The 124,348-nt window shown below is 40.8% G+C and overlaps 2 protein-coding genes and 1 pseudogene across 5 annotated transcripts; 2 read left to right on the top strand and 1 right to left on the bottom strand.

Annotated features, from left to right (window-relative positions):
* Window positions 1–14,105: 14,105 nt before the first annotated feature.
* On the bottom strand, window positions 14,106–31,787 carry CNIH4 (cornichon family member 4; the record flags this gene model as incomplete). Of its 3 annotated transcripts, XM_084253651.1 has the most annotated exons (5): window positions 14,106–14,133; window positions 18,574–18,714; window positions 22,759–22,871; window positions 27,916–27,984; window positions 31,719–31,787. In XM_084253651.1, the coding sequence occupies 5 exons, from the start codon at window positions 31,785–31,787 to the stop codon at window positions 14,106–14,108; spliced, it is 420 nt and encodes a 139-aa protein (XP_084109777.1). The 3 variants fall into 3 exon arrangements, with proteins under 3 accessions (XP_084109777.1, XP_084109779.1, XP_084109778.1); XM_084253653.1 differs by lacking the exon at window positions 18,574–18,714; XM_084253652.1 differs by lacking the exon at window positions 14,106–14,133 and having other exon boundaries at window positions 18,072–18,667.
* Window positions 31,788–39,969: 8,182 nt separating this feature from the next.
* LOC311184212 (high mobility group protein B1-like) lies at window positions 39,970–40,718 on the top strand (annotated as a pseudogene). The gene is made up of 2 exons: window positions 39,970–39,976; window positions 40,262–40,718. The product of its transcript is annotated as a high mobility group protein B1-like (transcript).
* A 2,589-nt stretch (window positions 40,719–43,307) lies between these two features.
* NVL (nuclear VCP like) lies at window positions 43,308–122,240 on the top strand (the record flags this gene model as incomplete). Its single annotated transcript, XM_084253126.1, has 23 exons — window positions 43,308–43,364; window positions 46,605–46,678; window positions 51,972–52,024; window positions 52,106–52,205; window positions 53,854–53,911; window positions 54,946–55,218; window positions 58,715–58,844; window positions 59,065–59,141; window positions 60,214–60,348; window positions 61,229–61,330; window positions 65,778–65,895; window positions 70,668–70,812; window positions 73,202–73,451; window positions 76,229–76,447; window positions 77,787–77,891; window positions 82,893–82,955; window positions 86,225–86,344; window positions 91,986–92,085; window positions 99,113–99,219; window positions 110,994–111,070; window positions 113,832–113,920; window positions 117,257–117,327; window positions 122,196–122,240. 23 exons carry the CDS (start codon window positions 43,308–43,310, stop codon window positions 122,238–122,240), a joined length of 2,568 nt encoding a protein of 855 aa, XP_084109252.1.
* Between the last annotated feature and the right edge of the window lie 2,108 nt (window positions 122,241–124,348).

Raw genomic sequence — 124,348 nt, 5'->3', positions numbered from 1 at the left:
AGAAACTCCACTGCTGTTTACGAATTTGGTTACAATGTGCCATGGTACATTTGTAACATTATCTGTGATTTGTGCCCACTCAGGGGCAATTTGGCACTCAGATTCTACTACATTTTATCCCACCACCCCTAGATCTGAGTTTTCCCGAGTGCTTCTGAAGTACAGTTTAAAACACTTTAAAAACGTGGAGTAAAAGCAGGCACATTTTACAAGAACATAACTCCATTAAAACGGAGTAACAACTATGCAAAGGTTTCTTATAGCAGCTCGGTGAGTTTGTTTTCCAGGTCTGTCCTAACTGGCAGCTTCTATACATACTGGTACTTCGCTGTGCCGATTTGCTATAAACATCTATTTCATCCATTTGTCATGCAGTGAGTATGCTAGAAAAGTAAAGTAAATGGTGAAGAAACCTAGTATTTTATGGTACAAGGAATTTGATAGGATGGTCTAATCCATAACTATTAACTGAAAACTTCAGATAGTGCTATAGTCTATAGGCATAAAAGAGAATACTAGCAAGCCAGCCACAAGATACTAACAAATGTAAAAATTGAAAAGTACCAATACTTTTTGCACATAGATCAAAATAGAGTGGAGAGTTTTGGCTCCAAAATTCAGGTTAGTAGGCTCATTTCCATGTGCTTAAAAATGTTTTTTGTTATTTAATCATCAATTAAGGGCTAGAGCAAGTATGAAATTAAATGTCTTTTTCCTCCAAATAAGTGGTTCTTAACAGTACAATGTTGGATTTGGGGATTACCAAAATTGGGTTGGGGGTGGTGACAGTGGGGAATTGGTTAGGAAGGATGACAAGGCTTCAGTTTTGGTTTTTGTATTTTGCTAGCACTCATACCAGCTACATTTCTGTTACTCTTATTGGCCAGGCAAATGTGTTCTATTAAACCAGGTAAGTAGTTTAAACAGGAGCTTTTATTTGCAAATATCCCTAAAAATTGACTCATTTTAGTGGGTGGGAGAATAAAAAAGGATTACCTAACTTTAATTAAAATAACCTGCTAGTTGAAAGGGGAAGAAAGTCCAATCTGTCAATATTTCCTTAAGTCACACAAGTAGTAATGTGGTGATCTTTATTATTAGGAGTGTTCTCCCTCTAGAGTGGCATTCCATGACATTAATAGAAAATCCTTCTGTCCCTCCCTTCCCCGTCTTGAAATTTTCTTTTTTAGGATGTTGGTTCCTGCACACAAGAACTGACCCTATCACCTCTGCTCACAGTGGTAAATGTGTCCTACATCTCTTGAAAGGGAACTATCCATGTCAGTTTCTTTCACAGCAGAAGAATGGCTGCTTTTGAATGGGGAGGAAAGAAGACATTTTTCTTAATATCCTTTTTGTCCCATCTCTAAAATGTATAAATATCTTGATTTAGTTTTACTTCTCATTTAGACTTTGAGCAACTGTCCGTTTGGGTTGCTTCTAAAATACTCCATTTTAAAAACCACGTCTGATTTCATATAAACTGCTAACTTTAAAAGAAGAGGTGAATTTGCATCTACACTTAGACACTTTCTAAAAACAGGGTGAAAAACTTAATTGAAATTTTTCAGTGTTAAGCTATTGTTATAGTAGCTGCCCTTTAGTTGCAAAAACAAAACTATAAAAATAACCCATCCCCTATCTCCTTAGTCCAGATAACCTGGATTTAAAAAACAGATAGTATAAAAATGTGGGGGGGGGGGGTTGTGTGTGTGGGAGAGAGAGTGTTTAATTCATAAAATGTCCTGGAAACAGCTGTTCTAGGTTCTTGTCAAATTTACTAATAGTCTTGTGCACATGTGAAGTGCCCTCTCTGAATTTAAGGTTTGGTTAATACTGGTATATTTTTATAAGATTGAAATTGTGTCCCCATCTTTAACTTTTTCATTATCAGGGTCAATGTGCTAAAACTGAATTGTAACATTTTTAGGCACAGATGGAAAAATGTTATTGGCTCCTTGAAAATGTGTGTGTGTAGCGCCAGGAGAATAGATCCACAAAAGCATGTATGTACTTACAAACCAAGCTGTAGAGATCAAGAAGAGAACTTGTGTTGATCTCAAGATTTCTAAATTGTCGAGAATTACATGGCATTGTGGTGAAACTAGTTAACACTTAGAGCTTTTGGATGTAATAACTATTTGCTATGGACTGATTAAATATTTCAGAGGATTGTGTTCTTAAATTTGGGTTTGTTTTTTTTTTAATGTCTCAGATTATATTTAGTAGTTTAAATTTATTTCATTAAAGCATATAAAACTTAAGGTCTCTTGATATTTATTTCACTTGTTCTACTAATTATTTACAACTTTTTGTTAACTTTTATAAATGTGTAGTAAAAAAAGTCTAAAATTTTGTTCAATTGAAACTACACTAACTTTGATTTGCTTACTGCGATTTTTTTAATACACCTTTTCCATGTCAGTGCATAGCACTTAATCATTTGTATTCCCTTTCAATCCAATAAACAGAATGAATAAGTAATTTTTGCTGTGTTAAATCTAATGACCATTAATCTGAGTGTTTAAATGGTTCTGTTCCACCTAAAACAGTTGCTTTCTGGAATTTGACTTACGTATGTTTACCTGGGATTTTTAAGGGGTGTATAAGGAAGCACTGCCTGGTTTGTTACAGTATGTTTTTTTTTTAAGTGTTACATATGGATTAATTTAAAATAACTTAGGAATATTTACATTTTAAGGGAATCATATGTCCCATTTTGTTAAAAAATATTAACTGCATCTGACCATATACATTTAGGCATTGGCTACATTGGTTAATAAAAAAATACATTTCCAGTTGTTTGAAATTAAACCTTAAAACAACCCTTCAAAGTTGAATATTGATCTGCAGCTTTCAGAAAGAGAGAGTAGGGAGAGGTGAGGATGGAGGCAAGGGGATGACAGCTCAGTGGACTATGGTGATGGACAGTGGTTGCTAAAGTGGTGTCCGTGACTACACCTGAAGGAGGAAATCCTGTCAAAATCCCAGCAAGGATGTCAGTGCTACTTCAGTGACTTTCTTTTCATAATGAATATATAGTCCTCTAAAGACCTGGGAGAAAGCATTCAGTGTACATATACCTACATTATATTTATATTTATGAAAAGAAAACCATTTGCCCCGTTGGGGTTATTACAGAAGTGGGCTTTAGATTTTAACTACAAAGAGTGGAGTTCCGTGCAATAAAAGAAAGTTCAGGGCCTCCCCGGTGGCGCAGCAGTAGAGCGCTGGGTTGCGAAGCTGACCGCAGCCTCTGCAGCGCCAGTTCCATCCCTGGCTGCTCCCCGGCCACCCGAGGAGGGTCCCACATGGCGCGCAGACCTCTCCTGCCGCCCGCTGCTCCCCTCAGCAGTGTACTTCGGTCCTTCTGCCTGCTCTGCTCCCCGCTCTGGCTCTGGTGAATTCTCTCACCCTCCCGCGCTTCTAACTGTACCCAGTGCTTGTATAAATAAATAAATAAATCTTAAAAAAAAAAAAAAAAAACCAACATTACCGCAATTTAAAAAAATAAAAATGAAGAAAGTTCAAATGTGAATAATTAGCTACTAATTGTGAGTCACCTTAGAACAGCAGATCCATTAATATGTCCAAGAAAGGCAGTGTTTCCACAGTACTACTCAGTGCTAGTTTTTTTTATTGTTGTTGTTTCCTCTTCTCAGGAGAAAGGAGAAATTCGTCTACTTGTTTTCTTTAAATTCTGCCATACTTTGCATCTTTTGCCAGCTTGGATTGGTCATCTACATTTATTTTAAGTTTAATGCTGGGCCTCCCTGGTGGTGCAAGGGGTTAAGACACAACCTATGGGGCCTCCCTGGTGGCGCAAGGGATTAAGACGCAACCTATGAAGCTATCTGCAGACACTGCAGCACCGAGTTCAATCCCTGGCCGAGGAGCTATCCACATGGCGCAGCAGACCTCTCATGACTCGCCTGCGGCTCCCCTCAGCAGTGTGTTTCAGTCAGTCTGCCTGTTCCCCACTCTGGTGAATTCACTCACACACACCCACACTCACACACCCCTCTGGCCTGTACCCCCTTCTTGTATACATAAATAATTAAATCTTTTTTAAAAAAAAAAGTTTGAGGCTAAATCCCAGCACTAGTTCTATATAAAAAATTTCCAGTCCTCCCCTGGTGGCTCAGCGGTTGAGCGCTGGGCTGCGAGGCTGCCCGCAGCCTCTGCAGCACCTGTTCGTTCCCCGGCCACCAGCGAGGGTCCCACAAAAAAAAAAAAAAAAAAAAAATTCCCAACTTTTGCAAACCTATGAGTAGGGATTTGTATTTAAAAACACCATTTAAAGCCCTTCCACTTAGGCAAAAAGGGGGGGGGGGGAGTTGGTCTTTACCTTACTTCATTTAATGACTTCTACTTGAAAATTTTCAGAAAAAATTAAAAATTGTTGAGGATTAAAAAACTCCATCCTGGGCCTCCCCGGTGGCGCAGCGGTTGAGCTCTGGGTTGCGAAGCTGCCCGCGGCCTCTGCAGCGCCGGTTCGATCCTCGGCTGCTCCCCAGCCACCCGAGGAGGGTCCCACATGGCGCGAAGACCTCTCCTGCCGCCCGCTGCTCCCCTCAGCAGTGTATTTCTTCGTCAGTCTGCCTGTTCTGCTCCCCGCTCTGGCTCTGGAGAATTCTCTCACCCTCCCGTGCTTCTGACTGTACCCAGTGCTTGTATAAACAAACAAACAAACAAACAAATAAACAAATAAATAAATAAATAATACATGTCTCTTTAAAAAAAAAAAAACTCCATCCTATCACTAAAAATCTTAAATGTCTGCCATTGATTTTTTTTTTTTTTAAGATTTATTTATTTATACAAGCACTGGGTCCAGTCAAGCACAGGAGGGTGAGAGAATTCACCAGAGCCAGAGCGGGGAACAGAACAGGCAGACTGATGAAATACACTGCTGAGGGGAGCAGCAGGTGAGTCAGGAGAGGTCTGCTGCCCCATGTGGATAGCTCCTCTTCCTGAGAAGAGGAAACAACAACAATAAAAAAAAAACTAGCACTGAGTAGTACTGTGGAAACACTACCTTTCTTGGACATATTAATGGATCTGCTGTCCTAAGGTGACTCACCATTAGTAGCTAATTATTCACATTTGAACTTTGAACCCCTTGTGCCACCAGGGAGGCCCTGATGGCTTTGTTTTTTTAGGATTTATTTATGCATACAAGAGCTGGGGTGCAAGCCAGGGGTGTGGGGGGGTGGGAGGACTAACCAGAGACAGAGTGAAGAGCACAACAGGAGGATCTACTAAAATACACTGCTGAGGGGAGCAGCAGGGGAGGGAGACAGGAGAGGTCTGCTGCACCATATGGGTTAGCTCCCTGGCAGGGGATAGAAATCAGGCCACAGTGGCTGGTGATAGCTTGATAGTGCTGATGTTTAACCCCTTGTGCCACCGGGGAAGCCCCTGATTTTTTAAAGTGTTTCCATTATCGAATCATTTACTTTGTAAATGTCTAGTATTGTGTTGTTCTGACTTGCTACCCATAAATCTAAAACCCATTTTGTTGAAAATGACTGCATTTCATCCTGTATTATGGCTGAATAGTACTCCATAGTATGGTATACCACATCTTCTCAATCCAACTGTCTGTTGACATTTAGGTTGCTTCTATGTCCTAGCAATTGTAAATGCTGCTGTGAATGTTGTGAAACTTTTTGTGTTGATGGTTTCATATTATTTGGATAGATGCCCAAGAATGGGACTTATCAACTATATATTGTATAGCTATATTCTCCATTTAGTGGGGTGTCTTTTTAATTATTCTGTATTTTCTTTCGCTGTATAAAAGCTTTTTAACTTGAGGTAAATTCCACTTGTTTTTGTTTTTAGTTCCCTTGCCATACAGGTCAAGTGCCAAAAATATCTTTATTGGTAATATCATGAACATATCACCCGTCTTTTCTTCTATGTTCTTTATTGATGCAGGCTTTTATCAAAATCTTTAAGCCATTTGGGAGTTTGTATGGAGTTTGTAAATGATCCAACTTCATTCTTTTATGTGTTACTTTTCAATTTTCCCAGCACCATTTTTTTTTTTTAAAGATTTATTTTATTCATACAAGAACCGGGGTACAGGCTGGAGGTGGGGGATGAGAGGATTCACCAGAGACAGAGTAGGGAACAGAACAGGCAGACTGACAAAATACACTGCTGAGGGAAGCAGCAGGCAAAACAGGAGAGGTCTGCTGTGCCATGTGGGTAGTTCCCCGGCTGCGCATCCAACTTGTGCTGCAGTGGCTGTGGGTAGCTTCATAGTTGTAGCAGCAGGCAGGCATAGAGCAGGTTCTCTATGACCAAAGCAGACAGGTGAAGGAGGAGTCCTGGAGCCCTCAGTGGCTTTTTCAGGCTTTTATTGAGTTTACCAGGTACATGACTGGCAGGGGTGCCGGGGATTGGGAGGCTGCCAGGCCTCCTAGCCCCTAGCGAATCTTCACTCTTTCTGGGCTCTCTGGAGTTCTCTCGTGGCCTCTGCTTCTCTGCTGGCTCTCTTCCCGTCTCTTGATTGTTCTCCTTCTGGTGTTCTGTTTCCTCTGGCATCCCGTGACGCCACCCTTATAGGCCCAGTCTCTCAGCTCAGGTATACCCACATACATATGCCCACACCCCCCTCAAGGTGCCCGCCATCAGGCATGCATTCAGGACCACAGGGATCCAGCATCAATCCTAATGGCAGGAGGTTGGGGGGGAGGAGCAGAAAAGCCTGACAATTATTTACCCTACAATAGTGCTGCATCTTAACCCCTTGCGCCACCAGGGAGGCACCCCCAGCACCATTTATTGATGACATTGTAGGGAAGGACACATTTTCAATCATATTTTGATTGAAGATTAGTGACATCTTTGGTCACAATGTTAAGCTGATGCAACTAAAGTTCCTCACGTATGATTTAAGACTTAGAGCATCAGGAAAACATCTTAAGATGTAAATGGGGCCTCCCCGGTGGCGCAGCGGTTGAGCGCTGGGTTGCGAAGCTACCCCCAGCGTCTGCAGCGCTGGTTTGATCCCCGGCTGCTCCCGGGCCACCAAAGGAGGGTCCCACATGGCGCGCAGACCTCTCCTGCCGCCCGCTGCTCCCCTCAGCAGTGAGTGTACTTCGGTCCTTCTGCCTGCTCTGCTCCCCGCTCTGGCTCTGGTGAATTCTCTCACCCTCCCACGCTTCGGACTGTACCCAGTGCTTGTATAAATAAATAAATAAATCTTAAAAAAAAAAAAAAACTGGCCTTGGTGATAGACCCTACATGGAATTGAATTCAAATAAATGAATAGGGTAAATGTTCTTAAGTACTGCTACATAGTTCTTTTTTTTTTTCATTTTTTTTTTAAATAGAAGCATGTTTTATTTATTTATTTGTTTGTTTTTGTTTATACATGCACTGGGTACAGTCAGAAGTGCAGGAGGGTGAGAGAATTCTCCAGAGCCAGAGCGGGGAGCAGAGCAGGCAGAAGGACCGAAGTACACTGCTGAGGGGAGCAGCGGGCGGCAGGAGAGGTCTGCGCGCCATGTGGGACCCTCCTCGGGTGGCCGGGGAGCAGCCAGGGATCGAACCAGTGCCGCGGAGGCTGCGGGCAGCATCGCAACCCAGCGCTCAACCGCTGCGCCACCTGGGAGGCCCTGCTACATAGTTCTTTTTTCCATCTTTGTTTTGACTGTAGTTGAGAAATGGAATTACACATTGAGTTGGGAATTGGATTCCAAGTAGTTTCCAGTCCCCCATACTGAAAAATACTAGTTTGTGGCCTTTGAATTCATAAAAGTGATCTTGATTTTATTATCAATTAAAAAAAACTTCTGGGGTCTCCCTGGTGGCGCAAGGGGTTAAGTCACAGCACTATGAAGCTGTCCACAGCCACTGCTGCATCAGTTCGAGCCCTGGCCAGGGAGCTACCCACACGGCACAACAGCCCTCTCCTGACTGGCCCACTGCTCCCTCAGCAGTGTATTTCAGTCAGTCTGCCTGTTTTACTCCCCACTGTGTCTCTGGTGAATCCTCTCACCCTCTCCCCAACAACTCTGGCCCGTACCCCAGCTCTTGTATGTATAAATAAATAAATCTTTTAAATAAATAAAAAACAAAAAAAATAAAAAAAACTTTCTATAATCTTAAGAAAACAGATACACTTACTTCAAACACAAAGCATACTAAGAAAAAAACAAAAAAACAAAACAAAAAAAACTTTTGGATTTTAGGGCTACAGTTCAAAAAAGAAAACAAATGAACAAGCCAGATCCTTTCCCAGAAAGATTGTAACACAGTTAACAAGTAGCACTGGGATTCAAAATCCTTTATATTCCAAAGTCTATGCTTATAGCCCCTCAATCCAGGGCATGTGAGACTCAACTGGAAACTTTTAAGATTTTTAAACCACCCTCCTGACACCAAGTGGAATTAGTGAAAACCCCAGGTAATTTATGTTGTCAGCTGGCACCAATCCATTCATTAGTGGTTTTTGAGATCCACAAGACTATGCTACATTACTTCAGCATTATACCAAGAAGCAAAAAGAGTATTAAAGATTACAACACTAATTATACACATACACCTATTTGGTCATTGACTAACAGGAGTATTCAGATACTTAGTGCATAATGCACTTTATATGCATTCTCGTTTCATTCTCAAGGTAATTTTATGGGGCAGATACTGTAATTCCCATTTTGCAAATGGGGGAAATAGATTTAAATAAACAGGTTTGAAGGGCCTGGGAGTCAAACCCAGTGCATCTGTGCTTGTTTTTAACTACTACAAAATACAAACTTCCTTTGGCCTATAGATGGCCATTTACCTTGGAATAAAAGTTGTTAAAACTTGTCAAAAATAGGTGAAACGTTTAGTGACCCACTTTACTGATTCTAGTTAACTGCTTCATCCATAAAAGAAAATGACACTTCCGTATTATATCAGGAGGCTTCCCCATATAATTAAAAGAATCAAACACATTCACGATGTTTTATAGAGAAAACTCTATAATAAATTTAAATATCTTTAAACTGTTTTATAAATTTAGAGCAATGGCTAAAATCATGGGTCTTGAAGTCATCAGACCTAAATATAAATCTTGGTATGTCACTTACACACATTAATCTGTGAAGGCTTAGTACCTTCAACTTTCAAAATAGCTAACAGTATACCACCAAAACAGCATTGTAATATATGAAAATGCACATGATAAAACCAGATGAGGGCCTCCCCGGTGGCGCAGGGGTTAAAGACACAGCACTATCAAGCTATCACCTGCCATTGCAGCATGAGTTCAATCCCTGGCCAGGGCAGTGGGCCCACATGGCCCAGCAGACCTCCCCTGTCTCACCTGCTGCTCCCCTCTGCAGTGTATCTCAGTACATCAGTCTGTTCTGCTTCCCACTCTCTGACCAGCCCCCTCTGGCCTGCACCCCAGTTCTTGTATGCATAAATAAATCTTTAAAAAAAAACCTATGGATTTTTTTTTCTGAGCAGAGACTTTTTTTTTTTAAAGATTTATTTATTTATTTATACAAGCACTGGGTACAGTCAGAAGCGCGGGAGGGTGAGAGAATCCACTAGAGCCAGAGCAGGGAGCAGAGCAGGCAGAAGGACCGAAGTACACTGCTGAGAGGAGCAGCGGGTGGCAGGAGAGGTCTGCGCGCCATGTGGGACCCTCCTCTGGTGGCCAGGGAGCAGCTGGGGATCGAACCAGCGCTGCAGAGGCTGCGGGCAGCTTCACAACCCAGCGCTCAACCGTTGTGCCACCAGTGAGGCCCAAGAAGGCTTATCTTAATAGAGATACATATAAAAAAATAGTACCAATGTAAAGTCTGTCTGGTATTGCTTCAAAACAGGGTGAGGAAGGAAAGGAAGTAGATTATGGACAAAATAATGTCAATGAGTTTGATTATTGTCACTGGTAAGATAGAAAATTACCAAGTAACATGGGTTAATCCTGTTATTTTCTTCCAAAAAGTTAGTGTCTTGTAGAGCTAAACCAGAGGACCAGTCTCGCCCTTCTTTTTCTGGTAGAGCAGATGGTGTGGAGCCAAAAACTTGCTTTTAATTGAGCCATCAGGTTCAGCTCACCCAGTGTGCATCCAATCCACAAAATAGGCTGTCGGTGAGACGAAGTGATAAGATCAGGCTCTAGAAGGAAGTCTGTTCATCAAACTTGATTCCACAGTATCTGCTCTCCTTCAGAGATTATCAATTTTAGTGAAGTAACCTGCAAAAATAGACGAATTCAAACTCCTTCCATATTCAAGTGGCAGCCTCTTGCCCCAAGTATGTATGGAACTTAGAATAGCAACTATAAGATGAAATCCACTGGGTCAACAACAAATTGTGGGTTCTGATAAAGGACAGGGTGCATAAAGGGAAACCAGGAATGAGAACTGGATAATGATGGTGTAGTGTCTAATTTAGAATCTGATTATATGCCCTCTGACACAAGTAGCTCCACTGGAAAGCGGGAATTTAAGCATTTGTTAAACTAACTCACATTTTGACTAGGTTCTAATGTTTAATGGGAACTGATACAGGTGAAACCAAAATTGCTCCATCATGTACACAGCAGCAGCAGCCACAGTCAAACCTCTGAACACTCAGCTAACTGGATCTGACCAGCCACCCACTCACCCTTCCCCACCCAGCTACAGAGAGAAGCAACTGAAAACAAAAACAGATTTTATAAAGGAATTTATTCTAAAGAGCAGCTTGAGCTCAGTTCCAAGTTAGCTCAGTGAGCAACCTTAACATTTTATAGTCCTGACAGTAGTTATTACTTTGATTAATACAGTTGACAAAAGATAACCATAAGGCTCTTAATGACCCTGTCATTAGATATATTTAATTAAAAAGATTTGGCTATCTTTTAGAATTTTCACAAAAAGTATGGCTTAAAACCAAAAGGCTTCACTGACAAACCTTCAGAAAACCAGAATAGCCCATTCTTTCAACAGTTTAAATACACCAACAATATTTCAATCTTTTTACCCTACATATCAAAATAGTATAATATTTGGTTTCAAGCACAGAAACTCAAGTGGCAGAAATTTAGAGAAGGATAGAATTTTTTACTTACCTTCTCTATTTTGCTGCCTATTCCAATATATTAAAACAAGTTTATTTTCATTTTCGGGGCAATTACACCTACTACATAATGCTTTTCACCATATCTTTTTCTGACAAGTAAAGCTGATTTCACAAATCTCAAGTGTACCAAATATAGCAGTTTCCTTTCCTAGATTAACATATTGTAGAACACTTCATAATGTGCCTGCTTTGGGGGAAAAAATGGTGAACTCTCATTATGTTGCTCTATTGTTGCTTCTCTGGTATAAAGGACATTGGTTAGACTTTTTGCTGAGAGCAATGGAACAACACAATCAGATTTACTTTTTCATTCAACATTTCTTTTTGAAGCAAGGCACAGTGTTAGGTGCCAAGAGTAATAGGAAGATATGAATAAGAATGTACATTCCCCTTCAGGAACATAGTCTTGTAGGAGACTTATTGCATACAAATAACTATTATCAGAAAGAAACTGGTAAGTGGCACAGGAGATGAATTTCCATTGGAAGTTTTCTTAGTGCTCAACTTCAAAGTAGGACTAAGTCAGAGGAGGCAGTTTTGGACTCGATCCATTGTCCTCTGTGTGGCACAAAAAGGTGGCTGAGGGGATCTGGTAGGCTTTGATGAACTGAGCTGCATATTAGACCTTGCTTCCTCAGCATTTTCAACTGAGATACCTGCTACCACTGCAAGGATGGAAGGACAATGAAAGATGACACAGACAAGGAAAGATGACACAGACACAAACAGATTTTTTTTTTTTGGTGGGCCCCTCGCCGGTGGCCGGGGATCGAACTGGCGCTGCAGAGGCTGCGGGCAGCCTCGCAACCCAGCGCTCAACCGCTGCACCACAAGGAGAGGCCCAAACAGAAATATTTTGCACACAGGAGCACCCTATGATAGTCTGCACTGGCAGGGCCTCGGTACTGCCATCATGGAGGTACAGGGACAAGCAGTTATGAGGGAGAATACTAGACTAACCACCAGAATTCCAGATGTAATCTCTAGGCCTCAGTTCTCTGTCTTTAAGATGAAGTTAAACCAAATAACCTCTAAGACCCTTTGCAACTCTCCAGTGAGTGAAAAGCATGGAGAATTAAATCTTTAGCATTGTAATTACAGCATTAAAGTCAGTGCTTTTCCCTTTCTATCATTTGTAAACCACCTCCTGAAAAAACAAACTAACAAAAAAAACTCACAAAGAACTAGAGATACCCACCCCCTCCTGGCTTATAGACAAGAAATAAAAGATAATTTTATTTGTTATTAACCATAGTTAATGTTTCAGAAGTGAAGCATTCCTATTCTACTATAAACAAAACCCCTTTTGGATATGTTCAGCCTCAACAGTCTACACCTGAGAGTGTAGGAGCTAACAGCAGGGCTTCTCTCAAATACATGGGTTTCTATTTTGGTTAGTGAGAATACTAGTACAAAAAGGTCTCAGTTCTAAGGATTTAAGTTCTCCAATGGCTACATCATGATCTTCAAGTTTGAGTAGAACATTAAGAGGCACTGGAAGTTAGGAAGAATAAAGGGACTCTTTTTAAACAGAAGTTGGCTCAAAAGGAAAAGAAATGTAAGCAAAGTAACTTCTATGTTATAGCTTCTTGGCTCTTTGCTGATAGAAATACAATATAACCACAAGGAATGGTTTCTGAGACCCCCAACGAGGCCAACAGGACCAGGTTTACCTTGCCTGCCATTTTACTGTGGCCAAGGCACTACTTCCAGTCTTAAAATGTGAGTCTACCTGTAGAGGGAGTTCGGCTTAGTGGCCTCCTGGGTTCTGCCAAGGCTAGACCTCGTTCTTTTGATATTTTGAGGACCATATACATTGGTTAGCCACCCAGGTCTTTCTCAACAGAGTAAGCAACCCCTCTGCACGGTGCCATCAAACACAGCCATGTTTGGCATAAATGCCAATACTGAAGACAGCAATATTAAATCACAAACTAGTACGGACAGTAAATTGTCAGGTTCATTTTATCCCACAAACAGAACGGAAGAGGTTAACTGCTCCCATCAACTGCAAGAGTTTACAAATATAATTAAAAGGAACAGAGTTTTCTTGGATATTGCTATGTCTATGAAATGGCTTGTACTGGGTAACTCAATTCACAAGGTGCTCAGTGCAGCAGGACAGAAACATTACAGTTAATCTGGTACCAAGAAGAGCATTTACAGGCTCAATTCACTGACACTGAATGATTAACTAGTCCTACTTCTAATCTGATGGGCATCTTCTACCAAATCATCTCCAAACCCATTAAAAAAATATATCACAGAGTTCAAATACAATTGGTTCATTTGTAATATATAGACAAGACCTGGCAAAAGTCAGTGAGACTGTATGGGTTTGAGGGAAATTGTGGAAGAAGTAGCTTTTAAATGAAAGCACTCAGTAAGATTTCACTTTTTTGATATATTTTCCTTTCTACAAGCAATTCAAATTTTACTGTATCTGGGCAAATGGCAAATATGGTTTCACAAATTCTGCAAAGAAATATCTATTTTTTTTGAAATGTCATTTTTGTTAACTTTCTTATTAGAAGACTTTTAGCTACTGTCCCATAAATCATTAAACTATATTAAATATATGAAGCTGCCACAAAATAGGCAAAAGAGTAATTTACTTTCTTCTTTTGTCCAGATTAACAGCCTTATTTTGTATTCTGGCTTTTCAGTAGGCTTGGAGAGTAGCTATGCTCGTCTATTAAAATTTCCCTTTCAAGTGTGTCCTTTATTTTTTGGCATGCAAAACTGGAATGGCAGGCCTGTTCCTACATACAAATATCTTCAAATACAGATGATGAAAAACACTTGCACATGTTGGGGTTCAAGGTAAAGCTGAGAACCAGAAATCTACAAAAACTCAATTCATGTTTTTTAAATACTTTATATGGTAAAAATACAGCAAAAATACTTTTTGTTCAAAGAGGAAAATATACTGCTATGGTCACGGTTCTAAGGATGATTTAGTAGTTCTCTGGCTCCTCAACTGTGCACTGTAGTGTAGGCTGACATCAACCACGGCTTCTCCAGCGTCAGTCATTTATCAAAGCTAAAATCATACTGTGGAGAGAAGAAATTAATGTTATTAATATTTTCTTAGGAATGTTACTAATGTCTAGTCTGTCCAGAGACTTGTATCCCAAAGGTTTAATAAAGAACTCATTTGAGTAAAAGACAATCATTTAAACCTAAAGGAAAGAATATCCACATTAGTCTCTCAATGCCCTAATTTTTTCTCTAAAATAAAGTGACTGGGATATGGGAGGGGACAAAGAATATCACCTAAAACTAGTGTTAGGCTACAGTTTAGAAAAAAACATGCCAGGGGCCTCCCTGGTGGCCCAGGGGTTAAAGTCAGCAAGAATAAGCTACCAGCAGTCACTGCAGCACGAGTTCAATCCCCAGCCAGGGAGCTGACCCACATGGCACAGCAGACCTCTCCTGCCTTGCCTGCTGCTCTCCTCAGCAGTGTATTTCTGTCAATCTGCCTGTTCTGTGTCCCACTCTGTCTCTGGTGAATCTTTCACACCCCTGTATCTCTGGCCTACACCCCAGTTCTTGTATGCATAAATTAAAAAAATAAAAAACAGGGGGCCTCCCTGGTGGCGTAATGGGTTAAGCACAGCACTGTGAAGCTGTTTGTGGCTTCTGCAGCACGAATTCAACCCCCAGCCAGCCAGGGAGCTGACCCGCATGGCGAAGCAGACCTCTCCTGTCTTGCTCACTGCTCTCCTCAGCAGCGTATTTCACGCAGCCTGCCTGTTCTGCTCCCCACTCTGTCTCTGGTGGATCCTCTCACTCCCTGCACCTCTGGCCTGTACCCCAGTTCTTGTATGAATAAATGGATTAATCTTTAAAAAAAAAAAAAATGCCATGCCCATAAAAAAACTTTAATTCTCTTTGCATATGCTGTGTATATGCCTAAAACCCCTCCTTTCCCATTCCTCCCAGCTCATCCTAGTAAATTTCTACTCGGGCTTCACTCTGGCTTTAAAGCACCTTCTTTGGGAAGCCAGTCTCCTGACCCAAAGCAGTTTGTCACCTTCCACAGTTTGCCATCTCCCTGCTTGCTTCATTTTACATGCTGGTCTCCTCCATTGAACTGTGGGCTCCACCAAGACGGCAAGAGAATCCAGGCATCACTTTCATAATCCAGGATAATAACTAAGTACTGCAATTATCAGACTCCCAGCTTTACACAGGAATTTTGTGCTGTTCCTTTGTGTCGTCTGCAATGCCTTACATAGTTTCTGACACACAGCAGTCACTCAATAAATACTCTATTAATAAACTTCCACAGCTAACAATAGTAACAAAACTATAAATTCCTTTTACTAGAATCAGCCTTCCTCTATTGAGCTCAATAACTAAAATACACAGAAATAGCCTTACAATGACTAATGGTATAACTGATATTAGACCACAGTAAACGTGATTAGTTGTCTAAATTTAACAATACTAAGTACTCTGTGTACAGCACAAATTAATGATAATAGCTAATATTTTTGTAAGATTTTTTAGTTTACTATAAGTAGCACAAACTCAACTGCCTTACATGTATTATCTCCCTTATTTCACATCACCATCCCATGAGGTAGGTACTATTACTATTCCATTCTCAAATGAAGAAATTATGGCACATAATCATCAAAACTGCATGGTATTGGAACAAGAACAGACATACAGACCAATGGAATCGAATAGAAAATCCAGAAATAAACCCACAGATTTATGGTCAACTAATCTTTGACAAAGGAGCAAAGACTATGCATTGGAGCAAAGAAAGTTTGTTCAATAAATGGTGCTGGGAAAACTGGGTCGCTACATGCAAAAGAATGAAGCTTGACCACTACCTCACACCATACACAAAAATCAACTCAAAATGGATTAAAGAACTAGACATAAGACCTGAAACCATAAAATATATAGAAGGAAATATAGGCGAAACACTACGTGATTTGCACATCAAAGACATCTTTACAAACACATCACCAAAGCAGTGATAGTGAAGGCAAAGATAAACAGCTGGGACTACATCAAATTAAAGAGCTTCTGCACAGCAAAAGAGACAATAACAAAAACAAAGAGAAACCCCACCAACTGGGAGAACATTTTTGCACCCAACACTAATGATAAAGGACTGATCACAAAAATCTGCAAAGAGCTGATGAGACTCAACAACAACAAAGAAAATAATCCAGTCAAAAAATGGGCAGAAGAGCTAAAAAGAAACTTCTCTGAAGAGGAAATGCAAATGGCCAACAGGCATATGAAAAAATGTTCAACATCACTTGCCATCAGGGAAATGCAAATCAAAACTACCATGAGATACCATCTTACACCAGTGAGAATGGCACATATTAAAAAAACTAGTAACAACAAATGCTGGCGAGGGTGTGGAGAAAAAGGAACTCTTCTACACTGTTGGTGGGAGTGCAAACTGGTCCAACCACTGTGGAAAGCTGTGTGGAGATTTCTGGACCTACTAAACATAGAGCTTCCATATGATCCAGCAATTCCACGCCTAGGTATTTACCCAAAGGACACAGAAACATCAATTCCAAAGAACACCTGCACCCCTATGTTTATAGCAGCACTGTTTACAATAGCTAAGCTTTGGAAACAACCCAAATGCCCAAAAATAGATGACTGGATCAAGAAGATGTGGTCCATATATACCATGGAATATTACTCAGCATTCAAAAAAGATAAACACATGCAATTTGCAGCAACATGGATGGCGCTGGAAGGGATCATGCTCAGCGAAATAAGCCAAAAAGAAAAAGAAAAATACCGGATGGTCTCACTCTTAGCAGGAATCTAGAAAACTTAAATAAGGGACCAGGAAAATGAATAACTATAAGAAAGTGAAAATCAAAATCAACAAAAAACTATGAACCAGAGACACTTTTAGGGGGGCGGGGGTGGGAGGGGGGGGATTGGGGTCAGAATGGGGGGCTGCAATTGTATGGGGAATATAACAATAAAATTTAAAAAAAAAAAATAAAAATTAACAGTGATGTAAAAAATAAAAAATAATAATATAAAAAATAAAAATAAGAACTAATAAAAAGCTGGAAATTTAAAAAAAAAAAAAATAAAATTGATAAAAAAAAAAATTCTTAGAAACAGAAAACCTACGGTTAAGAGCAAGTTTACCCAATAAACTTTCTGAAAAATTGAAAAAAAAAAAAAAAAAAAGAAATTATGGCACAGAGAAGTTAAAAAACTTGCCCCAGGTGCACAGTAAGTGGTAGAATCCAGATTCCACTAAGGCTAGCACCTAACGGCAATGCCAAAGGCACAGATTCCACCAATCTCTAGACAGATGGGAATTTTTCCAATTTTATTTCCAGTTAGGGGGCCTCTGTGGTGGCCTAGTTCAGTCTCAGTGTTATCACCACTACAGCCTGACCAGCTAACCCACATGGTGCAGCAGACCTCTACTGTCTCGCCCACTGCTCCCCTCAGCAGTGTATTTCAGTAAATCCTCCTGTTCTGCCGCCCACTTTGTCTCTGGTGAATCCTCTCACCCACTGTACCTCTGACTTATACCCCAGTTCTTCTATGCAAAAAATAAAAATAAAAATGAAAAGAGATATGGCAAAAGACACAAATTTAAAAAAAAAAAAAAGGAAATATAAGAAAAAAGAAAGTTCCAGTTATTGAGATCCAGGGATTGTCCACTCTAGTTTGCTTTCCAACAGCATGAAAGCTGGAGGGATGGAGAGGATGAAGACATACCTACATGACAATATTTTTTCTTCTTTCTGGCTCTATTCTATGGCCCTTTCATAGGTAATGGAAAAGGAGGCATGTTCATCTTTACAACATAAGGTAATAAATTTAAATTTGAAACAAAACTACACAAGGCTTCCAGTGTCTGACAGCTTCCTTCAAATTAATTCTTACTTGTTGTAACTGGAAGACCAATATAATTTTACCAACAGATACTTAGGATGCTGGAGAATAGGCATCACACCTAAATTCCTTACTTCCAGAAAAGATCAGCCCACGTTGGATGGAAGCTATTGAGAGCTGCTGCCAGTGGTCTGATGCCCTGGAGACCCATGAGTGGTTCAGTGTTTGAGGTACATGTATTAATGCCTATAATAAGCAGTGAGACCTCACAGGTGGATATTAGGGCAGGAAAAGAATAGCAAAGACAGCTTTAAGCATGCTCATAACCTCAACAGCTGAAGAATAACTAATACCACAATGTAACTATTATAGGTCAGACAGGATGGTGATACAATTGCATACATAAAAAAATTTCCAGGGCCTCCCCTGGTGGCACAGCGGTTGAGCGCTGGGTTGTGAGCTGCAGTGCCAGTTCAATCCCCAGCCACCGGCGAGGGTCCCACAAAAAAAAAAAAAAATTTCCACAGTCACAAGAAAGTTTTAAACCCCAAATGTTCTGCAATGTCAATGCAAAATCCTATACACCACATTAAAAGGAGACATGACATCCTGAATACGTCACAAGGACTATATACTCACCTATAAAGATACATGAAAAAACAAAGCAAATGGAAACCAAGCTTGATCATGGCTTCTTTCATGTGTGACTTTAGCTGCCCTCGATTGTGTATTTCTGTTGGATCAAACACTCCCATGTTACCACTAGGCACCATGATGAACCTGATAAATTAAAGGATGTACATATTAGAAGGAAAATCAAGTCATCAGCATAAATATTCAGATCAAATATGGACAGTATTGTGAGGATGGCATGGGCTACTACTTAGTTTTCCTTTGAAAAATACAGTACTGCTAATTTTTGGCGTAATTTTCTACCCTCTGAAACATACACAGTAACATTCTAAAGGATATTTCGGGCAGAGACCCCCCTTTTACCCATCCTCTACAGAAAACTACTGAATTGGGGCCTCCCTGGTGGCGCAAGGGGTTAAGCACAGCACTATGAAGCAATCCGCAGCCTCTGCAGCATGAGTTTGATTCCCGGCCGGCCAGGGAGCAACCCACATGGCACAGCAGACCTCTCCTGTCTCGCCCGCTGTTCCCCACAGCAGTGTACTTCAGCCAATCTGCCTGTTCTGTTCCACACTCTGTCTCTGGTGAATCCTCTCACCCCCCACATCTCTGGCCTGTACCAGCTTTTATATGCATAAATAAACAAATCTTAAAAAAACAACCACTACTGAATTGGTCAGACCTACAGCCTCATTCCCACTTGACACAAGTGAAGAGGTTTGCAAAGCCAAAGCAATTTTATTAAATTCTTTGAAACATTTTCATTTAAAAAACCCGGAACCCTCATGCACGATTGGCAGGAATATTAAATATGTAGCTGCTTTTGTATACTCCAATAGTTCCTCTAAAGGTTAAATAAAGTTAACTTTCCACTCTTAGGAGAAATAAAAAAATACACCCGAACAAAAACTTGCACATGAATGTTCATGAGAGAATCACAGCAAGAACCAAAAAGTGGAAACAACTCAAATGTTCATCAACTACAAATGAATAAACAAAAGTATATCCATATATTGGAAAATTATCCAGCAATAAAAAAGAATGAAGTACTGATAGATACCACAACAAAAATGAAACTTGAAAATATGGTAAGTGAAAAGCCAGTCATGAAAGAGCACATATAAAATATATAAAATATATCTGTCCAGAATAGGTAATTCTTTTTAAAGATTATTTATGCATATAAGAACTGGGGTATGGGCCAGAGGTGTGGAGGGGTGAGAGGATTCACCAGAGACAGGGCGGGGAGCAGAACATGCAGATCTACTGAAATACACTGCTGAGGGGAGCAGCAGGCAAGTCAGGAGAGGTCTGCTAAGCCATGTTCGATCCCCTGGCCAGGAATCAAACTCATGCTGCAGAGGCTGCAGACAGCTTCATAGGCTGCAACTTAACCCCTTGCGCCACCAGGGATGCCCCAGAATAAGTAATTGTACAGAGACAGAAAACAGACCACTGGTACTGAGGGTTGGGGATGGGGAGGGAGTAGGAGTGAGTGCTAATGGATACAGAGCTTCTTTTGGGATGATGGAAGTGTACTAAATAGATTGTGGTATTGGTTTTTTAAATCTATAAATATACTAAAAATATACTCTACTCATATTTATAAACTCTTTAGACCAAATTTGAAGACTGTGAATGTGATCTCTAGCTGTGTCTATTACTACCCTCATCTGGATGATTTCAATCTATTTGGGAAGCACGATGTGCAAGTTTACTCCGGGCCCCTTTCACTCCCCTCATCCTTCACACTTCAGCAAATTCTTTCCCTGCTCTTCTCTGAAAACCCGACCCATCTCATAGGTGCTGCTCAAGACATCACTACCACTGTCTACTTGAAACTTCCAGTAACAATCCATCTCCTTCTAATTTTAGTGTCCTCATTTGTCCTCTGGTAACTCTCCTACTCTGCCTTAGTCAGATTTTTTCAACTAGCATATTTTGGGTTTTTTTTTTTTTTTAAAGATTTATTTATGTATGCATACAAGAGCTGGGGTACAGGCCAGAGTGCGGGGGTTGAGAGGATTCACCAGAGACAGAGTGGGGAACAGAACAGGCAGACTGAGTGAAATACACTGCTGAGGGGAGCAGCGGGCAAGACAGGAGAGGTCTGCTGTGCCATGTGGGTATCTCCCTGACTGGCTGGGGGATCGAACTTGTGCTGCAGAGGTTGAGGATAGCTTCATAGGCTGCGTCTTAACCCCTTGCACCACCAGGGAGGTCCATATTCCACAGTTCTTTACAAGAAAATATGCAATGTTTAATAGCCAAACTATAAAATTATATACAATTAGTTTTCATTGAGCTATGTTTAAACAAACTTCCAAAATTTATTAAGTCAAAAATTCGATGTTACCTAATATGCAGGCTTCAAAATGAAAATTTTTTGGCACATTCCACGTATACACTAATTAAAAACTACAGACATGGGGCCTCCCTGGTGGTGCAGCAGTTGAGCGCTGGGCTGTGAAGCTGCCCGCAGCCTCTGCAGCGCTGGTTTGAGCCCCGGCTGCTCCCCGGCCACCGGAGAAGGGTCCCACATGGAGTGCAGACCTCTCCTGCCACCCGCTGCTCCCCTCAGCAGTGTGCTTCGGTCCTTCTGCCTGCTCTGCTCCCCGCTCTGGCTCTGGTGAATTCTCTCACCCTCCCACGTTTCTGACTATACCCAGTGCTTGTATGTATGTACGTATGAATAAATAAATAAATAAATAAATGAATAAAAAAATAAATACTACAGAAATGGGGCCTTCCTGGTGGTGAAAACAGTTAAGACACAGCACTACGAGGCTATCCGCAGCCACTACAGCACATGTTCAAGCCCCAGCCAGGGAGCTACCCACATGGCACAGCAGATCTCTCCTGACTTGCCTGCTGCTCCCCTCACCCCTCACCCTGCTGCTCCCCTCTCTGGTGAATCCTCTCACCCCCCACACCTCTGTCCTACACCCCAGTTCTTGTATGCATAAATAAATCTTAAAAAAAAAAAAAAAAACTATAGACATAAGTAACAGGTACCTTACATTCTCAAGTTTTTGATAATTCTTAAAGGAAAAGGATATTTAAGACAATGAAATAAACATGTCCCACCCACATCTTTAGACATCACAACGATTACATATGTTTGGAAATTAAATAATGCTGTGTGTCAAATTATACCTCAAAAAAATTTAAAACATTACAGTTTTTTTTTTTTTTAAAGATTTATTTATTTATTTATACAAGCACTGGGTTCAGTCAGAAGTGTGGGAGGGTGAGAAAATTCACCAGAGCCAGAGTGGAGAGCAGAACAGGCAAACTGACGAAGTACACTGCTGAGGGGAGCAGCAAGCGCAGCAGGAGAGATCTGCGCACCATGTGGGACCCTCAGCGGCGGCTGGGGATCGAACCAGTGCTGCAGAGGCTGCGGGCAGCTTCGCAGCCCAGCACTCAACTGCTGTGCCACCGGGGAAGCCCAACATCACAGTTTTTAAGTGTTTTTATGTAGGCTGAGCCATGCAAATTGCTACTTGCCTAGTATAACAAAGTAAACAAGAATTTATGCTGCTTTAATGAAGCATTCTGTTGTCACTTGTGACTGGCATACATTTTATTGTAGAAGAAAAGGCTATTAAAACAATATTTTCTTTAAATTGCCCTAGCAGGTTAAGTCTCAATGTTATCACCCCCAAGGCCTGTGTTCGATCCCCAGCCAGGGAGCTAACCCACATATGGTGCAGCAGACCTCTCCTATGTTACTCACTGCTCCCCTCAGCAGTATCCACCTTTTCTACTCCCCACTCTGTCTCTGGTGAATCCTCTCACCCCTTGTACCTCTGGCCTACACCCCAGTTCTTGTATGCATAAAAATAAATCTTTAAAAAATTAAGATGGGGGGCTTCCCTGGTGGGGCAAGGGTTTAAGACGCAACCTATGAAGCTATGCACAGCCTCTGCAGCACGAGTTCGATCCCCAGCCAGGGAGCTGGCCACAAGGCACAGCAGACCTCTCTTGACTTACCTGCTGCTCCCCTCAGCAGTGTATTTCTATCAATCTGCCTGCTCTGTATTCCACTTTGTGTCTGGTGAATCCTCTCACCCCCCACAACTCTGGCCTGTACCCCAGCTCTTGTATGCATAAATAAATAAATCTTTAAAAAAAAAAAAAAAAAAGATAAATTGCCCTAGCATAAAACAGTAAGCTAGCCATACTCACCGATAAATATTCCAAGTGGCAACAGGCAAGTTGAGAAGGAAGATGAACCAGTGCAATGAAATGAGCATTAATACAGTAACAATGGTATGACCAATTAACTCTGGAATTACCCACTGCAAGGGAAGAACATAGTTATTATACTTCACTGCTGTGTTCTTCCTGAATTACATGTTATTTGAAGGTAAATCAATGAATACACAGGGAATTTACCTACTAGTGCTTCAAAATTATTTTTAGACATAGATGTCCCAGATTTGCATACTGGTGTAACTGTTCACACCATGCAAATACATCAGGGCACAGCTTAAAAATAAAGCACTTTAATTTCAATTACATTTTATCCTAAGCAAAGGTCCAGATTCATTCACCAAGCAAGTCTCAATGGTAATTAGGGAAAAAAAAGACTTATTATTTACTCTTATTCTACCTGTGCTAAACTCTCTTACTTTAATTTGGGATGGTTTATATCTACTTATATGCTGCCCTTCACATTAGACTATCAATCTAAAACATTTTCCAATACCAGAATCCTGTGGGAAACAGTATGCATTCAACTGTACCCTCCCCCAAAGTACTTAAATAGCTTACAGTAACAGTTCAAAGTTAAACAAACAATGAACCAGGATAAGAATCCCAACCTATTGGCTTTATGGCACCCAATGCCCTTATCTGTTCTCTTTAAGAGGGAGTAATGTGCAATATTCTCATTCTATTGCATCAACAGCTATTATGGCTGGTTCTCAAGTCACCAATTGTAGTCTTCTCCTATAAAGAGATTCTTCTTTTAATGGAAGTTAATAGTTAATATTTATGGAGCCAGGAGCTGGTATTCCCCACTTGCAAAAACAAGGAAAACCAAACTCAGAGAGGGTAATTAACTTGCCTATGATCACACATATACTTAGTGGCAAAACTAGATAAACAGGCCTCAGGCCTCTTGCAGTGGGATTTTAGATACTGCTTTGAAAATAAAGAAAATGGATTTTCTGGGTCTGAAGCATAATTTGCACCTCTGGCCTACAGCCCAGTTCTTCTACACACAAAAATAAATATTAAGAAGCCTCCCTGGCGGTGCAAAGGGTGAAGTCTCAGCATTATCAAGCTATCAGCAGCCACTGCAGCACAAGTTCAGCCCCCAGCCAGGGAGCTAACCCATATGGCGCAGCAGATCTCTCCTAACTCACCCGCTGCTCCCCTCAGCAGTGTATTTCAGTCAATCCACCTGTTCTGCTCCCCACTATGTCTCTGATAAATTCTCTCTCTTACACACACCCCCCCACACACCTTCCACCTCTGGCCATTACCCCAGTTCTTGTATGCATAAATGAAAAAAAATAAATCTTTAAAAAAAAAAGAACAAATGTAAGTCATGTGCAATATAAGTTCTCAATAAAAGTTAGCCAGTGTTACTATTAATACTCTCCAAGCCATTGGATCCCTACTGTTGTAGCTCTGAAACTGGTTTTCTTTCTTTTTTTTTTTTAAAGATTTATTTATTTATACAAGCACTGGGTACAGTCAGAATTACGGGAGGATGAGCCAGAGCGGGGAGCAGAACAGGCAGACTGACAAAGTACACTGCTGAGGGGAGCAGCGGGCACCGCAGGAGAGGTCTGCCCGCACACATGGGACCCTCGTCGGTGGCCGGGAATCGAACCGGCACTGCAGAGGCTGCGGGCAGCTGGGCAGCTTTGCAGCCCAGTGCTCAACCGCTGCACCACCAGGGAGGCCCCTCAAACTGGGTTTCTTACTGTGGCTGCAGTCACTTTATTTCACACAGACACAAACCTAAAACAAGTTTCCAGAAGCACTACTTAACCCTATTGTGTATGGTTTACACAATGGTCTGTTTTCTTTCTTTTCCCTCCTTAAAGATGTGTTTTTCCTCTAACTTGTTCTCAGATACGCTATGAAGCTTAAATGCCCCAGACAGGAGTTTAGATCACTCTTCTCTATAGAAACATAATGGCACAAGAGAAACACCTACACAAAACTGCCATTTTAGGTACCCCAACAAAAGTAGAGATAAATTTCAAACTACAATGAAATATATTGTTACCTACCAGTCAGTCAACAGTCTGGACCACACCCACTGAGCTTTTCCCTTAACTATGAACAGCCAGCCATGATTCAGAAAGTGAGGAAAGCCTCAAATGTAGAAGGTGGGGAGCGAAAAGGGAAAGAAATTTGGAGGAAAAATATATAAGCAGAAGAAAATTTCAAAACTACTATAATTAATATTCTCAGAGCACTAAAAGTTAAACATGAACTGAGAACAAAAACTCCCAGAAATTAAAATTTTAACATAACTGATATAGATACATTAGAAAATCCAGAAGATAAAGCAGGGAAAATCTTAAAACAGCAAAGGTAGAAGAAAACCCGAAGGAATAAAAATAAGAAAACAGAAGAATTGGCAGGTCAATACAACAGATGTATTATCCAGTGAATGGAAGTAAAAGACAGGGGAAAAGAAGACATTATCCAAGAAAGAACACAAGAAAGCTTCCCAGATTGAAACAGTCTATTAGACAGCAAAACAATGACTAAAAATGGCCTAAATGAAGATCCACAAAGGTAAACCAAAACACCAAAGATAAAGAAAAGGTTCTATACCAGAGAAGATGAGAAAAAATAAACAGAGATCAAATAAATGGTAAGATATCAAAATGGTATCATACTTCCAAACCTGAAAAACACTACAAGTTAGAGGACCACTGAGTAATGTCTTGAAAATTCTGAAATAAAAGTCTTTTCCAACCTAGATGTCCATACACAAAGAAACAATCAAGGATAAGGATAAGATGTTTTCAAATATGTAAGGCCTCAAAATGGAATTCTCATGTACCACACATCAAAAAACTACTCCAGCAAAATGAAATAGTAAGTCAAGAAAAAAGAACAAATGAGTTCCAAGAATCAGGGGATCTACAACAGGAGTCTCAGGACAGAAATTATGAAATAATCCTAGAGAGCACTCAGTCGAGAGTACAGAAATATGCTAGTGGTCTCAAGCAGAAATGTCACCTGGAAAAAACTGATAGATTATATTAATGTTTGAACATGTAGAAAATAGTACTGAGGGACCTCCCTGGTGGAGCAAGGGGTTAAGCACCACACTACAAAGCAATCCGCAGCCTCTGCAATACGAGTTCCATTTCCAGCCGGCCAGGAACGAGTTCCATTTCCAGCCGGCCAGGAAGCAACCCACATGGCACAGCAGACCTCTCCTGTCTCACCTGCTGCTCCCCTTACCTGTGTATTTCAGTCAATCCACCTGCTCTGTTTCCCGCTCTATCTCTGGTGAATCCTCTCACCCTCCCGCATCTCTGGCCTGTACCCCAGCTCTTGTATGCATAAATAAAAAGAAAAGAAAATAGTACTGAAGGGCTTTAAAGATGTATCTGAAACACCTTTGTAACAAGTACCTAGAAAACTAAGGAAATAAAGAAACGAGGCAGTTATTAACACCAAGAAAGACAAAGCTATCCAGAAAAAACAAAGAAAAATATGATACTGCTATGAGGCTCAGCAATTTAAAAAAAAGTTGTCGTATTGTAATGTAACAATACATCATAATGATGTAAACACTGAATATCAAATTAATCCAAAAAAGAAAAATAGATGATAAGAGAGATGTTTAGGGAAGGAGGTACCTAAGAATTGACTCTATCATATCAACTCAAAAGTCAATAAATAATAAATAATATTTTAAATTGATAGGTCAAGAAATAGTAGGACAAGTATATATAAAAAAAAGGGACATAAATACCAAAACAAACTGACAGCTCAAGTGTTGAAATCAGTTGTCTCTAAGTAGCAAGATAGGAATTCAATAGATCAGGGAAAGACTGCTGTTTTTCACTTTTTTTTTTTTAATAATTTTTTTTGTTTGTTTTTGTTTTTAAGATTTATTTATTTATTTATACAAGCACTGGGTACAGTCAGAAGCGCGGGAGGGTGAGAGAATTCACCAGAGCCAGAGCGGGGAGGGGAGCAGAGCAGGCAGAAGGACCGAAGTACACTGCTGAGGGGAGCAGCAGGAGGCAGAAGAGGTCTGCGCTCCAAGTGGGACCCTCCTCCGGTGGCCGGGGAGCAGCCGGGGATCAAACCGGTGCTGCAGAGGCTGCGGGCAGCTTCGCAACCCGGCGCTCAACCGCTGCGCCACCAGGGAGGCCCTGTTTTTCACTTTTAAGTTTTATAGTATCTTTGCCTTACGTTGTGTGCAAGTTATACTTGTAGAAAAGTAAAAATTAACATTAAAATTTTTACTTAACATCACATCGGAGTAACTTTCTCAGTAGAAGAATCAGTGATCCTTTCTTTATAGTTAGATTATAAAAGAAAACCCATAAAATATCCACCTAATACTGAGAAGCAAGAAATGATAAAAAATAAATTTCATCTAAAATATATATATGTATATGATTTTTCTAAAGATTAGGAGGAACATATATTTTACTAGATTTTATTAAATTTTAATTTAATTTAAACCCTTACCATCCAGAGAAAGGTAAGTAAAATAAACATGTGAAAAGACACATGGGAATCAATTTTAGGTCAAGCCAAACACCTCTCTGCATTGTGTTTTTATATGAACTTAATCCAGAAAGCTGTTCTGTCTGTTCATCTCATAAATGAATCAAGACCAACTGGTTTCCCCATAGCTACACAAGTTTTGCAATTTAGAGTATCCTTACCAATGTAAGTTCTGACTCTATACTAAGAAAAATGGCTTTGAAACAAGCCAACTGATTAATTCCATTTCTCAGCAAGCCATTAAAAAAAAAAAAAAAAACGGTCTTCTTTCATTCAACAAAAGCTTTTTTTTTTTTTCCCATAAGCAAGAGGAGGGGGTTTGGTCACAAAAAAACAAAAACAATTACTCTCATAAAGAACTTCTGCCTAATTTGAGTAATAATGTCCATGAGGGACAAAGAAGCAGAGAAAGAAACAAAATTTTATGTTAGGTCTTCTAATATAGTTTCATGAGCTAAAATAATGCAAACCACAGTAGTTTTACCAACATTCCTATGAATATGAAACAACATGCACTCTAAAATAAAAGATATATATGCGGATTATCTATAATAATCTCTAATACAGAAAATGGAGAACTGACTTCAATACCACAAAATGAGCAAAGAAATGTCTTACCTTGTTTAATTTCGAGCAACAAGATCTAGCATTAATGTAATCACATTCTAAATCAGACAGTGTAATTATCTGATGATCAAGATAAGGAATTATTAGACTTCTTTGGTAACAATTGTTTTTAAGTTTCAGAAAGAAATCCCAGTTGCATGACAAAATTAGATTTGACTTGAAAAAAAAATTTAGTTATCTCCTTAAAGTTTGCTCTTCAGACAACTCAGTTTTCTCATTTGTTTCTTCAACAAATGATTTTTCACCAACTAATCCTTTTATTATTTTCAGTTCTAATTTCATCCATACTGGAACTTAAGTGTGAGTTCTTCATATATCACACAGTAGCTATACAGGAAATGAAGACCTATAAAAACTATTTAAATGTTAAAAAATATGATTTCCCAATACTGGAAAAATACTGTATATGATATATCCATGAAAAGTTTTGAAGATATGAAAAAAGAAAACAGGATACAGAATTACAAATATAGCATGTTAGAATGGTTGTTATCGAAAGTTGGATTACAGATGATTTCTTTTCCTTAATACTTTTCTCTATTTCCCTAACTTTTCATAATAAACACATATTATACTGTAATTAGGCAAAAAAAAAAAAAAAGGCGGTTAATACAAAATATAAATTCACAAATAAGTATCTGAATGGCAGATACATAAAAAGCTAAGGTACATCTGCATGACACAATGCCTGGGATTTACTTTATAATGCTTCACTCCACCCCTAGTCCCCAATAATTGGGAATAAAAATGAGAAAATGCTGAAAATCACTGAAGATGAATGACAGGAACATGGGGCTAATTTATACTTATCTACTTTTATGTTAGAAAATGTACAATAAAGCAAGAAAAAAATAAATGTTCTCAACTAAATTCTAAATATTTCCACACGAATATTCTCCTTATCAACTTAACATAGCCAAAGTGAAATTCTCACTTTGTCCACAAATTGCTATCCCTTCAATTAGTTTTACTGTGTCAATGATACAAGCATCATTTTCTCAGGTTCACAATATGGAAAGTTATTTCTACCTTCTGGTTCTTATAATCAGTCACTACCAAGTTCTATCAATCTTCTCTTTCTAATAACAATCACATTAATTCCTCCCTCACCTGCCTACAACTAGATCTCTATTTCAAATCCAGGCAAACCTATTCGCTAATGGTTTGTTACCTTCCAATCTTTATCGTCTTCAACCCATTCTGCAGATTCACATTCCTAAGACAGTACTTTGTTCAAGTTAAGAAATTTTCAATAGCTCCCTACAACATATAGGATAAAAGTGAAAGTCTTCCCTTTCTTAATATCTAAACCCTCCAAAATCTGATCTAATCCTACCTTTCCAATCACGTATATTCCTTAACCCCATCACCCAGAAATGACACAAACATACCTGACTCTATACTTTTGCTATTGCCTATATTTGATTTTTAATAATTACCCCTTTCCTTCTCTGCAGGGTTTGCTCACAGTGCAGAGTTCAGGATACCCTCTATTCCTACAGAATATCTACCCTGACCATTTCCCACTCCCCTTAATGCTCTAACATAAAGCTAGTGCAACTAACCCAAAACACAATATATTACACCTAACATTTTTCTATAGATGTATATAAATTGATATAAGCCAAGGCCATTTAAGTCATAAAGAATAGTTTTTCAAACTCCAAAAACTATTTTGCAGCAGCAAAGTTCCTTAAGCCACAGCAGGTGTTAGGTTATCAAAATTTGGACAATTAATGCTGCCAAACCTAAAAAAATCAGGGTTCCCCTCATGAGAAATCACCAGTTAAAGCAAAAACTGCTAAATACAGACTGGTTTTATTGTAATGATTTTATAAATTAACAGCTCTAAATATAAATGGAGATTTCATAAAAGATCATTTTAGAAAATGTGCTCTACAATGAATAATAATTATCCTTGATAGATCGTTCTTAAAAATTACAATTAGGGCCTCCCTGGTGGCGCAGGGCTTAAAGTCTCAGTGCTATTACCAGCCACTGTAGCATGAGTTCCATCCCTGACTAGGAAACTGACCCACGTGGCAGCAGCAGACCTGTTCTGTCTTACCCTGGCTGCAGCTCCCCTCAGCAGTGTGTTTCAGTAGACTTGCCTATTCTGCTCCCCACTCTGTCTCTGGTGAATCCTCTCACCCTGCACACCTCTGGCCTACACCCAGTTGTTGTATGCATAAATAAATAAATCTTAAAAAAAATTAACAATTCATAAAGATTGAAAACAAAATTAGAATGGGTAGAAGCAAACTGAAGCAAAAGATTTTCCATGACATGTAAAGGGAATTAGATCTTTTCAGGCCCAAAAGTGAGACATGCAGGCCAAACCTAAACTAAAGAAAAGTCACTTGGTCCATCTGCAGATCCATGAGTATGAAAAATAAATGTCTATTGTGTTAAAAATAAAAGGAGGTTGGGGAAAGAGAAACCATGGAATAATCTTTTAAAATGAAGATTCCATGAATTTGTAACTCTAAAAATAAAAACTGCTGCTCAATTGGGTATGAGCGTGGAAGAGGAAGCAGAGCAATATTTATTCAACATTGGCCACGGGGCAGGCACTGTGCTAGGTGCTTAACACCTATTCTCACTGTACACACATATATCTTGTAATTGAACAACCCCCATTTTAAGTCTACTTAAAAACTGAGTGATGGAGGTGATGTAATGTGCATAGCAAATAACTAGCTAAGCAAGGAGTCTGGATTCCAAATGTTGTGCCTTTCCACTACAACAGACTGCCTCTTCATAATAAATTATAAAGCCAAACTAAAATTACACTCTGTACAACTATCCTGTAGCAAACAAAACGTTTTATTCAGTCATAAGGGGACACATGCAACTTCCAAAGAAAGAGAGATTTTCTCCTTTAGTAATTTTAATTACTTAATTTACTTCCTTAAAACCGGAGTGTGCATTACACACTGGGCAACAACTAAGCTTAGACGCTCCCTCAAAAGTAGGGGAAAGCTGTAGCCCACTCGGCTACTAGTGTGCTAGGTTGGACAACCATTTATTGGCCTTGGATATACAGTTTCAATTCTGTAACACGAGTGGCCAAATAAAACACTGACAATTTAAACACAGACAGAAAAGTTTAAAAAGTGGAGAAAGAACTGGAAACTAAATCACGTGTATAGCTACTGAATTTACAGATCTGCAACCTCCAGGGGCAACCAAAATAATCCTTTGCAGATGGTTTTTTCGATAAATCCTCCCCACTACTCATCACAAGATGGCATCGTGAAGGAAGTACTTTGAGCTTTTGAAATGAGTCAACTGCTGAATGAGAAAGTCCTTACCAAGTTCCAACACCCGCAAGAACAAAGGGGCGGGCGCGGGGGAGTCGCCCAGAAAATGACCAGCGGCAGCAAATCGCCTCAGCACCTAAGTATCCGCGGGCGACGGCGCTGGCCCCCCAGCATCCGAGGGGTCCACCCGGTCCTCGCCAAGAAAAGCCGCGACCCACGTCTCCAGGACCCCGGGGAGGAGGCCGCGCAGGTCCTCCCCCCTGAGGCCCACGAGGGAGGCCCGGACGCTGCTGCGGCGGGCGGGGGCGTGTAGGAGGGAGAGGCGGCGCTCGGGCCGGGTCCGGCGCTCCGGGACAAGGCCCGTTCGGTCCCCGGGGAGGGGGGCCGACGCCCGGCAGGGCAGGCTGGTGGGCGGGCGGCGGGGGCTCGTCCCGCGCACCTGCCCGGTCCCCACCCAGTCCCGCCCGGGCCCGCCCGCAGCCCCGTCCCTCGGGCGGCCCGGCCAGCTTCCGCGCGCCCCGGCAAGGATACGAAGTACACTGAGAGAAAGATGAGCACGCAGCAGTCGAGGAGCGAGAACACGAACACCACCGCCTCCATCCTCCGCCGCCCCGACAGCCGCCTCGCTGCGGTCCAGCCGGCTCCAGCGCCGGGGCCCGCCCCGCCCGGTTAGGCCTTTGACCGACCCGCCGGAGTAGGGACTCCGCGCCGTTCAAGCGCGGCATGCCGGGAGTTGTAGTCCAGCTAAAAAAGCTCTGGCTCCATCACGCTGATGCACGCTGGGAAATGTAGTTCACTAGTATGAATACCTAAAAAGGTGTGCGCCGCGCCTCTACCCTAAATTTGATTATTTCCAGAAACTAACAAGCAATTAGTCAACGAGTGTTTATGGAAAGTTTGCAATCTACTAGATACCCAGCAGAATTTTTTTAAATTCTCTACTTTAAATTCTCTACTGGATCTACTAGATAACCTGATTTGGGAGTGGTAGATTTTCTTTTCTTTTTAAAGATTTATTTTTATTTATTTATACATGCACTGGGTACAGTCAGAAGCGCGGGAGGGTGAGAGAATTCACCAGAGCCAGAGCGGGGAGCAGAGCAGGCAGAAGGACCGAAGTACACTGCTGAGGGGAGCAGCGGGCGGCAGGAGAGGTCTGCGTGCCATGTGGGACCCTCCTCCGGTGGGCGGGGAGCAGCCAGGGATCAAACCGGCACTGCAGAGGCTGTGGGCAGCTTCGAACCCAGCACTCAACCGCTGCGCCACCGGGGAGCCCCTGAGAGTGGAAGATTTTCACCTCAAAGTACAAATTCTAACCTCAACACTCCTGACTTAGCGGTAGAAACATGTCCTTCCTGATCTCAGTTTCTCCGGAGATTTCAAAATACCTGCCTTACTTTTTGTTACAGCAATGTTTCTCTCCACTCTAGATCTTAAAATCTTTGAGAACTGAATATGTTGTCTTACGCATCCATTCATTAACAAATATTCATTTAATCCATTCATTTAACAAATATGACTCCACCACTGCAATCAGCAAGGAGTGAGAGAAATGAACGGGAAGGAAAGATGATGTTTTCATAGAGTAGATGGAAGGATGAAGTAGCAACTAAATACAGGAAAAAGATAATTTAAAGAACTATAAGCTCTATAAGCAAATTGCATCAAAGTCATTCAACAAATATTTTCTAAACTGCCAATATATGCCAGGTACTAGACCTGAGGGATATGTGATAAATAAGAGAGAGAAGTCTCTACATTTTATAGCTTACATTACAGTGTAGTGGAACACATACACTAAAGACAGGCAGTTATAAGGGCTTTAAAGAGTGGACCCTTGGAGACTGATCATAGAAGGTCAGGCCGAGAAACTGACATTTTATTTGAAATTTAACAATAGCTACATGAAGATTTATAGACAATGTTTCAGAAAGGGGGAGCAGTGATTGCAAAGGTTCAATTGCTAGTACAAACTCCGTGTGTTTAAAGAACAGGGGGAAAAAAAGGCCAATGTGGCCTTGTACAAAGAGTTAATTCTAGTAGCAAAGAGTTTAATTCTAATATGGTGCTAAACCAATGGAAAGGCTTAAGTATTATCTAATTTACATTTTAAAAATATCCTTCTGTATGGTACACTGATAGACAATAGAAGAACAAGGTTATCTTCAAGGAGACCACTAAGTGTGAAGGGAAAACCAACTGGATTTGCCTGACACAGCATAGGTTCCTAGGGTCATAAAGGGTTCATAGGTTAAAGTCAGAAGGGCTGTTAAATGAGTTATCACTGCACTATCACTGAACCTTGTATACACCTTTATCAAAGAACTCACCACATTAATTCTCTTTTTTACAGGCCAGTCAGCCACAACCTAGTAACAGATTTATTAGTTTGCACTCCCAGGGTGTTTTGTTGTTTTTTTTTTTTTTTTTTAAGAGATGGCTTGCTGTTTTTGGTGTGTGGTTTTTTTTTTTTAAGATTTTATTTTTATGTATTTATGCATACAAGAACTGGAGTGTAGGTCAGAGTTTGGGGGAGGGTGTGGTGTGAAAGGATTCACCAGAGACAGAGTGGGGAGCAGAACAGGCAGATCTACTGAAATACACTGCTGACGGGAGCAGCGGGGAGACAGGAGACGTCTGCTGCGCCACGTGGGTCAGCTCCCTGGCCAGGATGGAACTTGTGGCAGTGGCTGGCCATAGCTAGATAGCCCTGAGACTCACCCCTGCCACCAGGGGGTCCTCCCCTTCAGTGTCTTCTGTCCTGTTAATAGCTGGTGCTTAATAAATATTTGCCAAATGAATGACTAAGACTAACTTTAAGGAGAGATTTTATTAAAATTAGTCCAGATTTTATTAAAAACATAGACCTTTCTTCACACATCCCCCTCAAATTAGAACAGATAACACAGACTATTATTTGCTCTTTTATCCTGAGTAAAGTAAAAAGTTGGGTTCATAATCCCAGGTAAGAACAATCAGTTCTAATTAAGATAGTTTTAGGAAGGCCTCCCTGGTGGCGCAAGGGGTTAAGCACCACACTATAAAGCAGTCCACAGCCTCTGTAGCTCGAGTTTGATCCCCGGCCGGCTACTGAGCAACCCACATGGCACAGCAGACCTCTCCTGACTCGCCCGCTGCTCCCCTCAGCAGTGTATTTATGTGTATGTGTATGAGAGTGAGAATTAACAAGACTTTAAAAAAATATGGTGTAAATTTTTTAAAGTACAAACAAATATTTCAGTTAGCATATAAGGACCCTAGAAATTATTACTGGATCCTAACAAATAAAAACCCAAACCAACTGAAAAATCAACAACTCTTCTTAAATCTGTCAGAGAAGTGAGATCATGGGGCAAACTGCAGCTCCAAAAATGGGAGTGGAATACAGAAAATCACAACTTACCAGAGCAGAAACCCACAATCAGAAACCTCTGGGGAGAGTGCTGGGAAAGGAAACTCTGAATTGTAATTGATGAAAAGCTGAAAGCTCAGTGTAGACAAATTAAATATTAAAAGTGGGTGACGGGCACACTTTTATGACTGTTACCTCCTGGATTTCTACCAAGTTATTTATTTTTTTTTTGGTGAAGAACACAGAAAAAAAAACCCTTGTTAAAATGGGCTGCAACATGCAAAAAATGAAGCTAGACAACTATCTCACACCGTACACAAAAATCAACTCAAAATGGATAAAGACTTGAATGGATAAAGATTTCCATAAAATATACAGAAGAAAACATAGGCAAAACACTCCATGACATAAACCTCACAAACATCTTTGAGGATTCTTCTCCAGAAGCAAGGAAAACAAAGGTGAAAATAAACAGTTGGGACTACATCAAACTAAAAAGCGTCTATAGGGCCTCCCTGGTGGCGCGGAGGTTTGAGCGTAGTGCTGTGAAACTGTCCACAGCCTCCGCAGAGCAGGTTCAATTCTCAGCCAGCCAGGGAGACATCCACATGGCATGGCAGACCTCTCCTGTCTAGCTCGCTGTTCCCATCAGCAGTGTTTTTGGTACATCTGCCTGTTCTGCTACCTGCTCTGTCTCTGGTGAATCCTCTCACCCTCCTGCACCTCTGGCCTGTACCCCAGTTCTTGTAAAAAAAAAATAAAATAAAAAGCATCTGCACAGCAAAAGAGACAATAATCAAAACAGAGACATTCTACTGATATCTCTAACACTATAGACAGATAGGAACTGATATCAAAGATCTACAAAGAACTTACACAATTCAACAAAAACAAAGCAAACCACCCAGTCAAAAAATGGGCAGAAGAACTAAAAAAATAATTCTCCAAAGAAGAAATGCAAGTGGCCAATAGGCATATGAAAAATGTTCAACATCACTAGTTATCTGAGAAATGCAAATCAAAACCACAATGAGACACTACCTCACTCCAGTAAAAATGGCCCACATGAAAAAAAAAGGGGGGAAGGGGCCTCCCCGGTGGCGCAGCGGTTGAGCGCTGGGTTGCGAAGCTGCCCGCGGCCTCTGCGGCGCCGGTTCGATCCCCGGCTGCTCCCCGGCCACCGGAGGAGGATCCCACATGGTGCGCAGACCTCTCCTGCCACCCACTGCTCCCCTCAGCAGTGTACTTCAGTCCTTCTGCCTGCTCTGCTCCCCACTCTGGCTCTGGTGAATTCTCTCACCCTCCCGCGCTTCTGACTGTACCCAGTGCTTGTATAAACAAAACAAACAAACAAATACAATAAATAAATAAATAAATAAATAAATAAATAAATAAATAAATAAACATGAAAAAAAAAAGGGGGGGAAGCAACAAATGTTAGAGACGACATGGATATAAAGGAACCCTCTTACACTGCTGATGGGAATGTAAACTGGTCCAACCACTATGGAAAGCTGTGTGGAGGTTCCTCAGAACATTAAAAACGGAGCTACCATATGACCCACCAATTCCACTCCTAGGGATCTACCCACAGGTCACAAAACACTAATTCGAAAGGAAACCTGCACCCCTATGTTTATTGCAGCACTGTTTACAATAGCCAAGATATGGAAACAACCCAAATGCCCCAAAATAGATAAATGGATCAAAAAGTTGTGGTATATTTATTGAACGGAATATTACTCAGTGAACAAAAAAGACAAACTTATGCCATTTGCAGTAACACAAATGGAGCTGGAATGGATTATGCTAGCTAAAATAAGTCAGAAGGAATAAGATACTACTGGATGGTCTCACTTATATGTGGAATATAGAGAAACTAAACAAAAGGTCAAGGAAAAGACATAACTATCAAGCTGACCATAGAACTGAAGCCTACAGCAAAGGAGAGGGAGGGAGAAGGGGCAACATGGGAGAGCTAAACACAAGGGAATATGGTGATGGTTCACGGGTGATATGGTGGCTGGAGAACTACAGGGACTATGTAAGAAAAAGATTTAATTAATAAAAAAATAAAATCTAAAGAAATAAATCCAGAAATCAAAAAAAGAAAGAAAAAAGAAAAAACCCTCTTGTGCTTCCAGCAGGTAAAAAGATGCTAGGTTTCTAATGGAAAAAGCAGACAAGAAGTAAGAACAAGGGCCTCCCCTGGTGGCGCAGGCGGTTGAGCAGTCAACCTATCCTCAACCTCTGTAGCACCAGTTCGATCCCGGGCAGCCTGCGAGGGTCCCAGAAGGCAAGGCAGACATCTCCTGTCTCGCCCGCTGCTCCCCTCATCAGTGAATTTTGACAGTCTGCCTGTTGCTCCCTGCTCTCTCTGGTGAATCCTCTTACCCTCCCACGCATCTGGCCTGTACCCCGGTTCTTGTATAAAATAAATAAATAAATCTTTTAAAAAAAAAAAAAAGAAGTAAGAACAGATGGATAATGTAAGCAAAGAGATAGACATTCTAGGAAAGAATCAAATGAAATGCTAGAGATCAAAAATACTGCAACAGGGCCTCCCCGATGGCGCAGCGGTTGAGTGCTGGGTTGCGAAGCTGCCTGCAGCCTCTGCAGCACCAGTTCGATCCCCAGCCACTAGGCGAGGGTCCCACATGGCGTGCAGACAGACCTCTTCTGCCGCCTGCTGCTCCCCTCAGCAGTGTGCTTCGGTCCTTCTGCCTGTTCTGCTCCCAACTCTGGCTCTGGTGAATTCTCTCACCCTCCCAAGCTTCTGACTGTACCCAGTGCTTGTATAAATAAATAAATAAATCTTTAAAAAAAAAAATACTGCAACATAAATTAAGAATGCTTTTCATAGGCTCATTAGTAGATTAAAAATGGGTAAAGATAGAATCTCTGAGCCTGAGAATATGTCAAACTTCCAACACTGGAAAGCAACGAGGAAAAAAAACTGAGAAGTATGAAACAATATTGAAGAACGATGGGATAAGTATAAAAGATATAACATATGCAGGATGGAAATATGCTGGCTCAACAGAAAAGGCAAAATATGGACTGTTCTGAGTAAAGCAGGACACAGGTCACCCTTATTTATGAAGCACAATTAAACAAGAGGATGTTAACTGGATATAAGTTTAGGAAAAAGGTATGAAGAGTAGTGGTGCCACCACCACTAGGTGGTGTTGCATAAGTAAAGCATAAAGGACAATTCAATTACTGCAGGAAGTTGTTGAAATGTACGGTACTGTAAATCTGACCACTGAAATTAATGTAAAATTGTCATTAGTGTAATCATTACTCAAAATAATTTTCAGAAAATGTTCAAGCATATCATTATTGATACCTAATATTAACTTACTTTTTAAAAATTATTTCTTACTGTACCTGATGCAGAGCAAGATGAAAAACAAACTCCTTGACCTTAAGAAGTTGGCATTCTAGAGGATTTCAAGTCCATATGAAATACATAATTCACAGGGCCCAGTGCAAAATTAAAAGAGGCCACTTATTCAAAACAAATTTCAAGATGGCAAAAGCAGAACATCAAACCAAGTGTTGGGCCCTTCTGAGCACAGTCTTTTGTGATTGCACAGGTCAAACACCCATGAATTTAACCCTAAATGTAGGATAGTAGTCTATGACAGATTATAAACTGCTGGTAGATGTTGCTGAGCCCATCAGCCTGTTTTCCTTCTGTGTGGCAGATTTGATATTGACAGGGTTAAATTATAATTTTTTTAAAGATTTATTTATTTATGTATACAAGATCTGTGGTACGGGCCAGAGGTGTGTGGGGGTGTGGGGGTGGGGGGGGTTGTGTGTGAGAGGATTTACCAGAGACAGAGTAGGGAACAGAACACGCGGAACGACTGAAATACACTGCTGAAGAGAGTAGCAGGTGAGACAGGAGAGGTCTCCTGAGCCATTTGGGTAGCTCCTGGCCGGCAGGGGGATCAAACATCTGCTGCAGAGGCTGTGGACAGCTTCACAGTGCTGTGCTTAACCCCTTGCACCACCAGGAAGACCCTAAATTATAATTTTAAAGGTACTAGGCATTGACTACATTTGTACTACTGTAGTCAAATCCTCTCCACTTTGCAAGAGAAAATATTCCTAGACTAAAAATTAGGAATAATAGTATTAAACTCTAATTACTCTTTCATATTCCCTCTTCAGAGCTGTTCTGTTAATTCACTAAATTGCACCCCCTCTTAGAATTAAATGTTAACTCACTGAATTGTACTCCCCTATTCCCTTCTTATGATTAACAGCTGGCTCCACGTGCAATCCTGAGAACTTGGAAAAATGATTTTGTTACATCCCTAGTAAAAATTCACTTTGTCTCTCTGGTTGACAGTGACAGTTGACAGAAACAAACATCTGCTAATTGCTAAGAAAACACCCTGTTGGGAAAGTCAAACACCTTGACTCCTATGGCCTAGACTGCTCTTCACCTCCTTAGTCATGGAAATGTGAGGCTCTGCACTCCCCTCACATTCCTAAAATCCCAGGATTCCTGCCATTTGGGGATCTGCTTGTTTTGGGGTGCCTACCCCATCGACTTCCTTGGTAGCCACCTCAAATAAAATTCTTGTGATTAACAGTTTCGCTTCTTGGACATGAGCAAAATTCCCAATTTGGTCATTTACACTACTTGCTGCAAGATTATATTAATCTTTACTTAAGATTAATATAATCAAGTACATAAATACCTAACCTAATAAAATGTTATAAAAAGTTATAGTTATGGGGCCTCCCTGGTGGCGCAGGGGTTAAGAGGCAACCTATGAAGCTCTCCATAGCCACTGCAGCACAAGTTCGATCCCCGGCCAGGGAGCTACCCACATGGCAGAGCAGACCTCTCCTGACTCGCCCACTGTTCCCCTCAGCAGTGTATTCCACAATCTGCCTGTTCTGTTCCCCAACTCTGTCTCTGGTGAATCCTCTCACACACACCCCCCACACCTCTGGCCTGTACCCCAGTTCTTGTATGCATAAATAATTAAATCTTAAAATAAATCACTATTTAAAAAAAAGTTATAGTTATAATCCTTTTGCTTTCCCCCACAAAACTAAAGGGCAGGGCAGGGACTGAAGCTGGCATGCACTTAATAAATACTTGTTGAATAAATATCGAGAAGAGGGTTCTTCAAAGGGTGGAGATTTTTACAAAGAGAAATATCAGGAAAGTCTGAAAGTGAGATAATGAACTAGGATTCTGACCTTCATAGACTTATCAGCAAGGGCACTGTAGACAAAAGGAAAAGTCAGTGAAAATAAAGTGCTGTGTAATATTTTTAAGTTGTTTATTATCACTACCTTCCAATAGAATGATAAGCCCCATAGGAATAGGAATCTTTTGTTTTCTTGGCTGTATCCAGTGTTTGACGTAGTAGGCTTTCAACAAACATGCATTGACCGAATATGTGCAGTAATGTTACTTAACTAAAAACCGAATACATATATAATAACGAAATAGGAGATGAAGTTGGAGCCAGGTTGACCAATGTTTTGAAGATCAGAATGAGAACTTGTACTTGGTTCAGTGTACAGATAAGAAGCACTGAAAAGAGCATTTAAGGAATCTGTTTCTGGCTCCTGCTTTCATAGTCATTGCTGTGCATTCAGCTCCACATAGACAGCACCAGCAAATGAGAGCCGGACAGGAGCTGGAAGACCTGTGTTGTTGAGGAAAAACAATTAAACATGGCCTAAGGAGATGCTAAGATGCTGAGGGGCAAAATGTCATCACATGCTTCTGTGCAAACTTTCAGAGGAGCACAAGAAGCATCCAGATGTTTCAGTCAAGTTCTCAGTTTTCTAAGAAGTGCTCAGAGAGGTAGAAGACCATGTCTGCTAAAGAGAAAGGAAAGTATAAAGCAGACAAGGCCCATTGTGAAAGAGAAATGAAAACTTATATTCCCCTTAAAGGGAAAACAAAAAAAGTTTAAGGATTCCAGTGTACCCAGGGGGTACACTTCAGCCTTTTTCTTGTACTGTTCTGATCATTGTACTCACACTGTTCTGAGTATCATGCAAAAAATCAAAAGAGAACATGCTGGCCTATGCACTGGTGATTTTGCCAAGAAACTGGGAGACAAGTGGACTAACACTGCTGCAGATGACAAAGAGCCTGTGAAAAGATGGCTGCTAAGCTGAAAGAGAAATATTAAAGGATGTTGCTACACACTAAGCTAAAGGAAAACTTGACGCATCCAAAAAGGGAGTCATCAAGGCTGGAAAAAAAAAAAAGAAAAAGAAAAGGCAAGAGGTAAAAAAGGAAGACAAGGAATATGGAGAAGATGATAAGTTAGTTCTAGTGCAGATTTTTTTCTTATCTATAAAGTATTTAATCCTCATGTACACAACTCACTCCTTTTAAAGAAAAAAACTGAAATGTCAAGAGAGGTAGAGGGTCTTATGCAGTTTACCTCAGTAGGGTTGACTAGGAAATTCCAGATTGATTGGTTTAAAATTTCATTTTTGGGGAAGGCTGAAACTGCAATTAGGGTTAGGTATTACATCTTGGCAGTGCTTGGCTTAACTAACTCCATTTTGGGCCTTTTGTTTCTTTTCATAACAATGCTAAATAGACTTACTGTGATGTACATTTTGCCACTTATACAAGTGCTGAATCATTACATTGTACACCTGAAACTAAAATAATGTATGTCAATTTAAATAACTTCAATTAAAAAGTTCTCACCACAAGAAGTTTTTTTTTGGAATTATGTATGGTGATGAATGTTAACTGAATTTATTGTGGTGATCAGTTCACAATACATACAAATATTGAACCACTATGTGGGATATATGAAATGAACATGTTGTAGAGCAACCCTGATACAAAACGGGGTGCCTGACTGTGGGTCCTCACCCGCGCGCTTAAAAGGACTTATCAATGCTCTACTGCAGGCACACGTGAAAGGTTAATAAAAGGTTTATTTACAAAGGGAAGGGGAAATGAGGAAACGTACAGCTCTGGGAGAAAAGTGGGAGACAAAGTTTTAAATGAGTCCTACCCGATCCGCCAATTAGGAATCCCAAAATGGCGCTCTGAGAGCTGGCCGCCAGCCAGGAGTGGTGAAGCCAGGAGGCGAGCGATCGCGAGCCAGAGAGAGCCCAAGGCCCACGTATTTGGTTTTTTATATCCAACCTGGCTGCCCAACTCCACCCTCAGGTCCCAGCCACCCTCCCTTGGTGGTGATGGGATTTGTCTTTCCCAGAGTCTTGATGGCTTTAGTCTGGAGTTGGGGTGGAGTCCACAAAGCCTGTATGGGATTAACTCAGGACATCACTTCCCCCTAACAATTACAGTGCTACATGTCAGTTGTACTTCAAATTTTTAAAAAGTATAAACTTATCTGTTAATATCTCACAGATTTCTTTTAAATCCATCTCTTCTCTCTCTTCGTACTTCTGCACACTACACACAATACATTTCCTATTGTCAGACGTCAAATCAGACCTGGATTAAAAATATTGGAAACACGATTAAACAAGCAAGCAAACAGAAACTGTTATAGGGCAGCCCCGATACAAAACAGGGTGCCTGACTGTGGGTCCTCACCCGCGTGCTTAAAAGGCCTTATCAATGCTCTACTGCAGTCACACGCGAAAGGTTAATAAAAGGTTTATTTACAAGGGAAGGGGAAATGAGGACATGTACAGCTCAGGGAGAAAAGTGGGAGACAAAGTTTTAAATGACTCCTACCCAATGCACCGATCAGGAATCCCAAAATGGCGCTCTGAGAGCTGGCCGCCAGCCATGAGCTGTGTAGCCAGGAGGCAAGCGATAGCAAGCCCCCCAAGGCCCACGTGTTTGGTTTTTATATCAACCCTGGCTGCTTAACTCCACCCTCAGGTCCCAGCCACCTTCCCTTTGGTGGTGACGGGATTTGTCTTTCCCAATGTCTTGATGGCTTTGGTCTGGAGTTGGGGTGGTGGCCACAAAGCCTGTATGGGATTAGCGCAGGATATCCTTTCCCCCTAACAAAACTTTAGCCGGTAACTTAAAGAAAAGTTATTATTAATAATTGTCTCTTTAACTGCACAATAAACTTCCTGGTGTCAATACACATATTTATTAAAATTCTCAGCAGTTTCTAGGCTAAGATAGTCTTATGCTGAACAAATGAACTGTAGATAATAGCCTAAGACCAACTAGTTTCCCAACATAACAAACGGTTTAGTTATGTGGATAAACTTAGTCTTTTGATATCCAGCTCCTTGCTGCGGTCTCAATAATGTAACTGCTTACATGGGAAAGCAAGCAGCAAGATGGGTGTTTTTATCCTGCTCGAATTATCCCAAACGTCTACAGTTTTTAGTTTTTTAGGATTCTAGGTCAAGACTAACTTTGCATTCGAAAAGGGTGCGGATAAATAGTTTGGAATAGGACAAACAAAATGAAGTTTACCAATGGACATCCGCGACCCAGCCCCTACCGGAACCTCCCCGCACATGTCCGCACAAGCAGGAACAATAAAGTTGCACACGTTCAAAAGGGTCCTTCTCTTCCAGGGTCTGTTGGATAAGCCTGCAAAATAAGACTAGAAACTCCGTAATGTTTTCAAGCCTTCTAGCTCTCGTAGTTTTTTTCTAACTCGTAGTAATAAAAATCCTGAGAGAAACGGCGCAGGGGAGGCCTGGTGAAGCTCAATTTGGGTGTAATTGGTCCGGCGCCTGCGACGGGCAGCCCCGGGGAGGTCCCCTGCTCACGTGGAGCCGAGACCTAGGTGGTGGCTGAGGAAAGAGACGCGATGAAGCCAAGGCCCGTAGGCTTCGTGGATAATAAGCTGAAGCAGCGAGTCATCCAGGTGGGTATTGTGTAAGTACAGCGGTCCCTGTGCCTGCCCAAGGACACCGCTGGGTACTTCTCGGGCGGCTCCCCGCTGGAACTCGGCTGGCCGCCCGCCCCGTTGTGGGTGGGCGCGGGCGTGTTGACAGTGCCTTTCCTCCGCGATGGCGGCTGGGTGGGGTTTCAAGGTGGAGCCCCAAACTGTGGGAGGGTGCTGTCTGGTGGGTCTGCCTGGATCTGGTCCACCTCCGCTCAGCTCAGAGCATGGAGATAGGCTTTGAGTTAAAACCTTACTGTTTTGTGGCGTAAAAGTAAGAATTTTCTTCAAACGCCCGCATTGTACGGGATGCTTTGGGGCCATAAAGAATACGTTTATTCCTGTTCTCAAGAATCCTGGGTTCAGGTTGGGACTAAGAAAACTGAGTAACATGGATCTAACGTAGTGGGCACGTTACCCACAGTTTTTTTCATTTTCACAATCTGCACTATAAAGTAGTGTGTGTGAATATCTTAGAATGGCACAGCCAGCAAACAATCTAGAAGAAGTGATAGGTTTTTCTATACACTAGACTGGGTGTTGTAATATTCTCGTTTTTCTTTTTACCTTACTGGCAATTTGCTATACAATCTTCGATTTAGGTCCTTTTCTTCCTATCAATAACTTAATGTTGGATCAGTATCTTTTTTTTTTTTTTAAAGACAATCCTATTTGGTGAGACTCAAATAGTGTTCTTGTTGTTTTTTTAAAGATTTATTTATATATATACGAGCACTGGGTACAGTCAGAGGCGTGGGAGGGTGAGAGAATTCACCAGAGCCAGAGCAGAGAGTAGAACAGGCAGGCTGATGAAGTACACTGCTGAGGGGAGCAGTGGGCGGCAGGAGAGGTCTGCACGCCATGTGGGCCCCTCCTCCGGTGGCCGGGGAGCAGCCGGGGATCGAACCGGTGCTGCAGAGGCTGTGGGCAGCTTCGCAACCCAGCGCTCAACCACTGCGCCACCGAGGAGGCCCTGGATCAATATCTTATATTGAACGTGAACTTATGTATTCTTACCCTTTTTTTCTTTGCTATCATACTCCTCTCTTATCAACCCACATTTCATAGGTGATCTAGTCTAATACCTTTAAATGCTATCTACATATTTGTGGCTCCTAACTTTCTTAATCTCTGGTGCAAATTTTATCTTGAATTGCCGATTAATGCTGCCTACACAGCATCTCCTTTTTTTTTTTTAAGGATTTATTTTATTTTGTTTGTGCATACAAGAGCTGGTGTGTAGGCCAGAGGTGGGGGTGAGGGAGTGAGGGGATTCACCAGAGACAGAGTGGGGAGCAGAACAGGCAAAGTAACTGAAATACACTGCTGAGGGGAGCAGCGGGGGAGACAGGAGAGGTCTGCTGTATCTTGTGGCTCATTTCCCTGGCCGGTGATCGATCGCATGCTGCAGTGGCTGATAGTGCTGAGACCAAAACCCTTGCACCACACGAGAAGCCCCAGCATCTCCTTTTAAATGTCTGACAATTGTCTTCCTCATCGATAAAATGGGAGAGACTAACATCCACTTCATGGGATTTTCAGTACTACTAGAGATAATGTGTAAAAGGGCCTAGAACAGGGTCACAGTAATTTCCTAGTAATTTTTTCATGAACTCCTAGGCCAAAAGTACTACTTAATAGATCTGTTTATTAAGTAGTTAAGTTCAAGAAACTTAATAAGTACTTAGTCCATGCTTAGTAGTTATTTGGAAAAAAAAGGTATAAAAATTAAAGGAAAATTACTGTATTTGTATTTCATTTTTAAATAATCACAATTATTGAAGGATTTGTGTGCCTGTTATAGTTTCTCATACCTTGCAATCAGATTGACATTGTCACTCTCATCTTGTTCCCACATTGATTTTTAAAAAAGATTTATTTATTTATACATACAAGAACTGGGGTGTAGGCCAGAGAGAGTGGGTGAGAGGATCCTCTGATGAGAGGATTCACTAGAGACAGAGTGGGGAGCAGAACAGGTGAATCTACTGAAATACACTGCTGAGGGGAGCAGTGGGCAAGACAGGAGAGGTCTGCTGCGCCATGTGGGTCAGCTCCCTGAATAGGGATCAAACTCATGCCACAGTGACTGGCAACTTAATAGCTCAGAGACTTTAACCCCTGCGCCACCAGGGAGGACTCCCACATTGATTTTTGCGTGGCATTGGCTTTTTTTTTTTTTTTTAAGATTTATTTATTTATTTATACAAACACTGGGTACAGTCAGAAGCGCGGGAGGGTGAGAGAATCCACCAGAGCCAGAGCGGGGAGCAGAGCAGGCAGAAGGACCAAAGCACACTGCTGAGGGGAGCAGCTAGCGTGGCAGGAGAGGTCTGCGCACCATGTGGGACCCTTGCCTGGTGGCCGGGGATCGAACCGGCGCTACAGAGGCTGCGGGCAGCTTCGCAGCCCAGCACTCAACTGCTGTGCCACCGGGGAGGCCCGGCATTAGTTTTTTATTGTAACTGCTCAGTATCCAGTTTTGCAAAGATAGGACATGTTCAAAGGTGATTTAGTATTGAATCTGTGAAGTATCTCAGGCCAGTAGTTGGTGTAGAATTGGTCACTTGTCAAATATTATTGTGTCCCCTTAAATCAAAATTATCATCTAGTGCCTTTGTGAGTTTATTGCTGTGTTGTGGAGTTTTGGGGACCTAGAACATAGTGAGACTTCACTACTTCAGAACCATTCTAGTTATTGTGTTATCATAGTGATCACTAATGTTAATTAGATTCTCTGATTCCACAATCAGTAGTTATTGGTGATATTTATCTGTTTCTGGTATGCTTCATTAATGAGGACTTTACATTAAAGTATAATATGGGGGCCTCCCTGGAGGGGCAAGGAGTTAAGTCTCAGCACTATAAAGCTATTGGCAGCCACTGCAGCACGAGTTCGATACCCAGCCAGGGAGCTACCCACATGGGTCGGCAGACCTCTCCTGTCTCGCCTGCTGCTCCCCTCAGCAGTGTATTTCAGTGGATCTGCCTGTTCTGATCTCCACTCTGTCTCTGGTGAATCCTTTCACCCTCCTGCACCTCTGGCCTACACTCCAGCTCTTATATGCATAAATAAATAAATTTTTAAAATAAATAAAACAAAGCTTTGGCCTTTAAAAAATAAATTATAATAATTTGAATAGCTCAATCTCTTACTTATTGATTAAAGTCACTGAGTTTGAAATATTGAGTGTTTCACATTTATTATATTTTTTGTTTTAGTATCTTACCAGTAACAGATGTGGCAAATATGTGGACACTGGAGTCTTAGCATCTGACTTGCAAAGAATGTACAGGTAAAAAACATATAGTCTACAGATTCTTGCTTTTCTTTTCTACCATTTTTAAGGTTTACATTGTACTTAAATTTCTCATTGCTATTAATAACTGTTGGCATTACTTAATCTGTTCATAGTTTAGAATTTAGTTCATGTGTCTAGCCTTTTATCAAGCACTTGTTATATGCAAGGAGTTGTCCTTGTTACTAAAGGGAAGGGCTAATACTACTTTCAGTACTTCACTCTGGTCAGGATAGAGATGTTAACTGTATTACTTCCTTATCTACTTTTAAAAAATGCAAACTATCTGGCTTGAGATCTCCCTAGGTTTCCTGACTCTATCTACAAATGTGTTGCTATTTTAGTCTTCCCAGTGAAGATTAAATCCTTATCTTATACCTCAAATCCCACCTCTTCTAACATCTTTTTTAATTCTTCCTTTTTTGTTTGTTTCAGTGTCTTTATTTTCTTCTTCTTAGTCTGTATATTAATTTACTAGAGCTGCCATAAAAATGTACTGATTGGCTTAAAAAAACAGAAATTTAATTCCTAACAGTTGTAGATCCTAAAAGTCTAAGATCAAGGCATTAGCAGGGTTGGTTTCTTTTAAGGCCTCTCTCTTGACTTTTAAATCTAATGTTCTTTTTTATTTTTTTTTAAGATTTTATTTTTATTTTTTTATTTATTTATACAAGCACTGGGTACAGTCAGAAGCACGGGAGGATGAGAGAATTCACCAGAGCCAGAGCGGGGAGCAGAGCAGGCAGAAGGTCCGAAGCACACTGCTGAGGGGAGCAGCGGGCGGCAGGAGAGGTCCGCGTGCCATGTGGGACCCTCCTCCAGTGGCAGGGGAGCAGCCGGGGATCGAACCGGCGCCGCAGAGGCTGCGGGAAGCTTCGGAACCCAGCGCTCAACCGCTGCGCCACCGGGGAGGCCCTCTCTTGACTTTTAGATGATTGTCCTCTTCCTGTGTTTTCGAAAGGTCTCTCCTCTGTATCCTAATTATAAAGACACCAATCATTGGATTAGGGCTCACCCATATGACCTCATTTTACCTTATTTATCTCTTGCAAGGTCCTGTGTCCAAATCCAGTAACATTCTGAGTGAGTGGAAGTTAGCTTTTCAGTATTTAAGTTTTGAAGGAACATGCACAGTTTAGATCATAACACATTGCCTTTTTTCCCCACAGAATTGATGTTCTTCTTGATTACAACTACACTCTGTCCCAGCAACTGCAGAAGTCTTAATCTATTTCAATATCAACTCTCAATTCAAAATCCCACCTAAGTAGCATTTGAATCAGGTGTAGGTGTGACTCTGATTATTATTCATCCAGCTAAGAACTTGTAAAGCCAGACAACAAATGATCTACTTCAAAATGTATTGGGGTGGGACAGGCAGAGGATAGACATTCTCATTTCAAAAGGGAGAAACCAGCAAGAAGAAAGGGATCATGAGTCTCAATTAAGACCACTTAGCAAGGAAAATTCCACTTGACTTTAAGAATACCCCCTTTGACTTGATGATCTGTCCTATGGGCTTGCTAAGGTACCCTTTGGAAAACTAGGATGCGGCAGCACTGCCTCTTGGTTGTGCCCTCTGGAACAATAATGGTAGTGGCAGCCCTACCAACCTCTGAACCTCTTTCTGAGTCATTTTCCCTTTTCTTAAAGGCTAGCACATGGTCATAACTAGATAGCTCTTTTTTTTTTAAATTGATTGAGTTATTTATTTATACAAGCAGTGGGTACAGTCAGAAGTGCAGGAGGGTGAGAGAATTCACCAGAGCCAGAGCGGGGAGCAGAACAGGCAGAAGGACCGAAGTACCCTGCTGAGGGGAGCAGTGGGCATAGCAGGAGAGGTCTGCGCGCCATGTGGGACCCTCGCCTGGTGGCCGGGGAACAAACCGGCGCTACAGAGGCTGCGGGCAGCTTTGCAGCCCAGCGCTCAACTGCTACGCCACCGGGGAGACTCAGCTCCTTTGCCTTTTCTATAGAATCCCAGAAGCCTGTATAATCTATAGAATCCCAGAATTCCAATAGCTTCCTCATTTCATCATCTTTGTCCCTTTTTGTCCAAACTGGCGTTGTTTCTGATGCTATACCTCACCTCTATTCATGACTTCTGCTGGGAGGACTGATGGATAAGTCACTTGCCTGTTATTTATACTGCCACACTTTTGATGTTCTCTCCAGAGTGCATTTTCTCAATATTTTGCAATATGAATAAGCTGAGATTTTTTCCAAATCTTCAAGCTTTAGAAGATTTAAAGATAGATTTATTTATTTATTTTTATTTATACAGTAGCTGGGGTACAGGCCAGAGGTGCAGGAGGGTGAGAGGATTCACTGGAGACAGAATAGGGAACAGAACAGGCAGACAGATTGAAAGAACTGCTGAGGGGAGCAGCGGGCGTGACAGGAGAGGTCTGCCGTGCCATGTGGGTATCTCTCTGGCTGGCTGGGAATCGAACCTGTGCTGCAGAGGCTGCGGACAGCTTCACAGCGCTGCGCTCAACCCGCTATGCCACCAGGGAGGCCCCTCTTCAAGCTCTTTTTTTTTTTCCTTAACAGTTTCCTGACTTTACATTCCTCCCTAATTTTCTTCTGAGCAGCAAGGAGAAACCAGGCTGTGCCTTCAACAGTGCTTAGATGTCTCATCTGCTAAATATCCAAGTTTATCATCTTCTTTCTGTAAACAGTAGAAGACAATTTAGCCTGGTCCCCTGCCTCTTCATAATAGGGGTCTTTTCTCCAGTTTCCATAACATGTTTCTCATTTCTGTCTGCAAGATCTCTCTAAGAGTGCTGTTAACATTTCTTTTTCTTTTTTTTTTTTAAAGATTTATTTATTTATACAAGAACTGGGGTACAGGCCAGAGGCATGGGAGGGTGAGAGGATTCATTCACTAGAGAAGAGTGGGGAACAGGACAGGCAGAATGATTGAAATACACTGCTGAGGGGAGCAGCGGGCGAGGCAGGAGAAGTCTGCTGCGCCATGTGGGTAGCTCCCTGGCCGGCCAGGGATCAAACTTGTGATGCAGAGGCTGTGGATAGCATCATGGGTTGTGTCTTAACCCCTTGCACCACCAGGGAGGCCCAACATTTATTTTTCTACCAACATTCTGTTTATGATGATACATGCTTATTTCTAAAACTATATCTCTAGGGCCTCCCCGGTGGCGCAGCGGTTGAGCGCTGGGTTGCGAAGCTGCCTGCGGCCTCTGCGGCACCGGTTCGATCCCCGGCTGCTCCCCGGCCACCAGAGGAGGGTCCCACATGGCGCGCAGACCTCTCCTGCCGCCCGCTGCTCCCCTCAGCAGTGTACTTCATCAGTCTGTCTGCTCTGCTCTCCCCTCTGGCTCTGGTGAATTCTCTCACCCTCCCGCGCTTCTGACTGTACCCAGTGCATGTATAAACAAAACAAACAAACAAATAAATAAAACATGCCTCTAAAAAAAATAAATAAATAAAACTATATTTCTAGGGGCCTCCCCGGTGGCGCAGCTGTTAAGCACTGGCTTGCAAAGCTGCCTGCAGCACCGGTTTGATCCCCGGTCGCCGGGCTAGGGTCCCACATGGTGCGCAGACCTCTCCTGTCACCTGCTGCTCCCCTCAGCAGTATATTTCGTCATTCTGCCTGTTCCGCTCCCTGCTCTGGCTCTGGTGAATTCTCTCACCCTCCCCGTGCTTCTGGCTGTACCAAGTGCTTGTATAAATAAACAAACAAACAAACAAACAAATAAATAGACTGTATCTCTAAACTCTCCTGTTTCTGTTTGAGTTCTTGAGAATGGCCTTCAGTGTCCATACTTCTTTTTTTTTTTAAAGATTTATTTATTTATGCATACAAGAACTGGGGTACAGGCCAGAGGTGTGGGGGTGAGAGGATACACCAGAGAAAGAGTGGGGAACAGAACAGGTAGATTGACTGAAATACACTGCTGAGGAGAGAAGTGGGCGAGACAGAAGAGGTCTGCTGTGCCATATGGGTAGCTCCCTGGCCGGGGATTGAACTTGTGCTGCAGTGGCTGCGAATAGCTTCATAAGTTGTATCTTAACCCCTTGTGCCACCAGGGAGGCCCCTGTGGCAGTCTCAGTCTTTTCCAACATGCTATTCAAAACTTTGTAATTTCTGCATGTTATCTAGTTTTAAAGTCATTTTCCACACTTTTTAGGTATTTGTTACAGTAGCACCATGCTTCTCAGTTCTAAAATCTCTTATTACTTTGTTAGGGTAGCCCTTAGCAAAACAATACTATCTGTAAGTAAGCATAAGTTTCTTTTAGTTTAGGGAAAAAAGAAAGGAAGTAAAACTAAAATAGAAGGCTTTAAAAAAGTTGTATACCCAGGACCTCCCTGTCTGTCTCTGGTGAATCCTCTCAACACCCCCCCCCACCCCACCCCTGTACCTCTAGCCTACACCACAGTTCTTATATGCATAAATAAATAAATCTTAAAAAAAAAAATAAAAAAGTTGTATGCCCCACTTTAGCTACCACCCAATATTTCTCCTCCCCTTCATTAAAATTCCTTCTAAGAGTATTCTGAGCTTCATTCTAGCCCTGCCACTCAAGCTACTGAAATGTATGAATTGCCTTTTCTTCATAACTTCTTCTCTACCTTAGTTGATTAAACAACCAGTCTCTCAGGTTTCACATTGCCACAATCAATGTGTCAGCTAGTTGGACTCTTCTTGGAAGTACTGGAAGAGTACACTTCAAGGTCTTTTGGAATGTTGACAGAATCCAGTTTCATGTACCTGTAGGTCTGAGTTCCCTGTGTCTGTTTTGCCAATAGTCATTCTCTGGGGATCTCTTGCATTCATTCCCTGGCTCATGACCCCCTTCATCCTTCAAACCCATGTCAGGTCCAGTATCTATCTTCAGATCTTCCCAGCTTCCCCTTCTACCTCATTGTTTTTCAGAAATTTAGATTTGGGGTACAGTATCTGCAACTTACATTCAGATAATTTTGCCAAAAAATATTCTTGGTACATCAGAGAAGCAAAGTAATAAATATGGTAAAAATGTTGATTTATGAAGATCGATAAAAGAGTATAAGGATGTTCATTACCTTATTTCACATTTTTATTGGTTAGAAATTTCAAAATAAAGCGAAGAGAAGACTATCAGGCAAAATATCTGGAAAAAGTTTAATAATAAAAATACAAAGTTAAAAATTGAAAATAGCTGTATAGTTATAGTGACAGTTTTATACTCATACAGATTTTTGTGGTGCACTTAGATCAAGCTTAACGGAAAAATATTAATGAAGACTGGTGTACTAAACTTAACGCTCTTTTTTTCAGTATAGACTATGGTCGAAGAAAACGAAACGCTTTTAGGATTCAAGTAGAAAAAGGTGAGTCTTTTATTATTAGAAGAGTTGAATAAAGTTAGGGAAAAATTGTTTTCACTCATAGCATTCTTCTTTTTGTTTCAGTATTTAGCATAATTAGCAGTGAGAAAGAAATTAAGGATGTAACAGAATTGGAAGATGAACATTTGCCAAAAAGAGCAAGACAAGGTGAAGAGGATAATGAGTAAGGATTACAATGTGAAGGGTTTTTTCCTAAATCATGAACCTGACCCACATTACATTACATTCTTATTTGTAAAACTTTCATTGCCATTGAAGCTCTGATTTACTAACCTGTTCAGGCATCTCCTTCAGACATACTATGAGTGCTCACTGTTCCCTGAAGAGGTCGCATTCTTCGTTGGTCTATGCATTTGTGAACTGTCTGCTGTCTCAGATGTGTCTCATTTGAGAGAGATTTGAGTTTTCCTTAGTAGTGGTTAGAGCTCTATGTGATCATACCTCTTTTTGTAGTGCATTGCAAATGCTTGTCCCATTTTGCCATTTTAGGTTTAGTGTGGTTTTTTTTTTTAATATATATATATATTTTTAATAGAGGCATGTTATTTATTTGTTTGTTTTGTTTATACATGCACTGGGTACAGTCAGAAGTACGGGAGGGTGAAAGAATTCACCACAGCCAGAGCGGGGAACAGAACAGGCAGAAGGACCGAAGTACACTGCTGAGGGGAGCAGCGGGCGGCAGGAGAGGTCTGCGCGCCATGTGGGACCCTCCTCCAGTGGCTGGGGAGCAGCCGGGGATTGAACTGGCGCTGCAGAGGCCGTGTGCAGCTTCGCAACCCAGCGCTCAACCGCTGCGCCACCGGGGAGGCCCTTAGTTTAGTGTGTTTTGAGTAGAGAAGTTTTGTACCTTTACATAGTCATGTCTCTCTTCCTTTATGGTTCATGCTGATAGGATAGGCTTAGAAAGACCTGTATCACAGGGTATATAGAATAATTACCTATACCTTTTCCTGTTTTTTTAAGGTATAATATTTAATGCAATTGGAGTTAATTTTGTTTGTGTTAATTGTAGGGCAAAACTGCTTTTTCCAATAGTAAGTTGATTTGGAATCTCCACAAGTTATATTGATTGAACTTAATGAATAATAAAATAATTCATGTCTTTTTATTATATAGGTTTGTCCTAGTATTCATGTCAACCTTTTTACTCAGGAAAAACCCTTTCTGAATTATTTTCCAAAGAAACTATATAAATAGTAACAATCCTTGTAGTACTTAATAACTCAGTTACAATGAACTGAGACTGCATTCTCAGTTTGTATTATTAGGATTTATACTTTTTTTGCCATCTTACATAAAAATTTCTTTACTTCATTCCTCATGAGTAAATTTAGAAAAGTTATAGTTAGTCACATGACTTGGCCTTGTTGAACTTGTGAGTTTAATACTCAGGATGCTTAATTATGGCTTGCTAGAATGTTTTCTCTGTTTGGCAGCTGATATTGCTAAATGAGACTCTTGGATCTGATGGGAATTTGCATGTAATTTTTATTTATTTTAGGATAAACATAACCACAGTTTTTTAAATATTTAAATAGTGTTTAAGGACTTTGTAAGCCTTTGTTTAATCATCTAATAACCCAGTTAGATTTATTATCTCCATTTTATAGATAAGGAAGCTGAAACTCAAGAGAGTTGAATAGAAGCTAGGAAGTGGTAGAAGCTGGATTTTGAATCCAAATTTCTCTGATTCCAAAGGGTGGACTTCTAACCACTATAATATTTTACCTTAGTGTAGTTTCTTTTTATAGGTAGTTATTTTTTAAGATGTGGAAAAGTCTTTAAAACATTTCTTCTTTTTAACTGAGGTATATGGAAAGCTATTCTGATGATGATTCAAATGTGGAAGATTACCCAGATCCACAGGTAAGCTAAACATTTGATGAACCCATTTTGGTTGGTTTTTTTTTTTAAAATATATATAAAGATTTATTTATTTATTTATACATGCACTGGGTACAGTCAGAAGCGCAGGAGGGTGAGAGAATTCACCAGAGCCAGAGCAGGGAGCAGAGCAGGCAGAAGGACTGAAGTACACTGCTGAGGGGAGCAGCGGGCAGCAGGAGAGGTCTGCGCGCCGGTGGCTGGGGAGCAGCCGGGGATCGAACCAGCGCTGCAGAGGCTGCGGGCAGCTTCGCAACCCAGCGCTCAACCGCTGCGCCACCGGGGAGGCCCCCCATTTTGGTTTTTTAAAAATCATTCTGAACCCTCCTTAGCAAAATCAGTAAGGAACAGAATAAGGGATTTTAAACATCTTCGTCAGTTAAATACTTATACAATTAAATAATTAAATACTTATGTTTACAGTGTTGATGAACTTGTAGATTAGCCATCATTCTACTAATTGTTGATAGCCAGCTCTGCAGAAACAAGGGAAGAGAATGACCAGAAATACACAGAATATACAGTAATACACAGAGTAATTAATAGTAAAAATTGAGAAAAGGATACGTTTTCTGTTCAAGAGCTGACAATAGGAATAATATGTCAAATTATTTTTAACTTATTCTCTGTTTTTCCCTGTTGGTAACTCAGTATTTGTATTATAAACAAAGTCATAATGATACTGTTATATTTGATATAATTTTGAATTGATGGGATAGTAGTGATTTATTGGCTACCTGCTTGTTTTTATAATTATGTTGTATTTTGTAAAAATGACCATACATGTTTTTGTTTTGTTTAACTGCCAATTATGAATTGGTGCATTAATTTGTAGTGAAAGGGAGCTGTGTCTTTTTGATTAGTAAATGTCTGTTTGTGAATCATCTTACTGTGAACATCTATGTTTTCTGACTGTAAATGTGAGAGAAGTTATGAAAGCAAAATGTAGAAAACTGCTAATACAGGTAAATATACTTTCATGAATGCATATTGGCTAATTTGTGTGTTTGTGCCAGTCAGCAAACCATATGAACAGTTCCCTGGTCTCCCTATATCGGAAAGGAAATCCTAACTCTGTTTCAAGTACTCCTGAGGTGGAACAAAGAGGAACCACGGTTTCAACACCACGAATCACTTCCAAAACAGGCTCCATTCCTTTGAAGACCCCTGCCAGAAGTTCTGAAGGAGGATGGTTTATTGACAAAACTCCAGGTGGAAGCAAAGATGGTTTTTTCTTGGACTTGTCAGATGAGAAAAGTAATCAGAAGAAACCAATATCTGAGATAGAGGTATTTTTGTGGTGAAATTTTAGCTCTCTGTAGATGAAATACATTGAAACCCTTTCACTGACTATAATATCAAACAGATTCTTGTGTTTAGTAAAAACATTGCTACTTTAAAATAGCAGAATTTGATTATTTCCCACTGCCACTATCAATTCTGTTCTATTTCAAGTCTTTGCTCTTCTTTTTTTTCTTTAAATTTATAATTTTATTTTATTTTTTTAATATTTATTTATTTATACAAGCACTGGGTACAGTCAGAAGCGCGGGAGGGTGAGAGAATTCACCAGAGTCAGAGCGGGGAGCAGAGCAGGCAGAAGGACTGAAGTACACTGCTGAGGGGAGCAGCGGGCGGCCGGAGAGGTCTGCGCGCCATGTGGGACCCTTACTCGACAGTCGGGGATCGAACCGGCACTATAGAGGCTGCGGGTAGCTTCGCAACCCAGTGCTCAACCGCTGCGCCACCGGGGAGGCCCTTCTTTTTCTTACCATAACTTTTGAAATAACCTCCTAACTGGTGTCTATTTCCATTCTTATTCTTCACACAGAGTTATCTTTTTTAAAAGTTAGGTTAGTTCATTATTAGTCTTGCATTAAAAACCTTCTTGGGCTTCATTCAGTCTAAAATCAGAGATCTTGGCAATTGCCAATAAAAGCCCTGCATGATTTGGCTTCTCTCTTGTCTCTGTAACCTCATCACCTTCTCCCCTCGCAGCTCTGTTTCAGCCACAGTGGTCTTTTGCTGTTTCTAGAACACACCACTCTCACTTGGGGCATTTGCACTTGTACTTTCTTTTCTTTTTTTGAGTTTTATTTATTTATGCATGCAAGAACTGGGGTGTAGGACAGATGTGCAGGGAGTGAGAGGATTCATCAGGGACAGAGTAGAAAGCAGAACAGGTGGATCTAATGAAGTACACTACTGAGGGGAGCAGTGAGCAAGACAGGAGAGGTCTGCTGAGCCATGTGGGTAGCTCCCTGGCCGGGGATCAAACTCATGCCACAGTGGCTGGTGATAGCTTGAGAATGCTGAGACTTTAACCCCTGCGTACTAAGGAGGCCCTGCATTTGTACTTTCTGATGTGTCCCTGTGTAAAATACATCTAACGTAGTCATCATTCACTTTCTTTAATTAGTGCCTAGTGTACTTTCTGAGATTTATTTACTAGTGAGAGATAATGAATAACTACTGTGGATATCTTGGTAGTGAGTGTAATGTAGGTGACATACATCTGAGGAGGTATGATCTTATGACTCTGAATCACATGCATTGCAAACCATTATTATAGCCATTAAGAAAAAAGGAGAATAAAAAAAAAAAAGGAGAATGAAAGACTAACTATTTTGGGGGCCTCCCCTGGTGGCACAGCGGTTGAGCACTGGGCTGCGAAGCTGCCGGCAGCCTCTGCAGCGCCGGTTCGATCCCCGGCTGCCAGCGAGAGTCCCACATGGTGGGCAGACCTCTCCTGCTGTGCCCGCTGCTCCCCTCAGCAGTATACTATGTCAGTCTGCCTGCTCTGCTCTCCCCTCTGGCTCTGGTGAATTCTTTCACCCTCCCGCGCTTCTGACTGTACTCAGTGCTTGTATAAATAAATAAATGAATCTAAAAAAAAAAAGACTACTTTGGATATGTATTACAAAAAATTAATAGTTTTAGGCAAAAGTACACACCTTTTTTTACCTCTTAAATTGAAATATGCCATACATAAAGAAAAGTAAAGCTTGATGAATTATCACAAAGTCAACATCAAAGATGTTAACTGATTGTTTTTAATGCATAGCTAGCAGAGTGAATGGGTTTTTAAAGAACCCATCCCACAATAGAATGCTGAATATACTCTAGGGTAGACTGTCCAGTGTGGTAAGTGCAAACCACATGTGTCTAATGAGCACTTAAAATGTAGCAATGAATTATGCAAATGAGGAACTGTATATTTTATTTAAATCTAAAAACTAAAAGGTCATTCAGCTGTTAGAATACTAAGTATATTCGAAATGATTTGGATATTTCAATCTGCTTTTTCAACTGTAAATTTATGAAATGTAAATATAAATCAAGTCTTGCCCATGGAAATTTAGTGTGAATTGTCATGTGCTGTAAGCTTAAAGTACACATTGGACTTTGAAGATTTACTAAAAATATAAAACACCTCATTAATAATTTTTCATACTATGTTGAATGATGTTTTAAGTTTAAGTACAATATTAATTTCACTTGTCTTTTTTCCTTTTTTACATTGGCTACTAGAATATATATAATTACATATATGGCTATCATTACGTTCTCTTTGGACTGTATTGTTCTGAGCAATTTCCAAAAACTAAGCCATTTGGCTTTGCAAAACTCTCCCTTTTGAACTTTGTTTTTTTAAAGATTTATTTATTTATGCATATAAGAACTGGGGTACAGGCCAGAGGTGCAGAGGGTGAGAGGATTCACCAGAGACAGAGTGGGGAACAGAAGAGGCAAACTGACTGAAATACACTGCTGAGGGGAGCAGCGGACAAGACAGGAGAGGTCTCCTGCGCCATGTGGGTTAGCTCCCTGGCTAGGGATTGAACTTGTGCTGCAGTGGCTGCCAGTAGCTTCATAGTGCTGAAGCCTAACCCCTTGCGCCACCAGGGAGGCCCCCCCCCCTTTTGAACTGCTAATGGACACTTCTAAATCTCTTTACTTTAATCATCCATTTTTAGGGATTATTATGGCTGGTGGGGTCATGGAAAAAGATTAACTGTTAGGTTGAATTATACTTTCCTATGGCTGTCAAAGCAACACTGTGGTCATTTAATTTAGTTATGATCAGCTATCAGATTAACAGCTATACGAAAGACTCAGTGAGATGTTAAAGATGAATGTTAGTGTTAAAACTGGAGAAGCTCACAATTCAGTGAGACAGATAGTTCAGTCACGCAAATACAAGATAGGTTATGGTATGCCATAATAATTGCTAATTCTGGGCCTCCCTGGTGGCGCAAGGGGTTGAGACACAACCTATGAAGCTGTCCATAGCCTCTGCAGCACATGTTCTATCCCCGGCCAGCCAGGCAGCAACTGACATTGCTCAGCAGACCTCTCCTGACTCACCTGCTACTTCCCGCAGCAGTGTACTTTGGTTAGTCTGCCTGTTTTGTTCCCCACTCAGTCTTTGGTGAACCCTCTCATCCCACCCCCCCACACCTCTGGCCTGTGCCCCAGCTCTTATATGCATAAATAAATAAATCTTTAAAAAAAAAAATAGTTGCTAATTCTGAGAATGAGGTAGAGAGTAAATTTAACCAAAAGAATCTGAAAAGGAAGTGTTCAGTTGTTAGGATATGAACTGAGTTTAAAGGCTATTGGAAATAACGACATGAGTAGCAGACATCCCATCTTTGGGCAGAAAGATTGGGACTAGCTAGCAAATGAAAGTGCTAGGGCAACAAATGGATTTTTTTAATAATACATATCTTTAAAAATACACATTGTGATTTCAAGCACACCATATTTAAAATTTCTTTCTAGGATTCGAAAGATTTTTCTCTTCTGGAGAATGATAAAAAACGGAAAAGCAGGCTAAAGAGGAAAGGAAGCAAAAGGAAGATAGAACTTCAGGAAGTAGATGGAGAAATAGAAGCTGTCCTGCAACAGAAAGGTGAGGTGCAAGTCTTGTGAATGGCAGTGGACATGTTTGCCTTGAGTGAGGCACCACTGTTTTAAAGTTGTGCTTGGGGACTTTCTATGTGCAGAGACATTATACATGTGCAGAAAAATATTTTCTAATGAATGGATCTTTGTTTACTTAAAGATTTTAAATATAACTGATCAATACTGAATCACTAATCTCTGTACCTTCTCCATTTTTTGTTTACCAGTCAAAGCCAGGGGACTAGAATTGCAGATCTCCAATGTGAAGTTTGAAGATGTTGGAGGCAATGACACCACATTAAAAGTTAGTTCAAATTCAAAATTTTTTTTTTTAAGATTTATTTGTTTATGCATATAACAACTGGGATACAGGCCAGAGGTGTAGGGGGTGAGAGGATTCTCCAGAGAAAGAGTGGAGAGCAGAACAGGTAGACTGACTGAAATACACTGCAGAGGGGAGCAGCCAGTCAGACAGGAGAGTTCTGCTGTTCCATGTGGGTTGCTTCCTGGCTGGCAGGGGATTGAACTCGTCCTGCAGAGGCTGCGGATAGCTTCACAGTACTGTGCTTAACCCCTTGCGCCACCAGGGAGGCCCTACTTTTCTTTTTTTAAAGATTTTTTTTATTTGTTTATGCATAAAAGAACTGGGGTGTAGGTCAGAGGTGTGGGGGGTGTGAGAGAATTCGGCAGAGACAGAGTGGGGAGCAGAACAGTCAGACTGACTGAAATACACTGCTGAGGGGAGCAGCAGGCAAGACAGGAGAGGTCTGTTGCACCTTGTGGGTTAGATCCCTGGCCAAGGATTGAACTCATGCCACAGTGGCTGGTGATAGCTAGATAGTGCTGAGATATCATCCCCTGCACCACCAAGGAGACCCTACTTTTCATTATGTGTGCAAGGCAGATGCAATTATAGCTGAGGAGATAGAATCTCAGTGGGGTTATTGCTGAAGTCAAGTAATAGGTTCTAGAGCTTGCATTCAAACTCAGGTGGAGTCTAAAATCTGGACTCTGGACCTCCCCAGTGGTGCAGCGGTTGAGCGCTGGGTTGCGAAGCTACCCGCAGCCTCTGCAGTGCTGGTTAGATCCCTGCCACTGGGTGAGGGTCCCACATGGCGCGCAGACCTCTGCTGCTGTCCACTGCTCCCCTCAGCAGTGTACTTCGTCATTCTCCCTGCTCTGTTTTCCCCTCTGGCTCTGGTGAATTCTCTCACCCTCCCGCATCTGACTGTACCCAGTGCTTGTATAAGTAAATAAATAAATAAAATAAAATCTGGACTCTACTGTTTTGCTGCTCAAAAAAAAAAATGGGACATCTCATTGAATCTTGTTCTCTTCAGCTGTGAAAGACATTTTTCCTCTTTACTCCCTGCTAGGAAGTCTGCAAGATGCTCATTCACATGCGTCACCCGGAGGTGTACCAGCACCTAGGTGTCGTGCCCCCTCGTGGAGTCCTTCTTCATGGGCCACCAGGCTGTGGGAAGACATTACTTGCACATGCGATTGCTGGGGTGAGGTTTGCTGATTTTGCTTTCGCTATTTGTTTTTTCTCTTTGGTTAGACTTGGCATATTCTTAGAATATAGTCCCTGAGAACTGATCCATTCTTCATTGTCATTTTTTGCCTCTTTCATACTATTGTGAGGTGCTGGTTTTTTCCTTGTATATCCAGTTATTTATACAGTAAGAGCTGACTGGGAAGCAAAAAAATATAGCTGTAACCAACGCTTTTTTATTTAACACATAGTTTGCATTTTTAGTTCTCTTTCTTTTTACACTGATGCATCTCAAAAACCATAAAATAAAACTAAGGATTATATTGGTTTTCATGGTAGATTTATGCAAAATTTCCATTCAAAATCATGTTTTTTCAGTGTTAAAAATCCTTTCAAAAATGGTAATAATGGGACATCAGTCTCTCTTCCTTTACTTAAAGAATCTACCTCTGACTGGTAATGAACTGGCCACTTCTCTGGGCTCAGGAGTGGAGAAATGCTGGTAAGGTGTATGGGAGACAACAGTGTCATAACTTCTGCTGCTTCCTATTCAGGAGATAAATAATAGATAAAATTGTATGGGCATAGCTCTAAGTGGAGGATAATCATCACATCTTGATATTTACTACCTTTTATTCACACAGGAGATAATAATAAACCTTTATAGTAACAATTGTAAGATAAAAACAAGTAGGAGGTATCCACTTAATGTATTTGAATAAATCAGACTTTTAAGTAATGATTTTCATTGCACCAACACAAATGGATGAAGTTTCTTAGAGAATTAAGTCATTTAAAACATAAAAATTTGAAAGAGGGGCCAAATAAGGAAAAAAATAAAAAAGGAAGTTAAAATTTAAAAATTTGGTTATTTTGTTGTGTTCTGTTGTGCACAGGAACTTGACCTTCCAATTTTGAAAGTGGCTGCTACAGAGATTGTATCTGGAGTATCTGGAGAATCCGAACAAAAGCTGAGAGAACTATTTAAACAAGCTGTGGTAAGTCAGTTAACGACTGACCCTCAGGCTGTCAAATGTTTATGTTGAAGATCTTGTTTCCTTTAATGTTAGACTATATTTGTTTAATTCTGGTGTTTGTTTAATCCATTTAGCCTGCCACTCTTTTGTAAATATGGTAATTTGCTATGCCCTATGGCTCACCACTTATGATTGATTTATTAATACAGCCTTGTAGAAAATAACCTGTTTAATCTGAAATCAGACATAAATACAGTTGGTGAGAAGCTGTCATACTCAATAGATTCAACATAGATTATCCTTGTGATATTTTCTTTTATTCAACTTAGGTTTGACCAAAAAACTTAAAAGCAGTGTGAGAATTTTAACATTTAGGATTATTACTTTTTAAAAACTGCCATAGATTCAACTCTGACATTCAACTGTGGCATTAAAAAATGCCAGGATTCAACTCTTCTTTACTTGTGTAATTAAATGTAGAACAGAAAATTGTTATTAGAGAAATTCTAGATTGGATTTTATCCTAATTGTAAGTCATGTTGTTAAAATGTGGATGTTTACAAACTTCTGAAGATAACATTTATGTCAGTTAAGCTCTACTTTCAGTGTAGCATAATGATGAAATGTACTTTCAAGTCAGAAACAGTTTCACATCCTTGTGCCACCTTATACTGATTATGTAATCTGGGGCAAGATATTTAACCACTAACCTTTAGTTTCTTACTAATAGACAGGGTTAATAGTAGTACTTAAATCTCATGGGGTTGTTGAGGGTATTATGAAAGGTAGTGCCAAGTACATCGCAAAGGCCCTGATATTAGTTAGGACATTATGTACACTTGAGCAGTCACTAGTCATCACTGTGGTTAAAAGTTTAACTTCATATCATTTGCTCTCGAAATATACAAGGGCTGGTGAACATGGCCAATGCAACTGCTAGAAGTTGATGTGAAATTAGAAGAGAAATTGTATTTTAGTAGTAATGGAGAAAATACTTTTTAAATTGCAAGGATGTAAGAAGCTATCTACTTGAGAGTGGGAAGGGAAGGTTACAAAGTTAAACTCTATCAAGAGTTACCTATTTTCCAAAATGAGCTCTATTTAATTGTTAAATTGGCATGCAATGCCAATTTAGGCCTTAGGCTAAATTGTAATGACCACCACTTACTCTTTTTCTTTCAGCTTTTGTTGTTCCATTTTCCAGATCACTGCAGATAAAATTGTTCATGCTTTGTGTCTATAGTGTATCCAGCCGTCATAAGTGCTCCTTTGCAAACACTGTCATAAGGATTAGGAAGAAAGCCAGCTAGTGATGGTCCAGATGTCTTTTTTTTTTTTTTTTTTTTAAGATTTATTTATTTATTTATTTATACAAGCATTGGGTAAAGTCAGAAGCACGGGAGGGTGAGAGAATTCACCAGAGCCAGAGCGGGGAGCAGAGCAGGCAGAAGGACCGAAGTACACTGCTGAGGGGAGCAGCGGGCACAGCAGGAGAGGTCTGCGCACCATGTGGGACCCTCACTGGTGGCCAGGGATCAAACTGGTGCTGCCAAGGCTGCGGGCAGCTTCGCAGCCCAGCACTCAACCGCTGCGCCACCAGGGGAGGCCCCTGGATTTCTTTCCTTTTAAAAGGCAGTTGTACCTATTGCTTTGAGATGTCTTAGCCAGTTCTAAGTGTGACTCTTAGTGTAATCATTATCACTCTTAACCACTGAATAACTAAGAATCAGCTGTACTTTAGATTGTAAGTCTAGATAGTTTCATTACAATTTTTAACTTCAACTGATCCTTATCTCTTTTTGTCTTTTATTGTGGTAAAATAGATTTAACATACAGTTTACCATTAAAAATTTTTGAGTGTGGGGCCTCCCCTGGTGGTCCCACAAGAGACAGACCTCTCTTGCCGTGCCCACTGCTCCTCTCAGCAGTGTATTTTGTCAGTCTGCCTGTTCTGTTCCCCGCTCTGGCTCTGGTGAATTTTCTCACCCTCCTGCACTTCTGACTGTACCCAGTGCTTGTATAAATAAATAAATCTTAAAAAAAAAAAATTTTTTTTTTTTGAGTGTAGAGTTGTGTGGCATTAAATATACTCATGTTATAGAACCATCACCCCCGTCTCTGTCTCTTGAACTTTACATCTTCCTCAACTGAAACTCTCCCCATTATCCACTAACTCCCCATTTTATTCTCCCCACAGTCACTGGCAACCATTATTCTACTTATTTGCCTCTGAATTTGATTGACTACTATAGGTAGTTAATGCTTAAATATCATAGTTCCTCTGTGTGAACCTTGTCTGGTTTGTGCCTTAACTTATTTATGGAAACTTTACCATTCTTCCTTATTCAGTGTATTCTTCAAAAGTGGTAATTTCAGAATGAAAAAGTTCTGGGGAAAAAGTAAACATCAATTTTTATATAAATATGTAATTTTTTTTAAAGATTTATTTATGTATACAAGAGCTGGGGTACAGGCCAGAGGTATGGGGGGGTGAGAGGATTCACTAGAGACAGAGCAGGAAATAGAACAGGCAGATTGACCAAAGTACACTGCTGAGGGGAGCAGTGGGCGAGTCAGGAGAGGTCTGCTGCGCCATATGGGTTGCTCCCTGCCCGGCCGGGGGATTGAACTTGTGCTGCAGTGGCTGCAGACAGCTTCATAGGTTGCGTCTTAACGCAATGCACCACCAGGGAGGCCCCTATAAATACATCATTTTTAATGAAAAAATTCCTCACGTGAATGAATAGTGGTGAGGATTATACAACATGTGGACTTATTTAATACCACTAAAATATACTTAAAATGATTAAATCAGTAACTTTCACCTGTATTTTATCACATAGAAGGTAAATTAAAAACAAAGCCTTGGGGCCTCCCCGGTGGCGCAGAGGGTTGAGTGCAGCACTGTGAAGCTGTCCGCAGCCTCTGCAGCATGGGTTCTATTCCCAGCCAGCCAGGAAGATACCCATGTGGTATGGTGGACCTCTCCTGCCTTGCCTGCTGCTACCCTCAGCAGTGTCTTTGGTCCATCTGCCTGTTCTGCTTCCCACTCTGTCTCTGGTGAATCCTCTCACCCTCCCATGCTTCTGGCCTGTACCCTAGTTCTTGTATAAATAAAAATAAATTTTAAGCAAACAAACAAAAAAGCCACAAAGCCTTTGGTGCTCCTTAAATTCCCCTTATAGCAGATTCTAGGGAAAAGCTTAGATATTTTTATGTTGGTAGAATCACTCACATCATGATTGTAGGAAGCTTAGGTTTTCTAGTTTAAAGTTTATAAACTTGGGCCTCCCTGGTGGCGCAACGGGTTTTGTGCAGCGCTGTGAAGCTGTCTGCAGCCTCTGTAGCGCAGGTTCCATTCGCTGCAGGCCAGGGAGATACCTACATGGCATGGCAGACTTTTCCTGTCTCGCCCACTGCTCCCCTCAGCAGTGTCTTCAATCTGTCTGCCTGTTCTGCTCGCCTCTCTGTCTGGTGAATACTCTCACCCTCCCACTCCTCTGGCCTATACCCCAGTTCTTGTATAAATAAATAAATCTTTACAAAAAGTTAAAAAAATAGTTTATAAACTCATATGTATTTCATAGCTAGCAAAGATGTCTGACTTATAAAAGAATTTCAGTCAATTTATCATTATAACATGGATTGTCCAAAAGACTAAAATGTTATACTAGGTTTAGTCTACTATCTCAAATATCTTGCTTCTCTTAAGTTTGATAAAACACAGAAATAATTCCCTGTGGGGTTCTCCCTGGTAGCTCAAGGGGTTAAGACACGGCACTATGAAGCAATCCTCAACTACTGCTGCACAAGTTCAATCCCTGGCCAGGGAGCGACCCACATGGTGCAGAAGACCTCTCCTGTGTATTTCATAGATCTGCCTGTTGTGCTCCCCACTCTGTCTCTGGTGAATCCTCTCACCCCACCCCCCACATACACACACCTCTGGCCTATACCCAAGTCTTGTATGCATAAATAAATCTTAAAAAAAAAAAAAAAAGTACCCTGTGAACTTCCTTCTTTAGGGTTATTCTTTTGGTAAATGATCCTGGAACATTAAGACTTTTAAAATAATATATACAATAGTTCCCCTTATCCATAGGAGATATGTCCTGGTGGATGCCTGAAATTGTAGATAGTACTGAACTAATTGCGTATACTATGTTTTCCTGTGTACATATAGCTATGATAAAACTTAATGTATAAAGATTGACAACAGTTACTAATAATAATAAAATAAAATTGATAAATTACTAATAGTAAAACATTTGCTGTTCAAAACAAAAGTTATATGAATGGTTTCTGTCTGTCTCAAAATATAATATGTATGTAATTTTTTTGGATCACAGTTACTGTAATGGAAACTACAGAAAGTAAAATTGCAAATAAGAGGACTATTGTATAGTTAACACATTGCAATATAGAGAATATATTTATGACTGTCTTTTTGTGCTATTCTTATTTCTAGTCAGATGCACCCTGTATCCTTTTTATTGATGAAATTGATGCTATTACCCCCAAAAGAGAAGTTGCTTCAAAAGATATGGAAAGAAGAATTGTAGCCCAGCTTCTAACCTGCATGGATGGTCTGTTTAAAATAGTGAAGTTATTTTTTTTTTAAAGATTTATTTATTTATACAAGAACTGGAGTATAGATCAGAGGTGCGGGAGGGTGAGAGAATTCACCAGAGAGAGCGGGGATGGGGAGCAGAACAGGCAGATGGACTGAAGACACTGCTGAGGGGAGCAGTGGGCGAGGCAGGAAAGGTCTGCCACGCCACATGGGTCTCTCCCCAGCCGGCAATTGAACCCACGCTGCAGAGGTTGTGGACAGCCTCACAGCACAGTGCTACACCACCAGGGAGGCCCCAAAATAGTAAAGTTATTTTAAGATAATAAATTGTAGTAATATATTGTAAGGATAGGGACCATCTAAATAGAGTAAAATACAAATCTTTCTCTTTTCAGGAAAGATTATACCATTAAATTAAATTTTTCGAGCCTTAGTTATTTTTAATGCATTTACATATACGTACATAAACTCACTTGCTATTTTATTTTTTACAATGCTACAGTTGCACCATGTACATTGTTCTATAGCTTTTTGTTTGTATCTTAACATATCTTAGAAATATTGTTATTTTAATGTATATATTGTTTGCCTCTTTTTAACTGCTACAGGCTGTTTAAGATAGATTTTCCAATTTGTATTTAAGAATTCTCATTTTGAAGTATTCTAAGAAGACTTTGTGGTTTGCATTTTCTTTTCTTTTTTTTAAAGATTTATTTATTTATGCATACAAGAACTGGGGTACAGGCCAGAGATGTGGATGGTGAGAGGATTCACCAGAGACAGAGTGGGGAACAGAACAGGCAGATTGACTGAAACACACTGCTGAGGGGAGCAGCGGGAGAGTCAGGAGAGGTCTGCTGTGCCATGTGGGCCGCTCCCTGGCTGGCGGATTGAACTCGTGCTGCAGTGGCTGCGGATTGCTTCATAGGTTGTGTCCTGGTGTCCTAACCCCTTGCGCCACCAGGGAGGCCCCTGTGGTTTGCCTTTTTTTTTTTTTTTTTTTTTTAAGATTTATTTATTTATTTATACAAGCAATGGGTACAGTCAGAAATGCAGGAGGGTGAGAGAATTCGCCAGAGTCAGAGCAAGGAACAGAACAGGTAGACTGATGAAGTACACTGCTGAGGGGAGCAGCGGGAGACAGGAGAGGTCTGCGCGCCATGTGGGATCCACCTCCAGTGGCCCGGGAGCAGCCGGGGATCGAACTGGTGCTGCAGAGGCTGCGGGCAGCTTCGCAACCCAGTGCTCAACCACTGCGCCACCAGGGAGGCCCTGATTTGCATTTTTACCAATGCTTACAAGAGTCTCCTTTTCTCCAGATCCTTGACAACACTGAATGTTATCAGTTGTTTTAATTTTTGCCTATATGATGGGTGAAAAATTGATAGTTTGTTTTAATTTGCCTCATCACTGTTGAGATTGATCATCTTTTCATATATTTGTCGCTAGTTGTATCAACTCCAAAATCCCTTTTCTCATTCTTTGCCCATTAATTGTTGTTTCTTAAAAATTCATTTGAAGGACTACTTTAATATGCTAATGAACCAGATCCTTTTTTATTTTTAAGATTTATTTATGCATACAAGAACTGGGGTGCAGGACGGAGGTGGGGGGATTTGTTGAAAGGATTCACCAGAGACAGGTTGAGGAGCAAAACAGGCGGATTGACTGAAATATACTGCTGAGGGGAGCAGCGGGCAAGACAGGAGAGGTCTGCTGCACCATGTGGGTTAGCTCTCTGGCTGGGGATCGAACTTGTTCTGCAGTGGCTGCCAATAGCTTGATAGTCCTGACGCTTAACCCCTTGTACCACCAGGGAGGCCCGAAACAGATCCCTTTTTATTTTATTTTTTTTCAAGTTTTATTTATTTATGCATACAAGAACTGGGGTAGAGGTCAGAGGGGCAAAAAGGTGAGAGGATTCACCAGAGACAGAGCGGGTAGCAGAACAGGCAGACCAACCAAAAACACTGCTGAGGGGAGCAGCAGGCGAGACAGGAGAGGTCTGCCATGCCATGTGGCCAGCCAGGGATCGAACTTGGCAATTGCAGAAATTGCAGACAGTTTTACAGGGCAGCACTTAACCCCCTATGCCATCAGGGAGGCCCAGATCCTTTTTTTTTTTTTTTAATAAATTTTATTTTTATATTCCCCATACAATTGCAACCCCCTTATTTTGACCCCAGTCCCTCCCCTCCCCATCTGCTACCCCCCATAGAGTGTCTCTGGTTCATAGTTGTTGATTTTGATTTTCACTTTCTTATAGTTATTCTTTTTCCTGGTCCCTTATTTAAGTTTTCTAGATTCCTGCTATGAGTGAGACCATCCAGTATTTTTCTTTTACTTTCTGGCTTATTTCGCTGAGCATGATCCCTTCCAGCGCCATCCATGTTGCTGCAAATTGCATGTGTTTATTTTTTTTGAATGCTGAGTAATATTCCTGGTGTATATGTACCACATCTTGATCCAGTCATCTATTTTTGGGCATTTGGGTTGTTTCCAAAGCTTAGCTATTGTAAACAGTGCTGCTATAAACATAGGGGTGCAGGTGCTCTTTGGAATTGATATTTCTGTGTCCTTTGGGTAAATACCAAGGAGTGGAATTGCTGGATCATATGGAAGCTCTATGTTTAGTAGGTCCAGAAATCTCCACACAGCTCTCCATAGTGGTTGTACCAGTTTGCACTCCCACCAACAGTACAGGAGAGTTCTGTTTTCTCCACATCCTCGCCAACATTTGTTGTTGCTAGTTTTTTTAATATGTGCCATTCTTACTGGTGTCAGATGGTATCTCATGGTAGTTTTGATTTGCATTTCCCTGATTACAAGTGATGTTGAACATTGTTTCATATGCCTGTTGGCCATTTGCATTTCTTCTTCAGAGAAGTTTCTTTTTAGCTCTTCTCCCCATTTTTTTTTTTTTTAAAGATTTATTTATTTATTTATTTATACAAGCACTGGGTACAGTCAGAAGCGCGGAGGGTGAGAGAATTCACCAGAGCCAGAGGGGGGAGCAGAGCAGGCAGAAGGACCGAAGCACACTGCTGAGGGGAGCAGCGGGCGGCAGGAGAGGTCTGCGCGCCATGTGGGACCCTCCTTTGGTGGCCGGGGAGCAGCCGGGGATCGAACCGGCACTGCAGAGGCTGCGGGCAGCTTCGCAACCCAGCGCTCAACCCCTGTGCCACCTGGGAGGCCCCACTTCTCCCCATTTTTTGACTGGATTATTTTCTTTGTTGTTGTTGAGTCTCATCAGCTTTTTGCAGATTTTTGTGATCAGTCCTTTATCATTAGTGTTGTGTGCAAAAATGTTCTCCCAGTCGGTGGGGTTTCTCTTTGTTTTTGTTATTGTCTCTTTTGCTGTGCAGAAGCTCTTTAATTTGATGTAGTCCCAGCTGTTTATCTTTGCCTTCACTATCACTGCTTTGGGTGATGTGTCTGTAAAGATGTCTTTGATGTGCATGTCATGTAGTGTTTCGCCTATATTTCCTTCTATGTATTTTATGGTTTCAGGTCTTATGTCTAGTTCTTTAATCCATTTTGAGTTGATTTTTGTGTATGGTGTGAGGTAGTGGTCAAGCTTCATTCTTTTGCATGTAGCGACCCAGTTTTTCCAGCACCATTTATTGAACAAACTTTCTTTGCTCCAATGCATAGTCTTCGCTCCTTTGTCAAAGATTAGTTGACCATAATATCTGTGGGTTTATTTCTGGATTTTCTATTCAATTCTGTTGGTCTGTGTGTCTGTTCTTGTTCCAATACCATGCAGTTTTGATGATTATGGCTTTGTAGTGTAGTTTGAAATCTGGGCAGGTGATGCCTCCATTCCCTTCTTTTCTTTTCAGGAGAGCTTTGGCTATTTGGGGTTTTTGGTGATTCCATATGAATTTCATCAATAATTGTTCTATTTCTTTGAAGAATGACATTGAGATTTTTATTGGAATAGCATTGAATCTGTATATACCTCATGGGTTGCAGAAGCATTCTGCTACCATATATTAAATGTGGAAAAGTGAGCAAGTACACGCATTTAAGTAGATTATCAGTTACTAGAATGATATTGAAAGCCCTAGTAATTGGGTTTTTTGTTTTGTTTTGGTTTGGTTTTTTTTTTTTTTGGTGGGACCCTCGCCGGTGGCCGGGGATTGAATTGGCACTGTAGAGGCTGCAGGAAACCTCGCAACCCAGCGCTCAACCACTGCACCACCAGGGGAGGCCCAGTAATTGGGATTTTTGATGTGTATCTCTCAGTGTTTTAGGGTTCCCCTTTATAAACCAGGGTAGGAAAAACAGCAAAGAACCCCACTGTTGTTGAGCTGCTCGCCTTGTGCTGACATACCATGTGTGTTTGTTCCTCTCTTATTTCACTCATACCATTTCTTCCCTGTAGAATTTCATTAACCTATATCTTTGATGATTAATCTCCTACTCACTCTTTAAGGTTTTTTCCAGAATGTTACTTCCTCCATGCACTCCCATGTTTCTCAGTCAGAACTCATGATGTCTTCCATTGTGTTACTGTGGTGCTTTGTTTGTGCCTTCTTTGTTTCTCAGTAGTTTGTGAGCTGCCTGAGGATGAAGTTTGTATTTAACTTCCCTCACATTTTCCACACATTACACATGTAGTAAATACTAGCTTTACAGATGAGTGTATACAAATGTTACGTATATTGTCAAAATGTGCAGAACAGTCTCTCTAGTCACTAAGTGATTGTATGAGCTTTATTATCCTCAGTGGCAAGTGTCTTGTTCACCACTCATCCTGTATATTGTTCTTACTATTGATAGATCTGAATAATGTGGTGGCTACAGCCCAGGTCCTGGTTATTGGCGCCACTAACCGACCAGATTCGTTAGACCCTGCTTTGCGACGTGCGGGAAGGTTTGACAGGGAAATAAGCTTGGGTATCCCAGATGAAGCATCCAGAGAAAGGTATACTTCCATAAAATGAGGAGTTTACATGCTACTGTGTCATATGAATTAAATGTCTTGAGATAAGGGGTTAGAAATACAACATATGTTTTTTTTTCTCTCTTTCTTCTTGTGCCAGTGAAATTGATTTGGAAGAGAAAGAGCCTACATTAAAGCAGTGCTTAAGAAAACAGTTTACTCATTAACAGGGCAATTATTTCAGGCTGTTTTTTTTTCTATAATGATAAGCAACTTATGTATCCATAGTCATTTGTCTGGTCTTAGGATTATCAGCTTAAGAACTGTTTCTAAAGCTCTGGAATAGAGCAGCGCTCACTGTCCACATGTTGGTTAAATCTAAACATCGTACTTAAGCTGTTCTACAAAGCCACCTAACACCCACAGATTCCTCGACAGATAATTAAGTGGTAGCCAGAGCTGTCTGAAAGGTGTCTGTGTTTGCTGCAGTACCAACTTCTCTTATAATTGGGGTTGAATGTTTACAGAGCAGAGAAACATCCACCAGTATCTTAATAACCAAAAATATCTCAAGAAGACTTTCTGTAGCACGATAAGTAGAAACATCCGTATTTTCCAAGAATAAACTATAGCTGAAAACTATGGTACTTACTATATGTTAGCCATTTTTCGTAACAATCTAGATTTCTTAGTATTCTTGTGCATAGCAGCAAATTGGTTCTGTATATGTTGGAAATACCTATATAGTAGAGCCTTTTGATTGTTACTGTTCAGAGTATATGAGTAAATTGTCTTTCATTTATGAGTAATATTTATCTGCTTTATTCTGTTCTTACTTACACTTTTCTGTTCATAAGCTTGACATTTGAAAATATTAGTCTCCCCTACAAATTTGGAAATTTCAAAATACTTTGCCTTGTCTATGTTAATGTGTAATATCACAATGTGTATTTAATGGCTAACATTCATTGGGCACTTACTGTGGATCAGCTACTATTCTAAGAGCTTTGTGTGTATCTCTTAACAACATACCTATGAGTAAGTGCTGATAAAGTTTTTTGTTTTTTTTTTAAGATTTATTTATTTATTTATTTATATAAGCACTGGGTACAGTCAGAAGCACGGGAGGGTGAGAGAATTCACCAGAGCCAGAGTGGGATGCAGAGCAGGCAGAAGGACCGAAGTACACTGGACCGAAGCCAGAGCGGGGAGCAGAGCAGGCAGAAGGACCGAAGTACACTGCTGAGGGGAGCAGCGGGCGGCAGGAGAGGTCTGCGTACCATGTGGGACCCTCCTCCGGTGGCCGGGGAGCAGCCGGGGATTGAACCACTGCTGCAGAGGCTGCGGGCATCTTCGCAGCCCAGCGCTCAACCTCTGCGCCACTGGGGAGACCCTGATATAGTATTTTTTAATAAATGAGCAACCACCTGAAGCACAGAAGTGAAATACCTGGTCCTGGTTTATACAGAGTGGCAGTCTGGTTTCAGACCTGTAGTCCTGGGGTGATCTTTACTACTTTAAAGTCCTTCAAATAAGTGATCAGAAATTATTTAAATATTCCTTTAATAATAATTACTTTGTTGTACATATTTCTCTGACACCATGTTGCCAGTTGAGTTGACTAGAATTTTTCACACGTGCAATAGGTGATGAGCAGTAGGAAAAATGAAGTTAATTCAAGAACTGTCCTAATAGGGCCTCCCCGGTGGCGCAGCGGTTGAGCGCTGGGTTGCGAGGCAGCCCGCTTCCTCTGCAGCGCCGGTTCGATCCCCGGCTGCTCCCCGGCCACCGGAGGAGGGTCCCACATGGCGCGCAGACCTCTCCTGCCTCCTGCTGCTCCCCTCAGCAGTGTACTTCGGTCCTTCTGCCTGCTCTGCTCCCCGCTCTGGCTATGGTGAATTCTCTCGCCCTCCCGCGCTTTTGACTGTACCCAGTGCATGTATAAACAAACAAACAAACAAATAAATAAATAAAGCATGCCTCTATTAAAAAAACATTAAAAAAAACTGTCCTAATATTAAATTATTATAAGGTGTATATCAGCATAACTTTTGACATGAATAGACATCATGTTTTGTTTGTTCTTTTTTTTAACTTGGAAGCTTCTATTACTCTAAAAGTGGAACTTATATCCTCATAAATCATTTATTTCTTCTCTAGTATTATAAATTCTTCAAGGCAGATTATTTAGATCTGTTTTTTTATTCTTGAAAATTTAAGTAAGTTTCTAATGAAGCAGATATTTAACATAATCTTTTATATGGAATAAGGTGGGATATGTAATAGTGATTTAGCATTCATCCAATGGACCAGCTATTTGATTTTATATTGTATGTACTGGCAGAGAAGAAAAACTTCAAATAAATATATTTGGAGACTTGTTTTTATCAGTAGGTTAGGAATCTGAATTTTCCTCTCATCTTTTTTACAGAATACTTCAAACTTTGTGTAGAAAACTAAGACTTCCTGAGACTTTCCATTTTCGTCACTTAGCACACTTAACGCCAGGCTTTGTGGGTGCTGACCTGATGGCACTCTGCCGGGAGGCAGCCATGTGTGCAGTCAATAGGGTCTTAATGAAGCTACAGGAGCAGGAGAAGAAGGGTCCTGAGACTGAAGGGCTGTCTTCTGGAAGAAGCCAGGAAGAAATGATTGGAACTGAGCACACTACTAAAACACAGGTGCTATCTATACAGGTACCTTAAACTCTCCTTTAAGTGTTCATAGTTTGTGTTATCTTACCTGTAGGTGTCAATATAGTTGAGGTTTGTAATTTTCTGTTTTATTCGCATTTTATCTTTAGTTCTCAATTACTACTAGCATGTCTAGAATTTCAAAAGTGCAAGTCGTTTTATTTTTTACTCTTTCATTCGGAATAAATAATTTTTAGAGTGATTGTGACATTCTAGGACAAGGGTTGCCAAACTATAGCCCATTCACCCACTGCCTGTTTTTGTAAGTTAAAGTTATATTGGAGCACAGCTGTGTTTATTTGTTCACATATTATCTGTTTCTGCTTTTGCATTTTATAGAATTCACATAGGAGTAGTCCTTACAGCAGAGATTTTTATGACCCACACAACCTCCACTGTGGGCCATCTAGCCTTTTACAGAAAAAGTTTGCTACTTCCTGTGAGAATATTGGGCATTTATTATATTTCCTCTTTTCATTGGATAGGCCAGGTTAGTTTGACTTGACCATACCATATCCCTAGCTGCAAATAGCTCTGGATGGACAGTCGTGTGTATGTAGAGGGATGTTTATCAGTCCAAGAGTCTTGCAAAACATGAAAACTCAGTTTAACATTTATGTAGCATTTTATAGTGTATACAGTCGCCTTCTATATATTGCATAATTTGATCCACATAACTTTGTCATAAAAACTTTCCCCATTTTACAATCAAAGAAACTAAGAAATCGTGATTTGATCACAAAAATCTACAAATAGCTGACAAGACTCAACAAAAACAAAGTAAATAACCCAGTCAAAAAATGGGCAGAAGAGCTAAAAAGAAACTTCTCCAAAGAGGAAATGCAAGTGGCCAACAGGTATATGAAAAAATGTTCAGCATCACTTGTAATCAGGGAAATGCAAATCAAAACTACAATGAGATACATCTGTGAGAATGGCACATATTTAAAAAACTAGCAACAACAAATGTTGGTGAGGATGTGGAGAAAAAGGAACTCTCCTGCACTGCAGGTGGGAGTGTAAACTGGTCCAACCACTATGGAAAGCTGTGTGGAAATTCCTCAGTCTGCTAAAGATGGAGCTTCCATATGATCCAGCAATTCCACTCCTACGTATTTACCCAAAGGACACAGAAACATTCATTCCAAAGGGCACCTGCAACCCTATGTTTATTGCAGCACTGTTTACAATAGGTAAGCTGTGGAAACCCAGATGCCCTAAAATAGATGATTGGATCAAGAAGATGTGGTATACAACCAAGTAGGATTTATTCCAGGAACACAAGGATGGTTCAACATCCGAAAATCAATCAGTGTTATCCAACACATCAACAAAAAGAAATATAAAAACCATATGATAATATCAACAGATGCTGAGAAAGCTTTCTACAAAGTACAATGCCCATTCATGATAAAAGTCCTTGAAATTCTTGGGCTACAAGGAACATACCTCAACATCATAAAGGCCATATATGACAAGCCCATAGCCGCATCATTCTCAATGGCGAAAAGCAGAAAGCGTTTCCATTAAGATCTGGAACAAGACAAGGATGTCCACTCTCACCACTGCTTTTCAATATAATTCTGGAAGTCCTAGCCAGTACAATAAGAAAGACATACAAGAAAAGGAAGACATACAGAAAAGGAAGAAGTTAAACTATCGCTATTTGCAGATGATCTGATAATATATATAGAGAACCCCAAAAACTCCATGGAAAAACTAATTCAACTAATCAATCAGTTTAGTAAAGTGGCAGGATACAAAATCAACACGCAAAAATCAGTAGCCTTCCTATACACAAACAATAAATCTGAAGAAGAAGAAAACAAAAAAAACCATCCCTTGTATTATTGAAACAAAAAAAATCAAATATTTGGGAATAAACAGGCAGCTATAAACCAGAAACACACTACCAGGGGGAAGGAGGAGGGAGAAGGGAATAGGATCAAAACAGGGGTGGTGGGAATTTTATGGGGACGATAACCAAGATGAAAATGCATACATTGTACAAAAATGAAAAAAGATGTTAAAAATATATAAAATAAACTTTAAAAAAAAATTCTACAAAAAAATTTGTGCTTTGGACAAGGTCACATAAACCTCTATTTTCTAGTGGAAAGAAGGACTTAGATCCAGGTCTTTGTTTTCATATTGCTTATTTCTTCCTTACTCATTATATTTTATAGTTATATTTATTAAAAATAATAGATTTGTTCCTTTTAAAATATTACACATGAATTAGAATTTTGTAAATTAGATTACTCACTTATTTTTTTATGCCTCTTCTTTCAATTTCTTCACAAAGCAAGAAGTCTGCCTTTGAAGTTCAGTATTCAGTTATTCTAGGAAGAGTGTGCCTGCTTTCTACTTAGTTGATAAATCATCAAGGAATCATATTATGAAATTGTATTGCCACCAGAGTAACTTGGTTTTAACTTCATCAAAATTCAGCTGCTTCTTGAGTAGCTATAAATGAAAAATGATGCATACATAATTGTTGTATGGTTACCAGCTGCTTGTATTTGGTATATCTAGACCTAGTATGGTATATAATCATCCATATTTGATTATAGTTGGAACACCATTCCTTGACCAAATCAATTCCATTTAGAATAAAATAAACATGATAATGGAGAAAATTATTAAAGTACAGAAATGTTTATAACTTATAGAAATATTATAGTAATGATTTAAATAGGACAAAAAGTAACCTTTTCAAGAAACTTTGTGGTTTTTCTTTTTTTCCCCTCAATTGCTCCCTCAAGGATGAATTACAAAGGCTGCTATTGTTGCTAAGAAACCAAGACCCCCTCTCTGAGGAGCAGCTGCAAGGGCTGTGCATTGAATTGAATGATTTCATTGTTGCTCTCTCTTCTGTCCAACCCTCTGCCAAAAGGGAGGGCTTTGTAACTGTTCCTAATGTGACATGGGAAGATATTGGTGCCCTGGAAGATATTCGAGAAGAGCTCACCATGGCCATATTGGTAGGTGTATTTGATGCTAAATGTCATTAGCATATGTGCTGGATTCCCCTGCGTGCATACTAGGTTGTATGTCTACACTGACTTGACTGTATGTTTTCTTTTATGTTATATTATTTTTAAGCTCCTCACAGTAGTTTTTCTTTTTCTTTTTAAGATTTATTTATGCATATAAGAGCAGGGATGCGGGCCAGAGGTACGGGGGTTAAGAGGATTCACCAGAGACAGAGTAGGGAACAGAACAGGCAGATTGAATGAAACACACTGCTGAGGAGAGCAGCGGGCGAGTCAGGAGAGGTCTGCTGCACCATATGGGTCACCTTCCTGGCTGGGATTGAACTCGTGCTGCAGTGGCTGCGATAGCTTCATAGTGCTGAGACTTAAGCCCTTGCGCCACCAGGGAGGCCCCAGTTTTTCATTCTTGTGAGAACTCTTTTAGACTAATTATTTGGTTATACTTAATTTTATCTGGTATGAGTTTTTAAAAAAGTTCTGGTTTCATTCAACATGAAATTGAGAAATACTCTTTAAACCCTTAAACATTCTTAAGGGTCAGAGCAGTTTTAACACCATGAAACTGGGTTTGATTTCACTTTACACATCATTGCATGGTTCATTAAGAAAGTATGGCTCATTTAGAGGTAATTACTGAAAGAGAAAATATATGGAGATTATAGCAAACAGCTTTTTTTGCCTTTTGATTATGTAGAGTACTGCTGTTTCTGATTTTTTAAAAAGGGGAGCCATTGCGTAAAATTTCTATAACCTAGAAATTTAGATTGTTCTCTAAAAAGCTTGAATTGAAAATAATGAAATTTTTGTTTAAAACATTTCCAGATCTTGGGCCTCCCTGGTGGCGCAGCGGTTGAACGCTGGGTTGCGAAGTTGCTCGCGGCCTCTGCGGTGCCGGTTCGATCCCCGGCTGCTCCCCGGCCACCGGAGGAGGGTCCCACATGGCGCGCAGACCTCTCCTGCCGCCCGCTGCTCCCCTCAGCAGTGTACTTCGGTCCTTCTGCCTGCTCTGCTCCCCGCTCTGGCTCTGGTGAATTCTCTCACCCTCCCGCGCTTCTGACTGTACCCAGTGCATGTATAAACAAACAAACAAACAAATAAATAAACAAATAAATAAATAAATAAAAACATTTCCAGATCTTAACATCAAGTGTAAGCACTTTTTGTTTATCCCAGTATTCCTCGTGTTTTGAACAGAGATAAGTACTCTGTGCATACTGTTTTTATCTTTAGGACTCATGATCAGTGCTGAAAATATGCTTCTGGCAGTCATATAAATATGCACTATGAAATGGACCTTTGTAATGGATTGCTGCTGGGTTATTTGCAGGCACCAGTACGTAACCCAGATCAATTCAAAGCTCTTGGATTGGTGACGCCAGCTGGAGTCCTCCTTGCTGGTCCTCCTGGCTGTGGGAAAACTCTGCTGGCAAAGGTATGGTAGCAGTTCGTGTGTTTTATTTCTTACTATCAAGGAAGATAATATGAATTTAATTGTAGATGCTACAGTGAAATATTTTGCCGTAATTTCTATTAAAATTTCATTTAAGCAAGACTGACAACTTTCTTCAGGAAAGTTCCACTTTTTTTTCAATTATAAAGTATACATCATTGGAAATTTGGGGGAAAATTTTTTAATCAACCATATCCCATCAATTTTAACACAGCAATTATATTTTCTATGTATTATAGCTTTTAGTTTTATTGCAGAATTACAGTTTGTAGCTGACCTTGTTTCATGCTTTGCTGTATTTATTATGTATAACTAAATGTTTTCCTCTATATTCCTTGCACTTGTTATTTTTAAAATTATTTTTAATAATATAATCCTTTCACCTACTACTATTTCATTGTCAATATTTTTTAAATGTTTTTCTATACATACATATTAAGATAAGATGTATATTATGCATATTTCTACAAATTCAAGGGTTTTAGACATGCTTTTCCTCACTTAGCAATATTTCTTGAATATCTTTCCATGTCTATATATAGGTACACATTAGTAACTTTTAATACCTGTGTAGTATTCCGCCATAAAAATGTTCTATAAATAGTGGAAATGATCCCCTGTTAAAATAACATTACACTACATTAAACTATCCTATACTTATATTTTCACACCTTAGATGATAATTTTATCGAATGTCTTTCCAAATAACTTTTCTTTTTTAAAAGATTTATTTATGCATACATGAGCTGTGATGTAGGTCAGAGGTGCGGGGGCTGAGCACATTCACCATAGACAGTGGGGAGCAGAACAGGCAGATCTATTGAAATATACTGCTGAGGGGAGCAGCGGGTAAGACAGGAGAGGTCTGCTGCGTCATATGGGTCAGCTCCCTGTCTGGGGATTTAACTCATGTCACAGGGGCTAGAGATGGCTTGATAGCGCTGAGACTTTAACCCCTATGCCACCAGGGAGGCCCACTAGTTTGACTCTTAAGTAAATATCAAATAACTATAGTGCCATTTGTGTATATAATTACATATATAGTATATATGTAATTTTTTTTTTTAAGATTTATTTATTTATACAAGCACTGGGTACAGTCAGAAGCGCAGGAGGGTAAGGGAATTCACCAGAGCCAGAGCGGGAGGCAGAGCAGGCAGAAGGACCGAAGTACACTGCTGAGGGGAGCAAAGGGCGGCAGGAGAGGTCTGTGCGCCATGTGGCACCCTCCTCTGGTGGCTGGGGAGCAGCCGGGGATCGAACCAGCGCTGCAGAGGCTGCGGGCAGCTTCGCAACCCAGCGCTCAACTGCTGCGCCACCGGGGAGGCCCTATATATGTAATTTTATTTTATTTATTTATTTTAAAAGATTTATTTATTTATTTATCTATCTATTTATTTATTTATTTATACAAGCACTGGGTACAGTCAGAAGCGCGGGAGGGTGAGAGAATTCACCAGAGCCAGAGCGGGGAGCAGAACAGGCAGACTGACGAAACACACTGCTGAGGGGCGCAGTGGGCGGCAGGAGAGGTCTGCGCTCCATGTGGGACCCTCGCCTGGCGGCCGGGAACTGAACCAGCGCTGCAGAGGCTACCGGCAGCTTCACAGTCCAGCGCTCAACCACTGTGCCACCAGGGGAGGCCCTATATGTAATTTTAAAGAAAAGTATTTTTACTTATGTTATTAAATTTTCTTGCTTAATGCTTTCATTACTTTTACCAGGCATCACGATACGGAATTTGGGGACAGAGGAGGGAGAGACACCATCGTCATTGGTCTATACTTTTTCACAGCTATTTTAGAAAGTAGATAGACATTCCTAATGTTAGTGTGTGAATTATCCAGGCAGATGCAGTTCCTTCACCTGGGTGCCTTGTAATAATTGTTTTTAGTTAGTTATATCTGCCTTGGATTAGTCCTGTTCACGGCAGAAAGAAGGTAATATGGAGAATTTGAAATCCTTAGATAATCAAAACATCATAGATCAGATTTTCCTTATCTTTGCCTTCTCCATCCCTTCCTACTTGCCAGCAGAGTGGTAGCTCTCTCTCCAGTCATTTTTCTGTTAACTGGTCATTTGGAGTAGGACTCTTACCTAGGACTAGGACTCCATGGATGGATTTCACAACTCACTGGATCTGTGATCCCAGGCAGTATATTACATAATACATATAATACGTGACCCTTGAAAGCTGATTATAGATCTGAAGCATTGGTGGGGGCAGGGAGGTGGGAGGAGAAGAGGAGGGTAGGGAATGAGGAAGGGGAGAGGACAGTACACTATAGTGGAGGATTTTTTTTTTTTTTAAGATTTGTTTATTTATTTATAGAAGCACTGGGTACAGCCAGAAGCGCGGGAGGGTGAGAGAATTCACCAGAGCCAGAGCGGGGAACAGAACAGGCAGACTGACGAAATACACTGCTGAGGGGAGCAGCGGGCGAGACAGGAGAGATCTGCCGCGCCATGTGGGACCCTCTCAGCCAGCTGGGATCAAACCAGTGCTGCTGAGGCTGCGGGCAGCTCCACAGAGGGGCATTTAACCGCCTGCTCCATCAGGAGAGGCCCTGTAGTAGAGGATTGTGGGTGCTTTGGTGGTGGGAGAACTAAGGTGACCACACCTGAGGGGAGAAATCCTATATTGTGAAAAAATTAACAAGGATAGAAAAAATAATGGTACCTCATGAAAGATATAAAGGAAAAAAATTTTTTTTCTGAAAACCACACATAGTAAGTATGTAAATAGCATAAAGTAAAAGCTTATGATAATTAGAGCAAACACACTGAGCATGGATCTCTAATAAAAAGGAAACTGAAAAGAGAGTAAACAGTCATCTAACGTATAGCATGGAACAAATAGTACAAGATTCATGATAATTCATGAAAAAAATGCTCACTGTATTTTCATTTATAAGATTAAGAAAATTTCCAGTAATTTCAGAAACTAATGAGTTTTAATGAGGTTAATCTTAATTACCTGACACAGGTGTTGAAAACGTAATGTGGATGAGTCATATTTTTCTGGTTGTGCATCTGCTGACTAAGAGTTGGGAAAGCTATGAAATTGGCAGCAGAAAAGAGAAAGGTTGAGAAATGTGGATAATCCATATTATTAGGAGATTTTGCATGATAGAACATGCATGCATTCATTTTTTCAAGCATTTATTGAACTACTGTTATTCATTGTTTGGGGTGCTTGGGATAAACTAGAGAATAAGATACTGGAATGGAATTTATTGTCTGAGAAAGGCAGGCAGGAAACAAGTAAAATAATAGAATTATAGATTCAGCTAACACGATGGAAATAACAGATTTTTGTGACTGATTTGGAAGTAGCTAATGTTCAAAGAATGGTACTATTTTAACAAGAGTCCTGAAGGACTAGCTAGACACATAAGAAGACATTGAAAGAAGAGTCTTTCAGATAGAGGGATTAGCAACTGCAAAACCCTTGAAGTGGGAAAGGACTTGGTGTGTTACAGAACCAGAGAAAGAGCCAGTGGCCGCATTAAGGAGAAACTGTGACATATATTGTGGTATATATTTCAGGTTGTCCTTGAAGATAAATGAGAAACCTATACATACTATCTGATGTATATTTTAAAACTTGAGTGTAGAGAATGGATTGGAGGGGAGCTGAAATGAAAGGAGGAAACCAGTTAGGTTTTTTTGTTTTGTTAGGGCTGGGTGTTTTTGTTTTTGTTTTTTGGCATGTCCAGGTCTGAGTGATAGTATAGTGAAGAAATAGAGTGTCACACTCACATATATTCTAGCATTAGAACTAATAGTACTTGGGCCTCCCTGGTGGCACAGTGGTTGGACGCTGGGTTGCGGAGCTGCTCACAGCCTTTGCGGTGCCGGTTTGATCCCTGGCTATTCCCGGCCACCTGGAAGAGGGTGCCGCATGGCTCTGCTCCCCTCAGCAGTGTGCCTCTGTCCTTCTGCCTGTTCTGCTCCCCGCTCTAGCTCTGGTGAGTTCTCTCACTCTCCCCGCGCTTCTGACTGTACCCAGTGCTTGTATGTATGTATGTATGTATAAATAGATAGATAGATAGATAGATAGATAGATAGATAGATAGATAGATAGATAGATAGATAGATAGATAGATAGATCTTGAAAAAAAAAGAACTAATAGTACTTGCAGATGCATCAATGACATAAGAAGACAAAGGATCAAGGGACATAGGAAGGTTTTGGCTTAGGAATTGTACTTCCTGAGATGGGAAGGGAAAAGTTTGGGGTGTAGAATTTGAAGAGAGCTGAGAGAATCAAGATCCCTGTTTGGAAATAATAGATTATACCTGTAAAATCAAATGGAAATGCTAAGGAATATATTGAATATAAATGTGGAGCTTAGATACCAGGTTCTAGTGGGAAACTATTTTCCAAATAATTTTGAAGTTCCAAATGATTTTATTTAGGTTTCATCTTTGCATTCAGATTGTAATCCTTGGATTCTTATACACATAGCTATATTTTTCTCTTTTCTTATTCTGACTTTGATGCATGTAGTTTAATCTTTATTAAAAACTGTAAAAACTGAGCCTTGGTGTAGACTGATGCTTATGTTTTTGGGTTTTGGTTTATAAATGGATGAATGATTGTGTTCATTGGGCAGAGCAATGCTTTCTTGATACAGAGATCATGATTTCACTGGAATTCCAAGTGGGGATCCATATTTGTTTACATAAAGCATCTTTGCATAAACAATGTTTGCGTAAGTACTTTGTGTCATTTCCATCTGATTTCTTATCTGTCTTAGTAATTTTTAGAAAGTGTTAAAGAGTATCAATAATGTTCTTTACCTTTTCCTTTTACCCATGTTCTCTTTTTCCATTTGTCTCTTCTAATAAGAAATAGGCAACTATAAAAACGGGGAGATAGGGTATAACCCACAAAAAGCCCTTGCATTGTCATAAATTTTTGTTGTTATTATTATTGTGTACTCTTCTTATTTGTGTTCTTGTATTTCCTCTTACTAGGCTGTTGCAAATGAGTCTGGGCTAAATTTTATATCTGTCAAGGGCCCTGAATTACTAAATATGGTAAGTTGTTATGGTTTTATCCATTATTTTAGATAAGGAAAAGTAGTAGTCATTAAAATTTTAGGGTAAAATGCCCACAAGTTGTGATATTTTGGTAAAATCAAACTATATGGTTTGTTCTCTTCCATCTCATCTCTCTCCCACCCCAGATTTCATTTCTTTTAAAATATCTTCTGCATGCTTTTTAAAAATATCTACTGCATACTTGTTTAAGAAAATTGTTTTTTAATTTTTTTTAATTGGGTTGCTTTCTTACTATTGAGTTTTAACAGTTCTTTTTATTTTCATTTTTGCGTAGAAGAACTGAGGTGCAGGCCAGAGGTGCAGGGGGTGGGAGAATTCTCTAGTGACAGGGTGGGGAGCAGAACAGGTGGATGTACAGAAAAACACTGTAAGGAGAGCAGCAGCCGAGACAGGAGAGGTCTGCTACGCCACATGTGGGTTGGCTCCCTGGCCTGGAATCAAACTCAGGCTGTAGTGGTGATAGCATTGAGACTTAACCCCTAGGCTACCAGGGAGGCCCTCTACTGCGTAATTTGGTTCAACATTCCAAATACAATTTTTGCGACTTAGATTTTTCAGGAAACTAAATTGACCTATATCTGTACCCTATGCAGGATGTTATGATCAGAAGAAAATTTTAAATGGTCATGACTTCTGCTTTCCAAGGACATTATGAGATAATATAGTGAAAGTAGACTGACTCAAATGTTTAACAATGGAAAGTGCTATAATAGCAAAAAAGAGACAGTAATGATGAGAAAGATGCATGGGAATGGGAATCTTTTAGAACTCAAGGAGAATTGTTTGGAGGTTCTCCTGTGAAAATCAGTTGAAGTAAGGGAAGCAGACTGGTCAAAAGTATAAAGAAAATTGCAGATGCCGGGGAAAGAAAATTCTACTCAAATGAAAAAAATAAGACATTTTAATCACTGTTATCTGTGATGTAGTCAGGCCTTAATTAATTTTATGGCCATTTAGTCATAAGCTAACCTAAAAAAACACTTTATGATATAGTTGGCACTATGGAAAGGTGTTTTTAGATTCTTTTCTTTTTTTCTTTTTATTTATTTATTCATACAAGAACCGGGGCACAGGCCAGATGTGCGGGAGGGTGAGAGGATTCACCAGAAACAGAGCGGGGAACAGCACAGGCAGACTGACAAAATACACTGCTGAGGGGAGCAGTGGACGACACAGGAGAGATCTGCTCACCATGTGGGATTCTCACCGGCTGGCTGGGATCGAACTGGCACTGCAGAGGCTGCGGACAACTTCACAGCGCTGTGCTCAACCGCCTACACCACCAGGGGAGGCCCTGTTTTCAGATTCTTTTTTTTTTTTAAAGATTTATTTTTATTTATTTATTTATACAAGCACTGGGTACAGTCAGAAGCGTGGGAGGGTGAGAGAATTCACCAGAGCCAGAGCGGGGAGGAGAGCAGGCAGAAGGACCGAAGTACACTGCTGAGGGGAGCAGTGGGCAGCAGGAGAGGTCTGAGCGCCATGTGGGACCCTCCTCCAGTGGCCAGGGAGCAGCCGGGGATTGAACCAGCGCTGCAGAGGCTGTGGGCAGCTTTGCAACCCAGCGCTCAACCACTGTGCCACCAGGGAGGCCCTGTTTTCAGATTCTTATTCAGTGGTTTTATTGCTAAAAAACTGCTTCTTGGGGCCTCCCTGGTGGTGCAAGGGGTTAAGTGCAGCACTGTGAAGTAATCCGAAGCCTCTGCAGCGTGAGTTCAATCCCCAGCCAGCCAGAGAGCAACCCACATGATGCAGCAGACCTCTCCTGGCTCGCATGCTGCTCAGCAGTATGTTTCAGTCAGTCTGCCTGTTCTGTTCCTCACTCTCTCTGGTGAATCCTCTTACCCCCTGCACCTCTGGACTGTACCCCAGTTCGTGTATACATAAAAATAAATAAATCTTTTAAAAAAAAAAACAAAAGCTGCTTCTCTTAGTCCACTAGTTTGAAATTTTATGAGAACACTTTCTTATGCCTAACCAAAAGCAAAAAAGCATGTTCTTTTTTAAGTTAATTATTTATTTATTTATTTATTTATATGAGAACTGGTGTACAAACCAGAGGCGTGGGAGGGTAGGAGAATTCACCAGAGACAGAGTGGGGAGCAGAACAGGCAGACAGACATAAAGCTCTGCTGAGGGGAGCAGCAGGCGAGACAGGAGAGGTCTGCCGCCACATGTGGGTATCTCCCTGGCCGCCTGGGAATTGAACCTGCACTGCAGAGGCTGTGGACAGCTATACCGCGCTGCGCTCAACCTGCTGCGCCACTGGGGAGGCCCAAAAAGCATGTTCTTTGTAACTTCTCATATTAATTAGTCCTGATGTTATGGCTGCTGGTGAATTGCCTGATTTTTTGTGTGTATATTTTGAATAGATTTTAATGTACAGTATGCCACTATGAAATCTGTCAGATGCCTAACTGGCTCAGTTTGCTTCCTTTGACTCTGTATGACAGAATAGCTCCTTTTTAAGCTTGATGACTTGTGTAGAAATGATAGTCAAACAGTAAATTGTCTTGTGTGCATTTAAAATACAGTTGAGGGCCTCCCTGGTGGCGCAGCGGTTGAGCGCTGGGTTGCGAAGCTGCCCGCAGCCTCTGCGATGCCGGTTCGATCCCCGGCTGCTCCCCGGCCACCGGAGGAGGGTCCCACATGGCGCGCAGACCTCTCCTGCCGCCCGCTGGTCCCCTCAGCAGTGTACTTCGATCCTTCTGCCTGCTCTGCTCCCCGCTCTGGCTCTGGTGAATTCTCTCACCCTCCCGCGCTTCTGACTGTACCCAGTGCATGTATAAACAAAACAAACAAACAAATAAAATAAAGAAATAAATAAACATGCCTCTATAAAATTTAAAAAAAAATTAAAAAAAAATAAAATACAGTTGAAATAATGAAAATTACTGCTGGATATTTTAAATACATAAAGGTTAGGCATCTGTTCTAAAATATGGTAGAATTATGGTTTTGTTTTGTTTTTTTTAATCTAGAGAAGACATTGCATTCCATTTAGTCTTCATTTTATAAATGAGGAAATTTATATCTTTAAATAAAGAGATCATTTTATTAAGTTGAACCACATATAATTAGCTATAATAACAGGTCAAAAATGGTTAAATATCAGCGGTTGCATTTAGTTCAACCTAACACTTTCTGGGCTCTGGCACACAAGTGTCATTTAAAACTCACTTCACTATCATTTGGCCCAAACCCCAAAATTGAACTGTCCCTATTTATTTCCTTTCTGTATTTAGTATGTTGGCGAGAGTGAACGTGCTGTGCGACAGGTTTTCCAAAGAGCCAAGAACTCGGCACCCTGTGTGATATTCTTTGATGAAGTGGATGCCTTATGCCCTCGAAGATCAGACCGGGAGGTAGGTATCATAGATTAGTCATGTATAGATTTTTTTTTTGAGCACCATACAGATTTTTGTGATTTCCAACTTAGGTACTTTTTAAAAAAGTCGTTCTTCCAGAACACTGAGACTCTTAGATGAAGAAACCTAGGAATTTGAAATTGGGGCTTAGGGTACCAGTTATATTTTTATTCTCTAGATCCATTTTTTCTCTGAATATTATTTTGTTTGTACATAGCTGATTCATACAAGTAAGTAGTTGGGATTGGAAATGATAACAATTTTGAATAGCCTGACTTACCATCTTAAGATCCTCTTCAGTTAAATAGGTCCTTGAGACAGGATAAATGTAATTTAAGACATCATGTACTCTAAATAGGGTTAAGTAATAGGCTTTGAGGCTTGACACCATCACTGTCTGAGGGAGATATAAAGTTGGTCTGCATTGCATACCACTTATATCACTACACGGAATCATAGATTTTAGAAATCTCAGTATAGTGAGTGTGCAGAAAGCATTTATCATTAAGAGCACTGTTATATAAGAGTTAGAAACATAGTGTAGCACAATATATATAAAGAATATAGAAAGCTTTGAAGAACATACCAAAGACTATTTAATTACATTTATTATAAAATGACTGAGGAAGTGGCTCTATTTCTGAAACCTCAAAGTCTTTTGTTGTTTATTTTCAAATGGTTACTCTGTTTGTTCTTAGACCTTGAAACATCTTATTTAAATGCCTCATTTTGCCTAAACTCTCCAATAACATCCAAAAGTTGCAAAAACAAAAGTTCATTAATGTGATGCATATAGCAGTTTTGTTTCTATGTCCAGTAGAAATCACTTCATAAAATATCACCCTATATAGTTCCTATTTGTCTTTTTTCTGATAGTGGTGTCAGTGGCCAGGGCAGAGATCATTGCCAGGTTCTCCTGCCTATCATATTTCAACCTCTCATGTGGAGCCCAGAGTAAATCTACACTTTATTTTTTTTAAAGATTTATTTATTTATGCATATAAGAACTGGTGTGTATAGGCCAGAGGTGTGGGGGGATGAGAGGATTCACCAGAGACAGAGTGGAGAACAGAACAGGCAGATCGACCGAAACACACTGCTGAGGGGAGCAGCAAGCAAGACAGGAGAGGTCTGCTGCGCCATGTCGGTAGCTCCCTGGCCGTCTAGGGATCGAACTTATGCTGCAGTGGCTGCCTGTAGCCTTATAGTGCTATGCTTAACCCCTTGTGCCCCCAGGGAGGCCCCTAAATCTACCCTTTGTATCCAGTTGCTTAGGGCATGGTATGCTCTGGATTTTACCCTTCCTCCTCCCACCAATCCCTGGGTGGCACAAATGGCATTTTGCTCCATTCTGTTCCCTTTTCTTTTGCTGTGATTAAACCCTTCATTTGTCAGTAGTCCCTTTTATTAATGCTGCTATTATTAACTGGAAATTTCAGTTTGGAGGGGTTTGTTGAGGTAGTTAACCACTTCTTAGAGAAGTGTGTACCCATGTGAACTACATTTCTACTGGTGTTCTCTCTTGCCTGTCTACTACCACGCATTTCTGTATTTTGATGTTTTCCTTTGTAATATGTTCACCTGAAGGGGATTCTGAAAATTTGAGTGTATACTCCTTTGTTATAGAAATTCTGCATCAATACATGCTTATGCACAATCCAAATAAATACAGGTGTAAAGAGAGTGAGTCTTGTTCATTCTCTTCCCTAATCTTGGAAATTACTATTGCTAAGTTTTGTGTTTAGTACTTGTCATTCTTGGAACTTATTTCTTAAACTTAAAAACTTGTATGATTTTTTTTAACTCTTTTAATATGTGGTCATTCTATTTTGACAATATTCTCATGAAACAATGATTTTAGGGCCTCCCCGGTGGCGCAGCGTTTGAGCGCTGGGTTGCAAAGCTGCCCGCAGCCTCTGCAGCGCCGGTTCGATCCCCGGCTGCTCCCCGGCCACCAGAGGAGGGTCCCACATGGCGCGCAGACCTCTCCTGCCGCCCGCTGCTCCCCTCAGCAGTGTACTTCGGTCCTTCTGCCTGCTCTGCTCCCCGCTCTGGCTCTGGTGAATTCTCTCACCCTCCCGCGCTTCTGACTGTACCCAGTGCATGTATAAACCAAACAAAACAAATAAATAAATAAAATAAAATAAAATGCCTCTATAAAAAAAAAAGAAACATAATGATTTTATTATTATAGCTGTTACATATAGTGTACCATCTGGATACAGAAGAATTTATGTAGTAACTCCCTAGGTTTGAATATTTAGATTGTTTCCACTTGTTTCTTCTTCAAACTACTGTTGTAAACTTTCTTATCTTTGTGCATATGTGAAAGTATGTGAGAGTTTTGGAAGTGCAATTTTACAAACTATTCTACATAATATCATTTGAAAGCTAATATTAAATCTTCCCTCACAAAAACTGCCAGGTATATATGCTCACCAACAGAATACAGAAATAATTTCTTGGGCCTCCCTGGTGGTGCAAAGCACAGCAGCATTATGAAGCAATCCGCAGCCACTGCAGCACAAGTTCAATCCCCGGCTGGCCAGGGAGCACCCACATGGCGCAGCAGACCTCTCCTGTCTTGCCTGCTGCTCCCCTCAGCAGTGTATTTCAGTCAGTCTGCCTGTTTTCTTCCCCACTCTGTCCCTGGTGAATTCTCTTAACCCCCCCCTCCCCCCATACCTCTGGCTTGCACCCCAGTTCTTGTATGCATAAATAAATAAATCTTTTTAAAAAATAATAATTTCTTAACAGTTTCATCAATAATGTATAAAACCTATGTTTATTTTTGTCAATTATATTTGCAGACTGTGATGGTAAATTTTAGTGTTCATGTTCCAACATTCAGTGAGATTGATCATCTTCAGTGAATTTGTATTTTATCATATGCTTATCCCTTTTGTTATTGAAGTATTTTTTTCTATTGATTTATTAGAGCCTTTTATGCATAATGGAAATTAGTTCACTGTCTACTTTCGTGTGTTGATGCTGTTTCCCCCAGTGTTAGCATTTATCCTCTATTTTTTATTGTAAGGTGTTATTTAATATAGTAAAATCTATCAACCTTTTCCTATATTGATTCTGAGATTTTTGCCTTGCTTAAATAGGATAATTTTTGTTTGCTTATATCCAGTACTTTTTTTGGTCTGGATTATGATTCTGTTAATCTCCTAATTGTCAGGTATAATAAGGTGCACCAGATTTTTATTTCTGGAGAAATCAGTGTTAAGCTCATTATCATGTCTATACTTAAGTTTTTTTTTTCTTTTTTTTAAATGTCATTTCTCCATAAGGCATTTATTCTCCTCCCTCATAAGGGAGCCAGGGGGAGCCAGATAGCTAAATAATAAATATCTACTCAAAGGTACATGGTAATTCTTTGGTGGGCTTTAGTTGTATTTTAAATAAAATGAACTGGGAAAATAAATTTGGAAAGGCATAAATGAAATATTTCAGGCATTGCTTTCAATTAATTGAACTACTTTACTTTCTCAGTTGATTGGCCAGCTCAGAAAGTTAGAGAAATTACAGCCAATCACATACAAAAATATGTTGTGCGTGGACTGTTACTTATAAAATTAAAGTATTATATCAGAAACATACACTATATATTTTCTATTGTATATGTATATTTCCTTAATTTATTGAAACCATGATGTTTCTTTTACCTGAAATATGACAAAAGAATGAAACCAAATGAATTTGAATTTTCAATGGCAACTTTGTGATTTTGTGATTGTTTTTTTCTTACTATTTTTTTTGTATTTACAATGAAAAAAAGCAAATAAATATTGTAAATAACTTTTCTACCCCTTCATCCAAAGCCATGAAAATATGAATAATATTTAGGAAAATATTGAAAGGCGTAATATTTGGAGAGAGAGTGCAGTGAATAGGATGTTTTATTCACCACTTACAAGTGTAAATATTCACCAAGCCCTCTGCTATCCTACTTGACAGGACTGTCATTCTTTTGACTTCAAATGCACCAGTAATTCCTGAATTGTCTTTATTTATCCAAAACCCACCTAATAACTGAGCTTAAACAGATTGAAATGCTAAACTCAAACATTCCTCCTACTTTAACCTAAGGTAACTCCCAAAGTCCATTACTGATTTTCGTAATCTTGAAGCCACTATGGCCTCTCACTTTTCCTACTGGCTAGTAAGTATTTGAATCCCGACTATTTTTTTGAAGGATCTCTTGAAATTGCCCTCTTTATGTCTACTCCTTCCAAATTTATTCTCTTTTGAATGAAATGCTTGAGTAGTCTTCCTCAAGTTCCATTTTCTACTATTTTCAGATTCTACAAAAGAGCTGCACATTCCCCACTCCTTTCTGTAGTGTAGCACCTGGATTTGAAAGTCTATGTGGTGTGTACCCTTGAGTTAATAACAACAGAGAGGCTCTGAAATGCATGTGCCCTCCCTTCCATGCCCCATATACAGTTTATAGTTCTACCTGCTCCTTTCTGCTGTGTCCTTGATCTTTTTTTTTTTTTTTTTAAGATTTATTTATTTACTGGGCCTCCCTGGTGACGTAGGCAGTTGAACGCAGTGCTATGAAGCTATCCACAGCCTCTGAAGTGCCAGTTTGATCCCCTCTGGCTGCAGAGATACCCACATGGCACGGCAGACCTCTCCTGGCTTGCCTGCTGCGCCCCTCAGCAGTGTATTTCGTCAGTCTGCCTATTCTGTTCCCTGTTCTGGCTCTGGTGAATTCTCTCACCCTCCCACGCTTTTGACTGTACCCCGTGCTTGTGTAAATAAATACATAAATCTTTTTTTTTTGATGCTGAATCACTTAGATACAGAAATTTTTTTTTTTTAAAGATTTATTTATTTATTTATTTATTTATTTATACAAGCACTGGGTACAGTCAGAAGCGTGGGAGGGTGAGAGAATTCACCAGAGCCAGAGCAGGAACAGAACAGGCAGACTGACAAAATACACTGCTGAGGGGAGCAGCGGGCACGGCAGGAGAGGTCTGTGCGCCATGTGGAACCCTCTCTGGCTGCCGGGGATCAAACCAGCCAAACCAGTGCTGCAGAGGCTGTGGGCAGCTTTGCAGCCCAGCACTCACCCGCTGTGCCACCAGAGGAGGCCCTGATTCAGCGTTGTATATGCTAACTCCCTGAACCTTTCTCTTAGATGTTGACCTGAGGTAGCCATGTTTTGTACTCTGTGCTTTAAGGGATAACGAAAAAGCCTTAACTGAAAGATCTGGAACATTTGATATCTTGGAGATCTAATCTGGCATTCAAAAGTTGAGTGTAGATTTGTCCAAAGGGAAGTTCATTGTGCTCACTAGAGATTTGGATATCTCAGAGGCATAAGATTTTGGATCAGCTAGGCCTGAGGTTGAATTTCAACTCTACTCTATATCTGTGAGATGTTGAACAAATAATCTAAATCTGTTTCTCAATCTAAATAATAGTAGTATTGCTGGGGAAGCATGCTGATGCGAATGTAATTTACACAATAGTTGAATTTAGTGACTCCTCAGAAAATGATATTTGTTATATCTTAATGACAGAAGCATTATTCAAGTAGCAATACATTATTTTGTGGGGGACAGTTGATTTTTTTTTTTTTTAATTTGAAGCTGATGGAACTATATTTGTATCTTTTTAGACAGGGGCAAGTGTCCGGGTGGTAAATCAGCTGCTTACAGAGATGGATGGTCTGGAAACACGTCAGCAGGTTTTTATTATGGCTGCTACTAACAGGCCAGGTAAGAAAGATTATAAAGCAGATAAATCTGGTAACTCAGCATTTAAGAACAGTATAATTTATGTAGAACCCAATAAAAGATTGATTTTGGGAAATCTTTTGGTTCATAAGTTGAAATAAAGCCTTAGATAAATAAAGCCTTTTCTGTAAGATATCATTTAAAATGGTAGTATTATTGGGCCTCCCTGGTGGCGCAGCGGTTGAGCGCTGGGTTGCAAAGCTGCCCGCGGCCTCTGCAGTGCCGGTTCGATCCCCGGCTGCTCCCCGGCCGCCGGAGGAGGGTCCCACATGGCGCGCAGACCTCTCCTGCCGCCCGCTGCTCCCCTCAGCAGTGTCCTTCGGTCCTTCTGCCTGCTCTGCTCCCTGCTCTGGCTCTGGTGAATTCTCTCACCCTCCCGTGCTTCTGACTGTACCCAGTGCATGTATAAACAAAGAACAAGCAAACAAATAAATAAAATAAAAAAAAAAATGCCTCTCTTAAAAAAAATTAAATAAAAAAAAATTTTAAAAAAAATGGTAGTATTATTGCCTGACTTCCATGAGATTTTTTTTTTTTTTCTTTCTGCATTGGTGCTTAGAAAGATGTCTTGTTTGCAAAGAACATTTGTAATCTATAATTTTGACTATACATGTACTATCAGAACTTATGTCCTTTGTTTCCTTGAGGAAACAAAGAGATTTTTCACTGTAGGTTGAAGATAGGTTTTAAAGTTTTATACTGGAACCATATTCCTATGCCAGCACTAAGCTGTTTGCAACGTTTTGTGAGAAGTTTCAAAAATGTTTTAAAACTACGTGAGTGGTGAAGGTGGCTTTTACTTTGGATCCAAAATTCTTTTTATATTTAATACTTTGCTATCTAGATCAACCGCTCTTATCATAGCTGCTTCTACAGTGATATTTGTGTTAATGATGTCTACTAGCAGTGAGATGTACTTTGAATTAAGTGGGTTTATCAGTAGTGAGACTCATTTTCATTTCTTGTAAGTTACTGTGGAAACTAAAATCTTCATGGATTATATACTACTGTATTTTAAAATGAAATGTTGAAAGTTGTTACAGTTTATACTTAAGCAATAATGAAATACTATTTTTGGAATCAGGCAGAATTGGGTTTGACCTTGGCTGGTGCACTTCAAATCTTAGTAACTCTTTCGTTGCAGCCCCAACTGAATTATACAAACTGGATCTGTTATAGTTCAATTCAGACACTCGACCATTGGAACTAGTGTCAGATACCAAAAACTAAAGGGTCAGAGTCCTTAGATTACCCTCACATCAGATGTCAGCCTCAAATAGTATCTCCAGGACACCCATACTGCTGATCAGCCTGATAGAAATTTGGGGATTCCTGTGAGGACCCCATGAGTTATTAGAACACCTATATTGTTACAGGGCAAACCCAAGGGAAAAGGAAATGACCCTGTTTGTGAGTCCTTACCAGCATACTTAAGAAAATAGAACAGGACCCAAAAGCACACACACACGCACACAGAAATTTAAAAAAAAAGTTTCAAAAGGATTTAATTATATAGGAAACTATGGGGACTAAATCTGAGGAGTGGGGGAAAGCAAATATTGTTTAAAAATGAACAATGATGTAAAAAGTTTAAAAAAATTAATATAAAAAAGGATTTAATTATATAGGAAGTGACAAAAGGGAGAGCTGAAAGACAGAAGGAGGGCCTTCCTGGTGGCGCAGCAGGTTGAGCACAGCGCTGTGAAGCTGTCCACAGCCTCTGCAGCACAGGTTCGATTCCCGGCCGGCCAGGGAGAAACCCACATGGCGCGGCAGACCTATCCTGCCTCGCCCACTGCTCCCCTCAGCAGTGTTTTCAGTCGTTCTGCCTGTCTCTGGCACCCTGTCTGTGGTGAATTCTCTTGCCCTCCTGTGCCTCTGGTTTGTACCCCAGTTCTTGAATAAATAAATAAATAAATCTTTTAAAAAAAAAAAAAAAGACAGGAGCATAATTTTTATTCACCAGCACATGGCAAGATGGGACCTGTCCTACCTGCAGATAGTTGCAGATGAGTAGAGACCAGGTTGCAAATAGAAGCCAAAAAAAAAAAAAAAGACAGAGAAAGTGGCCTGCTTGTGTTCCTTTTTTTTTTTTTTAGATTTATTTATTTATGCATACAAGAACTGGGGTATAGGCCAAAGGTGTAGGGGGTGAGAGGATTCACCAGGGACAGAGTGGGGAACACAGCAGGCAGACTGACTGAAATACGCTGCTGAGGGGAGCAGCGGGTGAGACAGGGGAGTTCTGCGGCATGTGGGTTGCTGCCTGGCAGGCTGGGAATTGATCTCATGCTGCAGAGGTTGTGGACAGCTTCACAGTGCTGTGCTTAACCCCTTGTGCCACCAAGGAGGCCTCCTGTGTTCCATTTTTTAAGGTGAACCTGGCAGCTCTACTCTGCCTCTGATTCCCAGTAGCATCATTCAGGAGGTCAGATGGTGGAGCCCAGGTAACTCTACCTTGTACGATTAAGTTAGCTGTTAGTGCCAGCCGCTGGCTCAGCAGTTGCTCCTCACTTCCTCCTATTGAAGCACTACACTTGTTATTATAAAGGTATACATTGGACTAGGTTACAGAGTGAGTGTGTCCATGCTCTCTCCCATTGGGGTCAGCCTCCTCACTCACCTTCATCAACCCACACACCTCACCCCCTAGACATCAGTGTATTTATCAACCAGGAAATTCACTTGAGTTTTGTTGTCCAAAGTGTTTATTGAGGTCTCATTATGGAGCAGTGATTGGTTAAATCATTGGCCATGTGATTGAGCTTGCTCTCCAGCCCACCTCCATCACACTTCCCTACCCAGAGGTCTAACCCTCTAATTACATCGTTGGTTCTGGTGACCTGCCCAATCCTGAAGCATCTTTGGGCCCACTGTGTCATCTCAGTAAAATAAAAAGACACTCCTTTCACTCAGGAAATTCCAAGAATTTTTATAGCTTTATATCAGGAGCCAGGGTAAGGACCAAATGTATGATTTCTTATACACCAATTAACTTTAATCATGTATTACTTCATCTTGCTGACCATCATTTCTTCATGTATAAAATGAGGTTAATAATACTTAATTGACTGCATTGTTAGAAAGATTAAGTGATTTTGGGAATGTGCGTATCACATGCATTTGGCAAGTAGATGTTCAGTGATTATTGTCATTGTGCTGAGCACTTGCAGCTGTTACCTCTAGTAGCAGTGGAGCAGTTATTAGGTGTTAGAGTCCTCCTAAAGAAACCTTGAAAGTCTATCATATTTTTATCTTTATCCAGCACTTACCTTTTTTTCATGTTTATTTATTGTAAGCACTGTTGTCTTTTAGTTTAATATAAGTAGATTAGGGAACAGTTGGTCCTTCAGTTTCACTTGGTTAAATCCTCTCCTTCAGAACAGTCTAGGTACATGACGTTCCCTAGGGTATTTTCCCCCCAATCTCTTGATTCATCTTTGGGTTTGTTACAGATTGTCCAGATTCTTCATTGTGAAACTGGAACTAGAACCGAACATGATATTCTGTGTTGAGTTTAGCCTGTGATAAGAATGACAGATGAGTCATCGCATGTGCTGTGCTTTGTCCTTCCCCTTATACTGGAGTGTTGTCTTCTCCAGGCATCTCAGACATCCCTTTTTCTTCCATAACAAGCCTCATCGATTTGTTTGCCTGTATTAATTTTTTTTTAAGATTTATTTATTTATGCATACAAGAGCTGGGGTACAGGCCAGATGTGTGGGGGGTGAGAAGACTCACCAGAGACAGAGTGGGGAACAGAACAGGCAGAGAGACCGAAACACACTGCTGAGGGGAGCAGCGGGCTAGTCAAGAGAGGTCTGCTGCGCCATGTGGGCAGCCACCCGGCCGGGGATCAAACTCGTGCTGCAGTGGCTGCAGACAGCTTCATAGGTTGCGTCTTAACCCCTTGCACCACCAGGGAGGCCCTGCTTTGATTATTTATAAATTGTTTATACAGTTTATTTATACAAGTTACTTCTACATTAACAACTCCTACTTGCCTCATATTCTGGTTAGCTGTTGTTGCATAACAAACAACTACATTATTTAATGGCTTAAGATCATCATTTTTGCTTTGCTCACAATTTTTCGGGTCAGGAATGCAAGAAAGGTTTGTATGGGTGGTTCATCTCTTATCCGCACACCATCAGCTGGAATGGCTGGGCCAGAGGATCCACTTCCAAGGTGATTTCTTTGCTCACGTGTCTGGTCATTGGTGCTTCATGGTGTCTGTCTCCATTCCTCCACGCCCAGCCCTCCCATAATTATCTTCCAAGACCTCTTTATATGACTCGGACTTTCATTTGCCTTGTCTTCTGAGTGCTTATTCTTCTTATGTGATAGCTATATTTCAAGAGATGAAGGTGGAAGCTATCTTTCCTATTACAGGTAGGGCCCACCAGAATAGGCAAACTGCAGTGGTCAGGGCAGTGAGGAAGGCCTGGATTCAAAAGAAGAGGAAGTCAGAGTATAAAAACTGTGGGTGTTTTTTTGTTTCTTTTTTTTTTTTTTAAGATTTATTTATGCATACAAGAACTAGGGTACTGGCCAGAGATGTGAGGGTGAGAGGATTCACCAGAGACAGAGTGGGGAACAGAACAGGCAGGTTGACCAAAGTACACTGCTGAGAGGAGCAGCGGGCGAGTGAGGAGAGGTCTGCTGCACCATATGGGTGGCTCCCTGGCCAGCTAGGGGATAGAACTCGTGCTGTAGAGGCTGCAGACAGCTTCATAGTGCTGTGGCTTAACCCCTTGAGCCACCAGGGAGGCCCTTGATTATTTTTTTCTTTCAAAGTAGAGAAAGGTTTATTGCAAGTCAGACAAGCAAGGAGACAGGCAGCAAACGCATACACTCAATATTTTTCATTCATCACATTCTCTGTTCTCTTATGCAAGTTGTATATTTACCTTAGTATTTGGAGTTGTATATGAGTCATAGCAATATAATTTTCTTTAATCTCTGAGATGACTTACTCCTTTATTCATCATACATTTAGTGTGGTTATATTATATGCCTGTTCCTGCTGAGTTTTGGGAATTCAAAGGTTGAGAGTTGAGAAAACTTTTTTGCCTCCATATATTCTGATTTGGGGCTAGGTAATGGGGCAAATAATAGACAAATAAGTAAAGTAAAACAGGGTAAGAGGGTAGAGACTAATACGGTTGGGGAGAGGAATGCTAATGTACATTTCTGGTCCTGGAGACTTCAGAAGAAAAGGCATGTAAGCATGTACCTAAATGAGATAAATGATCAGACATGTAAAAATCAGGGAGAACATTCCAGGTAGAGAGATAACAGTAAGTGTAAAAGTGCAGAGGTAAGAACAAGTTTGCGTGTTGCATAACCAGAAAGAAATCAGTGAGTCTAGAATGAAATGGGTGGCAGGGAACAGTGATGGAGAGGTGCACGAGGTTTTTAGTCCACAGTAAGGACTGAATGTTTGTGTCTGTTCCCCCTTACCCCAAATTCTTACATTAAAATTCTAACTCTGAATATGACAGTATTAGGAGGTAGATCCTTTGGGAGGTAATTAGGTCAGGAGGCTGGACCCACATGAGTGGAATCTGTGCCCTTATAAAATGGACTTTAAAGAGCTTGTTTGCTTTCTTTCTCCCATGTGAGCATTTAACAAAGAGATGGGCACAGTCTGCAATCAGGCAGTCTCGCCTCACCAGAATGCTACAATGCTCACTTCCTGATCCTGGGCGTTTAGATTCCAGAACTTAAGGAACAAAATTACTGTAGTTTTATGTCACTCAGTCTGTGATACTTCATTGTAGAAGCCTAAATTGACTATGACTGGTACTGAAAACATACTAAGAACTCTTAAAACTCATCAGTGAGAAAACAGAGATGGGCTAAAGAGCTAAACAGACACCTCACCAGAGAAGATACACGGATGATAAATAAGCGTATGAAAAGATGCTCAATACCTTATGTCACTAGGAAAGTGCAAATTTTCATAAAGTGATGCTTCTGTACACCTATTGAAATGACTCAAAGCCAAAGCACAGCAGTAAGTGCTGGCAAGAATGTGGAACAACAGGAGCTCTCATTGCTGGTAGGAGTGCAAAATGGTACAGCCACTCCCATAACAGTTTGGCTCTTTCTTTAAAAATTATATGTGGGGCCTCTCCTGGTGGTGCAGGCGGTTGAGCGCTGCTCTCTGTGGAGCTCTCTGCAGCCTCTGCAGCGCCGGTTTGATCCCAGCCGGCCCAGAGGGTCCCACATGGCGCGGCAGACCTCTCCTTTCTCGCCCTCTGCTCCCCTCAACAGTGTATTTCGTCAGTCTGCCTGTTCTGTTCCCCGCTCTGTCTCTGGTGAATCCTCTCACCCTCCCACGAATCTGGGCTGTACCCTGGTTCTTGTATTTAAAAATAAATAAATATTTTTTTAAAAAAAAACTGTATGTACATCTTACTTGCAAAATTGAAAGTTTCTGAGGATAAATTATTTGCCCAAGGATGCATAGCTTCATAAGTTTACAAACTTGTCTCTGTGGTTATAGATCTAGTAAGTGAATAGCATGAAAAAGAAAAATCCACATGCAAGGAGACAGCAGTTAAAAATTAAATAACATGGGGGCCTCCCCTGGTGGCGCAGCGGTTGAGTGCTGGGTTGCGAGGCTGCCTGCAGCCGCTGCAGCACCGATTCAATCCCTGGCCACCGGCGAGGGTCCCACAAAAAAAAAAATTATGTAACATGGGCCTCCCTGGTGGCGCAGGGGTTAAAGACAGCGCTACCAAGCTATCACCAGCCACGCAGCACAAGTTCAATCCCCAGGCAACCACATGGCACAGCAGACCTCTCCTGTCTCACCTGCTGCTCCCCTCAGCAGTGTATTTCAGTAGATATGCCTGTTCTGTTCCCCACTCTGTCTCTGGTGAATCTTCTCACCTCCCGCGCCTCTGGCCTATACCCCAGTTCTTGTATACATAAATAAATCTGTAAAAAAAAAAAAAATTCTCTTTTATTTATTTAAAAGACTTCTTCTTCCCTTCTCTAGATATCATTGACCCTGCAATCCTGCGTCCAGGTCGCTTGGACAAAACACTCTTTGTGGGTTTGCCATCCCCAGCAGCTCGTCTTGCTATCCTAAAAACTATCACAAAGGTGAGTAAATGAAATGGTTTATGCATGTTTCTGTCACTTAAAATGCAGGCAAACACTAATTTAGAATATCTACTTGCTTTCTTTTCTATAACTGTAACTGTTTGCCCAGCATAAATCTCCCAAGGGGAAGATGTTTTTGACAATTTGAAGAGACTGTCCATCCTTTTTTTATTTGCTTAAGGGGAAAGGTATATATAAAGTTAAATGGTCAACTAATATATTTGAGCTATCACGCCAATCACACATTTTTCTGTCCTTTTAGATCTTTGAGTGTTACTTTAGAGAATTATCCTAAGCATATTTGAAATAGAAGTTTTTGGAGATGAATAAAAGTTAATAGGTATAGGCCCATCATTATAAATGCCCAGACAGAAGTTGCATTTTCAAATGACTGTGTTGGCTTCTGTGCTCCATGTTGGTATTTGCAAACTTACAAGATGCCTGTATAGTATTGATTCTGCTGTTTTTATAAACATGTGGAATGCATACAAAAGACAAAAAAACAAATCACCCTACATTGCACTTCCATATTTTGTATAGGCATCATTCCATACATTTTTATGCATCATGGACTGGTGGGTGGTTGGCAGATGAGTAAATGAGGAGAAGGAATGGACTTGAATGCATTATATAAATGAAGCTAATTTTATTTGAAATTTAAAGAAGACAAATCTGAAGGAATTATTAAATTAAACTTCTGTGGGCCTCCCTAGTGGCCTAGGGGTTAAGTCTATCAGTGCTATGGCCTAAGTTCGATCTCCGGCCAGGAACTCACCCACATGGCGCAGCAGACCTCTCCTGTCTCCCCTCTGCTCCCCTTAGCAGTGTATTTCAGTAGATCCGCCTGTTCTGCTCCCCACTCTGTCTCTGGTGAATCCTCTCACATCCTGCACCTCTGGCCTACACCCCAGTTTTCTCCACAAAAATTAAAAAAAAAATTCTGGTATTCTCATAGAAGATACTATTTCCCAAAGTATCACTCTGAAGTTTAAAATTTTTAAAAATTATAAAAGCTCAGTAAGCAGCTGAAGTCTTTTTTAAAAGTACACATTTCATTTCATGTGGCATCAATTTAATTTCTGCTATGAAAATTAGATAATTAGCATCCTTATCTTTTATTCCACTTTCTAGTTTATTTTTCCCTGTGTATTTTTCTTGTTTCAGTTTCATCATATTTACATTGTGTTCTGGATTCATATTTAAATAGATACACTACTCACAATTGGCACTTCAGTCACAACTCTTAATATATTTTTGTTTGTTTTTTGGTTGACTGTATGTCAGCATCAGATTTATTCCAGTTACTAATAGTTCACTCAATCATATTCTCTAAATTCTTTTCATTATTAATAGTGTCTGCTTGTTGTCTTTATGCTTGAATGATATAGTAGCTCAGAATAATTTTCCCTTGGTCACACAGTCTTTATGTTTTTGTAGAAATCCCAAAACAATTTTTGGATATATTTGAATGTGTATGTAAAGATGTTTGAGGCCAGTCTGATCTTTCTTTTCCCTTTTGTAGATGACTTGCTTTTTCTGCTTGGAAACCTGAAAAATTCTTTATCTTAGAAGTTTAATAACTGTAGTAAATGTATCACTATCAGTTACTTTATGTTAGTAGTGGTTGCAATGTGAGGCAGAGTGAGACGGGATAAGAGACTATGTTTTAGTGGTTGTGATTAGTGAGGTTTTATTTTGAGTGGTGAGAAGCTAAAATCTGGTGTACCTTTTTATTCTGTAAATATAGTTCCTCATTACAGGAAGGTTTTTTTGTGTTTACGTCTGAGTACCTTTTTTAAAAAAAATCATTAATTAGATTTACTTCTCTGATGTCATAAATTTTTTATTCGATTTCCCTTTGTCTCCCAGTAATTTAACTTGTGTTCTCTTTCCTTCCGCCCTCCCTTTGTTTTCATGTCGGTGGTTACTCCATCCATACCTTTTCTTGGTCTTAATATAGAGCAGATGAGTTCTCTTATCCCCTGTCTCACTCTACCTGGAACTAATTTCTTGTTCTTTGTACACTACAATTTGATGTTTGGTTAATTGTTTTGTAGTCTTTTTTTTTTTTTTTTTTTAATAGTCTGAGGTGGGAAAGGGAGTTAAGCTGGTGCTAAGTTAGCCCGTGTGAGAAGTTGAGCTTATTCTAAGAGGTAGATAACCTATGAAATGTCTTATACCTGCACCTGCTCTATCCATCCAAAATACATGTCTCATTCCCATGAGGTTGTACCCTTACTCCTGTACAGCTCTGGGGAATATGGTATATCTTCTTTTTTTTTTTTTAAGTTTCTTTTTTCTTTTTTAAGATTTATTTATTTGTTTATACAAGAACTGGGGTACAGGCCAGATGCGTGGGAGGGTGAGAGGATTCACCAGACACAGAGCGGGGAACAGAACAGACAGACTGACAAAATACAGTACTGAGGGGAGCAGCGGGTGAGGCAGGAGAGGTCTGCTGCGCCATGTGGGACCCTCACTGGCTGGCCGGGATCAAACCGGCACTGCAGAGACTGCGGACAGCTTCACAGTGTGGCGCTCAACTGCCTGCGCCACCAGGAGAGGCCCGAATATGGTATATCTTGGCAGTTCTTCCTGATTGTGCTGAAATCCCTTGATGGTATGTCTAAAGGATATTTTTGTAAATTTTCTAAGAACATATTCTCCTCAGACTGCTCTTCTCCAGATTGGAATATTAATGGACAATTTCATTCCTTAGGACAGTTTCATTCCTTAGTGCTCCTTCCTACGAATGGAGGCCTAATTACTAGCTATTACAAAAGTTTCTCTTTCCTTGGCTCAACTTTTCAATGTTTACAATATGAAGGTTTACACCTTTGTTTATTTTGTTGCCCCTGGTAAAATTTTAAAGTATTCTCTTTCTGTGTTGGCAAAGGGAGATTCTATGATCCTGCTTCACTGGGCCATCACTACTTAAAATTGCACATACACCGTTCAAACTATCTCCCAAAGGAGATCATCAGCTTTGTGGCTTACAAATATCACATTGACAGCACTATAGAAGATAGCTTAGAGGAGAGTGCAATTAAGACTGTAGTTATGTATCCCAGACTTAAGACAGTACTAGGGGGCTAGCCAAGAGGACATTAGCCAGGGGAACTGTTGAATAGTTTTAATTAACAAGCCATTGTACTAATTGTAGAGTTGAGAGATAATGTAAAAGAAAATTGAATTCTGAACTTGGGCAGCTGAATAAATGATGGTATCCACTCAGGTGAGGGTTTGAAAGATTACGTTATTTCACTATCCATGCAAAAAATTAGTTCTTTGGTTAGGAGTTGAGGAGAATCCTTAGACTGGGATATAGGTTTTGCCTGTCATTGCCGTGTAGTTGATAGTCAAAGCCCTAAAAACATCACTTTAGCTCAGTGGCTCTCAAATTAGGACAATTTTACCACTATACCACCCTATACCCCTACCTCAGGGCAATGTTTGGGGACATTTTTCACTGAGGCAGAGGGATTGATGATACTACTAAACATCCTATAATGCAGAAAACAGCCCCACAACAAAGAATTATCCAACCCAAAATATCATAATGCCAATGTTAAGAAACCCTTCTTTAGTTCTATGTACTTATTTCTCTGTATCAAGCAAGTTTGATGATGACTACAGTATGACATTTATTCTTTTCCTTGACTCTGTCTTAATAACTATAATAATAGGATTTTGTTTGCTTTGGTTAATGTATGTATGTACATGTATATATACATACAAACACATGCATATAATCACAATTTGTTCCCAAAATTTCTTATAGTTATGATGACATAAAGATAATATTTTCACACTTGCCCCTGAGCTACCACTAAATAAAGATAGATTGGGATGTTGTTCATTTCTGCAATGTACAGATATGAGGTTTGTAATCTTCAGCACCTTACAGATTGGACCCAAAAAGATGGTTGGTTCATTCATCCAGTCATGTGTCACCCACTCTAGGTATTCACAGCATGGAACATCTTTACACTTCCTCCATCTGGAATTTCAGTGCTATTAGACAAAATTATTACCCCTCAGGCCAAGGGATAAGTACTCAAAATACCTTACATCAAAGATAAAATGATTAAGAAAATAAGATAATAGAATATTAACCTAAATGAATGGTCCTCTGGCTAGTCAACAGTGTTTATTGTGAACTAAATATATCCCTGATTGTGTGTCTATTGTGGGTACACCAGGATATATAACACTAGTTATTACATTTTAGGAGCTTGTCTTCTAGATGAAAAAATAATATGAATGTTTATAAAATAACAACAAGCATATATTTTTTAAATATTTTTTTTATTTATGCATACAAGAGCTGGGGTGCAGGCCAGAGATGTGGGGGGGGGGGTGAGAGGATTCACCAGAGGCAGAGTGGGGAACAGAACAGGCAGATCGACCCAAGTACACTGCTGAGGGAAGCAGTGGGCGAGTCAGGAGAGGTCTGCTGTGCCATGTGGGTTGCTCCCTGGCTGGCCAGGGATCGAACCCGTGCTGCACAGGCTGCGGACTGCTTCATAGTGCGGTGCTTAACCCCTTGCACCACCCGGAAGGCCCACAACAATCATATTAATTCATTCCTGAGGAGGGGAGGAGTGTGAAGGAAATTGAATAACCAAGAGATCTCAACTTATAAAGAGAAAAGTCAAGTAGAAAATACAACAAAACAATAACAGCCTCTGCAGGGTGGGATTATAGGTTACTTTTTCTGCTTTGTCCATGTGCTCTGGTCAAACACCACCCTCAACAAGAAGTGCTAGAGGAGATGTAGATAGAGAATATCCTGTTACTTTGTTGGTAGGTATGTCAACTGGTACAACCATTTTGGGAGGTGATCTGGATTTACCTTAACAAACAAAATGGAAATACTGTATGATCCAACCATCCCACTCTTGGGCATCTGTCCAAAGAAAATGAAACCATTAGATCAAAAAATTATGTATTTCTACAATATTTATTGCAGCATTATTTACAGATAGCAAGACATGGAAACAACCTAAGTGCCCACTGATTGAATTAAGATGTTGGTGTGGTATATCCACACAATGGAATACTATTCAGCTATAAAGGAAAATAAAATCTTACCATTTACAGCAAAATAGAAGGAGTTAGAAGGAATTACAGGGGGCAAGTCAGAATGACAAAAACATATTAGATGTTTACATGGCAGATGATTTGACAAAGCAAAATGCTTGCAAAAATTGGCAGACACTAATAAACAGTGAAGCTTCTGAGGTTAAGAGGAAGGGAGAAAGAGAAAGGGTCAAAGGGGCTGAAGGGATATGTTGGTATGAAAATAAAGTAAATTATGTGTGGCAAGATGCTTAAAAAAAATAAATACAGGCCTCCCTGGTGGAACAGAAGTTAAGTATCTGCAGCATGAGTTCAATCCCCGATCAGGAGCTGACCCACACAGTGCAGCGGATCTCTCTTGTCTCACCTGCTGCTCCCCTCAGCAGTGTATTTCAGTAGATCCGCTGTTGTGCTCCCCACTCTGTCTCTGGTGAGAATCCTCTCACTCCCCCACACCTGTGGCCTACACCCCAATTTTTATATGCATAAATAAATAAAATAAATATTTAAAAATAGATATAGCTGAAGCCCAAATATCTAGTCTGGAGAGAAGGGAAAATGATAATTATTTTTTCTCTGTGTGATATAATGAAGAGGATTTGTGGGATCTTTTTGTACTTGGCAAAGTATGTATACGGGTCAATGAGAAATGGTGGCATAACTCAATAATTAAATAAAAATAGAGGAAAGATAACATGGTCTTCATAAAAGAGGGGTAAAAATACCACCAGGAATACTCCTGAAAAACTGTCAGGTGTCTACATAATAGGATATTAGAAAGTACTTAAATAGGGCCTCCCCGGTGGCGCAGCGGTTGAGCGCTGGGTTGCGAAGCTGCCCGCAGCCTCTGCAGCTCCGGTTCCATCCCCGGCTGCTCCCCGGCCACCGGAGGAGGGTCCCACATGGCGCGCAGACCTCTCCTGCCGCCCGCTGCTCCCCTCAGCAGTGTACTTCGGTCCTTCTGCCTGCTCTGCTCCCCACTCTGGCTCTGGTGAATTCTCTCACCCTCCCGCGCTTCTGACTGTACCCGGTGCATGTATAAACAAAACAAACAAACAAATAAATAAATTAAATAAAATAAAACATGCTTCTATAAAAATAAAAAAATTTTTAAAAAAGAAAGTACTTAAATAATTTGTATTTATTAGTGTTGGGAGTTTGCAGGGTGTTTCTCTGAATTTTTTTTTAAAAACAGGCATAATTCTATGATTGTGTGTCTTAATAAATCTTACCTCAAAAGAAGAAAGAATAGAGACCAAGGCTATAGCTATGATTGGTTTTTTAAAAAGCAGCCAAATTGGCAAAAAAAGATAAACTCATGCATTTAACAGCAACATGGATGGAGCTGGAAGGGATTATGCTCAGTGAAATAAGCCAGAAAGAAAAAGAAAAATATCAGATGGTTTCACTTATAGGAGGAATGTAGGGCAACCAAATAAGGGATCAGGAAAAAAACAATTATAATAAATTTAAAAACAATATTAACAAGCAACTATTAATCAGAGCCACTGCAAGAGAGGGGGAGGGAGAGGGATCAAAACGGGTGTGAAGAACACATGGGACTATGGTGATGGTGCACAGGTTAATTGGTGGTGGGAATTTTACAGGGACTACACCTGAGAGGAGAAAGCACACATTATTCAAAAAGGAAGAATGATAAGTGTGCACGTGTGTGTGTGTACATATACATATATATATGTATATATACACACATATATAAAATAATTTTTTTTTAAGCAGCCAGATTTGGAGATTTTTTATTTTTTTATTTTTTTAAGATTTATTTATTTATGCATACAAGAACTGGGATATAGGCCAGAGGTGCCAGGGGTGGGAGGGGTGAGAGGATTCACCAAAGACAGAGTGGGGAGCAGAACAGGCCGACTGACTGAAATACACTGATGAGGGGAGCAGCAGGCGAGAGCGGAGAGGTTTGCTGTGCCATGTAGGTTAGCTTGTAGGTTAGCTCCTTGACCGGCTGGGGATGGAACTGGTGCTGGGGAGGCTGTGGATACCTTCATAATGCTGACGCTTAGCCCCTTGCGCCACCAGGGAGGCCCTATTTGATGGTTTTTTGTGGCTTGGACATTTCCTGTTTGCCCATGTTCAGACATGACTGTGGAGAAGTCTTGTTTTGTTTTTGACAATCCTGGTCAGAGCAGCCTTATCTGATCACCATGTTCTGTGAAATTGCTTATGTTCAACAGTAGGACACAACCATCTTAGTTCCTGGCCAGGTCCTAGCAACACCAAGACTAACCTAGTAGTATCAGGCCAGTTCCTGGCTGTCAGGAACTCCTTTCATTTCTTTCAATTTTCAGATTTTTCTATTATGTGCAAATATATATATATATAGATAGATAGAGATACATGATTTTGGGGGCTTTTTCAACAATAGTTATCTGGCACAAAGAGGAAGAGCTTAGAATTAGCGTCAAAGACCCTTTGGGCAGCAACCATGCACAAACTTGTCAATATGAAAAAAAAGGAAAAATATTTTGATACAAAAATCAATTTGACCCCTAAAAGCAACTTTTGGTAGCGTTATAGTTGAAGTTAAATAGTTCTCAGTGTCTGTTTGTACTGAGGGCAAAGGAGGACTTTTAACAATTCTTTTTGGTCTTAGAATGTAGTTTTGGGGCCTCCCCTGGTGGCGCAGCGGTTGAGCGCTGGGCTGTGAGGCTGCCTACAGCCTCTGCAGCACCGGTTTGTTCCCCAGCCGCTGGCGAGTGTCCCACAAAAAAAAAAAAGAATGTAGTTTTGCTTCAATTATGAGTGTGTCAAGTTCTCAGTCATGGAGCTCCCTATACCTGCTTTGGAGGAAGGGACTGGTAGTCCCAACTTGGTGACACCTTCATTTTTCGGTGCCCTCTAAGGAGGACTGCTCTGCGGTTTCATATCCTTACCTTACATCTTCCCTCCAGAGAGCTTGCATGTTTTTATTTCAAGGTCTCTATCAGTGGCTAAAGTTAAATAGTGTAGAGGGAGAGGAAGCAGACTAATTTTAGGGAGATTTCACAGGTCAGACTTACAGGTCTTTGCAGGTTGCCAAAAGTGAGAAAAGTGGATATTATTAATATTTAAATTTTCTGTTTCAGAGTTTGCTGGCTTTTTGCTTTAATTCCCAGATTAAAAAAAAAATTCCCTAATAATGCCTAAAATATGGGGAGATTAGAATAAAATTCTTTAGTCTTAGTCCTAAAAGTCAGAAAAGATTTATAGATCAGAGCAATTTCTCTGTGTCTTTGGATTCCTAAACCAAGATTGTTTGTTTAAGGTCACACAAAGATTTTATTTTTCCATGATTATTCCCAAGTCAAAATGGGTTGAAAGGCAAACACAACTGTTTCTTGAACCTGTGTTGTGAACATTTGCATTTTACTAAGTAATAGCAGCTAACAAATACAGAGTTTATGGAGTGCTTGAACATGCCCCACTGAGAGCTGTGGAGGATGCTATGTGACCCTGGACCGAGAGGTGCACACACAGGTGCCAGGTCATCTGACCAGCCCTGTGCTTGGAGCATCTGCTGTGCTAATATTTACTCTTTACTTAAAGCTTAATGGTATGTTGATTCACTTTCTTCTGTGTGTTTTTTCTTTAACAATTTATTTCCTAATGTAATATTTGCTATAAAGGAACAACTAATGCACGGTATATGTAAGCTATAAAGAATAAATACAAATCTGCCATTAAATCATACATTTTAAATCACTGAAAACTTCTTTTGGCCTCTCTCAGGGGCTAGGGTTAAGTCTCAGCACTACCACCACGACGGCCCTCCCAGCCCTGGCCCTCTGCGGGGGCCTGAGTGCAGTCCCTACCAGGGAGCTGACCCACATGGCCCAGCAGACCTCTCCTGTCTTGCCCACTGCTCCCCTTAGCAGTGTATTTCAGTAGATCTGCCTGTTCTGCTCCCCATTCTGTCTCTGATGAATCCTTTACCCACTGCACCTCTGGCCTGTACCCAAGTTCTTATATGCATAAATAATGAAATCTTTTAAAAAGAAAAAACATGTTGATGTTGATTTAAAGAATGAAACTTCTTTGTGTGCTTCTGTAGCTTGTCACTAAATTTTATTTTGGTTTTGGTTTTTTTTTAAGATTTATTTATTTAAACAAGCACTGGGTACAGTCAGAAGCGCGGGAGGGTAAAAGATTTCACCAGAGCCAGAGCGGGGAGCAGAGCAGGCAGAAGGACCGAAGTACACTGCTGAGGGGAGCAGCGGGCGGCAGGAGAGGTCTGCGTGCCATGTGGGACCCTCCTCCGGTGGCCGGGGAGCAGCTGGGAATCGAACCGGCGCTGCAGAGGCTGCAGGCAGCTTCGCAACCCAGTGCTGAACCACTGTGCCACCGGGGAGGCCCGTCACTAAAAATTTTTTAAGTTGCATACTGTGTGCAGTATATTGTTAGGATCCTAAGAGTGTTTAGATACTTGTCATTTCTGGCATCTCTTAGTATGAGCAGAAGGAGAGTTGGCTCCAGAGTCAGGGTTGTGACTTAGGGAAGGGCCTAAGAAAGAACACATAGACTGATGGAGGACAAGAATGAAAAGACTGTAAAGGAGGTGCTGCAAGACTAGAACCTGACTCACACAAGGAGGTGGGGGTAGAGGGAAAGAACATGACCATTAACCCAGCTGTAGAGGTCAGGACCCCTAGATGCCAGTGCCTTGTCACAAGGCATGAAACCCAAGCAGGATCAGACTGCTCTAGGGAGAGGAGCACAGGCCTGAGGGTAAAGATATGGAGATTGAGCCCACCCTGGAATCTCTGGTCCCTTCGTGGTTTTGCCAAGTTATCCAACATCAGCAACAAGCAGGCCACTCCACTCTTTGACCCCTCCCAAAGAGAAAAGGACTATATCAGTGTCTGCACAGGCTCAGGGCAGCACTCCCACTGCCCACCTGTGCCTATGCAGGTGCTTCTTTTCACCAACTCTCTCGCTCTGCAGGGCAGCAGCTTCCTGCCTGCCCGTGACCTGTCCCAGGCCAGGGTTTCTCCTCACTGACCTCCCTCAGTGGAGGCCGCTCTCCTCAAGGCCGCCCATCTGCAACCATGCAGGCCTCTCTCAGCAAACCTGTCCCTTTTGAGGCAGCTCTTCCTGCCCGCTTGTGTCTATGCAAGTATCCTTAACTCTCCTGTCCCTTTCCCTAATAAACCTGCCCTTCAAATATAACTAACGTCTCTGGAGAAACTCGCCTGGGAAACTCACCGCCTGTCGCTGAAATGGGAGCTCTGGTGAAACCTTTCCCAGAGTGACCCCAAGGACCCCACACTCTACAAAAACCACATCATAGACCATCAAAAACTTTTGGCTATTATTGTTGAGCAGTTTACTGCTTGTTCACTTTTAGCCAGGTTCACTATTTTTTCTCCCTTCCTAGCCAAATCTCACATCAAAACTAAGCACTGTTGGGCCTCCCCGGTGGCACAACAGTTGAGCGCTGGGTTGCAAAGCTGCCCGCAGCCTCTGCGGCGCCGGTTCAATCCCCGGCTGCTCCCCGGCCACCAGAAGAGGGTCCCACATGGCACGCAGACCTCTCCTGCCGCCCGCTGCACCCCTCAGCAGTGTACCTCGGTCCTTCTGCCTGTTCTGCTCCCCGCTCTGGCTCTAGTGAATCCTCTCACCCTCCCGTGCTTCTGACTGTACCCAGTGCTTGTATAAATAAATAAAAATAAATCTTTAAAAAAAAAAAAGCACTGTTTAAATATTTGCCTTAATTAATCAGGCAAAGGAAATGTGTTTGTAACCCTTTGCAAAGATTGAGCTGGTGACTTTTGTTCTTGGTGGGTTTTTTTTTGTTTTTTCGCTGTAACTGCACAAATTTTTCAAACTTCATGCACATAAATCGCTTGCCTTTAGCTTTCCTAAGTTTGGGCTGTGCTTAGCCTCATTTCTCAAAATCAGAATTTGTTAAAATCATCCAACACTGGCCTGGGAGTCAACTATATTCATTTGACACAGTAATTACTATTTATTAAGAAGCTTTTATGTAGAAAAGAATTCACTTATAGGAACTCCCCAGTGGCACAGCGGTTGAGTGCTGGGTTGCGAAGCTGCCCACAGCCTCTTCAGCACCAGTTCGATCCCGGCTGCCAGAGGGGAGGGTCCCACATGGCGCGCAGACCTCTGCTGCCGTCTGCTGCTCCCCTCAACAGTGTACTTCGGTCCTTCTGCCTGTTCTGCTCCCTGCTCTGCCTCTAGTGAATTCTCTCACCCTTCGCGCTTCTGACTGTACCCAGTGCTTGTATAAATAAATAAATAAATCTTAAAAAAAAAAAAAGAACATTAGTTCTAATTTACACTTTTTTTTTTTTTTTATAGAGGCATGCTTTATTTATTTGTTTGCTGGTTTGTTTGTTTGTTTGTTTTTACATGCACTGGGTACAGTCAGAAGCGCGGGAGGGTGAGAGAATTCACCAGAGCCAGAGCGGGGAGCAGAGCAGGCAGAAGGTCCGAAGTGCACTGCTGAGGGGAGCAGCGGGCGGCAGGAGAGGTCTGCACGCCATGTGGGACCCTCCTCTGGTGGCCGGGGAGCAGCCGGGGATCGAACCGGCGCCGCAGAGGCCGCGCGCAGTTTCGCAACCCAGCGCTCAATCGCTGCGCCACCGGGGAGGCCCCATTAGTTCTAATTTAAAAAAAAAAAAAAGAATTCACTTATAAACTCTCAATTTTTCTCTTTTATTTAGAATGGCACCAGACCCCCACTGAATGTAGATGTAAATTTGGAAGCGATTGCTGGTGACCATCGCTGTGATCGCTATTCGTAAGTACCTCATTTTTTAAGTCAGATAATAGCTCCCTGAGGTTCAGTTTCCTGAGGTATAAAATGAGGGAGAAGGTTCCGAGGATTAAGTCAGGTATCCTGTAGGGCACCTAGCATGGAATCTGGCCCTTCCATCTTAGAGAAGGAACAACTGATTTTGAGGCACTGAGGAATTTCCAGAAATAGGGGGAATTCTCTTCTTGTTACTCAGCTACCCTGACCACTGTTGTTGTCCTTCAGAAATTGTCTGCTGTTCTCCCAGAGTATTTGAGCTAAGACATTTCATTATTGGCTGCCAAATTATTCAGAAGCTTCAACATTTAAAAGAAAATTAACTGATGCTTCTCCAAGCCTCACAATGCATTTTTCACAAAACATCTGATAATATCCACTCTGTGTAGTAAAAGCAAATCAAATATTTCTGCCTTCAACTTCACATTTTTTGTGATAGTTATAGTTTCAGCAAAGGTTTTGGTTAATTTTCCAATGTATACAGGAAGAAAAAGATACTGAAGGTTAACTTAAGAATTTCTTCCTCTGGCTTATTTTAAAAGCTCAGTGATTGATTTGGTGCTCACAGTATTCCTCTAGGGCAAGGCTGAATATTGTGTTTTCTGAAGCTAGGTCAATCTTCTGAAATCTCTTATTCAACAATGTAAACTTATATCCAAAGAACATACCCATTAATGGAAATAGACACTCAGTCTTTCCCAGTTCTGGTTGAAGAATTTCACATTATCATCTCTTAACGAGATGAGTCTATGTGCTGATCAATTTTTGGTGGTATCGTCAGGATACAAAATTTTATCTCCAATTTTTTCATATATGGACCACGGCAGTGACTCTCAATCCTTGTTCTGCCACCTCAGTGTACTTGAGAAATACACCACTCTTGCCTGACTTAAGAAAGCAGTGACCCAGTGAGGGGGTAATGATCAGAGACCCAGGATGGTGGTGATGGGCATAATGTAAAAGTTCCTTGTTCCGTTTAAGGAGAACTTATTTCTCCCTCTAGTTGGAAATCAATTAACTGAACTTATTATCAAGGAGGGGGGCAAAAAACACAAATAAGTAGTTTATACCTTTGAGTCCTGAAATCTGAAAAGATTGTCAGTTTCGGTTTTTTGGTTTTTTTGGTTTTTTAAAAATATTTATTTATTTATACAGCACTGGGTACAGTCAGAGGCACGGGAGGGTGAGAGAATTCACCAGAGCCAGAGCAGAGAGTAGAACAGGCAGAGTGATGAAAAACACTGCTGAGGGGAGCAGCGGGTGGCAGGAGAGGTCTGCGCGCCATGTGGGACCCTCGCCAGTGGCCGGGGATCAAACTGGCGCTGCAGAGTCTGCGGGCAGCTTCACAACCCAGCGCTCAACTGCTGCGCCACCGGGGAGACCCAACTCGGGCAGTTTTGATGGCAGTACTTACCCTGGGCCAAACCTTTTGGATTACACCACATAGGGTGTCGGTTTATAAAGTGGTTAGGTTTCATGTTGAATGGTACATATTTGGAGTTCTAATGCCACTGTCAATACAGTTTGAGAGATACTATAATATCACAGTCTTCAGCTGTCTATATCAGCTGATGGTGGCCCTGTACCAATGTTAGATGTAACGTTAAAGAAAAGAATGAAACCCCAACTGTGCATGATTATTAAATAATGTTATAACCCTAATACATTAGGAAGTATTAGATTCAGTAAATAATTTAAGGTCTAATAATTATTAATAACTTTATATGTTGTGTGGATGGTCAACATTGTGTAGAATGGTCAATAGTGTCTAGAAATAAGGTTTTTAATCCCTAAATTCAAACTCATTCTCAAAGAATCTCTAAGAATCCTGTTAAAGATGTAATGTGAAAGGCTAGTTTTTTACTGATTCAATAACCATGTTGACTCAGCATATTATTACATAGAATAGTTAAATAAACTTGCTCTTTTCATTTCTTAAATAATTTGTGTCTTCTCAGCTTGAGCTTTGAATTAAGTACCTCAAAAACTTCCTAACTTGTATGTTCCCCTTTTAAACTTGGAAACGTAATAATTTTTTATATTATCTTATTCTAGATGTTAATGTCTGAATGGGCGAACCAGCACTTTAGTGTAGGCCTCATGAATGAAAATTTTACAATTAATGATATATAATTTTTTTCTACTGACTAGATATTTTCAACTTTTGTTTTAATGTTGGAATCTGTAGCTCTTAGTGTGGGGATCTCTGTGTTTCATCAAACTGTTTACTCCTTAAATTCCTTTCTTCTAAAATTTAGAAATATTTTAAATGAAATCTAAAAACTTTCCTGCTTATAAACCATTTGTCCCACCTTTATTGGCCTATTTCTTTCCTGATTAATATGTGATCTAAAAGAAAATTGCTGGGCCTCCCTGGTGGTGCAGCGGTTGAGCGCTGGGTTGCGAAGCTGCCTGCGGCCTCTGCAGCGCCGGTTTGATCCCCGGCTGCTCCCCAGCCACAGGAGGAGGGTCCCACATGGCGCGCAGAACTCTCCTGCCGCCCGCTGCTCCCCTCAGCGGTGTACTTCGGTCCTTCTGCCTGCTCTGCTCCCTGCTCTGGCTCTGGTGAATTCTCTCACCCTCCCGCGCTTCTGACTGTACCCAGTGCATGTATAAACAAAACAAACAAACAAACAAACAAATAAATAAATAAATAAACATGCCTCTATTAAAAAAATAATAATAAAAAAGAAAAGAAAATTGCTGGGCTTTTGCATTTTCTAAATAACTAAGAACACTTTTATTATAGGGGTGCAGATCTCTCTGCTTTGGTACGAGAAGCTTCTCTTTGTGCTCTGAGACAGGAAATGGCAAGACAGAAGAGCGGAGATGAAAAAGGTGATTCTCTTCAGAACCTCTCAGTTCTAATTAATTATCACTCTTTATACCTAAACCACTGTTGACTTGGAAAATGACTATTTTCTAGCATCTGTTATCTGTGTTACTAAAACTGACTTGTTCTGTGGTGTTAAAACTGAGCTCTTTAGAAGCTGTTATGGATTGTCTTGTAACCTATATGGCTGACAACTATAATAATGGCAAAGTCCCTTGGTAGCTCTCTGACGAAAGTATTATATCTTTACTATCATCATAAACAAAATGCTTATATTTAGGCAAGAAGGTCGTCTTCATTATGAGTTTGTTCTCTTTATCAATTCTGGAGAACCTTCTCTCATTCTTCTGCATTCTCCTATTACAAACCAGTGCGTGCTAAAAAGAAGAGCTTAGAGAATACACACATGAGAAGTGAAAATTGAAGAAATTTCCCTATATTTATATTCTCCTTTCAGAATACAAAATCCTATTGTGATGATTTGGGGCTATTTCAGTAGCTTTTCACTGTTCTTACTCTTTGGGTGTGTGTGGCCAAAAAAGATTCATTTGTTACCTGCATTCCAACTGTGCTAAGTATAGAAATAGCTTTACTTTGCTTAGGTCCTGTATCCATTGTTGTTCAGTCAGTGTTTATGGCTACAGTACTTTAGAATGCCTGCTGTCTTCAAAAAGACCTACCTGTCCTCTAAACTTACACTTTAATTTGAAGTTCAGTTTAATTTGAAATTATTCAGTAGTTCTAGTACGTCTTTTTTATTTATATTAATTTTCTTCTCCCCATCCCCTCACCCCCGTTTTTCTTTGGCTGCTAAGAATCATAGAACTAAATTTTATTTACAGTTACAGCCTCATATGCTTAGATTCACCAACACACATTTTCGTTATGAAGTCTGCGATGTTTTATATTTTATTTTTATTTATTTAGTTATTTATTTAGTTATTTATTTAGTTATTTTTTAAAGATTTATTTATTTATGCATACAAGAACTGGGGTACAGGCCAGAGATGCAGGGGGTGAGAGGATATACCAGAGACAGAGTGGGGAACAGAACAGGCAGATGGACCAAAGTACACTGCTGAGGGGAGCAACGGGCGAGACAGGAGAGATCTGCTGCGCCATGTGGGTTTCTCCCTGGCTGGGGATCGAACTCGTGCTGCAAGGGCTGTGAATTGCTTCATAGTGCAGTGCTTAACCACTTGCGCCACCAGGGAGGCCTTTTTTTTTTTTTTGATTTTTAAATAAATTTTAATCCCAAGGTTAAAAGAGACAAAGCAAACTTCATGAGGTGCATTAACTACGCTTTTAGATTATGCTACATCTACAAAACTCCTGAGTGAAGATGTTTTTGCAAGTCAACTATTACCCAGATCACTTTCTCCACTGCATTTATTTTTTTTTCTTTTCCATTTCTTTTTATTTTATTTTTTTAATTTAAATTTTATTTTTATATTCCCCATACAATTACAACCGCCTTATTTTTACCCCAAGCCCTCCTTTACCTGTCCCCCAATCCCCATAGAGAGTCTCTTGTTCATAGTTATTTGTTGATTTTGATATTTTCTTTCTTATAGTTATTCTTTTTCCTGGTCCCTTATTTAAGTTTTCTAGATTCCTGCTATGAGTGAGACCATCCGGTATTTTTCTTTTTCTTTCTGGCTTATTTCGCTGAGCATGATCCCTTCCAGCGCCATCCATGTTGCTGCAAATTGCATGTGTTTATCTTTTTTGAATGCTGAGTAATATTCTATGGTATATATGTACCACATCTTCTTGATCCAGTCATCAATATATTTTTGAGCATTTGGGTTGTTTCCAAAGCTTAGCTGTTGTAAACAGTGCCGCTATAAACATAGGGGTGCAGGTGTTCTTTGCAATTGATGTTTCTGTGTCCTTTGGGTAAATACCTAGGAGTGGAATTGCTGGATCATATGGAAGCTCTATGTTTAGTAGGTCCAGAAATCTCCACACAGCTCTCCGTAGTGGTTGGACTAGTTTGCACTCCCACCAACAGTGCAGGAGAGTTCCTTTTTCTCCACATCCTCACCAACATTTGTTGTTGCTAGTTTTTTTAATATGTGCCATTCTCACTGGTTACAAGTGATGTTGAACATTGTTTCATATGCCTGTTGGCCATTTGCATTTCCTCTTCAGGGCAATTTCTTTTTAGCTCTTCTGCCCATTTTTTGACTGGATTATTTTCTCTGTTTTTGTTGAGTCTTATCAGCTCTTTGTAGATTTTTGTGATCAGTCCTTTATCATTAGTGTTGTGTGCAAAAATGTTCTCCCAGTTGGTGGGGTTTCTCTTTATTTTTGTTATTGTCTCTTTTGCTGTGCAGAAGCTCTTTAATTTGATGTAGTCCCAGCTGTTTATCTTTGCCTTCAATATCACTGCTTTGAGTGATGTGTCTGTAAAGATGTCTTTGATGTGCATATCATGTAGTGTTTGCGATGTTTTAAATTTTTTTTTAATAGAGGCATTTTTTTTATTTATTTGTTTGTTTGCTTGCTTGCTTGTTTGTTTATACATGCACTGGGTACAGTCAGAAGCGCGGGAGGGTGAGAGAATTCACCAGAGCCAGAGCGGGGAGCAGAGCAGGCAGAAGGACCGAAGTACACTGCTGAGGGGAGCAGCGGGCGGCAGGAGAGGTCTGCGCGCCATGTGGGACCCTCCTCCGGTGGCCGGGAGCAGCCGGGGATGGAACCGGCGTTGCAGAGGCTGCGGGCAGCTTCGCAACCCAGCGCTCAACCACTGCGCCACCGGGGAGGCCCCTAAAATTAACTCTTTTGAATTCTGGGGGAAAGGGAAGGTAGCCCTAAAATGTACATTAGAAAACTTAAGCATTTATGCAAAATTAAATATGGTCAGGGGCCTCCCTCGTGACGCAGCAGTTGAGCGCTGGGTTGCGAACTGCCCACAACCTCTGCAGCGCTGGTTCGCTCTCCAGCCACCGGGTGAGGGTCCCACATGGCGTGCAGACCTCTCTTGCCACCTGCTGCTCCCCTCAGCAGTGTACCTTGTCAGTCTGCCTGTTCTGCTCTCCGCTCTGGCTCTAGTTAACTCTCTCACCCACCCGCGCTTCTGACTGTACCCAGTGCTTATATAAATAAATAAATAAATAAATATTTTTAAAATAGATATGGTCAGGTAAGCATGATGTGTGTGTGTGTGTGCGTGTGTGTCTTTCTTAAAAACTTCCAAAAAGGAATAAAACTAATGTCATCACTAATTTATTCAGTGTTCCCCCTTGAAGGCTTAGAAATCTCTCAAGAGAAATTAAGTAAAAAATCACAATTAGCAGACTATATTGAGACATGGATATAATGCTTTTGCTCCACAGGTGAACTCAAGATTAGTCAGAAGCATTTTGAAGAAGCTTTCAAGAAAGTCAGATCTTCTATATCAAAAAAGGTGAGAAATGCTCTTATAGAGAAAGGAGATCAGTGGATAAGAAATTATGAAAACAAAATAATTGCCTTTATGAAAATGTTCTTAAGAGATTTTAATGATGCATGTTTCTTTTTTTTTTTTTTTTAGATTTATTTTTTATTTGTACAAGCAATGGGTACAGTCAGAAGCGCAGGAGGGTGAGAGAATTCACCAGAGCCAGAGCGGGGAACAGAGCAGGCAGGACAGAAGCACACTGCTGAAGGGAGCAGTGGGCGGCAGGAGAGGTCTGCGCGCCATGTGGCACCCGCCTCAGGTGGCCGGGGGGAGCAGCCGGGGATCGAACCGGCGCTGCAGAGGCTGCAGGCAGCTTCACAACCCAGCACTCAACCACTGCACCACCAGGGAGGCCCCTATGCATGTTTCTTAAAGATCACAAAGCACAGTTCTCCTAACTAGATCCTTTAATCACTCTTAAGTAGAGACAGAATTGCCCTATGTCTATTTCCACAGTCTCAGAATTTTTAACCACTCTCATTCAAGTATTTTTTAACCCATCCAACCCCCTTTGAACAATATTTCTTAGCTTCTTGGAGCTAGACTACCCCAACTAAGCTCCAGGGTCTTTCCCTTACCTTTAATCCAGGAAAGTAAAGATATCTTTATCACAGGGTCAAAGAAGGGTTTAAAATCACTCTGACTTTTCCTTCTATAAAGTGATAAATCTTATCTTTATTTCTTACTATCTTGAGGTATGGTTGGTAATAAGTTAATGGTTGCTATTAAGTGAAATCAGTTTACTGTGCCACATAAAAAGGAATACATATTAAGGATATTTTCTCCTAACCATTTATTCATTTATTTTTAAAGATTGATTATGTAAGAGGTGTGGGAGATGAGAGGATTCACCAGAGACAGAATGGGGAACAGAACAGGCAGATCGACGGAAATACACTGCTGAGGGGAGCAGTGGGCGAGTCAGGAGAGGTCTGCTGTGCTGTGTGGGTAGCTCCTTGGCTGGGGATCGAACTCATGCTGCAGTGGCTGCAGATAGCTTCATAGGTTGTGTCTTAAACCCTTGCGCCACTAGGGAGGCCCCCTAACCATTTATTTTCTAAAGAACCAGAAGATCAGCCTGGGGTTGGGAACTGAAAACCACTTACATATTTTTCAGATGCCTCAATAATTAAAACACTGTGGTAGTGACACATGAAATGACCGACACACTAATGGAACAGAATATAAAATTCAGGAATGGGCCCAATTATAAAGTTTATGTAAAAATACATACAGATATATACACATATTCCCTATTCAATAATTAATATTGAAACAACTAGGAAACTGCCTTAGAAAGTTAAGCTGATATTTCATATTAAATACCAGGATAAAATTTCCAAATAAGGCCTCCCTGGTGGCACAAGGGGTTAATAAGCACAGCACTGTGAAGCTGTCTGCAGCCTCTGCAACATGAGTTCACTCCCTGGCTGGCCAGGGAGCTACCAACATGGCGCAACAGACCTCTCCTGTCTCGCCTGCCACCCTCCTTAGCAGTGTATTTCAGTCAGTCTTCCTGTTCTGTTCCCTGCTCTGTCTCTGGTGATTCCTCTCACCCCATCCCCACCTCTGGCTGTACCCCACTTCTTGTATGCATAAATAAATAAATATTTAAACAAAAATTCCAAATAAATCAAAGATTTATACGTAAAAACTAAAACCAGATAAGTATTAGAAGAAAATATGGAGATTTTTCTCGAATTAATGAAATAGAAAATATTCTCAACTTACTGATAAAAGCAACTAGAATAATACTTTTTACCTACTGATTGGCAAAATCTCAAAACTTAACCATACCTTGTTGGCCACTACATGAGGAAACAGTTGCTGTTGTACACAGCTTGCTTTTGGATGGCCCTGAGAAATGCTCAAGTCAGTATAAAGTGGTTTGTTCGTGGAACGCTGTTTGTTTTTGTTTTTAAAGAGGTATGTATTTTATTCATTTATTTATTTGTTTGTTTGTTTGTTTATACGTGCACTGGGTACAGTCAGAAGCACGGGAGGGTGAGAGAATTCACCAGAGCCAGAGCGGGGAGCAGAGCAGGCAGAAGGACCGAAGTACACTGCTGAGGGGAGCAGCAGGCGGCAGGAGAGGTCTGCACGCCATGTGGGACCCTCCTCCGGTGGCCGGGGAGCAGCCGGGGATCAAACCGGCACCGCAGAGGCCACAGGCAGCTTCACAACCCAGCGCTCAACTGCTGCGCTACCGGGGAGGCCCTGTGGAACACTGTTTGATAATAGCTGAAGGTTGAAGTCTTAATGACATTTATGAATTATGATGCAAAAACCCTCCAAAAAACCTGATTAACTCTTAAATATATTGTGAAATAAAAGAAGAAATCATATGTATGATAAGCCACCATTTATATAAAAAAGAGAAAAGAATAATGAATATTAGTATTTGTATGTTCAGAAGGGAAATCTAAAGGGACTCAGTGTGGGGATAGAATAGGAGAGAGCTGCTTTTACTTTATAACTTTTTGTATCTATTTCAATCTTATAAATTACCAAAAAGAATAATTGGACAAAACTGGATTAAAAAAAAAATTTTTTTAAAGATTTATTTTTATTTATTTATACAAGCACTGGGTACAGTCAGAAGCGCGGGAGGGTGAGAGAATCCACCAGAGCCAGAGCAGGGAGCAGAGCAGGCAGAAGGACCGAAGTACACTGCTGAGGGGAGCAGCAGGCGGCAGGAGAGGTCTGCGAGCCATGTGGGACCCTCCTCTGGAGGCCCGGGAGCAGCCAGGGATCGAACCGGTGCTGCAGAGGCCGCGGGCAGCCTCGCAACCCAGCGCTCAACCGCTGCGCCACCGGGGAGGCCCTGGATTAAAAAATTTTTTAAAGCAGGGCCTCCCTGGTGGCACAGGGGGTTAAAACACAACCTACAAAGCTATCCGCCCCCACTGCAGCACAAGTTCGATCCCCAGCCCGGGAGCTACCCACATGGCGCAGCAGACCTCTCCTGACTCACCCCACTGCTCCCCTCAGCAGTGTATTTCCGTCAGTCTGCCTGTTCTGTTCCCCACTCTGTCTCTGGTGAATCCTCTCACCCCCCACACCTCTGGCCTGTACCCCAGTTCTTGTATGCATAAATCAAATCTAAAAAAAAAAAAATTTAAAAGCAAAGGGGAAAAAAAACATCTTGTTAGTCTTTAAGGTAAGTATATGTTGGGCCTCCCTGGTGGGGCAAGGGGTTAAGACACAACCTATGAAGCTGTCGGCACCCACTGCAGCACGAGTCGATCCCCGACTGGCCAGGAAGCAGACCCCATGGCGCAGCAGACCTCTCCTGCCTTGCCCACTGCTCCCCTTATCAATGTATTTCAGTCACTCTACCTGTTCTGTTCCCCAGTCTGTCTGGTAAATCCTCTCATGCCCCACACCTCTGGCCTATACCCCAGTTCTTGTTTGCGTAAATAAATAAATTTAAAAAAAAAAAAAGATAAGTGTGTGTAAGTGGAATGACCTCATGACACTATGACCACAATCAGATGCCACTACAGAATGACTGAGACTTAAAAGACAGAGAATACTAAGTGGTGTCAAGAAAGTGAAGCAAATAGGGCCTCCCTGGTTGCACAGGCGCTTGAGGGCTGCACTGGGAAGCTGTACGCAGCCTCTGCAGTGCGGGTTTGATCCCAGCCGGCCGGCCAATGAGAATCCCACATGGCTCAGCAGACCTCTCCTGTCTCATCTGCTGCTTCCCTTAGCAGTGTGTTTTGTCAGTTTGCCTGTTCTGTTACCCACTCTGTCTAGGGTGAATCCTCTCACCCTCCCGTGCATCTGGCCTGTATCCTGGTTCTTGTATAAATAAATCTTAAAAAAAAAAGAAAAAAAGTAAAGCAAATAGAGTTTTTTTTTTTTTTTGCTGAAAATGTTAATGATTCAAACCATACTGGAAAATACTCTGGCATTGTTTTATAAATATTAATAAAGTGTAAGAAACCTTTGTTTTTGCTGGCCATCTGGATTTAGTACAGTTAAGTATTTTGCTTTCTTCACCAATGAGATTTAGACATAAGCATCTTTGACCTGATTTTTAGGACAAACTGTAATCTGCACTTGGAGAGTATGGGATCCATGGCATGACTAGAAAGGGGTGTAAAGGGGTTGAGGTGCAGGAAGTGAGGTCAGCCCTCTCTATGTTTTAGTTTCCTAGGGATGCCATATACCACAAGTTCACCAGAATCAGGGGATTAAAGAGCAAATTTTTCTGACAAAAGAAATTTTAAATTCTGCACAATTTGAAGTCTAAGATCAAGATGTCGGCAACGTTAGTTTCTTCTGAGACCTCTCTCCATACAGTCTTTGTGTGTGCATGTGGCTGTCGCTCCTGTGCATGGCTTAGTCTCTTCTTATAAGGACACCAGTCATATTGGACTAGAGGTCATACTGTTGACTTCATCTTAATGACTGTTTTCCCAATACAGTCATATTCTGAGATACTGGGGTTCAGAATTTCAACATACAAATTTTAGGGGAGGGCCTCCCTGGTGGCGCAAAGGGTTAAGCACTGCACTGTGAAGCAATCCACAGCCTCTGCAGCATGAGTTCAATCCCCGGCCGGCCAGGGAGAAACCCACATGGTTCGGCAGACCTCTCCTGTCTCCCCCGCTGCTCCCCTCAGCAGTGTGTTTCATCAGTCTGCCTGTGCTGTTCCCCTCTCTGTTTCTGGTGGATCCTCTCACCCCCCGCATCTCTGGCCTGTGCCACAGCTCTTGTATGCATAAATAAATGAATCTTTAAAAAAAATTTTTTTTTTTTAATTTTAGGGGAACACAGTCCAGCCCGTAATAGTGATCAGCTCTCTATTCTGTCTTCTTGCCTCTCAGGATCAAGTGATGTATGAATCCCTGCCATGGTCCCTCAGCCAGTGACTTCAGCAGTGGGCCTGGAAGGAGGACAGCACATGGAACTGGCAGAGAAGCCCACATGTCTGAGCCACCCCCTTTCAGGTTGACACAGATGTGGCCTCATGTAAGCATTTTATTCTTGAATTAATGAGGCAAAGCTGAAGCTGAAGATTCTTTCTGTCTGGCATCCATATGTAGAAACACCCTACCTCCTCTCTAAGAAAATGAAAACAATTAAAAACTGCTAATAAAATAGCTAATACTTTTTAAAAATAAAATGTTTATTTTGAAATATTCTTGACTATACAAAAGAGTTATAATTACAATAAAAAGAACTTTTTCTGACTGAAACACCTAAAAGCGCCAACCTACACACCATGATACTCTGCATAGACAGCAGTCAAAATCAGGAAATTATCATTGATACGTGGCTGTCACCTAGCCCTTGAGTTACATTCACATTTCTCTAGTTGTCCAGCAATATCCTTTATAGCAAAAAGACCCAATTTAGGATTACCTGTTTTAGTTAATTGCTGTTTATTTAATTTCCTTAAAGTATGGCAGAACTCTGTGTTGGTTCAGTCTATAAACCCTTTTGAAGATAATAGATGCATATCCGGAAGGAGCATTAATTAGGCGACCTCTGGATGTTGGTTGTGCCCTCCTTGATATGGTGACAGTTACATGAGTGTGTTTTCTGTGTTATATTCATAATGTAATTTATAATAAACATTAAGAAAATCAAAAGCAATAGTAATAAATATATTAAAAATGCAAATGAAAGGTAATGAACCATATGTGGTCATTATGCTAGGATGATAAGTTAGCGGCTCTTTTCTCCTCCTAAGACATCAGTTACTCTGCTCCTGTTGTCCTCCCATCTGGTTAGTGGTAAGAAAATGAGACTTAAAAGATGAGCAGAGGCTGAATTTGTTGATTAACTTAACCCGACAGTACTGCTGTCCTCTATTCCTGGAGACCATGAGCTTCAAAGATGTATGCAGCCATCAGTGTTGCATGGACCACTGTTGCCTTCCAGAATGTTCCTCAATATACTGGTAGTATAATCTGGCTCCAGTGCCAGTAAAGCTGCCCCTACGGAGAGGGGAGACAGCAAAGTTGCTCTGAAGAACTCTCTCTTAGGTATGGAGGTAAAGGCTCCTTGTTAAGTCACAACTGAGTACAGTCTGTCTTCTCAGGCCGTAGTAGCTCTCCACACAGACAACTCAAGACAGAAGTCGCGAGATTCCCTCCTCACCCTGACATCTGTTCCTTTCCCCAAAACCCTGGTTCCCCAAACTAGAAATCTTGACGTTATCTTTGATTCTTCTGATCGGCCATCTAATATTTAGGAATGCTTCTGAAATCCATCCTTCTCACAGACACTGATGTGGCCTAAATGAACGCCTGTCTCAATGTCTGATACACGAAATTCATGGAAACCTTTCCAAAATACAGGTTAATCATGTCACATAGTTCAACATCCTTTAGCGACCACAACTCCCTAGTCTAGTTACATGTGTGGACCTTTGCCATCTGACATCCACCTTTGGTGGTTACCCTGCTCCTTCCCATAACTGGATTTATGTCACCCAGTAAAATCTGTTGTCTTTCCTGCTCAGTCTTTGTGCAGGGTGTTCCTGCTTCCTGCAATGCCTCCCCCAGCACCAACACAGGCCTTGAGATACTGCTTGCCCAGGAGCTTTCCCCAGTCCCTCCCCACCCCCACCCCCACCCCCACCTCCCTGCCTTGTGCTCAAACTGCATTTTATGCTGCATCAGGCCCTGGTGCTTTTATTAGAGCTCTCTGTTTAAATACTAGATTAAGATTCCCACCAGCAGATATTTTGCATCTCTAGCACTGTACACATAAGAAGAAAGAAAAAACTCTTAATTGAACAATTGACTCACTTAATGGCATAGAGGACAGTTAACACTGGCAAGACCTGAAGAAGATTTTCCTTGGTCTGCTCTGGGAATCTGCAGAGAAACCAGCAAAGCTTTGGAGGAAGGCTTCCTCTGGTACCTTGTCTTTGGGGTCAGCAACCCTTTTAGCATACTTCTCGCTGGCAGAGGAGCAGATCAAGCATTGAGAAGAAACCCTGTAAAAACTGGTCTACACCAGCATTCTC

This window comes from Talpa europaea (genome assembly GCF_964194135.1).
Source record: "Talpa europaea genome assembly, chromosome: 14".
NCBI lineage: Eukaryota > Metazoa > Chordata > Mammalia > Eulipotyphla > Talpidae > Talpa > Talpa europaea.
Note: the sequence above shows the minus strand (reverse complement) of the source record. Positions and strands in the feature narration are given on the sequence as shown.